Consider the following 144179-nt stretch of genomic DNA (forward strand, 5'->3'; position numbering starts at 1 on the left):
CTCTGCTTTCCTAATACATGGCAGTGTCTCCTCTGCTCTCCTAACACATGGCAGTGTCTCCTCTGCTCTCCTAACACATGGCAGCGTCTCCTCTGCTCTCCTAACACATGGCAGTGTCTCCTCTGCTCTCCTAACACATGGCAGTGTCTCCTCTGCTCTCCTAATATATGGCAGTGTCTCCTCTGCTCTCCTAACACATGGCAGTGTCTCCTCTGCTCTCCTAATACATGGCAGTGTCTCCTCTGCTCTCCTAATACATGGCAGTGTCTCCTCTGCTCTCCTAATTCATGGCAGTGTCTCCTCTGCTTTCCTAATACATGGCAGTGTCTCCTCTGCTCTCCTAATATATGGCAGTGTCTCCTCTGCTTTCCTAATACATGGCAGTGTCTCCTCTGCTCTCCTAACACATGGCAGTGTCTCCTCTGCTCTCCTAATACATGGCAGTGTCTCCTCTGCTTTCCTAATACATGGCAGTGTTTCCTCTGCTCTCCTAATTCATGGCAGTGTCTCCTCTGCTTTCCTAATACATGGCAGTGTCTCCTCTGCTCTCCTAATATATGGCAGTGTCTCCTCTGCTCTCCTAACACATGGCAGTGTCTCCTCTGCTCTCCTAATACATGGCAGTTTCTCCTCTGCTCTCCTAATACATGGCAGCGTCTCCTCTGCTGTCCTAACACATGGCAGTGTCTCCTCTGCTCTCCTAATATATGGCAGTGTCTCCTCTGCTCTCCTAACACATGGCAGTGTCTCCTCTGCTCTCCTAATACATGGCAGTGTCTCCTCTGCTCTCCTAACACATGGCAGTGTCTCCTCTGCTATCTTAACACATGGCAGTGTCTCCTCTGCTCTCCTAATACATGGCAGCGTCTCCTCTGCTTTCCTAATACATGGCAGCGTCTCCTCTGCTCTCCTAATACATGGCAGCGTCTCCTCTGCTCTCCTAATACATGGCAGTGTCTCCTCTGCTCTCCTAATACATGGCAGTGTCTCCTCTGCTTTCCTAACACATGGCAGTGTCTCCTCTGCCCTCCTAATACACGGCAGTGTCTCCTCTGCTCTCCTAATACAAGGCAGTGTCTCCTCTGCCATCCTAATACATGGCAGTGTCTCCTCTGCCCTCCTAATACATGGCAGTGTCTCCTCTGCCCTCCTAATACATGGCAGTGTCTCCTCTGCTCTCCTAATACATGGCAGTGTCTCCTCTGCTTTCCTAATACATGGCAGTGTCTCCTCTGCCCTCCTAATACACGGCAGTGTCTCCTCTGCTCTCCTAATACATGGCAGTGTCTCCTCTGCCATCCTAATACATGGCAGTGTCTCCTCTGCCCTCCTAATACATGGCAGTGTCTCCTCTGCCCTCCTAATACATGGCAGTGTCTCCTCTGCCCTCCTAATACATGGCAGTGTCTCCTCTGCTCTCCTAATACATGGCAGTGTCACCTCTGCTCTCCTAATTCATGTCAGTGTCTCCTCTGCTTTCCTAATACATGGCAGTGTCTCCTCTGCTCTCCTAATACATGGCAGTGTCTCCTCTGCTTTCCTAATACATGGCAGTGTCTCCTCTGCTCTCCTAATACATGGCAGTGTCTCCTCTGCTCTCCTAATACATGGCAGTGTCTCCTCTGCTTTCCTAATAAATGGCAGTGTCTCCTCTGCTCTCCTAATACATGGCAGTGTCTCCTCTGCTTTCCTAACACACGGCAGTGTCTCCTCTGCCCTCCTAATACACGGCAGTGTCTCCTCTGCTCTCCTAATACATGGCAGTGTCTCCTCTGCCCTCCTAATATATGGCAGTGTCTCCTCTGCCCTCCTAATACATGGCAATGTCTCCTCTGCCCTCCTAATACATGGCAGTGTCTCCTCTGCTTTCCTAATAAATGGCAGTGTCTCCTCTGCTCTCCTAATACACGGCAGTGTCTCCTCTGCTTTCCTAACACACGGCAGTGTCTCCTCTTCCCTCCTAATACACGGCAGTGTCTCCTCTGCTCTCCTAATACATGGCAGTGTCTCCTCTGCCCTCCTAATACATGGCAGTGTCTCCTCTGCCCTCCTAATACATGGCAGTGTCTCCTCTGCCCTCCTAATACATGGCAGTGTCTCCTCTGCTCTCCTAATTCATGGCAGTGTCTCCTCTGCTTTCCTAATACATGGCAGTGTCACCTCTGCTTTCCTAATACATGGCAGTGTCACCTCTGCTCTCCTAAGTCATGGCAGTGTCTCCTCTGCTTTCCTAATACATGGCAGTGTCACCTCTGCTCTCCTAATTCATGGCAGTGTCTCCTCTGCATTCCTAATACATGGCAGTGTCTCCTCTACTCTCCTAATACATGGCAGTGTCTCCTCTGCTTTCCTACTACATGGCAGTGTCTCTTCTGCCCTCCTAATACATGGCAGTGTCTCCTCTGCTCTCCTAATTCATGGCAGTGTCTCCTCTGCTCTCCTAATACATGGCAGTGTCTCCTCTGCCATCCTAATACATGGCAGTGTCTCCTCTGCCCTCCTAATACATGGCAGTGTCTCCTCTGCTCTTCTAATTCATGGCAGTGTCTCCTCTGCTCTCCTAATACATGGCAGTGTCACCTCTGCCCTCCTAATCCATGGCAGTGTCTCCTCTGCCCTCCTAATACATGGCAGTGTCTCCTCTGCTCTCCTAATTCATGGCAGTGTCTCCTCTACTCTCCTAATACATGGCAGCGTCTCCTCTGTTCTCCTAATACATGGCAGGGTCTCCTCTGTTCTCCTAATACCTGGCAGTGTCTCCTCTGCTCTCCTAATACATGGCAGTGTCTCCTCTGCTCTCCTAATATATTGCAGTGTCTCCTCTGCCCTCCTAATACATGGCAGTGTCTCCTCTGCCCTCCTAATACATGGCTGCGTCTCCTCTGCCCTCCTAATACATGGCAGCGTCTCCTCTGCTCTCCTAATACATGGCAGTGTCTCCTCTGCCCTCCTAATACATGGCAATGTCTCCTCTGCCCTCATAATACATGGCAGTGTCTCCTCTGCTCTCCTAATACATGGCAGTGTCACCTCTGCCCTCCTAATACATGGCAGCGTCTCCTCTGTTCTCCTAATACATGGCAGGGTCTCCTCTGTTCTCCTAATACCTGGCAGCATCTCCTCTGTTCTCCTAATACATGGCAGTGTCTCCTCTGCTCTCCTAATACATGGCAGTGTCTCCTCTGCCCTCCTAATACATGGCAGCGTCTCCTCTGCCCTCCTAATACATGGCAGTGTCTCCTCTGCCCTCCTAATACATGGCAGTGTCTCCTCTGCCCTCCTAATACATGGCAGTGTCTCCTCTGCCCTCCTAATACATGGCAGTGTCTCCTCTGCTCTCCTAATTCATGGCAGTGTCTCCTCTGCTTTCCTAATACATGGCAGTGTCTCCTCTGCCATCCTAATACATGGCAGTGTCTCCTCTGCCCTCCTAATACATGGCAGTGTCTCCTCTGCTCTCCTAATTCATGGCAGTGTCTCCTCTGCTTTCCTAATACATGGCAGTGTCTCCTCTGCCCTCATAATACATGGCAGCGTCTCCTCTGCCCTCTTAATACATGGCAGTGTCTCCTCTGCTCTCCTAATACATGGCAGTGTCTCCTCTGCCCTCCTAATACATGGCAGTGTCTCCTCTGCCCTCCTAATACCTGGCAGTGTCTCCTCTGCTCTCCTAATACATGGCAGTGTCTCCTCTGCCCTCCTAATACATGGCAGTGTCTCCTCTGCCCTCCTAATACATGGCAGTGTCTCCTCTGCTCTCCTAATTCATGGCAGTGTCTCCTCTGCCCTCCTAATACATGGCAGTGTCTCCTCTGCCCTCCTAATACATGGCAGTGTCTCCTCTGCTCTCCTGATATATGGCAATGTCTCCTCTGCTCTCCTAACACATGGCAGTGTCTCCTCTGCCCTCCTAATACATGGCAGTGTCAACTCTGCCCTCCTTATACATGGCAGTGTCTCCTCTGCTCTCCTAATACATGGCAGTGTCTTCTCTGCCCTCCTAATACAAGGCAGTGTCTCCTCTGCTCTCCTAATATATGGCAGTGTCTCCTCTGCCCTCCTAATACATGGCAGTGTCTTCTCTGCTCTCCTAATACATGGCAGTGTCACCTCTGCCCTCCTAATACATGGCAGTGTCTCCTCTGCCCTCCTAATACATGGCAGCGTCTCCTCTGCCCTCCTAATACATGGCAGTGTCTCCTCTGCTTTCCTAACACATGGCAGTGTCTCCTCTGCCCTCCTAATTCATGGCAGCGTCTCCTCTGTTCTCCTAATACATGGCAGTGTCTCCTCTGCCCTCCTAATACATGGCAGTGTCTCCTCTGCTCTCCTAATATATGGCAGTGTCACCTCTGCCCTTCTAATACATGGCAGCGTCTCTTCTGCCCTCCTAATACATGACAGTGTCTCCTCTGCTCTCCTAATTCATGGCAGTGTCTCCTCTGCTCTCCTAATACATGGCAGTGTCTCCTCTGCCCTCCTAATACATGGCAGTGTCTCCTCTGCTCTCCTAATTCATGGCAGTGTCTCCTTTACTCTCCTAATACATGGCAGCGTCTCCTCTGTTCTCCTAATACATGGCAGTGTCTCCTCTGCTCTCCTAATTCATGGCAGTGTCTCCTCTACTCTCCTAATACATGGCAGCGTCTCCTCTGTTCTCCTAATACATGGCAGTGTCTCCTCTGTTCTCCTAATACCTGGCAGTGTCTCCTCTGCCCTCCTAATACATGGCAGTGTCTCCTCTACTCTCCTAATACATGGCAGCGTCTCCTCTGTTCTCCTAATACATGGCAGGGTCTCCTCTGTTCTCCTAATACCTGGCAGTGTCTCCTCTGCCCTCCTAATACATGGCAGTGTCTCCTCTACTCTCCTAATACATGGCAGCGTCTCCTCTGTTCTCCTAATACATGGCAGGGTCTCCTCTGTTCTCCTAATACCTGGCAGTGTCTCCTCTGCCCTCCTAATACATGGCAGCGTCTCCTCTGCCCTCCTAATACATGGCAGCGTCTCCTCTGCTCTCCTAATACATGGCAGTGTCTCCTCTGCCCTCCTAATACATGGCAGTGTCTCCTCTGCTCTCCTAATACATGGCAGTGTCACCTCTGCCCTCCTAATACATGGCAGCGTCTCCTCTGTTCTCCTAATACATGGCAGGGTCTCCTCTGTTCTCCTAATACCTGGCAGCGTCTCCTCTGTTCTCCTAATACATGGCAGTGTCTCCTCTGCTCTCCTAATACATGGCAGTGTCTCCTCTGCCCTCCTAATACATGGCAGCGTCTCCTCTGCCCTCCTAATACATGGCAGTGTCTCCTCTGCCCTCCTAATACATGGCAGTGTCTCCTCTGCTCTCCTAATTCATGGCAGTGTCTCCTCTGCTTTCCTAATACATGGCAGTGTCTCCTCTGCCATCCTAATACATGGCAGTGTCTCCTCTGCCCTCCTAATTCATGGCAGTGTCTCCTCTGCTTTCCTAATACATGGCAGTGTCTCCTCTGCCCTCATAATACATGGCAGCGTCTCCTCTGCCCTCCTAATACATGGCAGTGTCTCCTTTGCTCTCCTAATACATGGCAGTGTCTCCTCTGCCCTCCTAATACATGGCAGTGTCTCCTCTGCCCTCCTAATACCTGGCAGTGTCTCCTCTGCTCTCCTAATACATGGCAGTGTCTCCTCTGCCCTCCTAATACATGGCAGTGTCTCCTCTGCCCTCCTAATACATGGCAGTGTCTCCTCTGCCCTCCTAATACATGGCAGTGTCTCCTCTGCTCTCCTAATTCATGGCAGTGTCTCCTCTGCCCTCCTAATACATGGCAGTGTCTCCTCTGCCCTCCTAATACATGGCAGTGTCTCCTCTGCTCTTCTAATATATGGCAGTGTCTCCTCTGCTCTCCTAACACATGGCAGTGTCTCCTCTGCCCTCCTAATACATGGCAGTGTCTCCTCTGCTCTCCTAATATATGGCAGTGTCTTCTCTGCCTTCCTAATACATGGCAGTCTCCTCTCTGCCCTCCTAATACATGGCAGCGTCTCCTCTGCTCTCCTAATACATGGCAGTGTCTCCTCTGCCCTCCTAATACATGTCAGTGTCTTCTCTGCCCTCCTAATACATGGCAGTGTCTCCTCTGCCCTCCTAATACATGGCAGTGTCTCCTCTGCCCTCCTAATACATGGCAGTGTCACCTCTGCCCTCCTAATACATGGCAGTGTCTCCTCTGCTCTCCTAATACATGGCAGTGTCTCCTCTGCCCTCCCAATATATGGCAGTGTCACCTCTGCCCTCCTAATACATGGCAGTGTCTCCTCTGCCCTCCTAATACATGGCAGTGTCTTCTCTGCCCTCCTAATACATGGCAGTGTCTCCTCTGCCCTCCTAACACATGGCAGTGTCTCCTCTGCTCTCCTAATATATGGCACTTTCTCCTCTGCCCTCCTAACACATGGCAGTGTCTCCTCTGCCCTCCTAATACATGGCAGTGTCACCTCTGCCCTCCTAATACATGGCAGTGTCTTCTCTGCTCTCCTAATACATGGCAGTGTCTCCTCTGCCCTCCCAATATATGGCAGTGTCACCTCTGCCCTCCTAATACATGGCAGTGTCTCCTCTGCCCTCCTAATACATGGGAGTGTCTCCTCTGCCCTCCTAACACATGGCAGTGTCTCCTATGCCCTCCTAATACATGGCAGTGTCACCTCTGCCCTCCTAATACATGGCAGTGTCTTCTCTGCTCTCCTAATACATGGCAGTGTCTCCTCTGCCCTCCCAATATATGGCAGTGTCACCTCTGCCCTCCTAATATATGGCAGTGTCTCCTCTGCCCTCCTAATACATGGCAGTGTCTCCTCTGCCCTCCTAACATATGGCAGTGTCTCCTCTGCCCTCCTAATACATGGCAGTGTCTCCTCTGCCCTCCTAACACATGGCAGTGTCTCCTCTGGTCTCCTAATATATGGCAGTGTCTCCTCTGCCCTCCTAACACATGGCAGTGTCTCCTCTGCCCTCCTAATACATGGCAGTGTCACCTCTGCCCTCCTAATACATGGCAGTGTCTTCTCTGCTCTCCTAATACATGGCAGTGTCTCCTCTGCCCTCCTAATATATGGCAGTGTCTCCTCTGCCCTCCTAATACATGGCAGTGTCTCCTCTGCCCTACTAATATATGGCAGTGTCTCCTCTGCCCTCCTAATACATGGCAGTGTCTCCTCTGCCCTCCTAATACATGGCAGTGTCTCCTCTGCCCTACTAATATATGGCAGTGTCTCCTCTTCTCTCCTAATACAGGTCCTTCTCAAAAAATTAGCATATAGTGTTAAATTTCATTATTTACCATAATGTAATGATTACAATTAAACTTTCATATATTATAGATTCATTATCCACCAACTGAAATTTGTCAGGTCTTTTATTGTTTTAATACTGATGATTTTGGCATACAACTCCTGATAACCCAAAAAACCTGTCTCAATAAATTAGCATATCAAGAAAAGGTTCTCTAAACGACCTATTACCCTAATCTTCTGAATCAACTAATTAACTCTAAACACATGCAAAAGATACCTGAGGCTTTTATAAACTCCCTGCCTGGTTCATTACTCAAAACCCCCATCATGGGTAAGACTAGCGACCTGACAGATGTCAAGAAGGCCATCATTGACACCCTCAAGCAAGAGGGTAAGACCCAGAAAGAAATTTCTCAACAAATAGGCTGTTCCCAGAGTGCTGTATCAAGGCACCTCAATGGTAAGTCTGTTGGAAGGAAACAATGTGGCAGAAAACGCTGTACAACGAGAAGAGGAGACCGGACCCTGAGGAAGATTGTGGAGAAGGACCGATTCCAGACCTTGGGGAACCTGAGGAAGCAGTGGCCTGAGTCTGGTGTGGAAACATCCAGAGCCACCGTGCACAGGCGTGTGCAGGAAATGGGCTACAGGTGCCGCATTCCCCAGGTAAAGCCACTTTTGAGCTACAGAGAAGCAGCACTGGACTGTTGCTAAGTGGTCCCAAGTACTTTTTTCTGATGAAAGCAAATTTTGCATGTCATTCGGAAATCAAGGTGCCAGAGTCTGGAGGAAGACTGGGGAGAAGGAAATGCCAAAATGCCTGAAGTCCAGTGTCAAGTACCCACAGTCAGTGATGGTGTGGGGTGCCATGTCAGCTGCTGGTGTTGGTCCACTGTGTTTCATCAAGGGCAGGGTCAATGCAGCTAGCTATCAGGAGATTTTGGAGCACTTCATGCTTCCATCGGCTGAAATGCTTTATGGAGATGAAGATTTCATTTTTCAGCACGACCTGGCACCTGCTCACAGTGCCAAAACCACTGGTAAATGGTTTACTGACCATGGTATTACTATGCTCAATTGGCCTGCCAACTCTCCTGACCTGAACCCCATAGAGAATCTGTGGGATATTGTGAAGAGAAAGTTGAGAGACGCAAGACCCAACACTCTGGATGAGCTTAAGGCCGCTATTGAAGCATCCTGGGCCTCCATAACATCTCAGCAGTGTCACAGGCTGATTGCCTCCATGCCACGCCGCATTGAAGCAGTCATTTCTGCCAAAGGATTCCCGACCAAGTATTGAGTGCATAACTGAACATTATTATTTGTTGGTTTTTTTGTTTGTTATTAAAAAACACTTTTATTTGATTGGATGGGTGAAATATGCTAATTTATTGAGACAGGTTTTTTGGGTTATCAGGAGTTGTATGCCAAAATCATCAGTATTAAAACAATAAAAGACCTGACAAATTTCAGTTGGTGGATAATGAATCTATAATATATGAAAGTTTAATTGTAATCATTACATTATGGTAAATAATGAAATTTAACACTATATGCTAATTTTTTGAGAAGGACCTGTACATGGCAGTGTCTCCTCTGCCCTCCTAATACATGGCAGTGTCTCCTCTGCTCTCCTAATATATGGCAGTGTCTCCTCTGCTCTCCTAACATATGGCAGTGTCTCCTCTGCCCTCCTAATATATGGCAGTGTCTCCTCTGCCCTCCTAATACATGGCAGTGTCACCTCTGTTCTCCTAATATATGGCAGTGTCTCCTCTGCCCTCCTAACACATGGCAGTGTCTCCTCTGCCCACCTAATATATGGCAGTGTCACCTCTGTTCTCCTAATATATGGCAGTGTCTCCTCTGCTCTCCTAACACATGGCAGTGTCTCCTCTGCCCTCCTAATATATGGCAGTGTCTCCTCTGCTCTCCTAACACATGGCAGTGTCTCCTCTGCCCTCCTAATACATGGCAGTGTCTCCTCTGCTCTCCTAACACATGGCAGTGTCTCCTCTGCCCTCCTAATATATGGCAGTGTCTCCTCTGCTCTCCTAATACATGGCAGTGTCTCCTCTGCTCTCCTAATACATGGCAATGTCTCCTCTGCTCTCCTAATACATGGCAGTGTCTCCTCTGCCCTCCTAACACATGGCAGTGTCTCCTCTGCCCTCCTAATATATGGCAGTGTCTCCTCTGCTCTCCTAATACATGGCAGTGTCACCTCTGCCATCCTAATACATGGCAGTGTCTCCTCTGCTCTCCTAATACATGGCAGTGTCTCCTCTGCTCTCCTAATACATGGCAGTGTCTCCTCTGCTCTCCTAATACATGGCAGTGTCTCCTCTGCCCTCCTAACACATGGCAGTGTCTCCTCTGCCCTCCTAATATATGGCAGTGTCTCCTCTGCTCTCCTAACACATGGCAGTGTCTCCTCTGCCCTCCTAATACATGGCAGTGTCTCCTCTGCTCTCCTAACACATGGCAGTGTCTCCTCTGCCCTCCTAATATATGGCAGTGTCTCCTCTGCTCTCCTAACACATGGCAGTGTCTCCTCTGTCCTCCTAATACATGGCAGTGTCTCCTCTGCTCTCCTAACACATGGCAGTGTCTCCTCTGCCCTCCTAATATATGGCAGTGTCTCCTCTGCTCTCCTAACACATGGCAGTGTCTCCTCTGCTCTCCTAATACATGGCAGTGTCTCCTCTGCCCTCCTAATACATGGCAGTGTCTCCTCTGCTCTCCTAACACATGGCAGTGTCTCCTCTGTCCTCCTAATACATGGCAGTGTCTCCTCTGCTCTCCTAACACATGGCAGTGTCTCCTCTGCCCTCCTAATTCATGGCAGTGTCTCCTCTGCTTTCCTAATACATGGCAGTGTCTCCTCTGCCCTCATAATACATGGCAGCGTCTCCTCTGCCCTCCTAATACATGGCAGTGTCTCCTTTGCTCTCCTAATACATGGCAGTGTCTCCTCTGCCCTCCTAATACATGGCAGTGTCTCCTCTGCCCTCCTAATACCTGGCAGTGTCTCCTCTGCTCTCCTAATACATGGCAGTGTCTCCTCTGCCCTCCTAATACATGGCAGTGTCTCCTCTGCCCTCCTAATACATGGCAGTGTCTCCTCTGCCCTCCTAATACATGGCAGTGTCTCCTCTGCTCTCCTAATTCATGGCAGTGTCTCCTCTGCCCTCCTAATACATGGCAGTGTCTCCTCTGCCCTCCTAATACATGGCAGTGTCTCCTCTGCTCTTCTAATATATGGCAGTGTCTCCTCTGCTCTCCTAACACATGGCAGTGTCTCCTCTGCCCTCCTAATACATGGCAGTGTCTCCTCTGCTCTCCTAATATATGGCAGTGTCTTCTCTGCCTTCCTAATACATGGCAGTCTCCTCTCTGCCCTCCTAATACATGGCAGCGTCTCCTCTGCTCTCCTAATACATGGCAGTGTCTCCTCTGCCCTCCTAATACATGTCAGTGTCTTCTCTGCCCTCCTAATACATGGCAGTGTCTCCTCTGCCCTCCTAATACATGGCAGTGTCTCCTCTGCCCTCCTAATACATGGCAGTGTCACCTCTGCCCTCCTAATACATGGCAGTGTCTCCTCTGCTCTCCTAATACATGGCAGTGTCTCCTCTGCCCTCCCAATATATGGCAGTGTCACCTCTGCCCTCCTAATACATGGCAGTGTCTCCTCTGCCCTCCTAATACATGGCAGTGTCTTCTCTGCCCTCCTAATACATGGCAGTGTCTCCTCTGCCCTCCTAACACATGGCAGTGTCTCCTCTGCTCTCCTAATATATGGCACTTTCTCCTCTGCCCTCCTAACACATGGCAGTGTCTCCTCTGCCCTCCTAATACATGGCAGTGTCACCTCTGCCCTCCTAATACATGGCAGTGTCTTCTCTGCTCTCCTAATACATGGCAGTGTCTCCTCTGCCCTCCCAATATATGGCAGTGTCACCTCTGCCCTCCTAATACATGGCAGTGTCTCCTCTGCCCTCCTAATACATGGGAGTGTCTCCTCTGCCCTCCTAACACATGGCAGTGTCTCCTATGCCCTCCTAATACATGGCAGTGTCACCTCTGCCCTCCTAATACATGGCAGTGTCTTCTCTGCTCTCCTAATACATGGCAGTGTCTCCTCTGCCCTCCCAATATATGGCAGTGTCACCTCTGCCCTCCTAATATATGGCAGTGTCTCCTCTGCCCTCCTAATACATGGCAGTGTCTCCTCTGCCCTCCTAACATATGGCAGTGTCTCCTCTGCCCTCCTAATACATGGCAGTGTCTCCTCTGCCCTCCTAACACATGGCAGTGTCTCCTCTGGTCTCCTAATATATGGCAGTGTCTCCTCTGCCCTCCTAACACATGGCAGTGTCTCCTCTGCCCTTCTAATACATGGCAGTGTCACCTCTGCCCTCCTAATACATGGCAGTGTCTTCTCTGCTCTCCTAATACATGGCAGTGTCTCCTCTGCCCTCCTAATATATGGCAGTGTCTCCTCTGCCCTCCTAATACATGGCAGTGTCTCCTCTGCCCTACTAATATATGGCAGTGTCTCCTCTGCCCTCCTAATACATGGCAGTGTCTCCTCTGCCCTCCTAATACATGGCAGTGTCTCCTCTGCCCTACTAATATATGGCAGTGTCTCCTCTTCTCTCCTAATACAGGTCCTTCTCAAAAAATTAGCATATAGTGTTAAATTTCATTATTTACCATAATGTAATGATTACAATTAAACTTTCATATATTATAGATTAATTATCCACCAACTGAAATTTGTCAGGTCTTTTATTGTTTTAATACTGATGATTTTGGCATACAACTCCTGATAACCCAAAAAACCTGTCTCAATAAATTAGCATATCAAGAAAAGGTTCTCTAAACGACCTATTACCCTAATCTTCTGAATCAACTAATTAACTCTAAACACATGCAAAAGATACCTGAGGCTTTTATAAACTCCCTGCCTGGTTCATTACTCAAAACCCCCATCATGGGTAAGACTAGCGACCTGACAGATGTCAAGAAGGCCATCATTGACACCCTCAAGCAAGAGGGTAAGACCCAGAAAGAAATTTCTCAACAAATAGGCTGTTCCCAGAGTGCTGTATCAAGGCACCTCAATGGTAAGTCTGTTGGAAGGAAACAATGTGGCAGAAAACGCTGTACAACGAGAAGAGGAGACCGGACCCTGAGGAAGATTGTGGAGAAGGACCGATTCCAGACCTTGGGGAACCTGAGGAAGCAGTGGCCTGAGTCTGGTGTGGAAACATCCAGAGCCACCGTGCACAGGCGTGTGCAGGAAATGGGCTACAGGTGCCGCATTCCCCAGGTAAAGCCACTTTTGAGCTACAGAGAAGCAGCACTGGACTGTTGCTAAGTGGTCCCAAGTACTTTTTTCTGATGAAAGCAAATTTTGCATGTCATTCGGAAATCAAGGTGCCAGAGTCTGGAGGAAGACTGGGGAGAAGGAAATGCCAAAATGCCTGAAGTCCAGTGTCAAGTACCCACAGTCAGTGATGGTGTGGGGTGCCATGTCAGCTGCTGGTGTTGGTCCACTGTGTTTCATCAAGGGCAGGGTCAATGCAGCTAGCTATCAGGAGATTTTGGAGCACTTCATGCTTCCATCGGCTGAAATGCTTTATGGAGATGAAGATTTCATTTTTCAGCACGACCTGGCACCTGCTCACAGTGCCAAAACCACTGGTAAATGGTTTACTGACCATGGTATTACTATGCTCAATTGGCCTGCCAACTCTCCTGACCTGAACCCCATAGAGAATCTGTGGGATATTGTGAAGAGAAAGTTGAGAGACGCAAGACCCAACACTCTGGATGAGCTTAAGGCCGCTATTGAAGCATCCTGGGCCTCCATAACATCTCAGCAGTGTCACAGGCTGATTGCCTCCATGCCACGCCGCATTGAAGCAGTCATTTCTGCCAAAGGATTCCCGACCAAGTATTGAGTGCATAACTGAACATTATTATTTGTTGGTTTTTTTGTTTGTTATTAAAAAACACTTTTATTTGATTGGATGGGTGAAATATGCTAATTTATTGAGACAGGTTTTTTGGGTTATCAGGAGTTGTATGCCAAAATCATCAGTATTAAAACAATAAAAGACCTGACAAATTTCAGTTGGTGGATAATGAATCTATAATATATGAAAGTTTAATTGTAATCATTACATTATGGTAAATAATGAAATTTAACACTATATGCTAATTTTTTGAGAAGGACCTGTACATGGCAGTGTCTCCTCTGCCCTCCTAATACATGGCAGTGTCACCTCTGTTCTCCTAATATATGGCAGTGTCTCCTCTGCCCTCCTAACACATGGCAGTGTCTCCTCTGCCCACCTAATATATGGCAGTGTCACCTCTGTTCTCCTAATATATGGCAGTGTCTCCTCTGCTCTCCTAACACATGGCAGTGTCTCCTCTGCCCTCCTAATATATGGCAGTGTCTCCTCTGCTCTCCTAACACATGGCAGTGTCTCCTCTGCCCTCCTAATACATGGCAGTGTCTCCTCTGCTCTCCTAACACATGGCAGTGTCTCCTCTGCCCTCCTAATATATGGCAGTGTCTCCTCTGCTCTCCTAATACATGGCAGTGTCTCCTCTGCTCTCCTAATACATGGCAATGTCTCCTCTGCTCTCCTAATACATGGCAGTGTCTCCTCTGCCCTCCTAACACATGGCAGTGTCTCCTCTGCCCTCCTAATATATGGCAGTGTCTCCTCTGCTCTCCTAATACATGGCAGTGTCACCTCTGCCATCCTAATACATGGCAGTGTCTCCTCTGCTCTCCTAATACATGGCAGTGTCTCCTCTGCTCTCCTAATACATGGCAGTGTCTCCTCTGCTCTCCTAATACATGGCAGTGTCTCCTCTGCCCTCCTAACACATGGCAGTGTCTCCTCTGCCCTCCTAATATATGGCAGTGTCTCCTCTGCTCTCCTAACACATGGCAGTGTCTCCTCTGCCCTCCTAATACATGGCAGTGTCTCCTCTGCTCTCCTAACACATGGCAGTGTCTCCTCTGCCCTCCTAATATATGGCAGTGTCTCCTCTGCTCTCCTAACACATGGCAGTGTCTCCTCTGTCCTCCTAATACATGGCAGTGTCTCCTCTGCTCTCCTAACACATGGCAGTGTCTCCTCTGCCCTCCTAATATATGGCAGTGTCTCCTCTGCTCTCCTAACACATGGCAGTGTCTCCTCTGCTCTCCTAATACATGGCAGTGTCTCCTCTGCCCTCCTAATACATGGCAGTGTCTCCTCTGCTCTCCTAACACATGGCAGTGTCTCCTCTGTCCTCCTAATACATGGCAGTGTCTCCTCTGCTCTCCTAACACATGGCAGTGTCTCCTCTGCCCTCCTAATATATGGCAGTGTCTCCTCTGCTCTCCTAACACATGGCAGTGTCTCCTCTGCCCTCCTAATACATGGCAGTGTCTCCTCTGCCCTCCTAACACATGGCAGTGTCTCCTCTGCCCTCCTAATATATGGCAGTGTCTCCTCTGCTCTCCTAATACATGGCAGTGTCTCCTCTGCCCTCCTAACACATGGCAGTGTCTCCTCTGCCCTCCTAATATATGGCAGTGTCTCCTCTGCCATCCTAATACATGGCAGTGTCTCCTCTGCTCTCCTAATACATGGCAGTGTCTCCTCTGCCCTCCTAATACATGGCAGTGTCTCCTCTGCCCTCCTAATACATGGCAGTGTCTCCTCTGCCCTCCTAATACATGGCAGTGTCACATCTATAACCCTAATACGCTAACACTGGCAGTGCAGACTGTGACCCTGATTGTAGCAGAGCCGGATGTCTATGTGAGCAGTACCTGAGGGTTAATTCAGAGAGGCATGGTGTGTGGGAGGAGAGAGCTGTGTGAGGAGGAACACTGGATCTGCTCAACTTGTCACAAGTGACAGGAAGAGAAGAAGTGTAATGTTCGCCTGAGTGCCAGGCTGTAAGAATAATAGAAGACGGCTGCAATGTGTGAGGCACAGGGCACAGGTGCTGGCACAGCCGCAGTCTGGGAGGTGTGCTGGGGTGGAGACCAGTGATCAGCCCCATTCCAGTATGGGATACAAGCGGAGTGCTGGGACAGCAGAGCACACAGACCACACCAGCATCTTCACCATGGGCACTATTGGCAAGAAGAAGGGCATCCAGTAAGTGACCAATGTGTGCCTTCTGTGTAATATGTCACTGTACAAATAATATACATGTAGTGATGCCCTAGTTATAAAGCATGTAACATCTGTACATATAATATACATATAGTTATGTCCTTACTGTAAAGCATGTAACATCTGTACATATAATATACATGTAGAGATGCCCTTACTGTAAAGCAGGTAACATCTGTACATATAATATACATATAGTTATGTCCTTACTGTAAAGCATGTAACATCTGTACATATAATATACATATAGTTATGTCCTTACTGTAAAGCATGTAACATCTGTACATATAATATACATATAGTTATGCCCTTACTGTAAAGCATGTAACATCTGTACATATAATATACATATAGTTATGCCCTTACTGTAAAGCATGTAACATCTGTACATATAATATACATATAGTTATGCCCTTACTGTAAAGCATGTAACATCTGTACATATAATATACATATAGTTATGTCCTTACTGTAAAGCATGTAACATCTGTACATATAATATACATGTAGTTATGCCCTTACTGTAAAGCATGTAACATCTGTACATATAATATACATATAGTTATGCCCTTACTGTAAAGCATGTAACATCTGTACATATAATATACATATAGTTATGCCCTTACTGTAAAGCATGTAACATCTGTACATATAATATACATATAGTTATGCCCTTACTGTAAAGCATGTAACATCTGTACATATAATATACATATAGTTATGCCCTTACTGTAAAGCATGTAACATCTGTACATATAATATGCATATAGTTATGCCCTTACTGTAAAGCATGCAACATCTATACATATAATATACATATAGTTATGTCCTTACTGTAAAGCATGTAACATCTGTACATATAATATACATGTAGAGATGCCCTTACTGTAAAGCAGGTAACATCTGTACATATAATATACATATAGTTATGCCCTTACTGTAAAGCAGGTAACATCTGTACATATAATATACATATAGTTATGTCCTTACTGTAAAGCATGTAACATCTGTACATATAATATACATGTAGAGATGCCCTTACTGTAAAGCATGTAACATCTGTACATATAATATACATATAGTTATGCCCTTACTGTAAAGCAGGTAACATCTGTACATATAATATACATATAGTTATGCCCTTACTGTAAAGCAGGTAACATCTGTACATATAATATACATATAGTTATGCCCTTACTGTAAAGCAGGTAACATCTGTACATATAATATACGTGTAGCGATGCCCTTACTGTAAAGCATGTAACATCTGTACATATAATATACATGTAGCGATGCCCTTATTGTAAAGCAGGTAACATCTGTACATATAATATACATGTAGCGATGCCCTTACTGTAAAGCATGCAACATCTGTACATATAATATACGTGTAGCGATGCCCTTACTGTAAAGCATGCAACATCTGTACATATAATATACGTGTAGCGATGCCCTTACTGTAAAGCATGTAACATCTGTACATATAATATACATTTAGTTATGCCCTTACTGTAAAGCATGGTTTATCCTTATATATAATATACATATAGTGATATCCTTACTGTAAAACATGTAGCATCTGTACATATAATAAACATGTAGTGATGCCCTTACTGTAAAGCATGTAGCATCTGTACGTATACGTGTAGCAATTCCCTTACTGTAAAGTATGTAATATTTGTACATATAAGTTACATGTAGCTATGATACTAAATAGTTACATAGAATTCTTTTGTAACATATTTATGAATATGTTGTTTTTGTATTGAATTATTTGTATTTCTTCTTTTCATATAAAACCCAGTAGGATTGAGCAATGATAGACATGTAGTTTACACAGATGTGTGTTTTGAGACCTCTGTTACTGTGCATATAGCATGCATGCAGTGGTGCCCGAGCTGTGAAGCATGTAACCTTTACATATACATGTGATTTCCCAGCTTAGTATTAGGAGTCCTTTTTATTACACACATATTACTGTACATATATTATGCATGTGATTTCACTTTTATATTATGAGACCTTTATAATACATATATATGTAAATGTACAAATATTAGATAAGTAGTGCTGCTTTTGCTGTGCGTAGTAAGACCTTCATATTACACACACACACATATGTTAGCATACGTATATATTACTTGTGGTGCACCTGTAGTGTATGCATTGCATACACAGTTATTGGACTGCTGTGCTCCACATATACTACACATGATGTGCTGGATATTGTGAGACCTTTATTTTACAAACATATGTAAATGTACGTATATTATACAGGCGGTATGGCTGCTGAATTCATGGGTGCGTCTGATCTTCTGTTTATTGTCCACCCATATATTATCCACATACATATTCATGTTTGTCCTTTGTATATTATGGGCTCTATGTATATATTTATATATATTGGTGCTAATACATTCCTAATATCTGGATATAGTACGTGAGCAGCAGGCGGTGCTGTGACTCGTGAGCTAAAACTCTGCAACAAAAACTCAACTTTACACTTTCAGATTTAGAACCAGTCACAATGGCTCAAAATACAAAGCTGTGCATAGCCAGACCCCAGGTGAGAATACAGTAAAGCCGGCCGTACACTTTAGATGGCTGTTCATGTATTCGGCTTTCATCTTGGCCAACCCTCTAATGCACAGGCGCACACACTCTGCCGAGCGCTGCTGTGTTGTCTATGAGGAAGCCATGTCGGCCAGCGGCTTATCTCCAGGAGAACAATGCCATCAGCTGTCTGAAATCTAACATATGCAAATGACATCGCTCCCAACTGGCACCCCCAATAGATATTAGACCACCAACATGGACAGGTTCAGCTAGCATTGGTCTAATGTCTACGGGTCTTTAAACATGCAATTACACATATAGATATCTGTTCAATTTCTATCCAATCAGACCAAAATTGCTGAGCGTAAAAGCCCATTTGATCTCATTGAAATTTTTCTCATCCGCTGGAAAATTGATCTGACCTGCTAAAATATTGGCCTGCTAAACAGAATTGGCAGGATTCACTAAGGATGGCAATACGCATTAGATGGCGGTCGACTAAATGCTGCTTTGACAAATCGTTCAGCTGACCGTCATCTCAACTGTTTCGCCAAAACGGAGAAGCACTCGTTCAGCAGTTTCGGCAGTCCGAAATCAGACATGCCTGATTGTCATCACACCCGGCCGAGAGGCAGCCGGAGCCCCCATATACAGTCAAACATCAATATCAGTGGGTTAGGTCAACATTTGGTCTGTATAGGGGCCTTAAAGGGAACCTGTCAGCAGGATTGTGCACAGTAACCTACAGACATTGTCAGGTCGGTGCCGTTATACTGATTAGAATGATACCTTGGTTGATGAAATCTGTCTTGTGGTTGTTGTTTAATCTTTGTAGTTTTCGGTTAATGAGATTCTCGTGCTCCGTGGCGACCTGTGGGCGGGGTTTTATATACATATTCATCTGTATGGCTTCTGACAGGTGACTGATCCCTCATTGACCTGCCCCCTATTTTGCATACTGCGTATAATATGTTTTGAAAAAAAAAAACATTCACATTCAGCAGGTAGGTGGCGGTGCCTGCGCTGTAGCATGATCGCATCTATAATGTCCATTTAAATATTTTATTTAAATATTATTTACATTTTCTGACTTTAGGATCCACAGCTTTCCATAATGCATCTCAACAATATCTGAAGTTGTGTGCAGGTTCTTGTATGATACAGTTAATGTTTTGGACCACAGATAATATAATAATAATGTGAATTGGTGCCATCTAGAGCCAGGCTATAAATGTTTAAGCCAGGGCACAACACAACAATGCTGGGTACAGTATCTCCGTTCACAATGGAGGGTAGGTGGTGACCTTTAGCTTAGGTCCTGTCTATTTGGGGCTGCTTTCCATGATAAGGATTTAGTCTCCATTGCCTTTCCTGGCAGAATTCTCCTTGGAATTGTGTTAGCAGTGATATGATTGCATTGTCTCCTCTGGCTCGGCCTTACATCCCCAGAGCCGCTATATATAAAGTAAAAACAATCTACTACAGATAGAGCCGCTATATAGAAAGTAAAACAATCTACTGTAGATACAACAGAGAAAGAAAGAAAAAAAAAAAAGAAATACATTAATTCTATTAAATGCTGATTATTATTATATTTATTTTTAGAATTGTATCAGTTTTATTCTTTAGTCCCAGGGCTTGTGTCTGTAATACAGGTGCACAAATCACTTGTAATGCTCTAGACTAGTGAATGTTATATACTGGCAACAGCCGTTTCGCACAGAGCAGTTGCTTCTTCTTAGTGCCCAGGTTCGGGACTAAGAAGAAGCGCCTGCTCGGTGCGAAACGGCTGTGGTTATTATATACCATTCACAAGCATGTTGTTTTTTTATCTACTTGGAAATAAAGATTTCTGAATTTTGTACACGTATGAGTGCCATAATTTAATTTCTTTCCTTCTACAAAATTATTTATTAGTTCCACTATCTGCCATTGATTGATCAGGACGAATTGTAGAAATGATGGGCTTATTTTATATATACCCAGATGATTGAATGTCCAGTACATATTACTTAGTATGTACTCAGTAAGAGGAACCTCACATCAGGCATTCATGGTCCGTGTATAGACCATGATATCTGGACCATCCGCAGATCTCCTGATGCACACATGAGACTGTTGCATGGCATCAGTAGAAACCGACCTAATAGTAGAATTTAATCAATCTTCTATACAATAAGACTACGATGCCACAATCATTTTTTGTCACACATTTTCTGAAGGCAAATAGAAGTATAGGTCAAACACGTAAGACATCGGTAAAGAAGATACTGAATTCACCCTGACTGGCATGATATACTCCAGTCTTGATAAAATGTCAGTTATTGTAAGATTTTCCAAAATCTTTAAAGGGAATATGTCAGCATGTTTTTCTATGTAATCCGAGAGAAGCATGTGATAGGGATAGAGGCATGATTTCACCAATGTATCACTTTTGGTCTGTGTGCTATGATTTCAATACGAGTGTTCTATCAGCAGTAGATTACAACTGCCCAGACTGGTGTCTGGTCCAATAATCCTCTGATTAGCAGCACACTGTCAACAGACAATGTACACAGAAAGCTGTGGTGTGGGTGGGGCAGCTTTCTGAGCTCAGCTACATCCAAAAACCCTGGACGCGTTTCGAACACGACGTATGTTCTTAAACTTAAAGAACTTTAGAACACGCGTCGTATTCAAAACGCTTCCAGTCTTTTTTCACCACCCTCTCTTCGGATGATTCCGACAATATACTGTATGTCAGAGCATCAATTCTTTTACATGATTAACAAATAAAGATTTTTTTTATTTTATCAGTTGAAGCTGGATCCTTCCTTCCTCTGCAGAGGTGCTGCTTTTACTCGCTCCGACACCCTACAGACGGAACGTGTCCCAGTGTGCTGCTGTGTGTGGGGTTCATCACACTTACTTGTGACCCAAAGGCCTCCAATGGCTCCTGGTTTTAATCTTCTAGAGCCTTTGCAGCAAACAATCCATGGGACACTGAATTTGTTAAAACAATCAAATTTCTACCTGGCAGCCTTCAGTCATTGCAATCAGGCATATAGGATAGGACCCAATGGATTACACACTTTCTCAAAGGTATCAGACTTAACTTCAGCCCTAGTTCTCAGTCTGGGTAGAACATCCCTCTTGCTAACTTTTCTAGCACGAGGAATTCTTCTCAACCACTAGCAGACCACCCGAATTCCTTCACCTCCCATGCAGGCATAGTGTGCCCAAGGGACCTGATGTCAATCTCGAGGTTCCCAGGCCGACAGATGGACTCACATGGAAGGGTTCTTTGTCACCCATTGCCCCGAGTAACCGGCTCACGCTGACTCTAGCAGCCTATCTACCGTGACCGATCCTGTCAACTGATCACCTCTCCTCCAACTGAACTTGACATTTCCTGAACTTGGTACTAACTTCTAGCTCTCCCTCCCTAATCTTGGTCGGCCATTACAGTTACCCTGCAGCCCCAGGGGATTTTGCTCTCAGATAAAATACATAAATTTAAAATTCATTTAACCACCTGGGGTGTCAGGGAATAGAACATCACCTCCACCACTCCTACAGATGCAGTGTGCACATGACCTAATAAATGCAACGTTCCGGGATGCCAAATACAAGAACCTGAAATCTTCTCCATCTACTACTTTGCAATTTTTTTAAATACTGAAATAGTCATTCTGTACCAAGTCACAGAATCCTTTCATTCCCATGTTGACTAGGTTATATGGCGGCTGTAGGTCGCAGTGACATGATGCCCATGATGTTGTAACATCACGTGACCTTGTCATCCAGTGGCCGCAGGTCCCAATGCTATTTCATCAGAAGTGACATAACATCCTGCAGACACCGGACGACCAAAGGAATACATTGAAATAGGTGACTTTGCCCATTGCTATGGGAAGATACTAACATTTTATAAGTCTATTAGATATTTTATGCTACAATTGATGGTTTATATAAGCCGATTTTGTAACAATAGTGTGATATAATGAGCATCTCGAATGCTTTTGATAGACAAAATATCTTTTCTTTTGACTTGATTTTGCAGAAAAACTAGGAGGGGACACATTGCAGCAATTAACAAATTGCGGACAAATTACAAAACAAATCTGCAAATTGCCTCTTCTGAGAAAAAGAGGACTTAAACTCTATAGCGCCACCTGTTGGAAGTAGCGATCCTACAAGTTACAATCAACTCTTTAACGAGTCGTGCAATATGACTTAGGATAAAAGCCAAATTAGTATCTCAATTCGCAGACACGGTGTTTCGGGCTGTTGGCCCTCGTCAGTGCGAAGCATGAGAACTAATTTGGCTAGGTGAGAGGCTCTGGACTGGGGTCTAAGGGGTATCGTTTCTCCTTATGGAGAGTGACATACCATCTCTGAAATTTATGTGCCAAAATACTTTGGAAGGCAGAGAAACGGTGGCCCCAGCCCCTTCTACGAAGACAGGTCGTGACTTGGGGCTGAGTAACGAGTCTCATTAGAAGCCAATTGTGATGGTGGCATCTACTCTGAAAGAGCCCCAGCTAAACACTGGTGGTAAAGAGTTGCGTGGCATGCAGGGCAGAAGCGCTCGGAGCGAACATGGATGTGTGATATATGGCAATTCTCAGACACCTTTTCTGACCAAAATTACTTGAGTAATTTGCTGTTTCGTGACCAAACTGCAATTTTGCTGTAAACTCCCCCCCCCCCCCAACCAAATGGCGGAGAGGTCGCATTCAAGTCACAGTCTTGTACAACTTGTGATCAGCGACAGAAAATCCAAAACATTTGCAACTCTGTTGGGAAGTTGGATTATTTTGTGACCTACCAGCAGTAGAAAGTAATTGTAATGTGGTCAGCAGGCTGATGCATGTTTTTTTTCACTCATCAATTCTTGAACAGGAGAGTGATCCTCAAAATGCGGCATGACAGCGAGAGGTGTACCGTAGTATTGCGGCATGTTTTTTTTTAACAGTTATGTCTATGGAAAATGGATCCATTAAATTAGCCACCCGTTTTTCTTCCATTTTGAAAAGGAACCGTTTCTTGTTTACTGGATCTGTCTCAAATGGAAGAAAAAAATGATGGCTATTTTATGGATCCGTTTTCCATAGACTTCAATGTTAAAAAAAAATGGTTTCAGTTGAAATCATGGTTGTTTTTTTTGCAGGACAAAAACGTGGACAACTTTTATGACAATGGCTTGCTACTGGATCCGTTATAACAGATGATTACTGGACATATGAACATAGCTCTACATTATATTTAATTAATACTATGTAAGAAGAAGCGGCAACACTCACCGGTCCTGTGTGGTCCAAGTTTTATTGATAAAACACAAACATGATATCTTCACGGCATCGGGAAACAGACGAACAGGGAGGTGAGCAGGATGTGACGACGGCCGTTTCGCGCCGACAATAGCGCTTCCACCCGTCACCCGTCACATCCTGCTCACCTCCCTGTTCGTCTGTTTCCCGATGCCGTGAAGATATCATGTTTGTGTTTTATCAATAAAACTTGGACCACACAGGACCGGTGAGTGTTGCCGCTTCTTCTTACATAGTACCAGTGGCGTGACTTGTTTCCAGCGTGCACCTCGACCGGAGAGTCGGACCCATAAGAAGTGACACGCACACTGTGTATATCGCTGTCGGTTAAGGAAGGGCTGTGCGGCGGCTTTTGCTCTAGATTGCATTATATTTAATTAAGCATGAAAAATAGTTTTTAAAGGGGCAGTAAAAAAATAAGTTAATTAAAAAAAAAACGTGCAACATTTGTATAAATTATCTCTGGTTTTGCAAGTCAGTGCACAGCTTCATTGACCTGAATGGGGCTGAGATGCAATGCTGCAAACATCATATGGTATAACACTGTTTTTCGGAACAAAAGTGAGGTTCTTCTAGTCCTGCAAAAACTTTTAACACCTTTTAGGTTGTCATGGAAGACATCATCATCATACAAAACATTGACCTGTTACTAGAAACTCTGAGATATGACAACAGGGCAATTCCCTGCCATTTCCCTGAGAATCTCTAAGCAGAATACAGTCTGCCATGTACAGCAGCATATATTCTGCAGCAACTCTTTTCCTGAAACTCCTCCTTTTACACAATTAAAGGACCCAGTCCAATGAATAGTGGCGACGGTGCTCTATAATGACGTGATCTGAACAGATTTAATAGAACACGTGCAATTTTCCCAATAAAAACTAGTTATTTAGTTGTCTCCAAGGTGATTATAGAAATATTTTGTTGAGAAGCTTTTCTCTAGAATAAGCAGAATTAGAACGTCACCCTGTCTCTGGCGTTTAGACTTCCTGCACATGATTCATTCTTCAGCGCACCTACAAGGAAGCGATACTGTGCTGCTCGCTAGATCCTGCATGTTGAGGTGTGTTCTGTTCTTTTATGGAAATACCCTACAGTCCGCCCTGACCAAGAAGCTGCTAGACATCACCTAGCCCCACACGTTGACCTCCAACACATGGGCTCGCTGTGGTGCTCCCAGCCACCAAACTATACAAGGACCTTCAGCCTGGTCCTGCATTGTGTATAAAGCCAATGGGGGAATTGCAGTGCTAAATCAATGCTGGAGACCCTTATTTCTCACATTGCTTACACTCTGTACAGTCGTGGAGAAAAGTTTTGAGGCTTCCACAAATGTAGTTGTTTAGAAAGTTTGCTGCTTCAGTGTTTTTAGATCTTTTGGTCGAATGTTTCTAGGGTCACTGTGGTACAATTCAGCATTTCATAAGTTTTTTCTCTTTGCCTGATAAAGTCATCAGGTTTGTGCAAAGACTCAATATTTCCACTGCTAACCTTTATTTTTCAAGACTGATGCCCTTCGAAGCGGCAGCAGGTTATCAGCTTCTAGGCCAAATCCTTACTGATGGCAGCACATTCTTGTCTAATTAGTGCTTGGAGTGTACCACAATTTCTGTGTTTTTGTTTGTTCACCCGCTTTTAGAGGATTGATGACAGTTTTTCAATGGGATTCAGATCTGGGGAGTTTTTTGGGCCATGGACCCTAAATTTCAATGTTTAGTTCACCAAGCCACCAGGGTATCACTTTTACTTTGTGACATTGTCTCCATCATGCTGAAAAAACAACAACAGATGTTTAGATCCCTTTTTTTATGCATGGCAAAATTGTGGGCAACCCGACTACTTTGGGCAGCGTCGGACTGGAGCACCTTGAGCCCACCAGAGAAAATCATTCTTGGGGCCCACTATGTAGCTACATAGAAATAAATACAAGACCACCAATTGTGCAGTAAAAAGCGGTAATATCAGGGTAACATAGTAACATAGTAACATAGTTAGTAAGGCCGAAAAAAGACATTTGTCCATCCAGTTCAGCCTATATTCCATCATAATAAATCCCCAGATCTACGTCCTTCTACAGAACCTAATAATTGTATGATACAATATTGTTCTGCTCCAGGAAGACATCCAGGCCTCTCTTGAACCCCTCGACTGAGTTCGCCATCACCACCTCCTCAGGCAAGCAATTCCAGATTCTCACTGCCCTAACAGTAAAGAATCCTCTTCTATGTTGGTGGAAAAACCTTCTCTCCTCCAGACGCAAAGAATGCCCCCTTGTGCCCGTCACCTTCCTTGGTATAAACAGATCCTCAGCGAGATATTTGTATTGTCCCCTTATATACTTATACATGGTTATTAGATCGCCCCTCAGTCGTCTTTTTTCTAGACTAAATAATCCTAATTTCGCTAATCTATCTGGGTATTGTAGTTCTCCCATCCCCTTTATTAATTTTGTTGCCCTCCTTTGTACTCTCTCTAGTTCCATTATATCCTTCATGAGCACCGGTGCCCAAAACTGGACACAGTACTCCATGTGCGGTCTAACTAGGGATTTGTACAGAGGCAGTATAATGCTCTCATCATGTGTATCCAGACCTCTTTTAATGCACCCCATGATCCTGTTTGCCTTGGCAGCTGCTGCCTGGCACTGGCTGCTCCAGGTAAGTTTATCATTAACTAGGATCCCCAAGTCCTTCTCCCTGTCAGATTTACCCAGTGGTTTCCCATTCAGTGTGTAATGGTGATATTGATTCCCTCTTCCCATGTGTATAACCTTACATTTATCATTGTTAAACCTCATCTGCCACCTTTCAGCCCAAGTTTCCAACTTATCCAGATCCATCTGTAGCAGAATACTATCTTCTCTTGTATTAACTGCTTTACATAGTTTTGTATCATCTGCAAATATCGATATTTTACTGTGTAAACCTTTTACCAGATCATTAATGAATATGTTGAAGAGAACAGGTCCCAATACTGACCCCTGCGGTACCCCACTGGTCACAGCGACCCAGTTAGAGACTATACCATTTATAACCACCCTCTGCTTTCTATCACTAAGCCAGTTACTAACCCATTTACACACATTTTCCCCCAGACCAAGCATTCTCATTTTGTGTACCAACCTCTTGTGCGGCACGGTATCAAACGCTTTGGAAAAATCGAGATATACCACGTCCAATGACTCACCGTGGTCCAGCCTATAGCTTACCTCTTCATAAAAACTGATTAGATTGGTTTGACAGGAGCGATTTCTCATAAACCCATGCTGATATGGAGTTAAACAGTTATTCTCATTGAGATAATCCAGAATAACATCCCTCAGAAACCCTTCAAATATTTTACCAACAATAGAGGTTAGACTTACTGGCCTATAATTTCCAGGTTCACTTTTAGAGCCCTTTTTGAATATTGGCACCACATTTGCTATGCGCCAGTCCTGCGGAACAGATCCTGTCGCTATAGAGTCCCTAAAAATAAGAAATAATGGTTTATCTATTACATTACTTAGTTCCCTTAGTACTCGTGGGTGTATGCCATCCGGACCCGGAGATTTATCTATTTTAATCTTATTTAGCCGGTTTCGCACCTCTTCTTGGGTTAGATTGGTGACCCTTAATATAGGGTTTTCATTGTTTCTTGGGATTTCACCTAGCATTTCATTTTCCACCGTGAATACCGTGGAGAAGAAGGTGTTTAATATGTTAGCTTTTTCCTCGTCATCTACAACCATTCTTTCCTCACTATTTTTTAAGGGGCCTACATTTTCAGTTTTTATTCTTTTACTATTGATATAGTTGAAGAACAGTTTGGGATTAGTTTTACTCTCCTTAGCAATGTGCTTCTCTGTTTCCTTTTTGGCAGCTTTAATTAGTTTTTTAGATAAAGTATTTTTCTCCCTATAGTTTTTTAGAGCTTCAATGGTGCCATCCTGCTTTAGTAGTGCAAATGCTTTCTTTTTACTGTTAATTGCCTGTCTTACTTCTTTGTTTAGCCACATTGGGTTTTTCCTATTTCTAGTCCTTTTATTCCCACAAGGTATAAACCGCTTACACTGCCTATTTAGGATGTTCTTAAACATTTCCCATTTATTATCTGTATTCTTATTTCTGAGGATATTGTCCCAGTCTACCAGATTAAGGGCATCTCTAAGCTGGTCAAACTTTGCCTTCCTAAAGTTCAGTGTTTTTGTGACTCCCTGACAAGTCCCCCTAGTGAAAGACAGGTGAAACTGTACAATATTGTGGTCGCTATTTCCTAGATGCCCAACCACCTGCAGATTTGTTATTCTGTCAGGTCTATTAGATAGTATTAGGTCTAAAAGTGCTGCTCCTCTGGTTGGATTCTGCACCAATTGTGAAAGATAATTTTTCTTGGTTATTAGCAGAAACCTGTTGCCTTTATGGGTTTCACAGGTTTCACTTTCCCAGTTAATATCCGGGTAGTTAAAGTCCCCCATAACCAGGACCTCATTATGGGTTGCAGCTTCATCTATCTGCTTTAGAAGTAGACTTTCCATGGTTTCTGTTATATTTGGGGGTTTGTAACAGACCCCAATGAGAATTTTGTTACCATTTTTCCCTCCATGAATTTCGACCCATATGGACTCGACATCCTCATTTCCTTCGCTAATATCCTCCCTTAAAGTGGACTTTAGACAAGACTTTACATAGAGACAAACCCCTCCTCCTCTCCGATTTTTACGATCCTTTCTAAACAGACTGTAACCCTGTAAGTTAACTGCCCAGTCATAGCTTTCATCTAACCATGTCTCGGTTATTCCCACTATGTCAAAGTTACCTGTAGATATTTCTGCTTCTAGTTCTTCCATCTTGTTTGTCAGGCTTCTGGCGTTTGCGAGCATGCAGTTTAGAGGATTTTGTTTTGTTCCAATCTCCTCGCTGTGGATTGCTTTAGAAATGTTCTTACCTCCCATCTGAGTATGTTTTCCTGGATCTTCTTTGTTCATGTCTAATGTTTTTCTTCCCGTCCCCTCTTCTTCTAGTTTAATGCCCTCCTGATGAGGGTATAATATAAGGTAGTTCACGTCTTAATTATGTAGCAGGGGTTGGGGTAGCCCCCTCATAGAATATAATGTAGCCACCTCAGATATAAAGTAGCCAACTCATAAAATATAAAGTAGCCCCCTCATAGGGTACAATGCAGCCCCCTCATAGTATATAAAGTAGCCTCCTCATATAGAATAATGTAGCCCCCTCACAGAATATAATGCCGCCCTCATATAGTATAATGCCCCCATAGAATATAATGCAACCAGCCTCAGCGTATAATGCAACCCCCATCATATAGTATAATACAGCCCCTCCCCAGAATATAATGTAGCCCCCTCAGAGATTAATGCAGCCCCTCCATAGAATATAATGTAGCCCCCCCCATAGGGAATACTGCTCCCCCTATAGGGTATAATGTAGCTCCCCCATAGGGAATACTGCTGCCCCCTATACGGTATAATGTAGCTCCCCCATAGGGAATACTGCTGGCCCCCATAGGGTATAATGTAGCTCCCCCCATAGGGAATACTGCTGCCCCCCATAGGGTATAATGTGGCTCCCCCATAGAGAATAATGCTGCCCCAGGACTCACTGATATATATGCAAATTCAAAAAAGAAGGCACCACTCCATATCCTTGGTGAAAAACGTGCAGGATTTATTCAACCCACATGTCTGGCGACGTTTCGGCTCTGAAATCTCATAACTTTTGCTAGTACTGGTAAAATCACTTTTAAATTTGCATTAAAAAAGCTGCAAAAATGCAACAAGTGAACATAGCCTAAGGTCTCATTAAGATATCTATAACCTCTATATAACATGGTCCTTGTGATGCACAGTTTGTGGAGACTGTTCGCGGGCCTCCTTACCTGAATTTGACAACCTCAAATATTCTTATGAGGCTGTGAATTTTGGTTGAGGAGACCTGTGGCCATATATCTCATGAACCATATTACATGGACGTCTGCAGTGTCGATTGTGACAGGGTGCATATTGCACACACAATTCTTAGACTGGAATACCTCTTTAACCACAGTTGGAGAGCCACAGGATACAGATCATTAATAAAATTGAGAGCTGAAACCATTTTCATATTATATGCAATGGAAGAATTTTTTTTTTTTAAATCTTTTATTTTTTACTTGCCATAATGTCTAACACACAATGTTACAGAAACATACAAACAAATGCAAACACAATGATTGTCAAGCGTAACAAAGTGTTATGGTGATTGCAGATAAGTTACGTGGCCTCTACTATTATTATTAGTAGTATTTTATTATTATTATACATTTTTATAGCACCATTTATTCCATGGCACTTTACATGTGAAAGGGGCAGATATAGACAAGCAGAATAAGCATGAGCAAAGCAAGGCACACAAGTACAGAAGGAAAGAGGACCCTGCCCCCGAGGGCTCACAGTCTACAGGGGATGGGTGAGGATACACTAGAAGAGGGTAGTGCTGGTCGTGCGGCGTTTCAGCATACTAAGGATCACTGCAGGCTGTAGGCTTGTTGGAAGAGGTAGGTCTTCAGGGTCTTTTTGAAGGTTTCCGTGGTAGGCGAGAGTCTGATGTGTTGGGGCAGAGAGTTCCAGAGTGTGGGGGAAGCACGGGAGAAGTCTTGGATGCGGTTGTGGGAGGAAGAGATGAGAGAGGAGTAGAGCAGGAGATCTTGAGAGGATCGAAGGTTGTGTGCAGGTAAGTACCGGGAGACGAGGTCACAGATGTATGGAGGAGACTGGTTGTGGATGGCTTTGTATGTCCTAGTTAGGGTTTTGAACTGGAGCCTATGGGTAATAGGAAGCCAGTGAAGGGCTTGGCAGAGAGGAGAGGCTGGGGAATAGCGGGGAGACAAGTGGATTAGTCAGGCAGCAGAGTGTAGGATGGATTGGAGCCACTGCCAAAGTCCTAGAGGGGAGGCCAGAGAGTAGGAGGTTGCAGTAGTCAAGGCAGGAGATGATAAGAGCGTGTAATAGCGTTTTTGTGGTTTCATGGTCAAGGAATGTGTGGATCCGGGAAATATTTTTGAGTTTGAGTTGGCAGGAGGAGGCAAGGGCTTGGATATGAGACTTGAAAAAGAGGGCAGAGTCGAGGATCACCCTGAGGCACCGAGCATGCGGGTCTGGGGAAAGTGAGCAGCTATTGACACTGATGGATAGGTCTTGTGGAGGGGTAGAGTGAGATGGGGGAAAGATGATGAATTCTGTTTTGTCCATGTTCAGTTTTAGAAAGCGAGCAAAAAAGAAAGCTGAAATGGCAGACATTGTGGGATTTTGGCCAGTAATTGAGGTCGGGTCCAGAGAGGTAGATCTGCGAGTCATTGGCGTAGAGATGATGCTGCATACCGTGGGATTCTATGAGCTGTACAATGATAACCACGGGTCAGAAAGCAGCTAAATCTGACCCTACACTGTCACCATCCAGCTAAATAATGTCTTAATATAAGTTTATAGTGGTCAGAACTCCTATTTCTGATGCAGAGTTCCAAATCTCCTGCATAGACAAACATATAAGCCATACATACTGTGAATCTAAAAACCATAAGGCTATGTTCACACGTTGCTTTTTCTGCAGCGGTTTTTTTTTATGCAAATTTGAAGCAGTACCAGCAAAGTCTATGAGATTTCAGAAATCTCATGCACACAGCTGGATTTTATGTTCCTTACTGATTTGGAAAACTGCTGCGTTTTTTCAAACTGCAGCATGTCACTTCTTTCAATGTATTTAAATCGTGCTTTTTTGGGGGGGCCACTAAACTACATGCACAAGAGACAACAAGAACCCAGCAAAAAAAAAGAAAAAAAACACAGCAAAACCTGCTTTTTGTAAGCAGCCTAAAATTTCTATTAAAAAAACACAACATAAATGCAAAGTGTGAACATAGCCTAACGGGGTATTTGCTATGTAATTTGAGGGCAGCTAGATATAGGAGAAGAGAGTCTGATTCCAGGGATGTGTCACTTTCTGGGCTGCTTGGTGTAGCTTTGATAAAACTCCTGTTTTCTCCACTGTAGATGTAGCAGCAGTCAGAATTCTGAGCTGCGCGTAACCACACCACTGATTGGCAGTTTGATGATAGTGTACACAGAAATATAGCCAATCAGTGGTGGGGGCAGGGTTACACAGATTAGCCTAACTGCTGGGCACGTGAGACGTAGTCCTGCAGTGATAATCTACTGCTGATAAAACACTGATTGTATTAAAACTATAGCGCACAATACCTAATAAGTGTCACTTCACTGGAATTAGGCTCTCTGACACTATATTATGCTGCTCTCTGATTAAGTAGCAAAAACCTACTGACAGATTCTCTTTATGGCCAGATATACACTTCCATGTGCCATGGTCCGAATACGGACCGCAACCAGACTGGCCATGAATCTCCTGACCCAACTTGACAGCTTCATATATGCCTACGACACTGTTGAGTTCAGTCCAGGAGACCCACGGCCGGTCCGTGAATGGGGTTTAATTTCACAGTCCTAAAAGCAGCACGGTCCCTCTACAGCACCTTACAGGGGTCCCTGTCTGCAGATCCCTGAATCATTTCCGTAGCTTTTTAATACTTTACTACAAGGTTGAGCTCTTGCTGAGTGGTGGAGCGTTTTCTCAGACACTCATGGCTAAGATATCTTCTTGATCCAAGATGTCCTGCCGTCACTGACATACGGGATCCCTGGAAGCCACTATGATAGAATTACAAAGTAGTAACAATGGTTTCTTTATATAAAAGCCCTGAACTCCAAACTGGTAATTGATGATTCATTGATGGTAGGAAAGTACCCAAAATCTCGGCCTTCTTTCAAACCAGGCATGCATGATGAAAACGTTAACCCTGTGGAATTCTCAAGAAAATCGGTCATAGTTGTCTCTTTCCAAGGAAGGAGAATTTGGCATAACGATTTGTGGTCGACACAGAGGAAGGGAGCTAGGAGGGAAAGCAGGAAGGTCGTCTTCTCTACCAGGACTGACTATGTACATGTTGATAGATTTCGCTCTGACTAATGCTAGTTTTGTAACTGATTCATGTGTGGTCTCTTTCTCTCTCAGTAGACCTGCACATGGCTGTACCACTATTCCTAGACTGGCGCTGGAACTAAAGCAGATCATCCATTGCACGTCACATCCCAAACTTCCCCAGGTCACACCCATACGGGTGATGATGCCTCTTGGACAGCTCATCAAGGGAGCCAGCTTGGATGAACTGATACAGATGTGCATTCAGACTTTTGGTAAGTTATTTCAGCGTTATATTTTCTTAAGCATATTCTTACAAGAGAGTAGGTATGTAATGAGGGTCGAAAGATAGAAGTCCAAGACAATGTCATTGTCTATGTCCTCCTCCTCATGTAGACTTTTACCCCATGAATAGACACAGTTATGATGTTTTACGAAATTAGGTCCAATTTAGGAAAACATTATATCCCTACATTTGCACACTTTTCCTTCACGTATTGTTATTTTTCAACAACAATTTAGGTAATTATTAAAAATAATTATTATTACTAATAATACAGAAGAACATGGTCCAATGTTGAGCTGTGGCCATCCAGAGTCATCATATGGTGCCAGTTTTTTTTATAACTATACTTCTGATGCGTTGACCCTGCTGTATCTATCGGTGTAAGGGGCATGGAAGGACAAAGTGACTTATCCAGCTTCAAAGGAACTAGAGGTTTTTCAGTGTTTCTTAAAGGCAATGTATTTGAAGGGAAGCGGTCAGCATTTTTTTTTTACAAAAGGAAGTAGTGGTATCGGTGTAACAGACCTTATACCCCAATAACAATGACACCTTTTTTTTTGTTAAAATCATACACTGTGTGCAGAATTATTAGGCAAGTTGTATTTTAGAGGACTATTTTTATTATTGATCAACAACTATGTTCTCAATCAACCCTAAAGACTCTTAAATATCAAAGCTTAATATTTTTGGAAGTTGGAGTGTTTTGTTTTTTAGATTTGGCTATCTTAGGAGGATATCTATTTATGCAGGTAACTATTACTGTGCAGAGTTAATAGGCAACTTAATAAAAAACCAAATATATTCCCATCTCACTTGTTTATTTTCACGAGGTAAACCAATAGAACTGCACAAAATTTAGAAATAAACATTTCTGACATGCAAAAACAAAACCCCCCAAAAAAGTGACCAATATAGCCACCTTTCTTTATGATGACACTCAGCAGCCTCCATCCATAGATTCTGTCAGTTGCTTGATCTGTTTGCGATCAACATTGCGTGCAGCGGCCACCACAGCCTCCCAGACGCTGTTCCGAGAGGTGTACTGTTTTCCCTCCCTGTAGATCTCACATTTTATGAGGGACCACAGGTTCTCTATGGGGTTCAGATCAGGTGAACAAGGGGGCCCTGTCATTATTTTTTCTTCTTTGAGACCTTTACTGGCCAGCCATGCTGTGGAGTAGTTGGAGGCATGTGATGGAGCATTGTCCTGCATGAAAATCATGTTTTTCTTGAACAATACCGACTACTTCCTGTACCACTGCTTGAAGAAGTTGTCTTCCAGAAACTGGCAGTAGGTCTGGGTGTTGAACTTCACTCCATCCTCAACCCGAAAAGGTCCCACAAGTTCATCTTTGATGATACCAGCCCATACCAGTCCCCACCTCCACCTTGCTGGCGTCTGAGTCGGAGTGGAGCTCTCTGCCCTTTAATGATCCAGCCTCTGGCCCATCCATCTGGCCCATCAAGAGTCACTCTCATTTAATCAGTCCATAAAACCTTTGAAAAGTCAGTCTTAAGATATTTCTTGGCCCAGTCTTGACGTTTTATCGTATGTTTCTTGCTAAAAGGTGGTCGTTTTTCAGCCTTCCTTATCTTGGCCATGTCCCTGAGTATTGCACACCTTTTGCTTTTTGTTACTCCAGTAACGTTGCAGCCCTGAAATACGGCAAAACTGGGGGCAAACGGCATCTTGGCAGCTTCACGCTTGATTTTCCTCAATTCATGGGCAGTTATTTTGTGCCTTTTTTGCTCAACACGCTTCTTGCGACCTTGTTGGCTATTTGCCATGAAACGCTTGCTTGTTCGGTGATCACGCTTCAAAAGTTTGGCAATTTCAAGACTGCTGCATCCCTCTGCAAGACATCTCACAATTTTGGACTTTTTAGAGCCCGTCAAATCTCTCTTCTGACCCATTTTGCCAAAGGAAAGGAAGTTGCCTAATAATTAAGCACACCTTATATAGGGTTTCGATGTCATTAGACAACACCCCTCCTCATTACAGAGATGCACATCACCGGATTTACTTAATTGGTAGTTGGCTCTAAAGCCTGAACAGCTTGGAGTAGGACAACATGTATAAAAAGTATCATGTGATCAAAATACAACTTGCCTAATAATTCTGCACACAGTGTATGTTCCATTCACAAGAAATCTAGCATAGAAGATATATGCAAATCAGGGTGGAAGTGCACTGGGAGCGTATAATCGCACTTAAAATAAGCAAATCCAAGTGCAATCACACCCCCCCAATGTACTTCCACCCTGATTTTCGTATGCTAGGTTTCTCATTACTGGCATATCATTTATCTTTCTAAAAAAATAAAAAAAACAATTATATTTATTATCTATACAGCAAAACCACTACTTCCATATGTAAAGAAAAAAAAAGAGGACTAGTTAAATTTAAGACAGCCCACCCCTTCCCTACAAAACTTAATTTTGAGATATTGGATGTTGTTTTAAAAAATGGCACAATACAAAGTGTTCCTATTTCCAAATTGCGGACCTAACATAGGGTCTACTACCCACGTCTTCTATGATGGCTCCTGATGAAGAGTTATCCAGGTGAAATGTTGTCTATCCCTGAACGGACTGCGAAATTCTTCACTATTATATGCAGTCTATGCTAGGATCTGGGTTATCAAGTAATAAAAATCCTGCTCTGATGAAGCAGATCCAATACCAAAACCACAACTGGTTAACGTGCAGTGTGTATTATTGTGAAATGGAAACATTTCTGAGCCCCCAATGATCGGGACTAGATGGTAACTAAAGGAAAATAACCGGTATCTTGTAGAGGAAGCATTGGTCTGGGCAGTGACCCGGTGACTGGACGTATGAGGTGTCGCTGCGACTGGTGCCGCAGCTATAGATAAGTGATGTCGCTGCTTCCTGAGATTAGCAATGAGTGCAGGTCCGGAGGGAGAGGAGCAGAGATTAGGCCTGGTCTGTATCCTCTGCAGAAAGTTTGATGGGATCCATTTTTTTGACCTTTCTTTTGTGTTAAGAGTCACATAAAAAAGGATATAGCGGGGAACTGCATAACTGTAAATTCCATAAGGGTATGGGCTCACAAAAGAAAAATGTGCTACAAACCCTGATATGTTGGAAGGAAAAAACTGTCTAAAATTCGAGCGTTTTTGTCAAATTTTTGCTGTGTTTTTTCATATGCCTTTTTTTTGCGGATTTTTCCCACACGTATTAGGGCTCATACTCATTTGTGAGAAAAAAAACGGTCCGTAATCTGGGCCGAAAAAACGGATGAGTGCCATGCGAGTACAATGCGATTTTTCTCACATAGCATCCATATGACATCGGTATAACATGCGTATGCAATGCGTTTTTTTTCCCTGCAACTCTTTTTCTACAATCATTTAGGCTACGTTCACATTAGCGTTGCGCGCCGCTGCGTCGGCTACGCAACGCACGACGCACAAAAAAACGCGCGCAAACGCACGCAAAAACGCTGCGTTTTGCGACGCATGCGTCGTTTTTTGACGAAAATCGGACGCACGAAAAATGCAACTTGTTGCATTTTCTTGCGTCCGACGCTAGCGTCGGAAACGACGCACGTGTCGGAAAACGCTACAAAAAAAACGCACGCATCCCCCATGTTAAACATAGGGGCGCGTCGCCGCTGCGTCGCCGACGCAACAGCGACGCACATTAGCGGAACGCTAATGTGAACGTAGCCTTACAGGACCATTTACAGTGTTCTATGCCACAGAATGGTAAGGTATCCGTAAAAAACGGACGGAATACGGATAGTCCGTATGCCGTGCAATTTTTTTCTCACATCCATTGACTTGCATTGGCGAGTCTCGTCCGAGATATGCAGCAAATCGCAGCATGCTGTGATTTTTTTCTCAGTCCTATTTCAGCTGAGAAAAAAAATCGCAGATGAGATGTCACCCATTGATTAACATTGGTCAGAGTGCAATACGATTTTTTATCGGATTGCACTCGTCCGTTTTTCTCGCAAATGAGTATGAGCCCTTAGGGTGAAATCTGCATGTTGAAAGAATTGACATATGAATTGAAATCTGCAAGGCAAAAAATAAGCAATGTGTGCATGAGACTACAGGAATCTCATTCACTTTGCTGGTGCTAGGAAATCCTTCGGCTATGTGCACACGCTGCGGATTTTGCTGCGGATACACAGCGGATTTGACACTGCGGATCTGCATGTCAATTCTTTGTGCGGATTCCACAGTGGTAGCGGTTTACACCTGCTCAACAATAGGAATCCGCAGATGTAAAACCGCAGGTGGAATCCACACAAAAACCACGGAAAAACCGTGGTAAATCCACGGTAATTCCGCAGTGCGGTTTCCTGCGGATTTACCAAAATCAGTGCAGAAAAATCTGCACACCATTCCGCAGCGTGTGCACATACCCTTTAAGTTTTGTGACAAAACTGCTCGGAAAAAAACCCAACGTGTGTACATACCCTAAGTATTGTTTTTTCAATTGTCAATGGTATGTTCTCCTAGCGATCCACAAAGTTCAGGTGACTTTCCCATCCCCTTTACAATTTATCGGGCAACTATCATTAGCATGCTAATCATTTATACTTAAGAGTATTAATTGACAGGATCTGGCCCATCCGTGGCTCTTCTTTTCATTATTCGTTCTGATGAGCCATCGTCGTTGCACCAGACTGGCTAAATAAAGAGGAGCCGCAGACGCCATAAGATATGATGCAGTTCTCAGGGTTCCCGTCCAACGACCACAGAATACGGACGTGGCCAATGGACCGGCTAATCGATCCACACCAACTCTGGTTCCTACCTAATAATTGTTGATAACCTTTCTAACTGACGCCGGCGTTACTTCTGGGCTCCCACTAACCAGATCTTTATTTCGTTGACCCCCATGATACTTTTGCTTGTCCTTAGAAGTGTCACAATGGAGTACGGAGACTCAGAACTTTTGTCACATGGTGGATATGCTGGGGTTTGGATTTGAAGGCTGGAAATCCTCACCGATTTACAATAGCAAAACAATGGCTGAGATTTTACCAAATCAATTCGACACGCTGCGGGGAAAAAAAAAATCTATAGTGGAAAGTGACCAGTACTGTGTAATTTGCCAATTTATTCTGTGCCTGATTTACCTTTTACAATGAATAGGGTGAAATTTGCCGGGGGCACTTATGGATTTTGTCATGGATCTGTGGCAAAATCTGTAGGAAAAAAATGTGTCTCTGTATATTGTGCCTTAATTTTCCACATTGATATATGACCGTTTGCTCTGAGGTATAATAGCATGTAGGACTTATGAATATTTATGGCCTAAAATAGAGGAAGGGCAGTAGATACTGTATATTACTACACACCCCTGGCCTCCTGTCTTCTGATGGTATTGGAGCCCAGATGCACAATTCAGTTACTTACACAGCAAAGGTCAGGAGGACACCTTCCATTAAAATGTAAGGACTGGGCTACACTGCAAATTTTTGTAGCGCTACTGGTTAATTTTTACTATTATGCTGCAGCTGCAAACAACTCAATGATTTGCTTAAAATCACTCAGTGGGACATCTGGCAATGTAACTGTTCCCACACAACATACCCACACTCGTAGATGGTAAACCTGCCCACTAGTGTAGTGATACCGAAATGAATAAATAGTCAGAAAAAAATAGAAGTCCTGCTTGTAAATGTAAAGCTTGGAATTGGTGCGAAACGATTCACAAGCTCCCGTCTATTAGTCACGGCAGTAATATGTTGCCGCTAGACAAGAATCAACTCCTACCTGACGGCATACGTGGCACCTCTATTGATTAGCAGGCCAGTGGCTAACGTTTTGCCGTTTCGCCATTGCTTTTTCCAAGGGGTCTTGACGCCCCTTGGAAAAACAGTGGCGAAACAGCTTTTTGTGGACACGGATTACGTTTTTATATAATTTTCTATACATAAACCTACATAGGAACACTCCTAGGATCGCACTAAGCACTTTGTTGGTTTGCGCCTCACTTTATTTTTGATCTCATCTATTGGCAATAGCAGTTGCACAGCTAATGGAGATGTAGTATGATTGCACTGAATAGTACCTTTCATCTATCTGGACTATATTATATTCCATTTAGGTATGTATTATTGTTTCACTGCTTCTGTGATCTGTAAAACTACTTACATGGTTATACAGTGGGGCAAAAAAGTATTTAGTCAGTCAGCAATAGTGCAAGTTCCACCACTTAAAAAGATGAGAGGCGTCTGTAATTTACATCATAGGTAGACCTCAACTATGGGAGACAAACTGAGAAAAAAAAATCCAGAAAATCACATTCTGTTTTTTTAACATTTTATTTGCATATTATGGTGGAAAATAAGTATTTGGTCAGAAACAAAATTTCATCTCAATACTTTGTAATATATCCTTTGTTGGCAATGACAGAGGTCAAACGTTTTCTGTAAGTCTTCACAAGGTTGCCACACACTACTACATTGTACACTACTACATTGTACATTGTACACTACTACATTGTACTTGTTTTATTATGTATACCCCTCCTCACATGTAAAGCGCCATGGAATAAATGGCGCTATAATAATAAATAATAATAATAATAACACACTGTTGTTGGTATGTTGGACCATTCCTCCATGCAGATCTCCTCTAGAGCAGTGATGTTTTTGGCTTTTCGCTTGGCAACACGGACTTTCAACTCCCTCCAAAGGTTTTCTATAGGGTTGAGATCTGGAGACTGGCTAGGCCACTCCAGGACCTTGAAATGCTTCTTACGAAGCCACTCCTTCGTTGCCCTGGCGGTGTGCTTTGGATCATTGTCATGTTGAAAGACCCAGCCACGTTTCATCTTCAATGCCCTTGCTGATGGAAGGAGGTTTGCACTCAAAATCTCACGATACATGGCCCCATTCATTCTTTCATGTACCCGGATCAGTCGTCCTGGCCCCTTTGCAGAGAAACAGCCCCAAAGCATGATGTTTCCACCACCATGCTTTACAGTAGGTATGGTGTTTGATGGATGCAACTCAGTATTCTTTTTCCTCCAAACACGACAAGTTGTGTTTCTACCAAATAGTTCAAGTTTGGTTTCATCAGACCATAGGACATTCTCCCAAAACTCCTCTGGATCATCCAAATGCTCTCTAGCAAACTTCAGACGGGCCCGGACATGTACTGGCTTAAGCAGTGGGACACGTCTGGCACTGCAGGATCTGAGTCCATGGTGGCGTAGTGTGTTACTTATGGTAGGCCTTGTTACATTGGTCCCAGCTCTCTGCAGTTCATTCACTAGGTCCCCCCGCGTGGTTCTGGGATTTTTGCTCACCGTTCTTGTGATCATTCTGACCCCACGGGGTGGGATTTTGCGTCGAGCCCCAGATCGAGGGAGATTATCAGTGGTCTTGTATGTCTTCCATTTTCTAATTATTGCTCCCATTGTTGATTTCTTCACTCCAAGCTGGTTGGCTATTGCAGATTCAGTCTTCCCAGCCTGGTGCAGGGCTACAATTTTGTTTCTGGTGTCCTTTGACAGCTCTTTGGTCTTCACCATAGTGGAGTTTGGAGTCAGACTGTTTGAGGGTGTGCACAGGTATCTTTTTATACTGATAACAAGTTTAAACAGGTGCCATTACTACAGGTAATGAGTGGAGGAAAGAGGAGACTCTTAAAGAAGAAGTTACAGGTCTGTGAGAGCCAGAAATCTTGATTGTTTGTTTCTGACCAAATACTTATTTTCCACCATAATATGCAAATAAATTGTTAAAACAACAGACAATGTGATTTTCTGGATTTTTTTTTCTCAGTTTGTCTCCCATAGTTGAGGTCTACCTATGATGTAAATTACAGACGCCTCTCATCTTTTTAAGTGGTGGAACTTGCACTATTGCTGACTGACTAAATACTTTTTTGCCCCACTGTATATAGCCAGTGTCTTACATTGTGTGATAGTTCAGGTACTCTCTGCTTTTTTTTTATAGATTTTTTAAATAAAACATAGTTTTATGAATTTTTAGCATATGTCTCTTCTTAGACCTGTGACTAAATGTTCTCAGGCTGTGATTTAAGAGTGGTATGCACAAACTGAAAATTAGGATTAGTGTGCTAAGTGTAAATGAGGTTGTTTCTGCAGCATGTGAGTAAGCACCTCAAAGCCCCATCTGATATATCACGTCTGTCATGTGGCCTCATTCATGCACAGTGAATTTTTAAGCCTGACATCAAGTTTCTGCACTGACCGCGGGTTTTATAAACTAAACTAATAGTTTCATAGTGATCTATGACGCTGTTAGTTGTGGGATATAAACTCACACTCAAGATACAATGCAAATGCCCAAACCGCGCCAGTATAAGAGTCGTATGGATGATGTCTTACTGTGGGGTTCATTCATTTTTGCTCTAAAATTGGGCACAAGTGTTTCGGTTCCTGGAAGTTTTTATCTGAATACATTGCGAGCCTGGAAATTTTCTGCTAAAACGTCAAAGATCGATGATATATGAATGTTAAAAAGAACTGTAGGTTGTTTTTATAAGTTCAGAGCTTTCCTGGAGCCTCGGAGCACAGAGCTGCAATGTCACTGCCCCGACACCAATTACAATGTGTTTGATGTAAGAGTCTCAAGCTTGGAGCAGTCAATAAGAATGACATCAAGACTCTTTGTTGTTGATTATTTCACGGAAGTTAACCATTTATCACTTAGGATCTTAACCTCAATAATGGAAAGTGTCAATAGGTGATATTGTTTTGTCAAGCCCAATTCATATCCTGAAAGCATGTCCTAAAGTATGTGGAGGTCCACATCTGATTTTCTCAGATGAAGAGATGGCCAAAAAAATCCTTAATTCTGTCAGTCTGTGAAAATCTGACTGCACTCCGATGTCATCCGAGTGCAGTCCAATTTTTTCCACGGACCCATTGACTTGCATGGCCAGGTGTGATCCGATTATCGGTGGGAAAATGTACATGCTGCGATTTTTTTCTTCTTCATTGGACAGAACTCATTCTGCATCCCTGTCTGTTGATGGAATAGTGTCAGGAGCTTCATGTACAAGATGTTCTCCATTCTGAAGATGCTTGTTTGCTACACTTTCAGGTATATCTGTGTAGTGAGCGATGACAGCAGACAGGAGCCCATGTTCATAGCGTGCCGGCTCCCACACTGTGCTCCTGTAGTGTCAGTGTGAAATCGCAGGGATGCAAATTGAGTTCAGGCAATGATCGCACTGGGCAAGTGACCACTGTCAGGATTAGGAGGAGTGAGCCACGCCAAAAGCGCATCGAAGCCCTTCATTTGCAGATGGATGAACAATCGATTTGTCAGCAACTAATACTGTAAAATGTACATTGCTGGCATGATGTTTATAGAAGCTGACACCCTTATATTACTGTATAAGTGGTTTATTTTTGCATTTTGGCGGTGACTGACTCACTTTAAAATGCTAGAAAAAGAAGAAATCAGAAACAAGGAACTTGCAGGGTGGAGCCTCCTACAAACGAGCAATGACGGCCATCATTATGGGCAAATTGCCACAAGCAACATTAGAAGCCAGGATGAGGTTACTGAATTTGATCTTGGGTACCCGGGTTGGGAAAGTTGTTAGAATTGCCGGAGAAAGGAAACTGAGATGATAGTTTCAGACATGGATGCTGATTTTGACATTTCCAAACCCCACCCTTGCCTCTAAAGGTGCGTTCACACTATATGGGGAGCTCCTAAGAACTCTATTTTGGTAGGTTTACACCGCCATTTTCTCTCAAAAAAGGTCCTATTATTCTGATCAGGCCGGGGTCACACTTGTGAGTGCAATGCGAGAAACTCGCGCAACAACCCTCTCCTTTCGGCTAGTCTTGTCCATCCGGATGCGGTCCAGTGTTTTTCACAGACCAATTGACTTGCATTGGCGATTTGGATCTGACACTCGGATCAAAATCGAACATGTCTTTTAACTTTTTTTCTTAGATCATTTGGTCTGAGGAAAAAAAAATTGTACATGTTCACAGACCCATATAGTAAAATAGATACAAGCGGTAGCTGTGGAAACTACGGACAGCACTCATCCGGGAAAATCTGTAGCGTTCACGAGCCCTTTGTGTGACAATCACCTGATTAATATGCTCAGCAGCACATTGTCCTGTGTAATCAGCACTCGTGCTGCCGAGACCTGAGTGATCTATTGCTGATCGATCTGCTTGCATCTGAGGAGCAGTCCGGCTCTGTAAACAGGTTATGAAATGACTGCTGGTCAGCAACAAGTGATAACTTAAGACTACCTGGAGAGCAGATACTGGTAAGGCTACTTTCACACTTCCGTCAAAGTGCCTACGTCGCAATGCGTCGTTTTGGAGAAAAAACGCATCCTGCAAAGTTGCCCGCAGGATGCGTTTTTTCTCCATAGACTCGCATTAGCGACGTATGGCCACACGTCGCATCCGTCGTGCGATGGATGCGTCGTGTTTTGGCGGACCGTCGGCACAAAAAAACGTTCCATGTAACGTTTTTTTGTGCGACGTGTCTGCCATTTCCGACCGCCAAAACTCCGCCCCTTCCTCCCCGGACATTACAATGGGGCAGCGGATGCGTTGTAAAACTGCATCCGCTGCCCCCGTTGTTCATTTATTTCACAACGTCCGTCGGGCCGACGCATGGCGACGGCCCCGTACCGACGGAAGTCTGAAAGTAGCCTAAAACATGGGGTTACACAGTGTGTGCCATAAACCTCAGTTGCAATCGCTGTTTTTTTCACTGTCCTTGAGCGCTGCATTTAGCGAAGACTGCTCTGTGCGCTACCTGGAGAGCGGGAATCAACTGGAGCCCCCCAGGGACTGATTCTGTGCTGGGAAATGTGGGAGGAACAGGAACAAAAGAAAGTCTATTGTTTGTCACTCTGGTGGAAAATGGAGGAAAATTGCAATCACATTAGCATTAATACAACAAGTTTCCCTGAATGGAAACACAGCATGAAATCTCCAGCTAACCTGCAAGAACAGAAGAAGTGAAATGGAGAAACGGCCTCCTTAATTTAGATTTATTTTCCATGACGTGATGTTCAGAGCAAATGACAGATTATGTGCTAAAGTGGCATCCTATGTTCTTGGAGTGATCCTAGAAAACAACTTGTATAACAGCCCTGAGAACCTGTACTGGTGCGATAATATGCGCTGCGCTCGCATCCCTCATTTTAACCCCTGCACGACACACAGAAAAGAAACCATCCACGACTCGGTGTTACGGCGTGGTCATGTAGTTTGTGAGATGTGCGCACCTTCCCCCTTCTCTAGCCTCATCTTGAAAATGCATCCGAAAACCACTTCTTGTAAATTGTAATAAGTGAGGGCTAGAAAGGAAGCGCAAAGCCGACTGAGAGAGACAAAAAGAGATCAGAGACTTTCCTGTTTAGTATGTGAGCAGAGAACATAAAAGGAACTAGCAAGTGGGACATATCTTTTAAAGGGAATCTGTCACCAGGTTTTTATTAACATTTAAAAGCAGCATAGTGTAAGGTCAGAGACCCTGATTCCAGCGATGTATGACTTACTGGGCTGCTTGCTGTAGTTTTGATAAAATAATTGTTTTATCTGCTGCAGTTCTCTGACTTCTGAGCTCAGTGTAACCCTGCCCCCACCACTGATTGGCAGTGTTCTGTGTACAGTGTGCATAGGCAGTAAGCTGCTAATCAGTGATGAGGGTGGGGTTATACAGAGCTCATAAGTATAGAGGTTTACTAGTCCTCTAGTGATAATCTCATGTTGATAAAAAAGTGACTTTATCAAAACTACAGTAAGCAGCTCAGTAAACAAAATATTGCTAGAATCAGGGTCTCTGTCTACATTATGCTACTCTAAGATTAGATGGCAAAGACCTGGTGACAGGTTCCCCTTAAGGCAGGGGTCCCCAACTCCAGGCCTCGAGGGCCGCCAACAGTGCAGGTTTTCAGGATTTCTTTAGTATTGCATCGGTGGTAATGTGATCATCTGCACAGGTGATGATTCCAACCCCTGTGCAATACTAAGGAAATCCTGAAAACCTGCACTGTTGGCGGCCCTCGAGGCCTGGAGTTGGGGACCACTGCCTTAAGGGGCTCTTAGTCATTAGAGCAAAGTCAGCTAATTTCTGCGGGACTAGCCAATTGTACAGTATATGTTGGCCTTTTGAAGCTTCTCCAATATCATCTGAAGGAAGAAATGGCATGTTACATTTCAGTGCCCAAGTCTTTTGTTCTTAGGAAAGTTAAGCTAGCACATGAGGTGTTTAGAAGTGGCTCACCTCCTTTTCCCAATGAAAATGCATGCTCAGTTGAACAGAGTGTGCATGTGTATGGAGAATTGGGGCTGTCCAGTCTTGGGGTTCAAGTCTGAAATCACTTTATGTGACTGCAGACTTGTGAATCCTTACAGTATGCACACTGCACACTGTCAGGATTCTCTGATGCCTGGAGCGAGCGGTTGTGTCACCTTAAATACCTGATTTGTATACTTCGGCCACATTATCACTAGAGGTATGTAGCCTTATTCAATACATTTATATTGAGCGAAGCCACGCACGTCTAGTCAGCATGTGGCCACATGTATGCAAATCACATCCTTGCGGTCAAACGTCTTACCGCTCCTGGCACTGGAGAATCCTCGCAGTGCGAAGTGTGTATGCTGTAAGGATTCACAAGTCTGCAGCTTCAAAGATTAAAGGGACTCTGTCACCTGAATTTGGAGGGAACAATCTTCAGCCATAGGGGCGGGGTTTTCAGGTGTTTGATTCACCCTTTCCTTACTCGCTGGCTGCATGCTGGCTGCAATATTGGATTGAAGTTCATTCTCTGTCCTCCGTAGTACATGCCTGCACAAGGTGCAATCTTGCCTTGCGCAGGCGTGTACTATGGAGGACAGAGAATGAACTTCAATCCAATATTGCAGCCAGCATGCAGCCAGGGGGTAAGGAAAGGGTGAATCAAACACCCGAAAACCCCGCCCCTATGGCTGAAGATTGTTCCCTCCAAATTCAGGTGACAGAGTCCCTTTAAGTGCGGACATGAACCCCAAGCCTGGACAACCCCTTTAATATTGTAGCCTGATGCCTTTGTCATGGAGAACTAAGGACAGCTATGAGCACAAAACATTCTCCTAAAATACCAAGGGACTAGGAAAGTGCCTGATACACCATAGTTGGCAGGAAGAACAGGCTGTTGGGAGCTCATTTGATTATGTATAATGTATGAGATTTTTTTTTCCGCATAACCCCATCATAAATACTAGCCAGCCCCCCACACAAGAAGCTGACACAGACCCTATTGATATTCCCAGACTGCCTTCTAAACAGTATAAATATGAGCCTAAAATGAAGAGGTAATTCACTTTTAGACAACACTTGCTTAATCACTTCAAGGCCCTATGTAAAATAAAAGCAATCAATACTGATCTCCTACAGCGGTGCCATTTTGTAAAAATGTTGGTGCTGCTATTCTCGGCCGCCGCTGTAGTAGTTGTGTATACATTTTAATTTCAGACCTATAGGTTTCCATGGTAACAGACTACAAACGAACTGTGTAGTCTGATGCTGCAGCCATACTGCTGTGTCCTCAACTTCTTGCTAATGTATACTCAGTAGATTAACAAGTAGCTTTTGAAACAAGTAATAATTTTTATATAACACAAGAACTTTGTCCTTTGAGAGCATTTATGACCTATCTTCATTTTTACTCCATGATGACACCTGTATTTACCAGCATGGACGTCATCATAATGACACCTATATTTACTAGCAGCAGCATGGACGTCGTCATATTTACACCTATATTTACTAGCAGCAGCATGGACGTCGTCGTATCCTGTACTGCGCTGCGTGTTGTTCTGAGCAGGAAAGCAGAGTTCCTGTTAGTTTACTAGATTGGATTCAGCGGCTGTAATCTTTATATAACCCTTATCTTTTTCAGATTCTGATGGGAATGTTTGCCAGGGCAGCGAGCTGGTGCAGATCATGCTGACCATGCATGGTTTCCTAATCCCTTCCGCTGACCTGCTCAACAAGCTGAGGACACTATATCCTTTACTGCATAAAGCAGACATTGCTCCGCCGTGTGCACCATACTCAGAGGGTAATCTCCACCCAAAAAAATAACACAAAACAATATGTTGTGAATATTCCAATATTTTGCCTTAGGCCATGTTCAAATGCTGCATTTTTTGCTGCTATTTATGAAAAAAACACTCGGTAAAAGTAGCAGCAAAAACAGCATCGGTTAGGAATTGTGTGAACACTGCCTTAGACTTAAGGCCATGTTCACACGCTGCAGATTTTTCACCATTTCTGCATACCTTGTCAGTAAAAACATAGCGGCAAATCTGTTTTTGGTGCAGATTTTTGACCTCTCACTAGTATTGGTGAATCTGCAGCAAAAAAATGCTGAAAGAATGGACATAGTGCAGATTGAAATCAGCACCAAATCTGCAAGTCACAAATAAGCAATGTGTGCACACAGCCTAAACTGCTGCAAAATGGTGTGGGGGAAACCAGCCTGCACTTGGTGTTAACCCCTTCTCACACCTTGACATGCAGTAACTGTACGACACCGTCATATGTTATACAGCTGGCATCTGCCTCTAGCAGCAACGACCAGAAGTAGCTCCGATCACTGATGTTTAACCATTTAGATGCTGCTGTCAATCACAGGGGTACCAATGGGTAGCCATGGCAGCTGCTGCCAACAGAAGATCCACATCACTGCCATCTTGGATATTGTCAGTTTCACTGTGGTAGTAGTACAAGCAGATTGAAGTCCTGGTGATGGGGGACACCAAAAAATTATTTAAAAAAAGTTTTTTTGTTTTTTTTTTATTCAAAGGTCTCATATCTTAAAGGGAATCTGCTTTTTGCTACTTCTGAAAACAGCATAATGTGGGTGCAGAGACCCTGATTCCAGAGTTTGCAGTCATTTGATAAAAATCCCTGTTTTATCCTCTACAGATCTGTCACTTCTCTGAATGCTGAGGTCTATATAACCCTGCCCCCCACCACTGATTGACTACTTTCTGCTTATGCACAGTGTACAAAGAGTGCTGCCAATCAGTAGTGGGGTGGGGTTATACAGAGCTCATGATTATGGAGGACTACATGGCAGCAGGTTTACGAGTCCTCTAGTGATAATGTCCTGCTGTTAAATCAGTGATTTTATCAAACCTAGGCTGCCGTCACACTATCAGTATTTGGTCAGTATTTTACATCAGTATTTGTAGCCAAAACCAGGAGTGGAACAATTAGAGGAAAAGTATAATAGAAACATGTCACCACTTCTGTATTTATCACCCACTCCTGGTTTTGGCTTACACATACTGATGTAAAATACTGACCAAATACTGATAGTGTGACGGCAGCCTTACAGCGGGCAGCTCAGTAAGTGGCACATCACTGGAATCATGGTCTCTGCCCCTGCTGGTGACAGATTCCCGTTAAACCACCTCCCTTTTTCTAATTAAAAAAACAAAGATGTGGTATTTTTAAAATAGCCAGTGACATTTTTTTTTAGCCAGTCAGCTCCATCGCCTAAAAAAGAAACAGTTACAGGTCTCTAAAAACGGAGGCGCAAACCTTTTTTTTTTTTTTTTTAACAAAGTTCTGAAATATTTTCCAAACATTAAAATAATGAAAAAAATCCTATAGAAGTTTGGTATATCGCCATAATCATACTGCCCCGAAGAATCACGTGCTTCGGTCAATTTAATGTACGATGAATGCTGTAAAAAGAAAACCCCAAAACAATGCCAAATTATTTTTTTTCTTCTCCCGCCTGTATTTTTTTTTCGTCTTTCAGCACGTTAGTGAAAAAAAATGACCCTATCCTAAAGGGGTTAAAAGTTTGGAAACCGTACTGGTAAATTCTGTATGTCTGTACAGTAGCCGATATCTGCTGCAGTTTTACTGATCTGAATTGATGATACGGGTTGGGTTTAGCAGAACTCCGAGTATAATGGCTGAAAATGAGTGATAAAAGGTTGCTTGGTTACATCCGTCTGCGCAGGAGTTTTTGAGACTGATTTATCAGACGTGAATGGCTTCTTTTTTTTGCCTTGCTTTGTCTCAGACACCTTTGATGATGTAAGTAATGAGCAGACGCATAAGGAGCGGAGCATGTGTGTTGGTATTGACAGGCGTGTGCTCATGGGGCTGCGGATAATGAGGAAACTCATGGGGGAGGCATAACCTGGCAACAGAGAGATTACGTCCAATGCTTGTTGTTTATTGTATAACCTACATAAGCCTGGAAAATAGAAAACCTTCTGTAGCCCATACATTGGGCGAAACAATACATAGAGCTGATGCCCTCTACAACTTGTCTCCATTGAATTGCAGGCATCATTTTTTTTTAATTTAATCTCCTGCAACCTCCTCTCCTCCTCTTCTCGATTTTTAAAAAAAATATTTTTACCTTAACTGATATTCCCAACATATGAGACGGCTCTGGAGAAGCGGTCATTGATGTTCTGCCTCAAAATCTGCTACTTTGTCAGGTGAGATGACTCTCCAAAGGTTGCGATGGTGACCACTTTTTCACGTCTCGGACAACCAAGCTTTCCAACCACGTAGTGTTACTAACCCCCAACAATTTTTCATGCCAGGTACTGGATTACAGAACTTTGGACCATGTTTAAAATGGACTCGCGTTTAACTCAGAACATGGAAGAATTCCAGGAGATGGTGCGAGCGCAAGGAGAAGAGTCACACTGGCATCTTCTTGACACAGCTCAAATGTTAGTAGCTAGGAACGGAAGGTCTTTTTATTAATCTACTATGGTTCTAGGATGTTTGTGAACGTGCCATAAAAATTGACCTAAAACAGCATCAGATTTTCACATAAGTTTTAGAAAGTAGATAAAGAAAACCACATAAAAAATGAGTCACAAATAGTGATGAGCGAGTGTACTCGTTGCTCGTGTTTTCCAGAGTACACTGGGGTGATCTCCGAGTATTTGTTATTGCTCGGAGATATAGTTTTCATCCCCTCAGTTGCATGATTTACGACTGCCAGACACGCTGAATACATGTGAGGAATGCCTGTTTATTAGGGAATTCCCACATGTATTCAGCGTATCTGGCAGCCGTAAATCATGCAACTGAGGGGATGAAAACTATATCTCCGAGCAATAACAAATACTCGGAGATCACCCGAGTGTAGTCGCTCATCACTAGTCACAAATATTAGACTTTGTAATTTTTTTTACATGAGGAAAATTATTCAATACACAATTTTGAGAGTAAAAAAAAGTATGTGAACATTTGCTTTCAGTATCTTGCGTGACAAGTTGTGCAGTAATAACTGCATCTAAACATTTCTGCTAAGGCTGGAGTAACACATAACGTATAAAAAAATCAGTCTGTTTTTTTACGGATGAGAATCGCATCAATGTTCCCTGAACAGTGATCCGTATGTCATCTGTGTGCAATGCAAGGATGCGATTTTCTCGCATCTAAGCATCAGTGTGACATCCGTATGGCGAGATTTTCATAGCCTAGGAAGGGGCCATGGATATTGACCTCCCTAGCTAAAAATACCTGCACCCAGCTGCCCCAGAAAAGGCACATCTATAAGATGTGCCAATTCTGGCACTTAGCCTCTCTCATCCCACTGCCCTGTAGCTGTGGCATATGGGGTAATAATGAGTTAATTCCACCTTGCTATTGTAAGGTGACATTAAGCCTGGTTAATAATGGAGGTGTCAATAAGACACCTATCCATAATTAATCCAATAGTATGAAAGGGTTAAAAAAAATACACACACATTAAGAATAAAGTCTTTTAATGAAATAATTAAACACACAGGTTTTCCATCTTTATTACACTCTCAATTCAAGCGAAGCCCTTGTTTTCCTGTAAAAAATCCAAAATAAAAAGCAACAACATCCCATACCTGTTCGCCGTACAGTCAAGTCCCACGCTGCAATCCATCTCAAGGGATTAAATAGTTTACAACCAAGAGCGGTGCTAATGCTACCGGCATCGGCTGTAAACCACTTGTAATGAATGGAAAGCTGTCTGCGCAGCCTCCCCGCCTGACCGGACATGAACTCTGTAGCATGGGAAAGTTTCTACAATAGCAAGGTGACATTAACCCATTATTACCCCATATGCCACCGCCATACGGCAGTGGGATGAGAGAGGTTAAGTACCAGAATTGGCGCCTTTTCTGGGGTGGCTATTAATATCTGCCCTCAGTCACTGGCTTTCCCTCTCTGGTGAAGAAAATTGAGCGGGAGGCCAAGCAATTTTTTTCCTTCAATAAATTTGTTTATTTAACACATCTCCAAAATTTAACACACGCAGAGTACTAACATTATTAGTCAGGGTCATATATAAATTTATCTGATATGCAATGGTTTACTGTATGTAAACCATGTGTCATACCCTGTCGGCTTCGGCAATGATTTTACAGAAGCCGACAATTGAATTATTCTGCTACATCTCTAGGAAATATAAATATATATATGTGTGTCAATGACATATGTGTATATATATATATGTATATATACCTATACTATGTGTATATTTATTTTATCTATTCTATTTTAACCTGTCAGTGTGACTTTACATTACAGCGCCCTAAGTTGCCGGCTTTTCTATAGGACACCAGTGTGTATTTCTTGCAAGTCACACGCATGGTCCATGTGTAATCCGTTTTTTTCTCGCACCCTTAGACTTGCATTGGCATTTCTCGGCTAAGATACGCGGATAATCACAGCATGCTGCGATTTCTCTTGCACGTATAATACAGCTGAGAAAAAAACGGACGATGGGAGTTGCCCCATAGATTAACATTGGTCCGAGTGCTATGCAATTTTTTCTCGCATAGCACTCGTCTCTATTTCACTCTAGTGTGACTCCGACCTAATTGTTGATTTTGTCCTGCCATCGGTTTGGAGGAATTTTAGCCCATTCCTCCCTACAAAACAGCTTCAACTCTGTTATGTTGGTGGGCTCTCTCCCATTGAACTGCATACTTCCGGTCATTTCACAACATTTCTACAGGATTATGGTCAGGACTTTGACTTGGCCATCCCTAAACTTGAACTTTATTTCTCTTACCCATTCTTGTGTAGAACGAGTCCTGTGCTTTGGATCACAGTTTTGCTGCACGATACACATTCTCTTGCGATTCATCCCTAGGACAGATGTCCTGACATTTTCCTTTAAAATTTGCTAAAAAAGGTCAGAATTCACTGTTCCATCAGTGATGACAGCCATCCTGGCCCAGATGCAGCAAAACAGGCTCAAACCATGATACTACCACCACCATGTTTAGCAGATGGTATGAGGTTTTTATGCTGTAATGATAGGTTTGTCTTTCTGCAAACATAATGTTTCTCATTTAAATCAAAATGCTCTATTTTGGTCTCATCCATCCACAAAACATTGTACCAATAAGCTTCTGACTTGTCCAGGTGACCTTTAGCAAATTGTAGGCGGGCAGCAATGGCTTTCTCCTTGCAATCCGATCATACATACCATTGTTCAGTGTTCGTCTGATGGTGGACTCATGAACATTAACATTAGCTAATACAAGAGAGGCCTTTAGATGCTTTGAGGTTACCCTGGGTTGCTTTGTGCCCTCGACGATTATTATACGAAGGAGTGATCTTTATAGATAGACCACTGCTGGGGAGGGTAATAATGGTCTTGAACTTTCACTATTTCTGCACAATCTGTCTGACTGTGAATTGGTGAAGTCCAATCTTTTTAGTGATGTTTTGTAACCTTTTCTACCTTGATGAATATCAACAACTCTTCTTCTGAGGACCTCAGAAATCTCCTTTGTCTGTACCATGGTATACAGGTCCTTCTCAAAAAATTAGCATATAGTGTTAAATTTCATTATTTACCATAATGTAATGATTACAATTAAACTTTCATATATTATAGATTCATTATCCACCAACTGAAATTTGTCAGGTCTTTTATTGTTTTAATAATGATGATTTTGGCATACAATTCCTGATAACCCAAAAAACCTGTCTCAATAAATTAGCATATCAAGAAAAGGTTCTCTAAACAACCTATTACCCTAATCTTCTGAATCAACTAATTAACTCTAAACACATGCAAAAGATACCTGAGGCTTTTATAAACTCCCTGCCTGGTTCATTACTCAAAACCCCCATCATGGGTAAGACTAGCGACCTGACAGATGTCAAGAAGGCCATCATTGACACCCTCAAGCAAGAGGGTAAGACCCAGAAAGAAATTTCTCAACAAATAGGCTGTTCCCAGAGTGCTGTATCAAGGCACCTCAATGGTAAGTCTGTTGGAAGGAAACAATGTGGCAGAAAACGCTGTACAACGAGAAGAGGAGACCGGACCCTGAGGAAGATTGTGGAGAAGGACCGATTCCAGACCTTGGGGAACCTGAGGAAGCAGTGGACTGAGTCTGGTGTGGAAACATCCAGAGCCACCGTGCACAGGCGTGTGCAGGAAATGGGCTACAGGTGCCGCATTCCCCAGGTAAAGCCACTTTTGAACCATAAACAGCGGCAGAGGCGCCTGACCTGGGCTACAGAGAAGCAGCACTGGACTGTTGCTAAGTGGTCCCAAGTACTTTTTTCTGATGAAAGCAAATTTTGCATGTCATTCGGAAATCAAGGTGCCAGAGTCTGGAGGAAGACTGGGGAGAAGGAAATGCCAAAATGCCTGAAGTCCAGTGTCAAGTACCGACAGTCAGTGATGGTGTGGGGTGCCATGTCAGCTGCTGGTGTTGGTCCACTGTGTTTCATCAAGGGCAGGGTCAATGCAGCTAGCTATCAGGAGATTTTGGAGCACTTCATGCTTCCATCGGCTGAAATGCTTTATGGAGATGAAGATTTCATTTTTCAGCACGACCTGGCACCTGCTCACAGTGCCAAAACCACTGGTAAATGGTTTACTGACCATGGTATTACTGTGCTCAATTGGCCTGCCAACTCTCCTGACCTGAACCCCATAGAGAATCTGTGGGATATTGTGAAGAGAAAGTTGAGAGACGCAAGACCCAACACTCTGGATGAGCTTAAGGCCGCTATTGAAGCATCCTGGGCCTCCATAACATCTCAGCAGTGTCACAGGCTGATTGCCTCCATGCCACGCCGCATTGAAGCAGTCATTTCTGCCAAAGGATTCCCGACCAAGTATTGAGTGCATAACTGAACATTATTATTTGATGGTTTTTTTGTTTGTTATTAAAAAACACTTTTATTTGATTGGATGGGTGAAATATGCTAATTTATTGAGACAGGTTTTTTGGGTTATCAGGAGTTGTATGCCAAAATCATCAGTATTAAAACAATAAAAGACCTGACAAATTTCAGTTGGTGGATAATGAATCTATAATATATGAAAGTTTAATTGTAATCATTACATTATGGTAAATAATGAAATTTAACACTATATGCTAATTTTTTGAGAAGGACCTGTACTTCCACAAACATGTGTTGTTAAGATCAGACTATAGATCTCTGTTGTTTAACCCCTTAGCGACCGCCGATACGCCTTTTAACGGCGGCCGCTAAGGGTACTTAAACCACAGCGCCGTTAATTAACGGCGCTGTGGAAAAAGTCCATAGCGCCCCCCAGAGGCCGATTTTCTCCGGGGTCTCAGCTGCCGAGGGTAGCCGAGACCCCAGAGAACATGATTCGGGGGTTTTTTAACCCACCCCGCATTTGCGATCGCCAGTAATTAACCGTTTACCGGCGATCGCAAAAAAAAAAAAAAAAAAAAAAAAAAAAGCGATCTCTTTTTAATTTCTCTGTCCTCCGATGTGATCGCACATCGGAGGACAGAGAAAAGGGGTCCCAGGTGGCCCCCCAATACTCACCTAGCTCCGCTGATGCTCCTCGTGTCTCCCGGTGGGCGCCGCCATCTTCAAAATGGCGGGCGCATGCGCAGTGCGCCCGCCGGCCGGCACCGGGAGAATCTTTGGGGTCTCGGCTGCCGGGGGTAGCCGAGACCCCAAAGAGCACGATCGGGGTCGGTATTACCGACCCCTGTTTTGCGATCGCCGGTAATTAACTGTTTACCGGCGACCGCAAAAAAAAAAAAAGTAAAGTGTAATTCTCTGTCCTCTGATGTGATCGCACATCAGAGGACAGAGAAATAGGGGGATTCGGGGACCCTACAATACTCACCTAGGTCCCTGGATCCTCTTGCTGCTCCTCCTGGCCGCCGGCAGCAGAACATGGCGGACGCATGCCCAGTGCGCCCGCCATCTGTCTCCATCTGCCGGCCGGCAGGAGAACAGCAGTTGGGGCTAAAATTAGGGTTAGGGTTAGGGGTAGGGTTAGGTTAGGGGTAGGGTTAGGGGTAGGGTTAGGTTAGGGTTAGGGGTAGGGTTAGGTTAGGGGTAGGGCTAGGGTTAGGGCTAGGGTTGGGGCTAAATTTAGGGTTAGGGTTGGGGCTAAATTTAGGGTTAGGGTTGGGGCTAAATTTAGGGTTAGGGTTGGGGCTAAACTTAGGGTTAGGCTTCTTTCACACTTACGTCGGTACGGGGCCGTCGCAATGCGTCGGCCCGACATACCGACGCACGTTGTGAAAATTGTGCACAACGTGGGCAGCAGCTGTAGTTTTTCAACACATCCGCTGCCCAATCTATGTCCTGGGGAGGAGGGGGCGGAGTTACGGCCACGCATGCGCGGTCAGAAATGGCGGATGCGACGTACAAAAAAACGTTTCATTGAACTTTTTTTGTGCCGACGCTCCGCCAAAACACAACTGATCCAGTGCACGACGGACGCGACGTGTGGCCATCCGTCACGATCCGTCGGCAATACAAGTCTATGGGCAAAAAACGCATCCTGCGGGCACATTTGCAGGATCCGTTTCTTGTCCAAAACGACGGATTGCGATGGAATGCCAAACGACGCAAGTGTGAAACTAGCCCTAGGGCTAGGGTTGGGGCTAAAGTTAGGGCTAGGGTTGGGGCTAAAGTTAGGGTTAGAGCTGGGATTAGGGTTAGGGTTTGGATTAGGGTTCGTATTAGGGTTAGGGTTGGCATTAGGGTTACGCTTGGGATTAGGGTTAGGTTTGGGATTAGGGTTAAGGTTAGGGTTGTGATTAGGGGTGTATTGGGATTAGGGTTAGGTTTGAGGTTAGGGTTGAGATTAGGATTAGGGGTGTGTTGGATTTAGGGTTTTGATTAGGGTTATGGTTAGGGTTGACATTAGGGTTGTTTTGGGGTAAGGGTTGTGATTATGGTTAGGGTTAGTGATTAGGATTATGGATGAGGTTAGGGTTAGGGGTGTGTTGGGGTTAGGGTTGGAGCTAGAATTGGGGGGTTTCCACTGTTTAGGTACATCAGGGGGTCTCCAAATACGACAGCCAATTTTGCGCTCAAAAAGTCAAATGGTGCTCCCTCCCTTCTGAGCTCTGCCGTGCGCCCAAACAGTGGGTTACCCCCACATGTGGGGCATCAGCGTACTCGGGATAAATTGGACAACAACTTCTGGGGTCCAATTTCTCTTGTTACCCTTGTGAAAATAAAAACTTGGGGGCTACAATATCTTTTTTGTGGAAAAAAATAATATTTTTTATTTTCACGACTCTGCATTCTAAACTTCTGTGAAGCACTTGGGCATTCAAAGTTCTCACCACACATCTAGATAAGTTCCTTGGGGGGTCTAGTTTCCAAAATGGGGTCACTTGTGGAGGGTTTCTACTGGTTAGGTACATCAGGGGCTCTGCAAACGCAACATAATACCCGCAGACCATTCTATCAAAGTCTGCATTCCAAAACGGCGTTCCTTCCTTCCGAGCTCTGCCGTGCGCCCAAACAGTGGTTTACCCCCACATATGGGGTACCAGCATACTCAGGACAAATTGGACAACAACTTTTGGGGTCCAATTTCTCTTGTTACCCTTGTGAAAATAAAAATTTGGTGGCTAAAAAATCTTTTTTGTGGAAAAAAAAAATATTTTTTATTTTCACGGCTCTGCATTATAAACTTCTGTGAAGCACTTGGGCATTCAAGGTTCTCACCACACATCTAGATAAGTTCCATCGGGGGTCTAGTTTCCAAAATGGGGTCACTTGTGGGGGATTTCTACTGTTTAGGCACATCAGGGGCTCTCCAAACGCGACATGGCGTCCGATCTCAATTCCAGCCAATTCTACATTGAAAAAGTAAAACGGCACTCTTTCTCTTCCAAGCTCTGCGGTGCGCCCAAACAGTGGTTTACCCCCACATATTGGGTATCGACGTACTCAGGAGAAATTGCACAACAACTTTAGTGGTCTAATTTCTCCTGTTACCCTTGTGAAAATAAAAATTTGTGGGCAAAAAGATCATTTTTGTAGAAAAAATGCAATTTTTTTTTTTCACGGCTCTACGTTATAAACTTCTGTGAAGCACATGGGGGTTCAAAGTGCTCGCCACACATCTAGATAAGTTCCTTAAGGGGTCTAGTTTCCAAAATGGTGTCACTTGTGGGGGGTTTCCACTGTTTAGGCACATCAGGGGCTCTCCAAACGCGACATGGCGTCCAATCTCAATTCCAGCCAATTCTACATTGAAAAAGTAAAACGGCACTCCTTCTCTTCCAAACTCTGCGGTGCGCCCTAACAGTTGTTTACCCCCACATATTGGGTATCAGTGTACTCAGGAGAAATTGCTCAACAACTTTTGTGGTCTAATTTCTCCTGTTACCCTTGTGAAAATAAGAATTTGTGGGCGAAAAGATCATTTTTGTGTAAACAAAAGCGATTTTTTGTTTTCACGGCTCTACGTTATAAACTTCTGTGAAGCACTTGGGGGTTCAAAGTGCTCACCACACATCTAGATAAGTTCCTTAAGGGGTCTAGTTTCCAAAATGGTGTCACTTGTGGGGAGTTTCCACTGTTTAGGTACATCAGGGGCTCTCTAAATGTGACATGGTGTCCGATCTCAATTCCAGCCAATTCTGCATTGAAAAAGTCAAACGGCGCTCCTTCACTTCTAAGTTCTGCGGTGCGCCCTAACAGTGGTTTACCCCCACATATGGGGTATTGGCGTATTCAGGAGAAATTGCATAACAAAATTTATGGTTACATTTCTGTTTTTACACTTGTGAAAATAAAAAAAATGGTTCTGAATTAAGATGTTTGCAAAAAAAAGTTAAATGTTCATTTTTTCCTTCCACATTGTTTCAGTTCCTGTGAAGCACGTAAAGGGTTAATAAACTTCTTGAATGTGGTTTTGAGAACCTTGAGGGGTGTAGTTTTTAGAATGGTGTCACACTTCATTATTTTCTATCATATAGACCCCTCAAAATGACTTCAAATGTGATGTGGTCCCTAAAAAAAAATGGTGTTGTAAAAATGAGAAATTGCTGGTCAACTTTTAACCCTTATAACTCCCTAACAAAAAAAAATTTTGTTTCCAAAATTGTGCTGATGTAAAGTAGACATGTGGGAAATGTTATTTATTAACTATTTTTCATGACATATCTCTCTGATTTAAGGGCATAAAAATACAAAGTTTGAAAATTGCAAAATTTTAAAAATTTTCGCCATATTTCCGTTTTTTTCATAAATAATCGCAAGTAATATCGAAGAAATGTTACCACTAACATGAAGTACAATATGTCACGAAAAACAATCTCAGAATCAGCGGGATCCGTTGAAGCGTTCCAGAGTTATAACCTCATAAAGTGACAGTGGTCAGAATTGCAAAAATTGGCCTGGTCATTAAGTACCAAATTGGCTCTGTCACTAAGGGGTTAAATAAACAGGTCAACCACTCAAACATAATTGTTACCCTATTGATTAAAAACAACAGATTATAATTCCATCTCCAAATTTTGTTGTAATCCTAAAGGATTGCATACTTTTGCCACTCACAGATGTGGTACTGGATAATTTTTCTGAATAAAAAATGACAAAATGTACTATTTTGGCCTATTTGTTTGATTTAGTTTTCTTTGAGACTAATGTGAAAATTTGATGTAGTTTTAGATCAGATTGATGCAGAAATATGGAAAATTCGGAAAGGTTTACAAACTTGCAAGAACCACTCTGTCTATAGATCATTTATCCCACGGTGGCTCAGTGGATAGCAATGCAACCTTTCAGTGCTGAAGTCCTGGATTCAAGTCCCACCAAGGACAATATCTGCAAGGAGTTTGTATGTTCTCCCCGTGTTTGCGTGGGTTTCCTCCGGGTACTCCGGTTTCCTCCCACATTCCAAAGACCATACTGATAGGGAATTTAGATTGTGAGCCCCAACGGGGACAGTGATGATAATGTGTGCAAACTGTAAAGCTCTGCGGAATATGTTGGCGCTATATAAAAATAAAGATTATTATCTAATTTTTATCTGTTTATCATTTTATAATTTCCTATCTCTATCATTCTAGCAGCTCTCGGGAATGGTCAAGAAAACTGACACAAAGGATAAAACCTAACTGTAGCAAGAAAAGGAAAGTCTCCCTTCTGTTTGACCACTTGGAGCCACAGGAACTAGCAGAACACTTGACGTATCTAGAATTCAAATCATTCCGTCGAATTTCTGTGAGTAAACTAAAATATGGCAATGATATGGGGGATTTGTCTCCGGACTATTTCAGCTGTAGAGTATCTTTTAAAGCAATGTTCTGTTAATCTGCCTGCACGTTTGACTAAGTATCCATTAGCATGACTAAGATAGGTAACCACTAGCAAGACTACATGAGAATAGGACTTTTTGGAGGACAATTCAGTTTGGTACTATAGGAGGATATACAGGAACTACTAGGTAGGAGATAGGCTTCTTTGATCATGCGTTCTTCTTCCATCACCAATACCATTCCATATAAAAGAAAAGTATATCGCACAGTTTTATATGTTATTCCACACACAAAAAAATGTCATCTTGATATGTGCTGGTTAGAAAGGGATCAAGATGAGACTTTTTGTCCTTCATCTGGGGCCTGTAGATTCATCAAATGTGCTGGGAGTTATCTATATTTCATCTGCTCATGCCATGTGAAAAGAGCTTAAAGATGCCCATACACATTAGTGACGACTTTAAGGCTAAGGCTTCTTTTTTTAAACGACACCCATTGAAAAATTGTTTTAGTCACTGGTGAAAGAGTGTCATTATCTTTAAAGAAGTCATCTGTGTTTAAAATGTTGGTCTTTGGAAAGAGCGTTCCAAGAAAGATTGTCCATCTGGTGTCATTAAATGTGTTTGGCAACATCGGTGAAATGATTGTTCATTAGATAATCATTGAACCATACATCAAGTGTGTGTAGCCATGTTCCCATGAGAGATTATACAGTGGTGGGTTATAGCTTCTAAAAAGCCCCAAAAGTTAGTGGTCTTGGAGCTCAGCCATATAAGTGATCGGAGCTGCAAAACTAATCATAGTCAATGGACAAGAGTAGTGCTGATTCTTCTACTAGTTTTGGAAAATTGGTTCTTGACAATATCCAAATCTGTGTAGACAATTGTGTAAGTGACTACTTTGGTCTTAACACTTTTAAATACTACTCTTCTTTAACTCCAATACCTTTAGAATTTGTAGAGATGATGACGGTAGAGCTAAGTCATTAGCTCTTCTAGCTGCACGTTCCTGTATTTCAGTATCTCCATAGTCTTAGATCAATCCTTGACAAAAACAAGCTGAAGCATAGATTAGAACGATATACAATAATGAAATTTAGGAGACCCATCATCTTTTATGAGAAGTAACTTTTCATTACTGGGGCACTCAATATCTGAAGGTTTTGTGAATACTTTTGTAGTTTCTAAATCTTTGATATCCCATATGCTCCAGTCATTTTGGGTCATGTGCTAAATATGTTGGGTAGATCATTTAATGTTGGTTCTTTATAAGAATACGGATTTCTATGGTTCTTTTTTAGTTTTCTGACTATCAGAACTACATTGTGAATGGTTGCGTAAAAGATAATCCCACAATGGAACGGTCAATAGCTCTCTGCAATGGGATTTCTCAGTGGGTTCAACTCATGGTCTTGAGCCGACCAACTCCACAGTTACGAGCTGAAGTTCTCACCAAGTTTATTCATGTGGCTCAGGTAAACAATGTCCACGTTTATGTCCACGTGTCCAGGTATATACAGCTCAGGACACCAATATCACTTACTTTCTTTGTCCTTACAGAAACTTCAGCAGTTGCAGAATTTCAACACGCTGATGGCAGTCATTGGAGGTCTTTGTCACAGCTCCATATCTAGGCTTAAGGATACTAGTTCTCATGTTTCTCATGATGTGCATAAGGTGAGTACTAAATTAAACAAGGATACGTACAGAAAATGGACTGTCCTGTCATATTCTCGTGCTAATTGAAAAGACTTGATGGCATTACAGCGAGAATAACTGAAAACTCTTGGGGATGTAAAGACAAGTATGAAGCTAGTTGGCATTCCTTGGCCCTTCACGTAATATGCAAGCATTAAATAAACATATGCATTTTTTTGTAGGTCCTTAATGAAATGACAGAGCTCCTGTCCTCCTGTAGGAATTATGATAATTACCGCAGAGTATACAGTGAGTGCAGCAATTTCAAGATTCCCATTCTTGGGGTGCACCTGAAAGATCTGATTTCTCTCTATGAGGCCATGCCTGACTTTCTGGATGAGAAGCAAATCAACGTGCCAAAGTTGCATTCCATGTACAACCATATCAATGAGCTCATCCAGTTACAAAATATAGCGCCCCCTCTGGATGCTAATATGGATCTCGTACATCTGCTGACTGTAAGTAAAGTCTACCTAAACTACCATATTCTGGCTAAGCCTTCAATTTTCCACCACTGTAGTAATCTCCTATTTTAAGCGGAAAGGGTCTGAGCTTACAAAAACATGGCTTCTCTCATGCAGAAACAGGGCCATGCTTGCTTAGCCGCATTCATTTACACTGGTTAAAGCTACAGTTCCAGACCCAGTCTATGGACAACAGTTACACTATATGTAAAACAAAGCAACCATGTTTTTGTAATCTCATTAAAAAAAACCTTTAACTCCTCTATAAAGGTCATGGCCAAAAGTTTAGAGAGTCACACAAGTTTTGGTTTTCACAAAGTTTGCTGCTTCAGTGTTTTCAAATATTTTGGTTGGATGTTTCAATGGTGCCTGGAGTACAATTATCAGCATTTCAAGAGTTTTAACACTTTTATTGACAAATACATCAGGTTTATGCACAGACTCAATATTTCTAGCATTATTCTTTATTTTTCAAGACTTCTTTTCTTCATCCTGGCAGCTGGATATCAGCTTCTGGGCTAAATCCTGACTGATGGCCGAACATTCTTGGATAATGAGATTTGGAGTTTCCTGGCCATGGATCCAAAACCGAACCACTATTTATCAATGTTTCCCTTGTGACATGGTCTGGACATGCTGGAAAAAGCAGTACTCATCACCAAATTGCTTATTCATCTTTGAAGATATTTAGATCTCACTGTTCATTCAGGGCAGCATTCTAAAGGTAACGTCACACTCAGCGAAGCTGCAGCGATATAGACAACGAGCCGACCTAAACTAGATCGCTGGAGCGTCGCTGTTTAGGTCGCTGTAGAGACGTTAAACACGGCAACTCCAGAACGATGCAGGAGCGATCCAGTGACGTAACGGCGACTCACTTCTCGTTCTCGCTGGTTGTTAGCTCCATGTCAAACAGCCGGAGTGTACCGATCCGACACACATCTAGGGGCCCTGTGCTCGTTGCTGGCGTTGTTGCTTTTGATGTCAAACATGACGATACACGCCGACCTGGCGACGAAATAAAGTTCTGGACTTCTAGTTCCGACCATCGATGGCACAGGGGGATCCAGATCGCTGCTGCATGTCAAACACAACGAGATCGCTATCCAGGACGCTGCAACATCACGGATCGCTGTCGTTCTCTTTGCAAAGTTGCTGAGTGTGACGGTACCTTTTAAGCAAAATTGTGAGTGAGCCCAATTCATGGATGCAAAGCCCCCACACGTGAATGGTCTCAGGATGCTTTACTGTAGACAGGACACATGACTCATAGTAGTGCTCACCTTTTCTTCCCTGGACAATCATTATTCCAGATATCCGAAACAGTCTCAAGGGGGCTTCATAATAGAAAATAACTTTACCCCAGTCATCTGCAGTCGAATCCCCGTACTTCTTGCTCAATTATTTTCTCCAATTCAGATTGTTTGGGATATCTGGAAAAATAATTGTGTGGAGAAGAAACAATGATTGATATCATGAGTCCTGTGTCATACCAACAGTAAAGCATCATGAGACCATTCATATGTGGGCTTGCATTTTGTCCAGGGAAGTGGGATCACTCCAAATTTTGTCTATCACTGCCATGAAGAAATAATAGAATCTAATTATCCTCGAAGAGCAACTTCTCTCAACCGTCCAGGAGCAATTTGGTGATGAGCAATACCTTTTCAGCCATCAGTTAGACTTTGGCCCAAAATCTGATATCCAGCTGCCAGGGTGAATACCAAAATTTGTGTCGGTCTCAAAACTTTTGGTCAGGACTATAGTTCTACCTTACAGTCAGTAGAGTCCTCAGCTAAGTTCTTCAGTCCCAGAACTTTGAATAGAGCGGCCGTAAACACGAGTGACCAACTATCCATTCAGATGGGAAACATGGGACTTCCATTATTGTGAAAGGTGAGGGTCCCATTGATGACATACTTATCACCTGTCCTAAGCACTGATTATGGGAAACCCCTTAACCCTATAATCCTTGTCACATGGTCTTCTACAGCCATGCCAGCCTGTGAACAGTTACAACTCCCGAATCCAGTATAGATCTTAAATAGCCAAACATCCAGCAGTCATGCTGTTGATCATGTAGCCATAACTCCAGTAGCCAAAGCTCATCCTCAATAGCCATAACTTTAGCAGCAGTGATATCTGTTACATAGCCACGTAACACATCAACGGTAACCAGCTATGCTGCCCATTAACGACACCAGCAATCACATGATCCTTGTCCCATGGTCTGTGAAAGGAACATTAGGAAATATCTATGTAGACTTCCACAAATACATAAACCCACTGTGTTGTTGGCCTAAGCAAACAGATAACTGCTTTGTGTGATGTCTAAATTGGATTTAGGATTTAATTTGTTGTCCTAGTTAACACCAATATATTAATTTGCACTGTTTTTTTTTTTAAATAAATGTAATTCATTGTTCTGTTTTCCAGCTTTCCCTGGACTTGTATTACACAGAAGATGAAATGTATGAGTTGTCTTATGCGAGGGAACCAAGGAATCATCGGGCTCCAGTAAGTGTAACTGAGGAATTTTAAGAATGTGCTAAGAGTTTATATTGCTAAGTGCTAGAAACTAAAATACATTTACCGTACATCTCGGCACTAAGCGACTGCTGATCAGGAACTCATTTGATTGGCGATCATTTAATTGCTTGTATACCGCACCTCCAAAGTGCACATAACGATCAGTATTGGGTCATTTAGTGCGCATAAGCTTGGCAGCACATGTCCTATTTCCACAGGATGATGAGCTGCTGAGAACAATGATTTTTTTTTTGTGCAGAACAAAATATAGTTTCACCCGACTAACGAACGTTTTGCTCGTTTATCGGGTAATCATCAGCCTGTTTACACCGCAAGATTATGGTGCAACTGGCATTCGATTGTCTTTCAGTTTAAATGCCCCTCTATATACAAGTTGGTAAGATACATACATGGCCAAACATTGGAGCAAGGAGAGGCAACAGGCCCCTGAAGTGAAAGGCAGGAAGGGTAATAGACTCACACTGATGGAGCAGTACACATGTGACATCGGCAGATGCAGATTCTGACGGGTAACTCTATACTTGACCTGTTTGGCAGAAAGTACTAGAATTGTGTGTTTACAATGGATAAAGTCCTTTGTTGAGATAAGTTTGAGCCTGTGATTACATAAATGTTCTCTCTATTGAGGTCAGCTAGAATTTCAGCTGGAAAGTTGTCAGAGCATACATTACAGCTATCACTTGTATAACACTCATTACTTGTATAAGCAGATGCCACAGATGAAATGTGATTCAGATGATGATACCATAACCTACATATTCATGGGCGACCGAAGGTGTAAATATATAGTGTAGAGCGCCGTAATAAGATACAATGCAGTAAGGGAATCGTTTATAATAAGTGGAATTTAAAGAGTAACCGGTGTTTTAATTTTTGTTTCATAAATCAGTAGTACACGTGAAAATAAGCAACTGTGTAATGGATTTTATCAATGAGATTTGCTTTTTCTACGCCAAAATTAATCAGTCATTATCAAAACTCTCAGTTCTGGGGTAAAATCTGTATTCAGTGAAGACGGAATGTTACATTAGTGAGATAGGAGATGGCAGTTGGTGCTCATATGTAGATAAGAGGAGAGGAGCCAGAGGCAGAGAAAGAAGCAGATTTCTCTGATAAGATATATGACAAAGCTGTTTACTTTCATGTGTGCTATTGATTTATGGAATAAAAATTAAAACAATGGTTCCTCTTTAGCAACTGTTACTTCTACATTCAGAGAATTTCTACCTTTGCAGCCATTTTATCAAGTATACTACAAAATTGTCATACAACTAGTTCACTCTTTTACATGAAACACCTTTTGAAACCGTAGGAACAGGTGTTTAATGCCCTTATTTCAGTAGAAGTGTTGCAAACACAAAAGTTTAGGTATGAACACATTGTTCCTTTCTTGCTCACGAGAAGGTACAAATCTTAATAGTTATGTGTCACGCTGGTGGTTGTGGACCCACTGTGCCACGGGCTGGGCTTACCCTGGCGGGGCATGACTAAAGGGCTACCTGGTGTGCACTAGAGCTCCTGATGGTGGAGTTAAGGTTGATCTGTAGGTAGCCACCAAGTACCACTCCAGAGCAGTCCCCGATACTGCAGCAGCTGACCTAAAGGGTCAGTGACACAGATAAAGACTAGGCAGGACAACACACTGGTGTAGGTTCAGACAGTGCAGATTTTGGTAACATGATCAGGTTACTAGCAGGACAATTACAGAGATTGGATTAGATAAAGGCATTCTGGGGCCTAAAAACTAGGAAGGAAGTACAAACTGTCAATATACTAAAGTTGCTCAGGCACCTCCCAACAGGTGAAGGTTCCTTAACTACTAAGTGCCTTCCAGCAATTGGCTACGGACACATTAGGTTTGCGTGCGCTGTCTCTTTAAGAATCAGACAGCGCATGTGCGCCCTATGCGTGCTGCCTGGAGACCTGTGTGGCGTGCGCAGTGCTTGGGACATGGGAGCCGGAGCAGAGGATGTGGCTGGGTGGCCGGGGCGGTGAGCATGATGGCGTCCCTGCCGGAAGGGAGTAGAGTGGGCATGCATTATGATCCGTTAAGAAGTGCAAAGCTAGGCAGTTGTCTCCAGGTTGTAGGTGCAGTGTCTTAGTAAACCCAAACAATGCAGAAAACGCTAGTAGAAGTAAACTAGGTCATGACCACCTGGATATAAGAAGTCTGTCTTGTTGTTCTGAGGGTGGGTGCGTCCACCCACATTAGGTCAGTAGGGCTTGTTCTGCCACTGCTCTGTGCCAGACTTTCCTCTATAGTGCCCATATATCTGTCAGGCTCCTAACCAACCCTTCATGACCTCGGAGGCTGTAGAACGCTTTGTGTCAGCTTGTCTGCTTTCAGTTCTGCATGACTTCAGAGCTCCACACTCTTGGCTTGGCCCTTTTTCACTATCTTTGGCTTTACATGCTGTTCTGTAGGAGCGTTCTCAATTTCCCCACATCAGAGGACCTGGCCCCTCATGGGCGGTGTGCACATAACAAGACTCCTCTTTTGTTAGAACCCACTAATTTTTATTGTCTAAAACAGCTCCCTAAGCAAAGGGTTTAAAGAGTACAATACTATCTTCTAAGAACCTGACATCTAGGCTTGAACTGTTGAAAATATTATGTTAAAGGTTGTTACATATATGACAATTAAGAACCTTAGAGGACCTGGTGGAAAAAGGAAAATTGTTGAGAAAGTTGGTTTGAAAGCTAGCAAAGAAAGCACTTGCCACATCCAATTGTCTCCAGGCAGAGATGGTGACAAGTGGATTGACGGTTTCATCCTGTACTATACACCACACACTGGAAAAAACTGGGTAGTATGGGTAAAGGACACTCTCCTGATTGTTGGGTATAAAAAACCGACTGAACTTTGTCTAAAGTTACACAGACAATCCAAAATCCTGGAAAAAAATGTTGTATAATCAGATGATGCCAAGCTAGAGCTCTTTGAATGCCAACGTTGCGTTTATAGACTAAATGAAGCCTACGAAAAAAAGTACTACACTACTAATTATGAGCCATGGTGAAAATCCATAATGATATGGGGCTGCCTCTTGAACTGGAGGCCTTAGGTGTGTTGCAGAAACAATGAAATCATGGAATTGTCAGAGATTTTTCGAGCTAAATGTCCTTCCAAGTGTAAAAAAACTAGGGTGGTTCTGAAGACAATGGGTCCTAAAGTAGAATGACACAGAGCACACATCCAAAATTATAAAAAAAAAATGGTTAACCTGGTTGACTAGTTAATTTTTTTTTTTACACTGGCAGCAATGAGTCCTGATAACAATCCAAGTGAAAATCTCTGTAGAAAGAGAAAAACTGTCCCCGATTAATCAATACTGTAGCTTTTCTCGCCGATCTTGATAACGTGGTGCGGTAGTCAGAAGCTCCTGATTCATGAAGCGGTCCTCCTAATTGAGCTTTTGACAAGTGACATCTGCCTCTGAGCACCATGCAAGAAATCTTACTCCAGTCCCCGATTGGAGTAAGATATCTGGCGTAAGGAACAACTCCTCATGAATTAGACAAGCTGTGATTTCACCCCTTGCAGGACCTCCATCCTGCCCCAGCTCCACCCATTTTGGTGGAGCTGGAAGAAACTGGCATGAAAAAGCCAAAAGTTGCCAAATTTTTGAACAACTCTGAGTTACCCCAAAATTTTGCGACTTTTCAAAGCAATTTACTTCACAATTCTGACAAAATTGCTTTGATAAATCAGGACCGATGTTTCTTTTTATTTCTTTTCCACATACGGTAACTTCATGTATGGTGGCGGGTCAACTGTTAGTTAAGTGTTTTAGACATATTACCGTATTACAATATTCTAATCATACAGTTGGTAAATAGACGCTTATGCCTGAAGATGGCAATTTTTGTTAATAATAATCAAGGCTGCCAGTAATGTTCACAGCTACATATACATTTCCTGAATTTTACAGACACAACACAATCTCATATGTACCTGGAAATGATTTTGCAAATCCTGAAAATTAAATTAAGCTTGGTGTAAATGATGGTATAAATAGCTGCAGTTTTTTCACACGTTGGCTGCTCACAAATACAGATATAATATGTGATAAAACTGGAGGTGGATCTAGTTGGCGAGAATTATAACATTAGCTATCACAGTGTTGAGAACAAAGATCCATACATAGGTAACGATAGCAGAGACAGGGCAGGGAGCACGACTGTTCTTCCTATTCCTTCCTATTCTTGCTCATCTGTATTCACTGACTCATTTCTCAGGGTGACCCATTAAAAAATTTCTGATCGGCTACGATCAGTGGTCGATTAATACACTAGAACAGACTGACCGCATTTCCATTCATACAGAGCGATTTTTAATACGACTGTTCTGTGCGTAAAGAATATAATTGTTCTCGGCAGCACACAGGACAATGTGTCGCCAAAAAGTTAGCTTAAAATCAATTACCGTAATCCAACAAACTATCGTTTGCTCTTTCTCAGGTGATTTGCGTCCTGTTAACACTGGCCAATTATGTAATGTAAATGCATCCGTACCGTTATAATCAGCTATGGAAACATAATAATTCGACTTTCTAAAGAAATGTACCTTAATCTATCTCTACGCAGCCTGTTACCCCCTCCAAACCCCCGGTTGTCGCAGATTGGGCATCCGGTGTCTCCCCTAAACCAGATCCAAAAACAATCAGCAAGCATGTGCAGAGGATGGTAGATGTAAGTACACGTTCCTGATTTTAACCTTTACCATATAAATGCTGCTAAATCTTTTTGGTTTAGTATAACAAAGTTTTCTTTTGTCTTAGTCCGTATTTAAAAACTACGATCTGGACCAAGATGATTATATATCCCAAGAAGAATTTGAGAAGATTGCTGCCAGCTTCCCTTTTTCATTTTGCATCATGGATAAGGACAGGTAAAATCAAATGTTACCAGGCGTCTAACATTCTATACTGTAAAAAAAAAAAAAAGAAAAAAAATTAAATTGTTCAGTTGTTCTGGATAAAAGTATGACTCTTGGACATAGGCTGTGTCTGGTTAAATAGTGGCGATAAAATAAATTATCTACTCCTCAGAAACCCCTTTTTTTGAGCTGCGTTCACACGTTTTCAAATATCGTGGCAAAAAAAAAAAAAAAAATGCACCATAGCTGCAACGTGTGAATGCAGCCAAAGTAGTGAGCCAAAGCTATGCGTGGATTCAAAAGGAATGGGAGTTTAAAAAAAAAGGAAGAATTCAAGTAAAGAGTAACCACAACGTGGCCTGGAGCCCAGCGGTGGCTGGCCACTGTGGGGAGGGGGGTTATACTGTTTAACAAGCAGTCCCTTGATTTTGTAGGGGGAAAGCAAAATGAAGAGTTGACTTTACAGGCAATTAAAGGAACGTGTTACCAGAAAAAAACGCTATTGACCTACAGATATGGGGTTCATTTACAGGTTAATAGCGTTTTTAACTTGCCCGGTTTCTGTACTTAGCCGAATGCTGCTGTGAGAAAATGAACTTTATTCCCCCTTGGCGTTTCAGTTTTAGTCATGGGTGCGATGCCGTTGGGGGTTCAATCACCCCTCTGAGAATACAGTGTAGCGTCTGTAACTATAGGGCCAGTCACATGTCCATGATTTTTCACTGACTGAGCAGTTTGCAGAAAATCACGGAGAAATGTCTGATTTTGATCCAAGGGCCAATGAAAATCGGCAATGAGGTTTTATGGATTAATGAGAAAAGTGACTTCTGAGTGCAGTACGATTTTCACAGACTGTCAGAAAGGAGAAGGGGGATAAACTTTTTTTTATACTCTACCAACGAGAAAAACTTAGGGTACTCAGGTCAAACTCTGATTAAAAAAAATATCAGTCGGTTTTTCTCGCATGTGAGAAAATCGGACATCTGAATGTGGCCCAATAATTTGTTTTCCTCCTGGATCAAGTTTGGTTTTTAGCTTATCACACTGGATGTGTGATTCCAGCCTAAAACAACTACCAAAGTGGAAGCAAAAGATGCAAACTATTGAGCTGAATCTGATGATTAGTTTCCCAGTTGTCAGGGTACAAGGACCTAGCGTTCACCTAGTCAATGGCTGTCATCTGATCTTTGCAGGGAGGGTCAGATCAGCAGACAAGAAATCACAGCATATTTCATGCGAGCCAGCTCCATATGTTCCAAACTTGGCTTGGGTTTCCTACACAACTTCCAGGAGACCACCTACCTCCGTCCAACGTTTTGTGACAACTGTGCTGGATTTGTAAGTATTTTATCTTTACCTACTGATAAGCAAGTACAAAGTGCATTCTAAAATCTGACTGCATAGTTTTACTGCATAAAAATTTCCAATTTTATGGGTTTTTTGACAGCTTCTTCACCATCCTAGGTGGGACTACCTAATGTGTGAACTTGTAAAATCGAATTGGCAATAGCTGCTGTATGTAGAAGAAACTACCACTATAGGGATCATTGATAATTTGAGATGAGTAAACATGAACTTATATCTTTGTGGTTTCTACCCGATAATTCGTGTCAGGTGCTAAACATCGAACATGCACTTCTCCCAGAAGTCCGTTGCAATGATCGGGGTTCTGGGGGAAGGAGAGGTAGAGAGGGAGAACTTTCAAGCTCAAAAGTTCCAGGTTCCTATTTGAAATAGGTTTGAGTTCTAGTTGGGGTACAGTTCTGGCACCCGAACCGATGCTTTGAATAAAGTTTGGGTCGGTACCAGAACTAGAGTTGAGCGAATATGTTCGGAATCAGTCACCGAATCTGAATTTGCCATATTAGTGCTGATTATAATATGAATGCATATTAGCGATGATAAGATGTGCAAACTGTAAAGCGTTGCAGAATATGTTAGCGCTATATTGCTGCTGAGGGGAAAGAGGAAAAAAAAAATCTCTTTAAATCTTCAGCTTAGGCTAGTTTCACACAGGCGTTTTGAGGAGCTGTGGAGGGCTGCGGACTTCCTCCGTGAAGTCCCGCCCTCGGCCGCTAGCTCCGCCTACTTCTGCATGCGGCCTGCGTACCTATCTTTAACATTAGGTACGCAGGTCGTGTGGCTGTATGCGGATGCTTCCGCATGCATCGTTTTGACGATGCGGAGAAAATGCTACCAGCTGCGTCCTACTCCGGTCGCCGCATCGTCAAAACGACGCATGCGGAAGCATCCGCATACCGCCGCATGACCTGCATCCCTAATGTTAAAGATAGGTACGCAGGCCGCATGCAGAAGTAGGCAGAGCTAGCGGCCGATTGCGGGGCTTCACGGAGGAAGTCCGCAGCTCCTCGAAACGCTAATGTGTAACCGGCCTTAGCGAGTGTAAACTGAGCGTAAGTGCAAACGGCGGTAAGTGTGTGACTTGAGATTCAGTGACTTTGGATTCAGGGAGTTTCCAAGGGAGGAATTATTGAATTGCTATCTGTGTTTTACTGATACTTTCTCAAAAGTCGAGTCGAGTGAAATCGACCGATTATAGCGAAAAGTCGGGGATCGACCAAAACACGAAACCCAATGCAAAGTCAATGGGAATTTTTTTTTCCTCCTCTCTCTCTCTCTCTCCCCCCCCCCCTCCGTCCCTGAACAGAAAAGCTGGTGTTACACATTGCAAATCGCTACAGCACACAAGCGACAAGATGGCGATAGGCGTCCACGCCCCTAAGACCTATGTCATCACTCTGCCCACGCTCCTTCATTGGCTGAAAAAATGGCGCCAAGCGAGTCATACGAAACGCGACTTTGGCGCGAAAGTCGCGTACCGCATGGTCGACCCCATACAGGGATCGGGTCGGGTTTCATGAAACCCGACTTTGCCAAAAGTCGGCGACTTTTGAAAATGAACGATCCGTTTTGCTCAACCCTAGTGAGCACGTTGTGCATTTGGAAGCCCAGATTCTGGATCTAAATGTGCAGCTGGCAACACTGAGATCCATTGACAACATGGAAACGAGTCTTCTGCTCACTGAGCAGGCACTCAATGGGATAGGTGAGGGGGGGGGGGATGGTAGGATGGAGCTGCAGGACAGTGAAGCAGCAAGCTGGGTGACAGTTAGAAGGCCGGGTAGAGGGAAGAGTGCCAGGGAGGCTAGTCCTGATCTGGCACACCCCAATAAGTTTGCTAAGTTGGCAGATGAGGGGGGTGCTAGTACAGGGGTAGCACTGCTGCAGCCAGGCATGTCCTCTGAAAGCTGAAGGAGTGACTGCTACAGTAAGGAGGGAAATAGGAGAGTAGGGCAGGTCAGACAAGTGCTGGTAGTGGGGAATTCAATTATTAGGGGAACAGATAGGGCAATCTGTCACAAAGACAGGGATCGTCGAACGGTGTGCTGCCTACCTTGCGCTCAAGTCCGACACATCGCTGATCGGGTTGACAGATTACTGGGAGGGGCTGGTGAGGACCCAGCGGTCATGGTGCACATTGGCACAAATCACAAAGTTAGAGGTAGGTGGAAGCTCCTTAAAAACGATTTCAGGGAATTAGGCTGCAAGCTTAAAGCAAGGACTTCCAACGTGGTATTTTCCGAAATACTGCCTGTACCACGTGCCACGCGAGAGAGGCAATGGGAGATTAGGGAGGTTAATAAGTGGCTCAAGAATTGGTGTAGGAAGGAGGGGTTTGGGTTCCTGCAGATCTGGGCCGACTTCTCAGTGGGCTACAGGTTCTACGCTAGGGACGGGCTGCACCTCATTGGGTAAGGTGCAGCTGTGCTGGGGGGAAAATGGCTAGAAGGTTGTAGGAGTGTTTAAACTAGGGATTGGGGGAGAGGATATTCATTTTATAGGAGGGGAAGATAGTGCAGATAGAGACCTGGGCACAAATAAGGAAGTTGGGGGTGGCGGTGGCATGGGGGGTGGGGTTAGAACAATTAATAATTTAAGAAAGAATAGAGGTACAGAGATACATAAAATGTGTGTATACTAATGCCAGAAGCCTCGCCAACAAAATGGACGAATTAGAATTAATGTTGTTGGAGCATAATTATGACATGGTGGGGATATCTGAAACATGGCTGGATGAGAGCCATGACTGGGCTGTTAACTTGCAGTGTTAGTCTGTTCAGAAATGACCGAATGGATAAGCGAGGGGGAGGTGTGTGTCTATATGTAAAATCATCCTTAAAACCCATCCTGCGTGATAATATAGATGAATCTAATGAAAATGTAGAGTCCCTGTGGGTGGAGATAAGGGGAGGGGGAAAAATAATAAATTACTGATAGGGGTTAGTTATAAGTCTCCAAAAATAATGGAAGCAACAGAGAATATCCTCATAAAACAAATAGATGAAGCATCGACTCAAGGAGAAGTCATTATTATGGGGGACTTCAACTAGCCTGAAATAGATTGGGGAACGGAAACCTGCAGTTCAAGCAAAGGTAATTGGTTTTTGAGAACTATGAGAGACAATTACCTTTCACAACTGGTTCAGGACCCAACAAGAAGGGGGGCACTGCTAGACCTAATATTAACCAACAGGCAAGACCGCATAGCAAATATAAGGGTTGGGGGTCACTTGGGGAATAGTGATCACATAAGTTTTCATGTATCCTTTAATAAGACGTGTAGTAGAGGGGTTACAAGGACACTAAACTTCAGGAGGGCAAATTTCCAACAGATGAGAGAGGATCTTGGTGCAATTAACTGGGACGATATCCTGAGACATAAAAATACACAAAGAAAATGGAAGACGTTTATTAGCATCCTGGATAGGACCTGTGCACAGTATATACCGTATGGGAATAAACATACTAGGAATAGGAGGAAACCAATATGGCTAAATAGAGCTGTAAGGTGCGCAATAAGTGACAAAAAGAAAGCATTTACAGAATTAAAGGAAGTAGGTAGTGATGAGGCATTAAATAAATACAGAAAATTAAATAAATTCTGTAAAAAGCAAATCAAGGCAGCAAAGACTGAGACAGAAAGACTCATTGCCAGAGAGAGTAAAAATAATCCCAAAATATTCTTTAACTACGTGAATAGTAAGAAACTAAAAAATGATAGTGTTGGCCCCCTTAAAAATAGTCTCGGTGAAATGGTGGATGAGGAAAAAGCCAATATGCTAAATGACTTTTTTTCATCAGTATTTACACAAGAAAATCCCATGGCAGACAAAATGACTAGTGATAAAAATTCCCCATTAAATGTCACCTGCTTAACCCAGCAGGAAGTACGGCGGCGTCTAAAAAAAAATCACTAAAATTGACAAATCTCCGCGCCCGGATGGGATACACCCCCGAGTACTGCAGGAACCAAGCACAGTCATTGATAGACCATTATTTTTAATCTTTAAAGACTCCATAATAACAGGGTCTGTACCACACGACTGGCGTATAGCAAATGTGGTGCCAGTATTCAAAAAGGGGACAAAAACTGAACTCGGAAATTATAGGCCAGTAAGCTTAACCTCTACTGTGGGTAAAATCCTGGAGGGCATTCTAAGGGATGCTATGCTGGAGTATCTGAAGAGGAATAACCTCATGATCCAGTATCAGCACGGGTTTACTAGGGACCGTTCATGTCAGACTAATCTGATCAATTTCTATGAAGAGGTAAGTTCTGGACTGGACGAAGGGAACCCAGTGGACGTAGTGTATATGGACTTTTCAAAAGCTTTTGATACAGTGCCACACAAAAGGTTAATACATAAAATGAGAATAATGGGGATAGGAGAAAATATGTGTAAGTGGGTTAAGAGCTGGCTCAGGGATAGGAAACAAAGGGTGGTTATTAATGGAGCACACTCGGACTGGGTCGCGGTTAGCAGTGGGGTACCACAGGGGTGAGTATTGGGCCCTCTTCTTTTTAACATATTTATTAATGATCTTGTAAGGGGCATTCAGAGCAGAATTTCAATATTTGCAGATGACACTAAACTCTGCAGGGTAATCAATACAGAGGAGGACAATTTTATATTACAGAATGATTTATGTAAAATAGAAGCTTGGGCTGATAAATGACAAATGAGCTTTAATGGGGATAAATGTAAGGTCATGCACTTGGGTAGAAGTAATAAGATGTATAACTATGCGCTTAATTCTAAAACTCTGGGCAAAACCGTCAATGAAAAAGACCTGGGCGTATGGGTGGATGACAAACTCACATTTAGTGGCCAGTGTCAGGCAGCTGCTACAAAGGCAAATAAAATAATGGGATGCATTAATAGAGGCATAGATGCTCATGAGGAGAACATAATTTTACCTCTATACAAGTCACTAGTTCGAACACACTTAGAATACTGTGTACAGTTCTGGTCTCCGGTGTATAAGAAAGACATAGCTGAACTAGAGCGGGTGCCGAGAAGAGTGACCAAGGTTATTAGAGGACTGGGGGGTCTGCAATACCAAGATAGGTTATTACACTTGGGGCTATTTAGTTTGGAAAAACGAAGGCTAAGGGGTGATCTTATGTTAATGTCAAATATATGAGGGGACAGTACAAAGACCTTTCTGATGATCTTTTTAATCATAGACCTGAGACAGGGACAAGGGGGCATCCTCTACGTCTGGAGGAAAGAAGGCTTAAGCATAATAACAGACGCGGATTCTTTACTGTAAGAGCAGTGAGACTATGGAACTCTCTGCCATATGATCTTGTAATGAGTGATTCATTACTTAAATTTAAGAGGGGACTGGATGCTTTCTTGAAAAGTATAATGTTACAGATTATATATACTAGATTCCTTGATAGGGCGTTAATCCAGGGAGCTAGTCTGAGTGCCGTATGTGGAGTCAGGAAGGAATTTTTTTCCCCAATGTGGAGCTTACTCTTTGCCACATGTTTTTTTTTTGCCTTCCTCTGGATCAACATGTTAGGTTAGGCTATGGGTTGAACTAGATGGACTTAAAGTCTTCCTTCAACCTTAATAACTATGTTACTATGTATATAAAAGTAAATAATAAATGCAATCAATAAATGAAAACTGAAAAAAAAAACCACAAAATATGTTTCACTATCTGGTTTATGTTTTTTAAAAAACTGTGTAGATGATGTGTAATTGAGGCTGAATTCCCATGTCCTTAGCTAAGTTCTACTGATTGGGCAGTGGGTGTACCAAAGTTAGGACCAAGGAAACACAATTAATGCCAATGGTTAGAATATCCTTTTGATGACAAGCAATTAAGAGTTGACTAAAAAAAATTAAATGTTAGATCCTATAAGAAAATGGCCAAACTTTTATAGAAAATCAAATGTAATATTTATAGGATCATTCTTAAAAACATTCATCATTATATCAAATAAAAAGTTCCAGAAAATTCAGCACGATAAGCGAGTCTCAGGGAACTGGGATCTAAACCCATAAATAGCCATCATATAAATAAATACAATGAAAAGACATAGATATTATAACCAAAATGTGCAAATGCTTTGGTATATTTAAAACATAATCATGTGGAGTTAAGTCGATTGAATATATTTAATCATGATTGTATAGAAGAAAAACATAATTCATAACTCACCAGATAAATACATAACAATGCTATCAAGTCAAATAGATGTAAATTACAATTAATGACCAATACCAGTCTTCAGGAAGCCACACCCTGACGCGCGTTTCTCACAGCTTCCTCACAGGAGACAAGTGTTCAGTGGAAATGGATTAAGTTGGAATAGCAACTCCAACTGACTGTTATTTCTTGTATATTTTCAGCTTTGGGGTGTAATTAAACAAGGATACCGCTGCAAAGGTAAAAATTCTATTACTTTATTTATGTCTGACTGACTGTTCATGTATACCTGCTGGGTGATTGTATATTACTATATAGGATAAGACTGATTTACAGTTGTTTTGAATCACATAGCAAGACCCAGTCCAGCAGCCATCTCACAAGATTTCTGATTTGCTGGTTTGGCGAAACATCATGACACACATGCAGAGTCGTGCCAGGATGGCTAATCAAAAAAGGAGCCACGGTTCTGGTTCATTAATATAGACATAGGGATTCACTATAGGAGGAATATACATTGTCACGAACATTTTATCATATTTATTACAGCAGTTATATATCGTGTGACACTATAATTGTCAATGTGGGGAAACAAGGAAGTCCCACCACACCTACATATACTGTATGTAGTCAAGGTGTGCCCTAGCTACCAGTGCGGACTTGCTGGAAATGAGGTGTGTAGCTATAGCATGGATTATTCATTGTTGTCTTCTGTGTTTGTGCACAGACTGCGGGATGAATTGCCACAAGCAATGTAAAGAGCTGGTTGTGTTTGAATGTAAAAAAAGGACAAAGTGCCCCTCAGGAGACAGCAGTATGTCACCGGACTCCGGACAGACTGACGTTTCATTGGCCAGTGGCAAGGGGATGACAAATGGTGAGCATCTTTCTTATGGAAGTACAAATAAAAAAAAAAAAAGAAATTATGTGATTTAAGATGACCCGTCGCTAGCTCAAAAGAGTCCAGTTTTTGCTCTTTTTTTAATTGAACTCCTCCCCTGAGTAAGTTGTTGTTTTTTTTCTTACTCAGAGCAGCCTTATTACACGCCCCCAGAGAGTCCTGTGAGCCATGCCCCCAAGGAAAGACCATCAAAATTAGCGCTAAAAAAAAGTCCAAAACTCTGCAACCGTATGGCAAATCTAAAAAAACAAACAAATAGAATAATTGGGAGCTGCGTTAATAAGATAAGAACAAAAACTGGCTACTCTGACCTACCTTTATACCTTTCACTTGACAACAATTTTTTTATTTATTTTTTTTTACTTTTGCAGACTGCTCAGCAGACGAGGATCCGTTTCCTTACACAAATGGAGAAATAAGTGACCATACGGAAATCAGCAAAGACAGGACAATCATGTTGATGGGCAGCTCGGCTCAGAAAATCTCTGTACGGTTACAGCCGGCTGTGAAACATCGCGCCACACAGACAGATGACTGTCCTGCCAGCCCTTCTTTAATCATTCCGGCCATGCACCGGAGCCGTACCCCAGATCCCTCATTAAACCGCAGCTCATCTCCTTGTCCCAGTCCAATGCTCGTGAGGAAGCGGGCATATGCTAAGTGGGATAATAAAGACTCTGTTAGGAAAGCACGAGAGGAAAGACGAGGAATTAAACCCACAACACAAGAACTGGAAAGAGTAAGTGTTATACCATGATAAAAATATGGTAACAACCAATATGGCCACCATTAAAGGGAATGTATGATTGCAAAATAACCTAATGTTTAAACCAAGATTTTTTTTTTTAAATGTTAAATGTTTGAAACTTTTTTGCGAACGCTTTTTTAAAACTTTCTATCACTTTCTATATTTTAAAAAAAAAAAAAATCCTGAACTTTGTTAAAAAAAACAAACAAAACAAAAGACAGCACTCGGACCAATGTTATTCAATGTGTTCAGATGAGCGATTTTTTTTCATTGACGAATCTGCATGTGAAAAAAAATAGCAGCCTGCACTACTGTAGTTTCTTACGTAAATCGGATGAGACTCGCACATTCAAATCTATGGATGTGCAAAAAAAAAACAAAAAAAAAAACAGATGTCATAAGCAGCCACAGTATAGCATGTGCTTTTTAAGGACACACTGAAATCGTTGTGGAAATGAGTAATAGCTGCTGCTGAGGCTCTAAAAAACGGATTGTATACAGATTGCATAAGTGAGAAAAAATAATAATCTCACATTTCTGGATGAAACTCTGAATGATTTTTCTATACGTCATGTGAACCTGGCCTTAGAGAAATGAAGCTCAGTCCTACTCCGTCCTACAGTGGCTTGTGAAAGTATTCACCCCCTCAGCTTTTTAACTATTCTCTAACTCAGTGGTCCCCAACCTTTTTGACCTTGAGAGCCACATTTCGCACTGAGAGAGGGTCGCGAGCCACATTCAGCTTCTGAGAGGTGGTCACGAGCAACATTCTGCTTCTGTCTTCCTTAAAGTTGTGTCAACCAAAGCCACCATTACGGATATAATGATAACCGAAGCTTTTCCACAGAAATCACTCCAAAGCAGTACACTGAGATCCAGAGGTTCCCACAATGCCCCAATTCAGTATTATCCCATCAAGGACTCCCAACACACTGTTGCATCCAGCTTTAAGAACCTCGTCTAATAGGTAGTATCATCCTCCAGCATACCATACCTAAAACATCTCTAAACCCCTAAGACCAGTATATGTGCATCCAGATCTGCTCTTCTGTGCAGGGCAACTCACAAAATTCACCATTTTGAGATGTTCTCTTCATACCAGTTTGCTAGACATGGAGCTAATGCACCAAGCTGGCAGACAGTCACGAGCCACAATTCCTGGGACCGCGAGCCACATGTGGCTCCCGAGCTACAGGTTGGGGACCCCTGCTCTAACTCATTCAGCTGCGGCAAGAAAAACTAAAACTCCGAGCACTAAAAATACTCGGAGGACCCTCGAGCATGCTCGAGTAACGAGCATATTCGCTCATCACTTACCAGCACTAAATAGTCCAAGTTGGTGAAATGACAAGAATATAGGCGTAAATTTAATTTATAGGCTCAAACCACTAATAGTTGTCATGTTCATATGTATTTACCCCTTTTGTGATGAAGCCCCTAAAACTTTTTGGTGCAAGCAATTATCTTCATAAGGCTGGGGTCACACTTGCGATTGTGATATGAGAAACTTGTGCATCAATACCCGGCAATCGGACTGGAGTGTGCGGCTACATAGAAATACATGCAGCCGCACACTCCGGTCGCGATTGCCGGCGGCAGTGCCGGGTATTGATGCGAGAGACTTGCGCTAGTTCTCGCATCAAAGTCGCAAGTGTGACGCCGGCCTAAGTCACATGCTTGGTGAGAGGAAGTCCACCTGTGTGTAATTTAAGTGTCTGTCAGTATATACACCTTTTCTGAAAGGCCACAGATGCAGCAATAATAATAATAATAATAATAATAATAATTTTTATTTATATAGCGCCAACATATTCCGCAGCGCTTTACAAATTATAGAGGGGACTTGTACAGACAATAGACATTACAGCATAACAGAAATACAGTTGAAAACAGATACCAGGAGGAATGAGGGCCCTGCTCGCAAGCTTACAAACTATGAGGAAAAGGGGAGACACGAGAGGTGGATGGTAACAATTGCTTTAGTTATTCGGACTGGCCATAGTGTATGGCTCGGGTGTTCATGTAAAGCTGCATGAACCAGTTAACTGCCTAAGTATGTAGCAGTACAGACACAGAGGGCTAATACTGCATAAAGTGAATGAGAACATGATGCGAGGAACCTGATTTTTTTTTTGTGCAACACCATTAATCAAGAGGCACCACTAGCCAAACACCATGAAAACCAAGGAGATCTCTAAACAAGTTGGTGACAAAGTTGTTAAGAAGTCAGGGTTGGGTTATAAAAAAATAAATAAATAAATATCCCAATCTCTGATGACTCCTGATGCACCATCAAATCCATTATCATTAAATGGAAAGAACATGGTACGACAATAAATCTGCCAAGAGAAGGTGGCCCACCAAAACTCTCAGCCTGGGCAAGGAGGGCATTAATGAAAGAGGCAGCAAAGAGACCAAAGGTAACCCTGAAGGAGCTGCAGAGTTCCCAAGCTGTGACTTGAGTATCTGTCCATATGACCACAATAAGTCGTGCACTCCATAGAGGTGGCCTTTATGGAAGAGTAGGCATAAAAAAGCCTTTACTTACATGTAAAAACTGGAAGGATCATTTTGAGTTTGCCCAAAGACATGTGAGAGACTCTACAAATCTAGAGAGGAAGGTGCTGTGGTCAGATGAGACCAAAATTTAACTTTTTGGCCACCAAGGTACACGCTATGTCTGGCGCCAAACCAACACAGCTCATCATCCAAAGAACACCATCCCCATAGTGAAACATGGTGGTGACAGCATCATGCTGTGGGGATGTTTTTCAGCAGCAGGGACAGGGAAAATGGTCCAAGTCGAGGGGAAGATGATGCGAACTACAGGGATTGAGCAAAACCTGTTTCAATCTGTCAGTGATTTGAGTTTGGAACGGAGGTTCACCGTCCAACAAGACAATGACCCAAAGCATACTGGTAAAGTAATGCTCGAGTGGTTTAAGGTGAAATGTGTAAATGTTTTGGAGTGGCCTAGTCAGAGCCCAGACCTTAAGCTATTGAGTTTGTGGTTAGACTTGAAGATCGCTGTTCACCAGAGGAAAACCTCTAACTTGAAGGAGCTGGAGCAGTTTTGCCTTCAGGAATGGTCAAAAATACCAGTGGCAAGATTTGTAAAGCTCATATAGACGTATCCAAAGTGACGTGCAGCTGTAATTATTGCAAAAGGAACTTTAGGGGTGAATAGTTATGCACATTAAAGTTTTCGGTCACTTTATCCTGTATGTTGTTTGCTTCACAATAAAAAGAAAACCAAATGTTCACAGATATAGGCATATTCTTTACATGAACTGATGCAAACCCTAAAGAGAACAGTGAAATTCCAGGTTGTAAGGTAGCAAAATATCAAATATTGTCGGGGGGGTGTTGGTTTAGGGAATACTCTTGCCTTTACTTTTGGATACTGAAACCTGTGCAGGACTCCTCTCCAAGGTAACTGAATTGTTAATGACACGGCTGTAGGGAATTGACCCAAGGTTTATAAAAGAGCAATGAGAACAAAATCTAGTCCCTTCCGCTACAGTGGCGGTCTATTCTTTCCCAAGTAATATGACGGGGAAGGTTCAAGACCAAGCATCTTAACAGCTCTAACTGTTCTTTTTATCCCTCTTTATTACAGGAGAGATCATATCTGAAGGAGGAAAACACGAGTCTCAGGATCCAGCTGAAAGATGCTCAGAGACGAATGGAAGCCTTGAGAGCAGAACTCAGAAAATACATTCTGGATAGTGAACCTGTAGAGAAGGGATCATAGCCATAGAGACTGGAAGGCTGCATGGCCCCCGTTTACTATAGATAATAGCTACTCCGCTGCTTGAGTGGAGGATGAGGGTGCTTGTAGGATCCCTACAGATGGAGTATAGTGTGATAACTCCCGGTGGTAGCTTAGCAGGAGATACCTGTGTTATACTGTATAGAGTTGCAATTGCACAGTATTCAGCGTTTCCTCGAGGGGCAGCTGGTAAATCTCATAGTTTTCGTTAGATCTTGTTACCATTCATTGTGCATACAGATCTGGGGGTGATGGCTATGGAGAGGCGATGTACAGCGTTGATTCCTTTCGGAAGATGTGTGATGTTCCTCTTTACCACCTGTAAATCACGTGTTTTGCTTCTACCTGCCCGGCTGGCATCAGACGTAGAGGTTGGCACCATGCACCCCTGTACAACACCTGTGACAATGAGCGCACTCCATAAATACTCAGACCTCAGTAAGGTCACTACCGTGAGTTTCAGGACGTTTCGCTCCGGTTCTTCTTTTCATCTGTGCCGATTACATTAAGTTAAATGTATTAGCTGTGCAAATGGAACATGGTTTAAAAGCAGAAATCCAGGAAGCTGAAATTTGGGGTGCTTTGTCCCCCAGATCAGATATCAGCTTTAGCCTGCAGCTGTGGCATGCAAGGACCAAGATGATCATAGGAAATGGTCTTGTTCAAATAGTATCTATGATAAGGTAAGCATGCTGCGCCTGTGCCGTAATCAAGGCGTCAGATTAGGCTGGGATTTGTAGTTCTCCTCTAGATGTGTGGGTCACAGCAAGCTTGGTTTAGAGCTTCTCATAGACAGATAGCCGGTAGGTCATCTCCAAGCAATAAAATAAAAAAGCCATATACTGAAAATCTATGGAAGTGAAAATTTGACATTCTACGAGCAGAGGTCCTCACTTGGTATAGGTTTCCATACTGATGTCAGTGTTACCATTACCGGCCATTATGTAAATAGCAGCCTGTAAGAAATGGTAGTTATTGTGTGTGAATAGCTAGAACTGACTGCTTGCCTGGACTTATGTTTTATTTCATCCCATTGCTGCTACTCTGTCTGTATTAGGTGCAGGTACTTGTGCCAGTTCTGGGAATCTCTGGGCCATAACCCGATAACCTATGTAAATATTGTATAGTTTTATATGTTAATATTGTCAGTTTTATGTCTGTTATTTAATTACAAGTTGATCTGAAGTCGGTCACTTCCAGGTCCAGAAAGTTAAAACAGGTCATTGTATTCGTTTCAGGATTTCTGTATTTGTTATTCTGGTCTGGGGAGGGAACGGGGATGTCAATGTCATAGTAATAAAAAAAAAAGGCAAAAAGAGCTCTTTGACTATTGTTGTGTCCTGTTGTAATACTGGTGGGTGTGGACTCACTGCGCCATGGGCTGGCCTTACACTAGAGGGGCGTGACTAAGCAACTACCTGGTTTTCGCTAGAGCCTCTGGTGGTTGAGGATAGACTTAGCTACAGAATGTCACCAGGTATCACTTCAGCGTGCAGGCATGTAAGACCCAGGAAAACTGAATTTACGGATTTGAATATCCCATAGGAGATCCTCTCGGTATGCAGAGCACTGATCTACAGCATAATGAATCAAACAGGTTTACAGCTGCATCATTGCTTGACTGTTGCCTCCATTGTGTAGGGAGCTGAAGATGACGGATGATAGCCTCATGAATGAAGTTGCCTGTGGAGCTGGAATCCAGATTGGCAGAGACGTTGAGGGACCTCTCCTGCCAAGTCAAGGTAACATCAGACATTAGTAGTAGAGATCAGTTACTCTTACCTAGAATCGTCTCTGCGGCCAACACTAGGTGCTGGAGTTTCCAGAGTTTCATTGGCGAAAAAAAATGCCCTTTGCCACAATACAAACATTCTCGCAGTACCTACGCTGTAGATAGTTTAGTTTGCTCAACCTACATAGGTTCAGATGCTAGTGGTTGCACTTGCAGTGGCAATGGAGCTGGAACTTCAGAGCCAGTCTGGGAGGTGCTCTGGCATGAGGAGACGCTGAAGCTTGTTGCAAAGCTCGCTCATGGAAGCGGAGATCAATCATGGTGGCCAGCTGTATCATGGCGTCCAGTGAGGAGGGTAAGTTTCAACTAGCTAGCTCATCCTTAATTCGACCGGAGAGACCCTTCCAGAACATTGCCACTAGAGCTTCTGTGTTCTTTGCCAACTCCGCCATCAAGGTACAAAGGCGCAAGGCATACTGGGTTACGGATTCCGAACTCTGCCTTATATTCAACAGAGACGAGGCATGGCCGGGAACCTAAAAACTACCCGGAACATCTCCAGGAACCTCTCGAGATCTCAGGTCTCCTGACCACAACACTTCCAAATAGAATTCGCCCAGGCCAGTGCTTGACCAGACAGCAAAGAGACCATAAATGTTATTATAGTCTAGTCCACAGAGGTGAGCATGGTGTATAAAGTGGATCTTACACTGGTTAATAAAACCGCTGCCATCTTTAGTGTCTCCATCAAACAGAGACGGGAGTGGACGTTGGAACTTAGCATCTTCAGCAGAAGCTAGAGCGAGAGAATCCCTCTTAGAGGTTTATGGCCCAGAAGGGAGCTGGCCGGACAAGTTAGCAGCGGACATATCTGTGGACAGATCCTACATTTCAGTTGCCACCACACTGATGTGCTGCATCATATTGTCCTGATGCACGCGTTGAGAGAAGACCTCCTCAAACAACACTTGTGATATTGTCTTGGGTTCCCTGGGTCCAGATGTGTCAGCACGGTCCAGGTGTGTCAGAGGGGTCCATGGTTTGTACTGTAACACTGCTGGGTGTGGACCCACTGTGCCACAGGCCCGGTTATGCGCTGGAGTGGCATGACTAAGGGACTACCTGTTTTTTTGCTAGAGCCTGTGGTGGTGAGGATAGGCTAGGCCTCCGGTAGTACCACTTCAGGACTGGAGAGTCCGAGGCATGAGTATGTGGTATAGGAGAGCAAAGACAGAAACATAGTCAGACGGTCAGAGGTCGAGCCAGGCAGCAGTAGGCGTAGCCGAGATCAGGTGTAGAGAGGTCAAGCAGGACGGGTAAACAAGCCGAGTCTCTTTAAAAGAAAAGAGGACTAACAGAGAAAGAACAATGTTCAAGCAAAGAGTGGGGGTAGACCTGCTGACAAGGAATAGGCTGGGCAACCAACTCTCTGTAGGACACAGGATGGTTAAACGCACCCTTAAGGCTAGATGGATACCACATACAGCAGCAGCAATGCTCAGGAGTGCAGGAGGAAACAAGTTCAGCGGCACGACCTGCCATAAGGACAAACCGTACGGTTAGTGGGGTGGCACCGAGGATACAATGCTAGTTACTGCCGTGACATCTATCTGTATTAGACTTTTCCAACTAATAACCCCATACAGTTCACATATTAAAGGGGTTATCCAGGTCTACTTTATTTTTTTTTACTATGCACGTAAAAACTAACAGGCACGAAGTTGCTGACTTCCTGCCTGTTGTGCCCAGTGCCGACTCAGAGTGGTTACTGATGGTTCCTGCCAGCTATTCAGCTGCTCCGCATCAACAGGGTAGCTCTTCCTAGTCTGTTTATGGGGCGTGACTGCCGGTTAGACAGCAGAGAGCCAGCTGTCAATCAGCATGATGTACACAGTCACGCTCTATCAACAGAGCAGAGTGAAAGAGAAGCTGCTGCTCTGTGGACGACTCATCAGCGGAAGCTGCTGCGTTTCAGGCATGCGCTGCCTGTGACTGTTCTGTGCCTGCAGAGATCGACGCCAGGCACAACAGGCAGGCAGTTAGCAGCTACTTGCCTGTTAGTTTTTAGGCCCATAATAAAAACATTAACCAATTGTGGATAACTCCTTTAAACTTGCTGCACGTTTTTTACATATGGAAATAGTGGTTATGTATAGGCGCTTGTCTCACCTCAAAAATTATATTTTTTTTGTAAAGATCTCATGTGGTCCTGAGAAATCTAGCCTAGATGCCATATGCACTCAGGGTGTCAAGGCATCTAAAAAAGGACTAAATGCAATGACAAACATGCCCCCAGTGCACTTCCAGCCTCATGTGCATCTTGCTTCAATGTTGGATTTCTCAGGATTGCCACATGGGATCTCTACAGAGTAACATATTTGAGGACAAGAGCCTATACAGCCGCAACACTACTTCCAAGTGTAAAACATGCCGAAAGGTTTTATTTAACATGGATTAATACGCATTATCATTTACCTGCTCCATTTTACATTCTTCATCTTAAAAAACACAGATAATCTAGATAAACTTGAGGCTAAACATATTTTGACGAGCAAGAATTGTGAAACTTCTCCAAAAAAGATTTGCATTATTGCATGCAAACGCATTCAGATGACATTTTTGAAGGGTTATCTGCGTATTTCGAATAGTCTATATGTGGTTGTTCACATGTCCCAGTTTTGCAGACCAAGTGACGCCCCCCCCCCCCAAAAAAAAAAAAGGGGAGACATGCCTGCTTTTCATCCAAGTCCCGGATCTCTCAGCCATTGAAATCAATGCGTTTGTGAAAATAAATAAAGGACAGCACACGGATGTCATGTCCCATCCCAGTACTGTTTTTATGGTTTTATATCATTTTTAACAGTATAGTTGCAAATACCTTTCACCCTGCTGATTTCTGCTCTACCATTTCTTACCAGCACAAGTGTGGACTCGCGGAGAATTTCATGCTGCTGTTTGACTCATGCGACTATAACATACCGTAATAATAGTGCTAGCAATTAGTTTTTCCACACCATTGAATCAGGGAGGACATGTTTTCATTACAGTTAATTATAGCTATGATGTTACTTTGGAATTTCCAAGAAAAAGGCTGTAAAAACTATTCAGTCTACAAAAATTCACCTACGGTAATTATACAAATCTCGTTTCTGATAAGTTGCAATATTTGCCCATTTCTTAGCTATTCTGCATCTGGGAAGGCTGTGGGATACACAATATGGCTACAGCCCCCATATGGCATTCCCAGGGTCCTGGATGGTGAATCGGACTAGTCGTGCAGTATTCGGGGAGGGGGGGGGGAGGATATGTAGTGTGTGTGCGTGTAGCGGGTCTGCGTGCAAAGACAGTGACACTTCCTTCAGCCGCCAGAGTGCATTTTTATTCATCACAAAACACAGTTATAGATAAAATGTACATTTTCATTCCTGAAAAAAAAATATATAGTATACACATTGAAGCAATCATAATAACAGGTGAGGAAACTCTATAAATATGCTGCATTTCCCCAATTATCTCATACTGATCCTCAAACCCGCCAGCTGTGGTCAATGTCAGCACATAGACGCTAGTGAGCTGCAAAGTATACAGACATTAATGCCATCCAACAGTATGAACGATCAATAATCCAGTGCATGCTTGGTCCTAAAAGGATGCCAGATTATTGAAACTTTACTGTATCTACAATGTTACTAAATATATATATAAATATTTTAGCTGCTTAAAAGGAAAATTTGTCACCTGATTTTTGTTGCTCCGGAGACCCCGATTCCAGCAATGTGTCACTAACTGGGCTGTGTGTTGCTTTTTTTCAGAAAATCCCTGTTTTCTCTGCTGAGAACTCCTGCAGTTCTCTGATTGCTGAGCTGTGTATAATCCCGCCCACACGATTGATTGGCAGCTCTGTCATTAGGCAGTAAGCAGCCAAATCAGTGGTGGGGGGCGGGGTTGGACTACCTGGTAGCAGGTTTACTAGTCCTCTAATCATAATCTCCCACTGATAAAAGGCATTTTTTTTAAATTAAAACTACAGCAAGCAGCCCACTAAGGCTACGTTCACATTAGCGTCGCGTCGCTGTTGCGTCGGTGACGCAGCGGCGACGCACGGAAAACCGCGCGTGCGTCGTTTTTTGACGAAATCGGACACAAGAAAAATGCAACTTGTAGCGTTTTCTTGCGTCCGACGCTAGCGTCTAAAACGACGCACGTGTCGGAAAACGCGTGCAAAAAGACGCACGCGTCCCCTATGTTAAACATAGGGGCGCGTCGCCGCTGCGTCGCCGACGCAACAGCGACGCGACGCTAATGTGAACGTAGCCTAAGTGAAACATTGCTGGAATCAGAGTATCTGCCCCTACATTTATGCTGCTCTCAGATTCAGTGCCAAAAACCAGGTGACAGATTACCTTTAATACTGTAGACAGGTGTGGATAGTTTGTAGTAACGTTGTCACATGCCTGTGTACTTATGACCTCCATGTTTATAAAGTACAGCAGATAACTGCGCAGTAACGGAAGGATGTATCTACGAGTGTGTACTGCTATCACATTTGAAATCTTGTGACCAAGGACGCAAATACACTGGCCGAGCACGGCTGTATTAAAGGCCGCCAATCAGAAGCCAATCCTACTTCCATGCATGCAAAATGCAATCGTTCTGGAACACCATTGTTCTCGGCAGCACAGGCCATATTTACACAGGACAACGTGCTCCCGAAAACGATGATTTTTAAAATAAGCTGAAAAATGATTTCACTCAACAAATGAGAGCGTTCCTCGATCGTCGGGTGCTTGGCAGCCTGCTCAGACTGCACAATAATTGGAAAACAAAGTTTTCGTTGCTAGGTCAAAACACTATTTAATAGCAGTCTTTGTGCCAAACCTACTTACAGAGACACATAGAATATACAATTGCTAAAAAAAAAGATTTACACCACGATTAAAACTTAATAAATATTTCATAGCGGACTTCAAATAAATGAAGGTTAGCAGGCGGCAGTCACGTAGGTGAACAACCATATGCCAAATCTTCACCGTGTATTTGCTCCTGCAAATGCAATCATGGTTTTTACCTTGTATGATCGCTGGCCATGTCGTGACATTAATTCCCTGCTGATTTGAGCATCTGGTGCTGCCACAATACTGTCCCCATCGTGATCTACATACGGTTTTCCCCCTACAAGACATATACGAAGACCTTACACCCTGAGAGGTCGGGGCCAGGATTGAAAATCTGCATCACTAAAACAAGCAATAGCAATCTTCTGCTATTCTTGAGGATTTCTAGTACATTTTCCTTTGTTTTTCTGATGCATTGTTAGTGCAGAAACACTGTAATTATGAATTTAAAAAAAAAAAAATGCATTTTTTTGAAGTTTTTCCTGACTCCCCATAAAACCCTATAAAGTAAAAGATTCACAAAAAAAGAAAAGGGTCCTAAAGTCCCCAGTAAGAGTGGCAGATTGGTGTGCATGCCCGACCACAGCTCCATTTACTTTCTGTGGGACTGATGAGGACAGCAGAGCGGCTCTCTCTAGCATTCCCGCATATATTAGAGCTCTCTCTCTAGCACTTCCACAGACATTAGAGTGCTCTTTCTAGCACTCCTCCAGATATTAGAGCGCTCCTGGCAGATAAGATATTAGAGTAGTGATCACACATGCACACTACATCTACATTCACAACAGGGGGCTTTGGGACCCTCTGTCTTGTAATCAGTGATGATCCCAGGATTAGAGTGCCATAGGGTAGATACAACCAGCCAAGTCTGAAATACTATCTTACACATAATAACAATGCCCCTTTACTAATGAAATAAAACACATTACGGAGATGCTAACGCTAAATGGTTGCCCTCTACCTACAGTAGGTATGGAAAGTATTCAGACCCCTTTAAATTTTTCACTCTTTGTTTCATTGCAGCCATTTGGTAAATTCAAAAAAGTTCATTTTTTTCACATTAATGTACACTTCTGTGTTAGGGTTGGCGGAACGCAGTACATATATATGTATTATATATGTATTATTAGGTGCGTGTGCAACCCGGGGTCCACCGTGCATGAGAGGAACCTGCTGCTGGCAAATGGCAGCGCTATATGGCGGTATAAGCGAACTCTGTTAACTCCACAGAGTCGCTAGGAACAAGATGCTGTGCCCTGTTAACCTCACAGAGGTACACAGCTACCAACCAGAGCAAACTGTGGTCATGCAGTCAGTGAAAACAGACAAACAACTCCTCACCAGAGGTGACGGTATTCTAGCGGCTTATTTCAGCCAAGGCCCTGAATACCCTCATACAAACTCCTCACCGGAGGTGCCGGTATTCTAGGGGCTTATTTTAGCCAAACCCTAACCGCATCCAGACATGACCACACTGGCGCTGAGCTCATAGACTTTGGTTTGATACTAGCGCATGGCCGTGCGGCCATGCAAACCTTTTATAGCTGCAGCAACTTCAGGACCTTCCTAGAGGACCAATGGGAGCTGCTGCAGTATCTGAACATGTGACCCCCGACCTCCAATGAGAGGTCTTAGCCTGTGCATGCTCAGAAGGGGAAAAGCAGGACTTAGTCCCAGAGACGTCTGCTCGCCGCTGACCAGTACTGGCTACAAAGGCAGAGCCTGGAAGAACAGTAGTAACCAGTCGCCCAGTATCAGCCTGAGCCATACGCTAGGACCGACATCTCCGCTGAGCAGGCTCCACTGCAGCTGGAGAAGAATGGGAGACCGCAGCGGAGGTGGTTCGATATTCCCCCTGTGCAGAGGCAAGAACTCAACACCTAACACTCTGCACCCCATCGTAACTGAAATGTAGAAATTTTTGCAAAGTTAATAAAAAAAGAAAAGCTGAAATATCACATGGTCATAAGTATTCAGACACTCATATTTAAGTCACATGCTGTCCATTTCCTTGTGATCCTCCTTGAGATGATTCTACTCCTTCATTGGAGTCCAGCTGTGTTAAATTAAACTGATAGGACTTGATTTGGAAAGGCACACACCTGTCTATATAAGACCTCAGAGCTCACAGTACATGTCAGACCAAATGAGAATTATGAGGTCAAAGGAACTGGTCAAGGAGCTCAGAGACAGAATTGTGGCAAGGAACAGATCTGGGAAAGGTTACAACAGAAATTCTGCAGTACTCAAGGTTCCTAAGAGCACAGTGGCCTCCATAATCCTTAAATGGAAGAAGTTTGGGACCACCAGAAGTCTTCCTAGACCTGGCCATCCAGCCAAACTGCGCAATCGTGGGAGAAGAGCCTTAGTGAGAGAGGTAGAGAAGAACCCCAAGATCACTGTGGCTGAGCTCCAGAGATGCAGTAGGGAGATGGGAGAAAGTTCCACAAAGTCAACTATCACTGCAGCCCTCCACCAGTTGGACCTTTATGGCAGAGTGGCCCGACAGAAGCCTCTAATCAGTGCAAGACATATGAAAGCCTGCATAGAGTTTGCTAAAAAACACATGAAGGAATCAAGAGACTATAAGAAATAAGATTATCTGGTCTGATGAGACGAATATAGGCCTTTTTGGTGATAATTCTAAGCGGTATGTCTGGAGAAAACCAGGCACTGCTCATCACCTGCCCAATACAATCCCAACAGTGAAACATGGTGGTGACAGCATCATACTATGGGGGTGTTTTTCAGCTGCAGGGAAAGGACGACTGGTTGTCATTGAAGGAAACATGAATGCGGCCAAGTACAGAGATATCCTGGATGAAAACCTCTTCCAGAGTGCTCTGGACCTCAGACTTGCCGGAAGGTTCACCTTCCACCAAGTCAATGACCCTAAGCACACAGCTAAAATAAAGGAGTGACTTCAGAACAACTCTGTGACCATTCTTGACTGGCCCAGCCAGAGCCCTGACCTAAACCCAATTAAGCATCTCTGGAGAGACCTAAAAATGGCTGTCCACCAACGTTCACCATCCAACCTGACAGATCTGGAGAGGATCTGCAAGGAAGAATGGCAGAGTATCCCCAAATCCAGGTGTGAAAAACTTGTTGCATCATTCCAAAGAAGATTCATGGCTATACTAGCTCAAAAGGGTTCTTCTACTCAATACTGAGCAAAGGGTCTGAATACTTATGACCATGTGACATTTCAGTTTATCTTTTTTAATAAATTTGCATTTACTACAATTCAGATTTTTTTTAGTCAAGATGGGGAGCAGAGTGTACATTAATGAGAAAACAAATTAACTTTTTTGAATTTACCAAATGGCTGCAATGAAACAAAGAGTGAAACATTTAAAAGGGTATGAATACTTTCCATACCCACTGTATATACACCATGTCGGCTTACTAATGTTTTACAAGCTAAATCCTTCACGTTTCAGATACTATAAGAAAGCTATTAATTTATTTTTGACTTGTAAAATATATTAAAAGTTATTGCAATTCTTCGCAAAGACCGAATCTCAGCAACTACAAGTTCAGAATTCAGGCCGCAGATGAGAAGTGTCCAGTCTCCAATGTCATATCAACATTAAGTCTGTTTCGATGATCTCCTGTTACGAACGTAGAAAAATACATACGTTGTGGTGCAAAAATGAGGAACGCTAGCTGCTTCACTTGATGCCTTCACAGAAGAAGACATTGTGCTTTAGGAGGCTTTTAGGACGACCACTGGTAGAAAACATGTATGTACCATTCAGTATCTCCTATAGTTCCCTCTTCCTCCATAGCCTCCATCACCGTATCCTCCTCTGCCCTGGTAGCCTCCTTGTCCACCTCTATTAAAATTACTTGCACCTGCATTGTACCCTCCTCTCCCATAACCACCACCGCCACCTCGTCCACCTCCCCTCCAGCCTCCTCTTCCTCCGTCGTCCTGTCTTTTCTTCCATGGTGGCATTTCTGGAGGTGGGGGAGATATCTCTGAAGGTCTTCCTCCTCGATCCGGCACCCTGCCCATGAGAATCTGAAGTGCGATGTAGACAGAACACAAGTAAAATCGTCATTAGCCAAACACATCTGATATTACCCAGAAAAAGAACCTTCTGGTTATCAAAATGGGTCCAAAGTTTTGTAGCAATTCATTACTTAAAGGGGTTGTTCCCCATTATAAAAGAAGCAAGCCACCCTGTACTTACCTTCCCCAGGTTCACCAGCAAGTCTACCCCAGTGTCTGCATCTCATGGATGTCACATCGACAGCCAATGAGCGAGCTCAGCGGCTTTGAGCGGGGCGTTCCTGCTGAGCTCACTGATTGGAAGCCGAGACTAGCTGTTGGATCCGGGTAAGATTACTTCAGTTTCATAACAAAGTTTAGATAGAAACTTAATTGAAAAGGAAAAAACCCTTTAAAGGCTTTGTCCAACTTTGCAACCATTGCAATTTGTATTGTGTTGTCTGTAGGAATGATAAAGTCCCATTGTTGATGAGCTCAGTGCAGTTATACATACAGTAACTACTGGGTTGCTGTGCCAGTGCACGGACCACAGCTGTCAATCACTGCTGAGTGGGCGGGGAGAGACTGGTATATAACAGGAGGATCCCCCCTTTGTGATACCAACAGGTTTCAATATAAGAGCAAAATACATATCTATCAATCTGTGCATGGTTACCATTGAAAACTGTATTCTGGCACAAAGAGCGAGACAATAAGCTCTCACAGTCGCCTCCGTCCTATTCTGGAGCGCTGCCGGTGGGCTAGCTGTGCTCACAATGCTTATACAGCATATGGTCATGTCATATCATGCACATACACCATGACTGGGAATCAGAGCTCAGCAGATCCCATCCGCTGCTGGGTCTCCATAGTGACTGAAAGATGAGACCGGGTGACTAAGTCTTGGCTCCAGCTGTCGTGGCGGTCCCTTATTGTTCCATCTAGTTAAGACGTGCATAGAGCAAAACCAGAAAAAACAAAATTGATATGTTTTTCATAAGCACTGAAGAGAGGTGTCCTCATTGCAGAGGGAGAGCACTGAATGTAGGGTTATAAGTGGGATGGAAAATGAGGATTACCAGGAGAAGCTACAAGGAAAGATTGTGGGGGTCATAAAGTCAGCGATGGGAAACCCTACCTACAATCTTCACATATTCTATATCAAGATGTCAGGCATCAAGATGGACCAATGTCCATAGCTAGTGTGCAGGCGGAGGGAACAAAATATATCCCAGACGATTTACCTTATTGATGGGGCACACCATCTTTTCTCGGGCAGATCCACTACTAGTACGGACTATCTTCGAGAGGTCCCGTCTGGCGGCCAAGAGATGCGGCACAGAAATTCCCGATTTTGGGGACAGTGAGTAACGGATTGGTTGGTACACTCTTGCAATTTCATCCATTTTTGCCTAAAAGCACAGATAAAAGAAATAGTTGTACACTCATATGAAAAAAGGTTAAAGGGAACCTGTCACCTGAATTTGGCGGGACTGGTTTTGGGTCATATGGGCGGAGTTTTCGGGTGTTTGATTCACCCTTTCCTTACCCGCTGGCTGCATGCTGGCTGCAATATTGGATTTAAGTTCATTCTCTGTCCTCCGTAGTACACGCCTGCACAAGGCAATCATGTCTTGCACTAGCGTGTACTATGGAGGACAGAGAATGAACTTCAATCCAATATTGCAGCCAGCATGCAGCCAGCGGGTAAGGAAAGAGTGAATCAAACACCCGAAAACTCCGCCCATATGACCCAAAACCGGTCCCGCCAAATTCAGGTGACAGGTTCCCTTTAAAGCAACTTTTCCATAAATTAAACTGTTATAGTCTGTGTATTCTGACACATGATTTGGAATTATAAAACTAGAAATAGAGATCATAAAGTAAGATGATCCTTATCAGGACAGCTGATTGTGGACCGTCCAATTCCCAGGACTGCTGCTGATCAGACACCGGCAACCTATCCCAAGGACGGGCAACCTAAACCAAGGCCGGACAGCCTATCCCAAAGACGGACAACCTATCCCAAGAGCTTACAGCCTAATCCAAGGCTGGACAGTCTATCCCAAAGATGGGCAACCTATCGCAAGGACGGGCAACCTGTCTTGAAAATGGACAACCTATCCCAAAGACGGGCAACCTATCCCAAAGACTGGCAACCTATCGCAAGGACAGGCAACCTATCTTGAAGATGAACAACCTATTCCAAGGACAGACAACATCCCTAGACTGTCAATCAAAAAAAAAAATATTTGTGAAAACCCTAGTAAGGTGAAACCCAAAATCAATAAGCTCTCCATAACTGTATCCAAAATACCTTTTCCATGTGATTCAGTAGCGGAGACCTGAACCAACGCAGTTTGATAAATTCATTACTAAAAAGGAGATTTTTGTGTACTCACCGTAAAATCTTTTTCTCCGAGCCAATCATTGGGGGACACAGGACCATGGGTGTTATGCTGCTTGCCACTAGGAGGACACTAAGTAAACACAAAGAGCTAACTCCTCCTCTGTAGTGTACACCCTTTGACTGGCTAGTAACGACTCAGTTCGGTAGTAAAGCAGTAGGAGTATAAGAGAAAAACAAGACAAGTAAACTATGTCAAAAACTGAGGAACAAACCACAACAACAAACAGCCATAGGCTAACAGGGTGGGTGCTGTGTCCCCCAATGATTGTCTCAGAGAAAGATTTTACGGTGAGTACACAAAAATCTCCTTTTCTCCTACGCCTCATTGGGGGACACAGGACCATGGGACATCCTAAAGCAGTCCCTGGGTGGGGAGCAAATGCACTGCTAAAACCCCATGTACCACTGGCTTACTGAGGTACTGCTGTCTGCAGAATGCGCCTGCCAAGGGCAGCGTCTGCTGAAGCCTGGGTATGGATGTGATAGTGCTTCATGAAGGTATGCAGACTGGACCAAGTTGCAGCTTTACAAAGCTGTTGTGCAGAAGCCTGGTGCCGAATGGCCCAGGAAGCACCGACCGACCGAGTCGAATGCGCCATAATCCCTGTTGGGACAGGGTGGAACACCCTGACGTGGTAGGATTCCTGATTAGTGGAGCGAATCCACTTGGCTAGAGTGGCCTTTGAGGCAGGTAGACCTTTCCTATGTCCCTCTGGAAGCACGAACAGGACATCCGACTTACGGAAGGGAGCCGTGCGAGATATGTACCGCCGAAGAGCTCCAATCACATCCAGAGTATGGAGAGCTTTCTCGATACGATGGGTTGGTGCCGGACAGAATGACGGCAAGACAACGTCCTCATTTAGATAAAGGAGGAGACGTCTTTAGGTAGGAAAGAGGGAGAGGTTCTAAAAACTACCTTGTCAGGAAAATCAGGAAGGGGGGGTGGGGGGTCTTTAAGAGAGCTGCCAACTCAAAAACTCTCCTGATTGACGAAATCGCCACGAGAAAGACCACCTTCCATGAAAGGAGGGTGAGAGGGATGTCCTGCAATGGTTCGAAAGGGGCCTCCTGAAGAACTCCGAGAACCAATTTAAGATCCCATGACGCCAGAGGCATTCTATAGGGAGGGACCACCCTGGAGACTCCTTGGATGAACGTCTTATCCGGCAGTCTGGAAGCGATCTTTCATTGGAATAGAACAGACAATGCGGACACTTTGCCCATGAGCGAGCTTAGGGCAAGGCCTGACTCCAAACCTGATTGGAGAAACTCCAGAATGGAAAAAAAACAAAATTAGAACGTCCATGGGTATTGCACCATGAAAAGAAGATGCGCCAGGTGCGATGATAAATGCGCATGGATACGGGTTTCCTAGCGCGAATCATGGTAGAAGAAACCCCTGGAGACAATCCAGCTTGGGCTGAAATCCAGGATTCAACGGCCACGCTGTCAAAGACAGGGCCCCGGAGTTCTGGTGGCAAATTGGGCCCTGTGAGAGAAGATCCGTGCGATCTGGAAGGCGCCAGGGGACGTCGGCAACCATTTGGACGAGTTCTGCGTACCATGCTCGGCGCGGCCAGTCTGGCGCGACGAGAATTACCGGTCTCCCCTCTGCTCTGATCTTCTTGATGACTCTCGGGAGCAGAGGAAGAGGAGGAAAGATGTACGGCAGCTGGAATCGCTGCCATGACAGAACCAGTGCATCTGCTCCGATGGCAAGAGGGTCGAGGGATCGAGCAATGAACCGGGGAACTTAGTTGTTGAGCCTCGAGGCCATGAGATCCACATCAGGCGTCCCCCAGCGAAGACAAATCTGCTGGAAGACTTCCGGATGGAGGGACCACTCGCTCGAGGCAAGACCTTGGTAACTGAGGATGTCCGCTTCCCAATTCTCCACACCTGGAATGTGGATCGCTGAGATGAGGGAATGATTGGTCTTGGCCCAGCGAAGAATATGGGCGACTTCGCACATGGCTGCCCTGCTGCGGGTTCCCCCTTGCCGGTTGATGTATGCTACGGCTGTGGCGTTGTCGGATTGGATCCTGATGGGATGTCCTGCGAGAAGGTGGTGAAAATTGCGTAGGGCGAGCTTGATCGCTCGAATCCAAGACGTTGATTGGGAGACGAGACTCTCGCGCTGACCAACGACTCTGTGCTGTGTGGTGATTGAAAACCACGCCACAGCCTGAGAGGCTGGCATCGGTGGTCACCACCAACCAGCGCACCGGAAGAAAAGACCTCCCTTGGTGCAGGGAGGACTGTAGCGTCCACCACCTGAGGGATTTCCTGACCTGTGGAGATAGGCGAAAGCGACGGTCGAGGGAAAACGGACTCCTGTCCCAGGCTAACAGCAGAGCCTGAAGACACAAAAGAGAGTAGTAAAACCAAAAACACTCAGTTTGAAAAAATGTTGCAGTAATCCGCAAGTGCTAGTAAAAGATGTAAAAAACAGGGTATTTGGTTGATACGTTTTTTGCAAAAAATGTATACTAAGCTGCTCTACCAATCTTCACGGTATACCCTTATCAGAGCAGTCCTAACTAATGTATGCAATCCCTATCTGATGTATTTAAAAACCTGATCATCTGTATATAACCTGTGTGAACAGGGTTCAGAGAGGAAAAATCCATGTGTGTATACAGGGTAGAACAGCATTTGTGCAGATAGCCCAAGAGGAGTGGTGGAACTCCCCAGTCTTGTAGACACAAGAGAACAATTATGGAAACAGGAACACATGGGCTACTTGCACAGCAGAGCCTGTTGCAGGGGACGGAGATGAAACTGCGCAAACGGAACTGCTTCCGCTGCGGCCACCATCTTCCCGAGGATGCGCATCGCGAAGCGGATGGAGTGCGGGACTGGGCGGGAGAGCTTGCGCGCCCCCTGTTGGACGGACGAGACCTTCTCTGGAGGGAGAATGACTAACCCACGGGAAGAATCCAAAATCATGCCCAGGAAGCAGATTTGCTGGGCTGGCACCGGAGATGATTTCTCAAAGTTGATTTTCCAACCCAGGCGAGAAAGAGAATCCACGGTTATCCTGACAGACTCTGCGCATGCAGGGTGGAAAGGCCCTTTGATCAATAGGTCGGCCAGGTACAGGAGAACTACCACTCCCCGAGCGTGAAGAATGGCCATGACAACTGCCATGACTTTTGTGAACACTCTGGGGGCAGTGGCGAGTCCGAAAGGTTAGGCCACAAACTGGAAGTGTTCGTCCTGAACAGCGAAGCGCAGGAACTGCTGAGAGGAACAGATCGGGATGTGGAGATAGGCGTCCTTGATGTCTATGGATGCAAGGAACTCTCCTCTTTCCAGAGTCGCGATAACGGAACAGAGCGAGTCCATTCTGAAGTGTCGAATCCGTACGAACTCGTTTAGCCGCTTGAGATCTAGGATGGGCCATAGAGTCCCGTCCTTTTTTGGGACCACGAATAGGTTTGAGTAGAATCCCCTGAACCTCTTGTCTTGAGGAACCGGAACAATTACACATCCCTTCGAAGCGCCTGTATGGCCTGAAGAAGATGTGACGCCCTCGCTTTGGGGGGGGGGGGGGGTGGGGGGGGTGGGTTTGGGAAGACTGGAAGAAGCGTGGAGGGGGGATAGAAGAACACTCAATCTTGTATCCGGAGGACACGAGCTCTCTGACCCACTCATTGTGGACGACCGAGAGCCAATTTGGGCGAAACAAGAGAAGACGTCCGCCTACTCTGTCGGTGTCCACCAGACACGACAACGAGTCATTGAGTAGAAGGTTTAGTGGGTGCGGATGCCTTGGAACCAGAGGGTCTCGGTCTGGGCTTCCAGGAACGGTTAGGTCTGTATGAGACCTGGGGATTTCTGTCTCCCCGCCGTCCCAAACCAGGGGAAGATGAGGACCAACCGGAGTGGTTACGAAAGGATCGGAATCGAAACTGCTGTTGATTCTGAAAGGGCCGTGTAGGCTTCTGCTGAGGAAGGAATTTACTCTTCCCTCCGGTAGCATCAGAAATGATTTGGTCTAGCTTTTCTCCAAATAAACGGCCAGCGTGGTAAGGTAAAGAAGTCAGCGACTTTTTAGAGGCAGAATCTGCACGCTAATCCCGGAGCCGCAAGGCCCTCTTGATGGAAATTGCGTTTGCGGCCGCTTGAGCTGCGCAATTAGCCGCATCTATAGAAGCATTGACAACAAAGTCTCCAGCCTGAGCTATCTGGTTAGCGAGTCTGGCCGCCTCTGGGGGAAGATTACTGCCCAGGCAACCATTGCCTTAGCCACCAAGTAGCCTCAAAAGATGGAAGGAGTGCTGCTCCTGAGGCTTCAAAGACTGAGCGAGCCAGGTAGTCAATTTGACGGTCAGAAGGTTTTTTTGGATAGGATAGGATTGTTTTGGATGCGAGGCGAGATACGGCAGGATCTACAGAAGGGGAGAGAAGCCACTCCTTCGTCAGGTCCTTAGAGAAGGGATATTTAGCTTCTGTGGCCTTTTGGGCCGTAAAACGCTTATCCGGATGTTCCCTGTGTTTTTGGACAATGTCCTGGAACTCAGGGTGATTAGCAAATATTTTTTGGACATGTTTCGTCTTTTTAAAAGACACTACGTGTTCCTGAGTGGAGACCGATTCCTCATCTACCATCAGTGATTTATTAACTGCCTCAATAAGGGAGTCAAATGTATCCTGATCTATCGAGGAGTCCTGAGTTAAAGACTGCTCTGACTCGTATTCCGAATCATGTACGCTGCGGCCATCGGGAGAAGGGGAGCGAGAGGTGGAGCTCCTCGATGCTGAAGCTCGAGCGTGTACAGGGGGCGAGACATGGGCCCTTTTCCTAGAACCCCGAGATTCTCGAAGCAAAGTACTGCCCCTGTGCACGGACGGCCCTGCACCGGAATCCGTTGCGGTCAACGGAGGGGCGTTCTGGTTTATAGAGGATCCCCGGAAGGAGGGGGAGGCAGAAGGCGGCTGCGCACCAGCCGGGTCACAGTTCTGGCACAAAGGGGTAGTGTGAGCACGTGGCAGAGAAGAATTGCCAGTGGCACATGCGCTAAAAAACAGTGTGCTTTTTGTTGCCCCTTTTTGCCTCCTTAGATTGAGACATAGTATATGTCTGTGCCTCCAAAATACTGCAATAGCAGGGATGTGGATGCAGAGAAGGGGTTAAGCGTTTTCCTATAGGGAGGAGCAGCTTACCCACGGTCCTGTGTCGGTGTCCCCAGGGAGGAAGCATTGTGTTGAATTCCACGCAGGAAAGGAGTCCCAAGATGGCGCCCGAGATTTGCAGGGCTGTTCTCATTCAGAACGAGAAGCGCCTAGGCAGTGGGCGGGGCTCCAGCAGTGGGCGGGAATTATAAACGCGGCCTAACCCGGCTGAAAACCCGGAGGCTAAATTTGTGCAGGCTGCCGGCGGCGCGCGCCGGTGTAGCGCTGTACGATCGCCGCTGTCAGCAATCAGCGGCGCCTCTCCCCAGGTACCCGGACTGCAGCGTGAGGAGGGGACTACTCACCGAGCCTCGGTGCGGCCTCCAGCTCAATCGGTCCCCCCTGCGCCGGAGGATGGAGAGATACGGGGAGGTATACTCGCCGTGCTCGCCTGTTGATAGTTCGGGGGAGAGTGGACCCTAAAAAAGGAGTCCGTCGCCCCCTTCACTCCGTTAGATAAAAAATAAAAATTTACAGAAAATAAAAAAATAAATAGACCCAAGTGCCTCCTACAGACACCAAGCAAGAACTGAGTCGGTCGTTACTGGCCAGTCAAGGGGTGTATACTGCAGAGGAGGAGTTAACTCTTTGTGTTTACTTAGTGTCCTCCTAGTGGCAAGCAGCATAACACCCATGGTCCTGTGTCCCCCAATGAGGCGTAGGAGAAAAACCTGGCCTCACTGCACTGGGTGTGAACACACTGAACCGAACATTCGGTCTCACTGTTTGCCTACATGGCCCCTCTGCACACAAAACTAGTCATTGGTCAAGTGTTGGGAAAGTGGTGCAGTCAATGTGCTGGCGAATCTGTTAAATAGGATTGTGTCTAGATTACACCAAACATTTAATGATACAATATACTGTTGGTGTGGCTTCATGTTGCCACATTGGTGTCCTGTGTCGCACAATGACACGATGGAACCCACCTTGGTTAGCCATGACAAAACTTTTCCAACTACCGTAAGTTTTATACTTTATTTTATGGGCACTTTCTTGGAAGGATCTGATCTCGCCAGTTTGTTATAATAATCTTTATTTTTATATAGCGCTAACATATTCCGCAGCGCTTTACAGGTTGCACACATTATCGTCGCTGTCCCCGTTGGGGCTCACAATCTAAATAGTTATGCTTGTCCGTGTTATTACATTCATTACTATGATTTGCGACGCTCTGAAATTACAAGGGGACACAATCGGTAGGAAGCCCTACAGGATCCTAGGTGGCACCGTAAGAAGCTTCGTATGGAAATGCTGCCCTCGTGTGGTGTTTAGTGTCACTGCATATATTTTCTCTCCTTTTAAGACTTCAACGTTTCCGAAAGCATTGGGCACAGAATTTACCTAAATAAGGCCCTGTCCCTCCTATATGTGCAAGAGAAACATTTTTTAGGAAGTCAAGCAACCTACTAAATAAATAAGCAGTGTGAAGGACAGTAGACAGGGCAATACAAACAGCTCCCATAAAATTCTGAGGACAAACTAAATAATATAGGAGGAATTTATTCTCAATTTTATATAATAAAAGCATGATGGAGGAGAAGGGAGGGACCTGGATCTCAGTCTCCTCATCTGAGTCACTTGTGGCAAAATGTACTCAGATACCCCCCAAAAATACTAAAAATGGAAAATTCTCAGTGACTTATACTTTTTAATGGTTAGCTGAAAAATTGGCAATGAATCGCAAGTTCCGAGAATATTCATACTACTGATGAAGAGACCGTAGTCTGGAAAGCTTGGGATTTGTTCCCATCTTTTCAGCTAGCCCTTAAAAAGTACAGTATCAACCACTGAGGATTCTCAATTTTTATCATTTTTTAATCTGCTGGCTAACACAGTAGAAAGATATATTTTACTTGTATCAGCTTTTTTAAGTCCCATATATTGCACTTCCTGTGTCATTTTGCTTCACTCACCTTAGCTTTGTCGGACCACCCAAATGACTGCACGGTGACATCCAGCCGCTTTATTAACATCCTGCGACGGCACTCGTATTCTTTACAGAGAGCGTCATTAATTTTCTCCAGATGTTCCTATAACATAAGAGATGCACAAAATTAAATGTCTGACGTGATGTTTTATAGGTTTATGGGTTGGATGAAAGATTCATAGATCTTCAATATGACCAATATAGGGAAAACGGGTGTCACCGCTCCTGATGAGGAAACTGAAGGATACCATAAAACGGCTCGACCTTTTTACAATCATATGAATGTGGGAGTTGTATAATCTACATAGTTTATACTGCACTCGTGCGGTCATTTACAGTATATCACTATCCTCTGATCAAAGTTAACAGGGTTTCACGTATCTGCCAAACACAATATTTTTTGCCCCCTCCCATGTACCTGTCATCTTTCTGGCCCCTTAATGGTCAAGACCAATGAGACAAAGATTTTAAATTTTCCTGATCACTTACAAGCTCATCATTTAGGTGAGGACGACTAGAACAACACAGAGAAATCCATGAATATCTTTTAGATCTATGCATACAAGCAATCCCAAATTTCGGACGACTCCTAGTTATGAACGCAAGATTAAAAAAAATAAAGATCTAAAAACTAATACTGACCTAAGTGCTCACCTCTCTGGCCGCCCGCTACTCACCGATCGATTGCCTTTCTTCAGCCATCGCGCAACCCCTCTCTGATCTCTTCATTACAGGTCACGACGGCGTTCAGTCCTCACAATTCACGGATTGTTGCAACGTCAACACGACAAGACATGCACCACCACCTAATGACGAGACGTCCGTGGCTTGGACGCAGCCGGAAGCCCTGGCGTATAACGAGGAGGTCTGAGAGGTGTCGCAAGATGGCGGTAAGAAGAGAACCAAATAGCAGGCAGCGAGGCAACAGAAGAGGTCAGTGATGAGGGATTCGTTTTTTGTTTTGCCAGCCCTGTTCCAAAGCACATACAATTTTGGGTTACGAGCAAACCTACAGATCCACTCTAGTTTGTACCCTGGGGACTACCTTTAGATTTGGGGGTCGTCATCTAGATCTATGGTGCCTTATCGTTCCTTTGTAGTTCTTAGATTTCATATGGAGACGGAGGATTTTCTCATATAAATCTCCATTGGATTCCATATTACAGAGTTATTCTGCATACCGACGAGAGTGTGTGTATGGAGACCCCGTACAGAGCCATCCGGGAGTCCACGTGCGTCCACACAGCCTCATGACGATAGCATTGCTTAATATGTATGACAAGTAATAATTTAATCATTCTGTGGTTCTGCGGACCCTGTACTATCTATACATACACCCCTCACCCACAAGTATACTGTATATGACATGGCTTCCTCACCAGCTGCTGAGCAGTCAGATCCACATTGAGCAGGGCCTGGTTAACGCTGGCAGCCTTCAGTTTTGGTAAAAGTTCTGTAACCTGCAAATAATAAATCAATTTAATTCTAAGAATACAAAATTCCATTAATAAAAATAATATCAGTGCATACATGAGAAATAACGTCTTAATGAAGGTATGGCCGTGAAAGGGATTTATCAGGGTCTGCAGAGGGTGAGGATCAGCTAAACCAGAGATGTCAACCTCAAAATTATAAACTTGGACAAAAGTCGCAGGCCAACCTTGTTAGTTATTAAAAAAGGCCTGCAATTGAGGAAGCTTTTCCCTCATCAAATATAAAATGATAAATTTTTTCATATAGAAACAAACTTAACCCCTTCACCGCTGAGCCTCTTTTCACCTTCCTGACCAGGCCAAATTTTACAATTCTGACCACTGTCACTTTATGAGGTAATAGCTCTGGAACGCTCAGCGATTCTGAGAGACTGTTTTCTCGTTACATATTGTACTCCATGATAGTGGTAAAATTTCTTCAATATGACTTGCATTTATTTGTGAAAAAGGAAATTTGGCAAAAATTTTGCAACTTTCAAACGTTTAATTTTATGCCCTTAAATCAGAGACCTATCGCACAAAATACCGTATATACTCGAGTATAAGCCGAGATTTTCAGCCCAAATTTTTGGGCTGAAAGTGCCCCTCTCGGCTTATACTCGAGTCACGGTGGGTGGCAGGGTCGGCGGGTGAGGGGGAGAGGGCCCTGAGGCATACTTACCTAGTCCCGGCGATCCTGGCGCTCCCCCTGCCGTCCCACGGTCTCCGCGTGCTGCAGTTCTTCCCCTCTTCAGCGGTCACGTGGGACCGCTCATTAGAAAAATGAATATGGACTCCACTCCCATAGGGGTGGAGCCGCATATTCATTTCTCTAATCAGCGGTAACGGTGACCGCTGATAGAGGAAGAGGCTGCGGCACCGAAGACCAGCTGTCCGGGAGAAGGAGCCAAGGACCGCGCCGGGAGCAGGTAAGTATCGCATATTCACCTGACCCCGTTCCACACGCCGGGCGCCGCTCCATCTTCCCGGCGTCTTTCCACTCTGACTGTTCAGGTCAGAGGGCACGATGACGCATATAGTGTGCGCGGCGCCCTCTGCCTGATCAGTCAGTGCGGAGAGACGCCGGGATGGAACGCCGGGAGCTGCAAGCAGCGAGGTGAGTATGGCATTTTTTTTTTTATTGCAGCAGCAGCAATGGCAGAGATTTCTATGGTACATTAATGGGGCAATAATGAACGGTGCAGAGCACTATATGGCACAGCTATGGGGCAATAATGAACGGTGCAGAGCACTATATGGCACAGCTATGGGGCAATAATGAACGGTGCAGAGCACTATATGGCACAGCTATGGGGCAATAATGAACGGTGCAGAGCATTATATATGGAGCACAGCTTTATATGGAGCATCTATGGGGCAATATTGAACTGTATGGAGCATTATATGTGGCACATTTTTATATAGAGCATCTTATGGGCCTATCATGAACTGTATGGAGCATTATATGAGGCTCCGGATTCAATATGGATATTCAAAAACACTTATCGTATTTTTCTGACCATAAGACGCACTTTTTTTCCTCCAAATTTGGGAGGAAAGTGTGAGTGCGTCTTATGGTACGGATGTAGCATGTGGGGAGGGGGGCAGCAGTGAGTGGGATCGCACAGTTATCCCACTTCAGGATGTCCCCGCTGCCCTGGAATCAGTGCTGGGGAAACCACATGGTCCCGATGATTAAGTGCAGTGAATATTCATTAGCTACTCCCCGCCCACCTATCAGCTGAGAGGTAAGCCTGGAGAGGCAAATGAATACTGCACTTAAGCAGGGACACACATGGCTTCCCCAGCACTGATTCCTGCAGCAGCTGGGGAGATCCGTGTGTTGGGGGAGAGGAGGCAGCAGCAGCAGGGTCCGGGGGAGAGGAGATCGCTGTACCTTCCTGGGCTGGAGCTGAGTGCTGTGCAGTGTGCACAAGGAGGACCTGTGATGATGTCAGAAGTGGGCAGGCTGGAGCATCACAGAGCCCTCCCTCTTCTTGACATCATAGGTCCTTCAGACTCCCCACTAGAATCTGCTGGCTTCCATTACCTGTGCTGTGGAAAGGCAACAAGAGGGAGGGCTCTGTGTGCAGTCATGGGATGCTTTTACCTCACCACAGTGTGGCTGGCTGCCACAATTAAGAGGTTAGTCTTTCCAAAACACAATAAAGCACTCTGCCACTTCTTTAGTGAACTATAACTCCCAGCATGTCATAGGATCTGCAGGACATGCTGGGAGTTATAGTTCTCCCATTGGATTTTAAAGCAGCACTCCAGTGTTATTTTGCAGTGCTGGAGTGGTGCTTTAAATATAAGCCCTGTGCCCCCATTCTTATACTCACCCTCCAGCATCTTCATATAGTACTGTACAGACACCACACTGGTCCCGCAGCTTCCAACATAATAACATACTATTATATGTGGGGTTATTATATATAATAGTAGGTTATTAAATATTTTACCACATTTTTTTGCTTCAAATATTTTTTTCCACCTCTAAAACCTGGGTGCGCCTTATAGTCCGGTGCGTCTTATAATCCGAAAAATACGGTAACCTACTGATGTCTCAATTAATTTTACTTTTATTGGTATCTATTTTTATTTTTGACATTAACCGGTAGCTGCTCCATTTTCCACCCTAGGCTTATACTCGAGTCAATAAGTTTTCCCAGTTTTTTGTGGCAAAATTAGGGGGGTCGGCTAATACTCGGGTCGGCTTGTACTCGAGTATATATACGGTACTTAACATTTCCCACATGTCTACTTTAATTTTTGAAACAATTTTTTTTATTCGGAAGTTATAAGGGTTAAAAGTTGACCAACAATTTCTTATTTTTTCAACAAAATTTATAAAATCATTGTTTTAGGGACCACCTCACATTTGAAGTGACTTTGAGGGTCCTATATGGCAGTAAATACCCAAATGTGACACCATACATTTCTTAACTCTTGAGGTGCTTCACTTCACAGGATTTTGTTAGAATGTGGGAAAAAAAAAAATGAACATTTATTTTTGAACAAAAATGTAGCTTTAGACTCAAAAGGGTAACAGGAGACAATGGACCCAAAATTTGTTGCGCAATTTCTCCTGAGCATGCCGATACCCATATTTAGGCAAAAGAAAGATTTTTGGTACTCACCGTAAAATCTTTCTTGGAGCCTTCATTGGGGGACATAGGTAACCATGGGTGTATGATGCGGTCGCTAGGAGTCAGATACTCGGCAAAAAAGGAAAATAGTTCCTCCTCCGCAGTATACACCCACTGACAGGTACAAAGTACCTCAGTTAGTGCTAAAGCAGTAGGAGAAGCAACCAAAAAACTCAACATACAGTATGTACCAATCCAACAACAAAGGCACTTAGGCCCAATAGTGGTACAAACAATTAGGGAGGGTGCCGTGTCCCGCAATGAAGGCTCCAAGAAAGATTTTACGGTGAGTACCAAAAATCCTTCTTCATGGCTTCATTGGGGGACAGGTAACCATGGGACGTCCTAAAGCAGTCCCCAAGGGTGGGAACAGAAAGGATGCAGAGAAAAAACAGACTTAGGTAGGCCAGTGCATAACTGCCGCCTGCAGCACCTTCCTTCCTAGGCCTGCATTAGACAAGGCATGATTATGAACCCTGTAAAACCTTGCAAAGGTGTGCAAAGATGACCAGGTCGCGGCCTTACAAATCTGTAATGGCAACTAAGAAGGCAACTTCTCATTACAGAAGAGAAAACAGAATTTCCTGAATGGGCTCAAAAAGGAGCGTGCTGGAGTGCGCCAAGGACAAGGTTAAGTCATGGATCTATTGGGGAACGATAAGGAGGTGCCAGGTGGGCGACTCCTTGAACAAAAGTCTTTACCTAGGAAGGAGACGCCAGATTTAATTGGAAAAGAATTGACAGAGCGGAAACCTGCTCATTAAGAGTACTGAGTGATAGACCCGAGTCAAGACTCACTTGTAGAAAACCAAGGATGGAAGGAAGGAAAAAGGACATAGGAACCAAATTGTTGTCCTCACACCACCGGAAGAAGTCCTTCCAGTATCTGTGGTAGGCACATGAGGAAGCTGGTTTTCTCGCTCTAATCATGGTTTGAATGACCCGATGGGAAAAACGAGCCTCTCTCAGAACTGCGGCCTCAACGGCCATGCCTTTAAACTTAAAGACTGTGAAGGCCTTGCAAAAGAAGATACGGACGGTCTGGAAGCCTCCAGGGAACGTCCCTGAGCTTGTTCACCAGATCTGCGTACCAGGCCCGTCATGTCCAGTCTGTAGCGATCAGGATTACGGGAATCCCTTCTGCCTTTATCTTTTTCAAGATTCTTGGAATCAATGAGGGGACAGAAAAAGAAAAGGCAGTTGGAAATGTGACCACGGGATTACTAGAGCATCGGAACTGATGCTAGGCTAGGGATCCTGGGACCTGGTTACGTACCGAGGAACCTTATGGTTCATCCGAGATGCCAACAAGTCAACGCCAGGTGTGCCCATTTCTGGCATATCTGGCTGAAAACTGTGGGGCTGAGTGACCACTCATCTGATGCGAAACCCTGACGGCTCATAGAATCAGCTGCCCAATTTCCCACCCTCGGAATGTGCACGGCTGATATGGCGGGAACGTGACGTTCTACCCATCGCAGAATCCTTGTTACCTGTACCATAACCTGTTTGCTGCGTGTCCCACCTTCATGGTTTATAAATGCCACGGTAGTGGCGTCATTCAACTGTACACGGACCAGCTAGTCTGCGAGGAGGGTATGCCAGTAGCAAAGGGCAAAGAAAATTACCCTGATCTCCAGGAGATTGTTGGGGAGAATGGCTTCTTGGGCGTTCCAGCAACCCTGCGCTGATGAAGAAAAGACCGCTCTCCAACCGAGGAGACTGGCGTCGGTGGTGATGACCTGCCACCGGAGAGGAAGGAAGGACTTCCCTCGTAGTACTGAGGCTGATAGTGTCCACCAGGTAGGAACTGCCTCACCTTGAGAGGCAGAAGCACAGGTGGGTCCAGAGAGATTGTCCTCTTGTCCCAAGCTGACAAGGCCAGCTTAAGAGGACACGTATGGAACTGGACAAAGGGCACGGCTTCCATGGCGGCAACAATCTTCCCCAGAACTCTTAAGCAGGACCGCAGGGGGAGAGGAGCTGGTCGCTTTAGAGTGCGGAACCCCAGGGAAAGGGGAAAAAAAAACAAATTCTCCTTTTGAAGGAAGACTTGGGCCGTGTCGAACCTCATGCCCAGAAAACACCAGGTGCTGAGCTGGGGTCAGGGAGAACTTCTCTCGTAGTGCTCCATACAGAATAATGGCCTTACATAGTGCTCCATACAGAATAATGGCCCCACATTGCCAAATATAATCACCCTGTAGGCCAGAGTTTGCACCAGATAAGGTTTCTGATTTTAAAAATAGTAACTGTATGCGGTGGTCATAACCTCATTAAGTAAGAGGGTCTTATGACAAGATTTTGCATTATATATAATAGTAAATTAATTGCAGCATTTAAAATAAATCCTTTCCTCTACATACCGTATATACTCGAGTATAAGCAGACCCGAGTATAAGCCGAGACCCCTAATTTTGCCACAAAAAACTGGGAAAACTTAATGACTCGAGTATAAGCCTAGGATGGGAAATGCAGCAGCTACCGGTAAATTTCAAAAATAAAAATAGATACCAATAAAAGTAAAATTAATTGAGACATCAGTAGGTTAAGTGTTTTTGAATATCCATATTGAAATCAGGAGCCCCATATAATGCTCTATACAGTTCATGATGGGCCCCATGAGATGCTCCATATTAAAATATGCCCCATATAATGCTGCACAAATGCTGATTATGGTCCCATAAGATGCTCTATAGAAACATTTGCCCCATACAACGCTGTATAAATGTTGATTATGGCCCCATAAGATGCTCCATAGATTATGACCCATACAATGCTGTATAAAGGCTGATGGCCCCTTAAGATGCTCCATAGATTATGCCTCATAAAATGCTCCATAGATTATGCCCCATAAAATGCTCCATAGATTATGCCCCATATGCGGTTGCTCAGATTACCATAAAAAAAAAAATCACATACTCACCTCTCGTCGCTCAGGCCCCCGACACTTGCGATATTCACCTTTCCCGTTCCACCGCCGTGCGCCGCTCCGTCTTCCGGCTCTGACTGTTCAGGCAGAGGGCGTACACCAACTACGTCATTGCGAGCAGTCACAGGCAGAGAACGCGGAAGACGGAGCGATGCCCGGTGGTGGAACAGGTACAGGTGAATATCGGAATGCTAACCCTCCCCCATTATACTCCCCTGCACGGTCCCTGACAGCTTCTCACTGTCATGTCAGATGGTCTCCAGGAGCCGGCAGCTTCTTCCTATGTTCAGCGGTCACGTACCGCTCATTAAAGTAATGAATATGCGTCCATGTTCATTACTTTAATGAGCGGTATCACGTGACCGCTGAACACAGGAAGAGCTGCCCGGAGACCATCAGACATGCAGGGAGCACGCCAGGAGCAGGTTAGTATATGACAGCCTCCGCTCCCCCTCCCCCGCTGACCCCATGGGACAACGACTCGAGTATAAGCCGAGCGGGGCCTAAAAAAATGGGCTGAAAATCTCAGCTTATACTCGAGTATATACAGTAGTTATATCATTAGAAATGAAGAGCAGCTGGTAGAAGCTGGCACATAAAACAAGTCCCCACCTTTTCCTCTATGCTTTTTAACATCAAGGAAATGTTTGAAGATGATTGATCAGTAAGCCGAAGAGCTTCACAGATAGTTCTGGCCTCCTTATATGCGTCATCACCCGAACTCGAGTCTTTCTTTTTGTATTGTAGAATTTGTAAGGCCTGAAGCTCTGAACCTAAAAATACTGGAAGACATGAACAACAACGTAAGATGAAGGTCACACTAGGTGAAGGCTACAGGACACAACAGCCAAATTAGTAGTATGTTGCCTAATAGGAGACTGAAAAATATGGAATCAGCAGCTACGAAGGTAAGCAAATCGAAAAACAGAAAATATAACCATAGACTACTGTTTAATCCAATCAGCAGGGGATTTTGTCATGTAAAGCCTAAAGTAAATCTGTGACCAAGTTTTTGCTATGAAATCTGAGAGCAGCATGATGTAGGGGCAGGGACCCCCGACACCAGCGATGTGTCACTTACTGGGCTGCTTGGTGTAGTGGTTATAAAAATCACGGTATAATATATATATATATATATATATATATATACACACACACACACACACACACACACACACACACACACACACACACACACACACACACACACACAGTTAGGGCCAGAAATATTTGGACAGTGACACAATTTTCGCGAGTTGGGCTCTGCATGCCACCACATTGGATTTGAAATGAAACCTCTACAACAGAATTCAAGTGCAGATTGTAATGTTTAATTTGAAGGGTTGAACAAAAATATCTGATAGAAAATGTAGGAATTGTACACATTTCTTTACAAACACTCCACATTTTAGGAGGTCAAAAGTAATTGGACAAATAAACATAACCCAAACAAAATATTTTTATTTTCAATATTTTGTTGCAAATCCTTTGGAGGCAATCACTGCCTTAAGTCTGGAACCCATGGACATCACCAAACGCTGGGTTTCCTCCTTCTTAATGCTTTGCCAGGCCTTTACAGCCGCAGCCTTCAGGTCTTGCTTGTTTGTGGGTCTTTCCGTCTTAAGTCTGGATTTGAGCAAGTGAAATGCATGCTCAATTGGGTTTAGATCAGGTGACTGACTTGGCCATTCAAGAATATTCCACTTCTTTGCTTTAATAAACTCCTGGGTTGCTTTGGCTTTATGTTTTGGGTGATTCTCCATCTGTAGTATGAAACGACGACCAATCAGTTTGGCTGCATTTGGCTGGATCTGAGCACACAGTATGGCTCTGAATACCTCAGAATTCATTCGGCTGCTTCTGTCCTGTGTCACATCATCAATAAACACTAGTGACCCAGTGCCACTGGCAGCCATGCATGCCCAAGCCATCACACTGTCTCCGCCGTGTTTTACAGATGATGTGGTATGCTTTGGATCATGAGCTGTACCACACCTTTGCCATAATTTTCACTTTCCATCATTCTGGTAGAGGTTGATCTTGGTTTCATCTGTCCAAAGAATGTTCTTCCAGAACTGTGCTGGCTTTTTTAGATGTTTTTTAGCAAAGTTTAGTCTAGCCTTTTTATTCTTGATGCTTATGAGTGGCTTGCACCGTGCAGTGAACCCTCTGTATTTACTTTCATGCAGTCTTCTCTTTGTGGTAGATTTGGATATGGATACGCCGACCTCCTGGAGAGTGTTGTTCACTTGGTTGGCTGTTGTGAAGGGGGTTCTCTTCACCATGGAGATTATTCTGTGATCATCCACCACTGTTGGCTTCCGTGGGCGCCCAGGTCTTTTTGCATTGATGAGTTCACCAGTGCCTTCTTTCTTTCTCAGGATGTACCAAACTGTAGATTTTTGCCACTCCTAATATTGTAGCAATTTCTCGGATGGGTTTTTTCTGTTTTCGCAGCTTAAGGATGGCTTGTTTCACCTGCATGGAGAGCTCCTTTGACCGCATGTTTACTTCACAGCAAAACCTTCCAAATGCAAGCACCACACCTCAAATCAACTCCAGGCCTTTTATCTGCTTAATTGAGAATGACATAATGAGGGGATTGCCGACACATGTCCATGAAATAGCCTTGGAGTCAATTGTCCAATTACTTTTGGTCCCTTTAAAAACAGGGTGGCACATGTTAAGGAGCTGAAACTCCTAAACCCTTCATCCAATTTTAATGTGGATACCCACAAATGAAAGCTAAAAGTCTGAACTTCAACTGTATCTGAATTGTTTTGTTTAAAATTCATTGTGGTAATGTCTATGACCAAAATTAGAAAAATGTTGTCTCTGTCCAAATATATATGGACCTAACTATATATATATATATATATATATATATATATACAGGGTGGAGCGCGGTAATTTGCTTTTTTGCACTGCATGCTGTGGCGGCACTGTCGGTCGAAGAGAGGGGAGAGTGGGTGTGGCTTACAGTGGCTGATGGGAGATTTGTATTCCTCTGCCTTTCAGTTGCCATCATGCAGTGGACACGTGAGGAGAGGTCATTTTGTGTTGAAGTGTATTTTTCAAATGCCCACTCGATCATTGCAGTGCAGCGTGCTTTTCGTTTACAATTCGCTGTTCCTCCACGCGGACGTGTTCCTGGACGGCAATCAATTGTAAATTGGGTGAATGCATTCAGAACAGCAGGGAATGTGTCATGTGTACGAAGGGGACCTGAGAGAAGGATTACAACACCACAAAACATCGAGAGAGTTAGAGCAGCAGTACTGCAATCTCCGAAACGCTCTGCTCGGAAGCAATCATTTGCTCTTGGCATTTCAAGACGTTCTCTCCACCGGATTCTTCATGATGAACTGAATTTTCACCCGTATAAAATGTGCGTGGTCCAACATTTGTCAGCATGGGACTATTTGACACGGCGGACCTCTTGTGAAGACATGTTAGCAACGATACCCCGTGACGCAATTGTGTTTTTTTCTGATGAGGCACATTTTCACCTCATTTTCACTGTGTGGTGCGCCATATCACGAGTAGGCATCATTGGTCCTTACTTTTTTCAGGATAATGGTCGTGCCATAACTGTGAACTCCAAACGGTACTTGTCTATGATACAGGATTATTTTCAACCGGCTCTTGAGGCAATGGAACTAGAGGATACATGGTTCCAACAGGATGGTGCCACTGCACACACAGCGAGGGTTACCATGAAATGTTTGAGGCAAATGTTTCCTGGACGGCTTATCTCTTTGAGGGGAGATGTGAACTGGCCAGCACGCTCACCAGATTTAGCCCCATGCGATTTTTTCCTTTGGTGTTACCTGAAGTCTAAGGTGTATATCAACCGTCCCAACACCTTGGAAGACCTAAGGAACAATATTGAAGCTGAAATTGGCAGAATACCAGTGGACATGCTTGTTAGAGTTCATGAAAACTTCAGAAAACGTATGCAGCAGTGTGTGGATAGCGAAGGTCGACATTTGCCAGATACACTATTTAAAACCATGTAATTTAAAAATTCCATTACTGTTCAGTATAATTAAAATATAAAATAAATTTTTCTAATGATCATAATTTTTTTATTTCATTCCCAAATCAGCAAATTACCGCGCTCCACCCTGTATATATATATATATATATATATATATATATATATATATATATATATATATATATATATATATATATATATTATAGAGCACGGCCACGTAGTATATAGCACAGCCCACGTAGTATATAGCACAGCCCACGTAGTATATAGCATGAGCTGTGCTATATACTATGTGGCTGTTATATATAGCACAGGCACGTAGAATATAGCACAGCCCACGCAGTATAGAACACAGGCCACGCAGTATATAACACAGGCCACGCAGTATATAACACAGGCCACGCAGTATATAGCAATGTGGACACCATATCCCTGTTAAAAAAAAAACAATTAAAATAAAAAATAGTTATATACTCACCTTCCGTCGGCCTCCGGATCCAGCCGAGGCCTTTACCGATGCTCCTTGTGATGCTCCGTTCCCAGAAATGCTTTGCGGCAATAACCCAAGATCATGTAGCGATCTCGCGAGACAGCCACGTGATCTCGGCTCATTGCTGCAATGCATTCTTGGGACCGGAGCGCGAGGAGAAGGGAAAGGCTGGTGCGGACAGTGGCGGACTCCGGAAGGTGAGAATGTAATGTTTTAGTTGTTTTTTTTTTTTAATTATTTTAAACATGCATAGGCAGCATCAATAGTAAAAAGTGAAGCAGTGTTTATATCCCGCCCCAAACTCGCTGACCCAGGATTTCCGTTACAGACAAACAGATGGATGTACCCCTAAGGCAAATATATATATATATATATATATATATATATATATATATATATATATATATATATATATATATATATATATATATATATATATATATATATATAGTGACACAAGTTTTGTTATTTTAGCTGTTTACAAAAACATGTTCAGAAATACAATTATATATATAATATGGGCTGAAAGTGCACACTCCCAGCTGCAATATGATAGTTTCCACATCCAAATCGGAGAAAGGGTTTAGGAATCATAGCTCTGTAATGCATAGCGTCCTCTTTTTCAAGGGACCAAAAGTAATTGGACAATGGACTCTAAAGGCTGCAATTAACTCTGAAGGCGTCTCCCTCGTTAACCTGTAATCAATGAAGTAGTTAAAAGGTCAGGGGTGGATTCCAGGTGTGTGGTTTTGCATTTGGAAGCTGTTGCTGTGAGCAGACAACATGCGGTCAAAGGAACTCTCAATTGAGGTGAAGCAGAACATCCTGAGGCTGAAAAAAAAGAAAAAAATCCATCAGAGAGATAGCAGACATGCTTGGAGTAGCAAAATCAACAGTTGGGTACATTCTGAGAAAAAAGGAATTGACTGGTGAGCTTGGGAATTCAAAAAGGCCTGGGCGTCCACGGATGACAACAGTGGTGGATGATCGCCGCATACTTAATTTGGTGAAGAAGAACCCGTTCACAACATCAACTGAAGTCCAGAACACTCTCAGTGAAGTAGGTGTATCTGTCTCTAAGTCAACAGTAAAGAGAAAACTCCATGACAGTAAATACAAAGGGTTCACATCTAGATGCAAACCATTCATCAATACCAAAAATAGACAGGCCAGAGTTAAATTTGCAGAAAAACACCTCAAGAAGCCAGCTCAGTTCTGGAAAAGTATTCTATGGACAGATGAGACAAAGATCAACCTGTACCAGAATGATGGGAAGAAAAAAGTTTGGAGAAGAAAGGGAACGGCACATGATCCAAGGCACACCACATCCTCTGTAAAACATGGTGGAGGCAACGTGATGGCATGGGCATGCATGGCTTTCAATGGCACTAGGTCACTTGTGTTTATTGATGACATAAGAGCAGACAAGAGTAGCCGGATGAATTCTGAAGTGTACCGGGATATACTTTCAGCCCAGATTCAGCCAAATGCTGCAAAGTTGATTGGACGGCGCTTCATAGTACAGATGGACAATGACCCCAAGCATACATCCAAAGCTACCCAGGAGTTCATGAGTGCCAAAAAGTGGAACATTCTGCAATGGCCAAGTCAATCTCTAGATCTAAACCCAATTGAGCATGCATTTCACTTGCTCAAATCCAGACTTAAGACGGAAAGACCCACAAACAAGCAAGACCTGAAGGCTGCGGCTGTAAAGGCCTGGCAAAGCATTAAGAAGGAGGAAACCCAGCGTTTGGTGATGTCCATGGGTTCCAGACTTAAGGCAGTGATTGCCTCCAAAGGATTTGCAACAAAATATTGAAAATAAAAATATTTTGTTTGGGTTATGTTTATTTGTCCAATTACTTTTGACCTCCTAAAATGTGGAGTGTTTGTAAAGAAATGTGTACAATTCCTACATTTTCTATCAGATATTTTTGTTCAACCCTTCAAATTAAACGTTACAATCTGCACTTGAATTCTGTTGTAGAGGTTTCATTTCAAATCCAATGTGGTGGCATGCAGAGCCCAACTCGCGAAAATTGTGTCACTGTCCAAATATTTCTATAGATAGATAGATAGATAGATAGATAGATAGATAGATAGATAGATAGATAGATAGATAGATAGAACGAGCGAGAGAGAGATACACACACATTCAGCAGGCAGGTGGGACCCGCATTTGTACACAAATGCAGGTCCCAGAGAAGGGGCTTGCATCTGTCAGACATTTATGACATATCCATTGTCTAAGAAGGGAGTACCATAGTAACATTTATGACCATCCAGAGATCAATATCAGGTAAAGTATGCATTTATCATATTATAGGTCAGTTATAGCCAACTTTTCGGTGAAGGGGCACAGTCACATAGAATCCAGAATGAATCCATATGCTTTAATCATTAACCTTGAATATATGGCTACCCTATCCCTCCTGAGTGAAACCTAATTACAAGGCATCACAAAAACCTTCTACCAAAAGGAAGCGTGAAGTCCGAGTGGCAGTTTAGCATCACTTTAAAGAATTATGTACCACCGAGTGGCCATTAACACTGCATTTTGGCCCTTCCGGCGGCTGTTCCACGTGAATCCATGAAAAATAGGAATCAGATGAAAACCTGAGACAGAGCCATAGCGTGTAATGGGAAAAAGATCAAATGGCCTCTGTGCATAATTCTGGAGGAGTCCATCATTTCAGACGGACGCAAAAACATAGCCACTGTTCAGCAGGCAGATGTGTCCGCTAGGGTCCAGAGTTCTTCTCCTCTTACACTGGCTACAGGCTTGTACTTTAGATTTCATCAGTAGAGAAAAGCATTGAAAAGGATTCATTCCCAAGCAGGAAATCTCTAGGACAGTGCTGGTGTGAAAAGACATACTGATTAGTGATGCGTGCAAGTGCTCGTTGTTAGTTTGCCGAGGGTGCTCAGCTATGCAGAGTATCTCGGATGCTCGAGTGACTTGTTTGAATCCCCATGGCCGCATGTTTCACGGTTGGTAGACAGCCATAAAAGATGCCTGACAAACATGGGCAATCCCCGCATGTTTTTGGCTATCTAACAGCCGCGAAACATGCGGCAGCGGAGATTTGAACATATCACTCGAGCACCCTCTGTGCATACCTGAGCACTCTCGGCAAAGTCAAGTAACGAGCACTTACGGTCATCACTAGTACTGCAAAATCCCTTTAATGGCTGCACACAGGTCTAGAACACACGGGCTCTGTTCATACTACTGGTGCCATCTTTTATCAGGCTTCTGTTGCTTTTTTGATGCCAAAAATACCATAGTCCATGCTATGGTCACCATAAAGAAAAAAACATAGAAAACCTTTTTTATAAGTACAGATGTTCAAGCTGTCATGGCTCCATTATTGAAGTCATGATACTAGGATCAATTTTGGACTCCGTTGGTCCATAATGACTACTGACGGCCTTTGATCACTTAGATTTTCTTTTAGCTGTACTCACATAGTAGTTTCAGGCAGTCCTCCTTCTTCTTTAATCTGTCTTTAATGTCTCCAGAAACCAAAGCAGGATAAGGGCAGGAGAGTTCCTTCAAGAAACCACTTATTTCCAATTGCACACTTTCTACATCACCACCTAGAAATGGAAATTGGACTCTTAGATGTTTGCCTACAATCAGTACAATGTTTTCATATTTTCAATTCATATTGTGTCCAAGTATTTTTATTATATACTAGCTGAAGAGCCCGGCGTTGCCTGGGCATAGTAAATATCTGTGGTTAGTTATAGCACCTCACTTCTCTTATTTTCCCATCACGCCTCTCATTTTCCCAATCACATCTCTCATTTTCTCCCTCACTCCTCTCAGTTTCTCCCTTACACCTCTTATTTTCCCCCTCACTCCTCTCATTCCCCCCTAACACTTGTCATTTCGACCTCACATCTGTCATTTTCCGATCACTACACTATTTTCCCTCACTCCTCTCATTTTGCACTCACACCTTTTCATTTTCACCTCACACCTCATTTTCACCTCAGTATATACAGGTTTGTCATCTCCCATATATAGTATACACCTGTATGTCATCTCCTGTATATACCTGTTTGTCATCTCCCCTGTATATAGTATATACCTGCTGTGTGTCATCTCCCCTGTATATAGTATATACCTGTATGTCATCTCCTCCTGTATATAGCATATACCTGTATGTCATCTTCTCCTGTATATAGTATATACCTGTAGGTCATCTGCTCCTGTATATAGTATATACCTGTATGTCATCTCCTCCTATATATAGTATATACCTGTATGTCATCTCCTCCTGTATATAGCATATACCTGTATGCAATCTCCTCATGTATATAGTATATACCTGTAGGTCATCTGCTCCTGTTTATAGTATATACCTGTATGTCATCTCCTCCTATATATAGTATATACCTGTATGTCTTCTTCTATATATAGTATATACCTGTATGCCATCTCCTCCTGTATATAGCATATACCTGTATGTCATCTTCTCCTGTATATAGTATATACCTGTAGGTCATCTGCTCCTGTATATAGTATATACCTGTGTGTCATCTCCTCATGTATATAGTATATACCTGTAGGTCATCTGCTCCTGTTTATATTATATACCTGTGTGTCATTTCCTCCTGTATATAGTATATACCTGTAGGTCATCTTCCCCTGTATATAGTATATATATATCTGTATGTCATCTCCTCCTGTATATAGTATATATCTGTGTGTCATCTCCTCCTGTATATAGTATATATCTGTGTGTCATCTCCTCCTGTATATAGTATATACCTGTGTGTCATCTCCCCTGTATATAGTATATATCTGTATGTCATCTCCCCTGTATATAGTATATATATCTGTATGTCATCTCCTCCTGTATATAGTATATATCTGTGTCATCTCCTCCTGTATATAGTATATATCTGTATGTCATCTCCCCTGTATATAGTATATATATCTGTATGTCATCTCCTCCTGTATATAGTATATATCTGTGTCATCTCCTCCTGTATATAGTATATATCTGTGTGTCATCTCCTGTATATAGTATATACCTGTGTGCCATCTCTCCTGTATATAGTATATACCTGTGTGTCATCTCCTCCTGTATTAGACCGCATTCACACGTTATTTGGTCAGTATTTTTACCTCAGTATTTGTAAGCTAAATTGGCAGCCTGATAAATCCCCAGCCAACAGGAAGCCCTCCCCCTGGCAGTATATATTAGCTCACACATACACATAATAGACAGGTCATGTGACTGACAGCTGCCGTATTTCCTATATGGTACATTTGTTGCTCTTGTAGTTTGTCTGCTTATTAATCAGATTTTTATTTTTGAAGGATAATACCAGACTTGTGTGTTTTAGGGCGAGTTTCGTTTGTCAAGTTGTGTGTGTTGAGTTGCGTGTGGCGACATGCATGTAGCGACTTTTGTGAGATGAGTTGTGTGGCAACATGCGTGTAGCAACTTTTTGTGTGTCGAGTTGCATGTAACAGGTTAGTGTAGCAAGTTGTGTGCAAGTTTTGCGCATGGCGAGTTTTGCGCGTGGTGAGTTTTATGTGTAGTACCTTTTGAGTATGTGCAAGTTTTGTGTGAGGCAACTTTTGCATGTGTTGCAACTTTTGTGCATGTGGCAATTTTTCCGCGTGTGCAAGTTTTGCGTGTGGCGAGTTTTCCATGAGGTGAGTTTTGCACGTGTGGCTAGTTTTGCGTGAGCCTAGTTTTGCATGTGGCAAATTTTGCGCATGGCGAGTTTTGAGTGGTGACTTTTGTGTTTCGATTTTTATGTGGCGAGGTTGGTGTATGTGTGGTGAAATGTGTGGTGAGGGTGGTATATGTGTTCAAGCACGTGGTAGCGTGTGGCGCATTTTGTGTGTGTGTGTGTTCATATCCCCGTGTGTGGTGAGTATCCCATGTCGGGGCCCCACCTTAGCAACTGTAAGGTATATACTCTTTGGCGCCATCGCTCTCATTCTTTAAGTCCCCCTTGTTCACATCTGGCAGCTGTCAATTTGCCTCCAACACTTTTCCTTTCACTTTTTCCCCATTATGTAGATAGGGGCAAAATTGTTTGGTGAATTGGAAAGCGCAGGGTTAAAATTTCACCTCACAACATAGCTTATGATGCTCTCGGGGTCCAGATGTGTGACTGTGCAAAATTTTGTGGCTGTAGCTGCGACGCCGCCAACACTTTTTCTTTCACTTTTTCCCCATTATGTAGATAGGGGCAAAATTGTTTGGTGAATTGGAAAGCGCGAGGTTAAAATTTCGCCTCACAACATAGCCTATGAATTTTGTGGCTGTAGCTGCGACGGTGCAGATGCCAATCCCGGACATACATATACACACACACACACACACACAGACACATTCAGCTTTATATATTAGATGTTTTTCAAGGGTAAAAAAATGCTGCACTTTATAGTACCAGCAAAGTGGATCAGATTTCTGTGACGTCGTGCTTACAAGCTGCTTATTTTTTTTCCTGCAGATTTGAACCAGTTTTTTTTTTAATCTGCAGCATGGCAATTCTTTCATCATTTTCACACTGTTTTTCACCCATTCGAGTAAATGTGGTAAAAATGCATCAGAACAGAATCGCGTCGATTTTCTGCAAAGCTTTTTCCTGACCACAATCTGGTTCTTGGTGCAGAACATTTTGCTGCAATACTCAATGTATGCGCATAGCCGTACAGTTCCCGCAAAGTGTAGGGGATTTATAGAAACCTCATATACACTATTTATTTAATTTTTTTTTTTTTTTTTTTTAAACACAGCATAAACTTTTTAAATGCGCAACATGTCAATTTCTTTTGCGGGTATGTTGTGTTTAATATGCACATTTTCCCCATACAATTGCAATAGATATGAAAAATCTGCTGGTTAAAAAAACGCATTTGCTTTTTTTTTTTTTTTTTTTTTTTATTCGATCTCTCTGCGGAAACACACTAAAAACGCATGTGACCCATAAGCTACACATGACTATCAGTATTTTTTGTCAAGTATCAAAAACAAAGAAGCTTTACTTAAAACATGACGTACCAAGAGAAAAAAAAAAGACAAAAAACAGACTAAAAAAAAATGCATGCAAAAAACGCAAGTGACCGGTTTACTATACGGTTTACAGTACACAATCTGCAACATCAAAAATGCACCAAATACTCATGGTGGGAACACAGCCTTGGAGCATATCCCACTTGGCAGACTAGTTGCAGAATGTTCTGCAACTTCTGTTCCATAAATAATGAGGTTGTTTGTAAAGTGTGGAAATGGATTTCTGAAAGCCCCATTTATTTGTACAGAACATCAGCAGGAAAGTCTTGTATTAATATTCTTACTGTACAACTCCATATTTTGTTGGGTATTACTTGAGCTTAATGGGAAATACGAGACCATATCATCACTCACCTTCAGAACTTACGCTTTCTTCTAAGTGACCTAGTAATTTTATCTGTGAGGTCAGCCAGTTCACGAGCTGAAAATACTCAGGAGAAGACAAACCACCTTCTAGGGCCGGACCCAGGGAGTTCTCCTCTAATAAGGGACCCTGGTACCTAGATGAACACAAAGTATTATTTCATTACAAAACGGTAGAAATCACTTATGTGCTGAGTAAGCGTATTTCATGTGGGTCAGGTCTCATAATAAAGTTTACATTACACCTTGAAACGGAAAGAAAAAAAAAAGTCAGTGTTTGACGAATGCCTAAGTTATCCTTTTCTGAAATGTTAGAATGCCACTCGGCAATCTTGAATGATAAATGTCCCTTAAAGGATAAACGAAGGTCAAAATGAGAACCAGTGCCCTTACTAGTGTAATGGTAAATCAGTGCTATATCATGGAAGTGTGTGCATAGTTACACAAGGCATGAAGCTAAAACGCCTTTCTTCATACAGGTATATATTCCCTGATTCTGCTGTTTAACATCTGTCACATATCTCCAGTTGTCATTCATCACAATGTGCTTTCCAGGTTATCCCCTTGGTGCCCTCCCTTTAAGATCCATACTATTAAAACTCTTCAAACCCTCCTCCCTGCAAGTGGCGGTTGGGCATCGATCTCCAGACAAAACCAACTAGTTCCTGGCTCACTTTGCCACCTGTATTCCACATTTTCTCTCCGATGACATTCTCACTCATCATGAGGGACTTTAACACACACCACACGCTTCAAACACATTTTCTCCAGGTGTGCCAAGAGTCTATGGAGAAAATCACTTTCAACAAAAGACTTCATCTGCTATAAGTTTGTGCTCAATACTTATAACTCTGCTCTCCATCTGGCCAAACAAGTCTTCTTCACCACCAACCATCATATCACTAGACGACAATCCAAAACGACTCTTCAAAATGTTCCACCAACACTTCTGGAACCTAAAGTACAGACCCCAACCACCAACCTCAGCACTGACGGTCTGGCCACTTATTTACAAGAAAAAAAAAAGAAATCAAACATATCTGTCAGGACATGAAGCACCTCAAGCTCACTCTCCACCTTTAAATCTGTCACAGAAGAAATTACAATGCTCCTCGCTTCTTCTCTTCCTACCAGCTGCATCAGTGACCCTATTCCCTCACATTTCCTTCAGTCCTTCACCTGAGACGTCATTACTCCCTTAAATAACCTATATTTTTCTTTTGATATATTTCCCTCCTCCTCCAAGCACACCGTCAAAACTCAATATAAAAAAAAACAAAAAAAAAAAAAACATAACTTTACCAGAGCTGTGCAGCTAACAACAGACCGGCCTCTACAGTAATCTTCCTCTCATCTCTAGTCACCTGAAATGCTTGGTCCACTCTCATGTAATCCGCCATCTCTCAGATAATGCTCTTATTGACCTTTTACAACATGGTTTCCATTCTTTACACTCAACTTAAACTGCCCTTTCTAAATTCTCTAATGATCTGTTAACAGCAAAATCCTATGGTGACTGCTCTCTGATGATTTTCCTGGATTTCTCTGCATCTTTCAACACTGTGGATAACCAGCTCCTCCTCACTGTGCTCTGCTCCATCGCCTCAAGGATATGGTTTCTTTACTGATTTTCTTCCTAACCCTCTGACCGCTCCTTCACTGTATCTGGCTGCTCTTCCACTTACTGTCGGGGTTCCTCTGGGTTCAGTCCTAAGCACCCTCCTCTCTATATACTGTCCCTATTGGACAAACAATCAGCAGATTTAGTTTCCAGTACCATATCTCTGCTGATTAAACCTAATTATACACCTGTTCTCCTGATATCACCCCCACTCTAAGGCAAGTCTCACACGTCCAGATAATTCCGGTACCGAAAAAAATCGGTACCGGAGTTATCCGTGTCCGTGAGCTCACGTAGGCCATCCGTGTGGCACACGTGTGCCAACTGGGTACCACACGGAGCGTAGAGGAGACAGCGCTAGAGATAAGCGCTGTCCCCTGCATCTGGTGCTGAAGCCGCCATTCATATCTTCTCTCCAGCAGCGTTCGCTGGAAAGAAGATATGAAAAATCCTTTTTTTTTTGTTTTTTCTTGTTTTAAATAAAGATCCATGTCCCCACCCCCCTCCCACCCCCTGTGCCCCCGCCCACTGGTAATAAAATACTCACCCGGCTCCCTCTCCACGCCGCACCTTCTCCTGTATGAGCGGTCACGTGGTGCCGCCCATTACAGTCATGAATATGCGGCTCCACCCCTATGGGAAGTGGAGCCGCATATTCATGACTGTAATGGGCGGCACCACGTGACCGCTCATACAGGAGAAGCTGCGGGAGGACAGGACGCTGCGAGGGAGCCGGGTATTGTATTACCAGTGGGCGGGCGCACAGGGGGTGGGAGGGGACAGGGATCTTTATTTACACCACGAAAAAACAAAAAAAAAAAAAGGATTTTTCATATCTTCTTTCCAGGGAGAGAAGATATGAATGGCAGCTTCAGGACCACGTGTGTGTGTGTGGGGGGGGGGGGGCAGCGCTTACTGTAGCACTGTCTCCTGCACGGCACACGGACTGCACACGGACAGCGTCCGTGTGCGGTACGCGTTTTACACGGACCCATTGACTAATGGGTCCTTGCAATCCGTGCGCTCCCACGAACACTGACATGTCTCCGTGTGTGATGTACGCAAACCAGCCAAACGCAAGTGTGAAACCAGCCTGATGGACAACTGCAACTCTCTACTGACCTTACTAAACTTTCTCCTCTCCAATCTGTGCTGAAAGGGTCATATTTCTGTCCAGCTGCTAAACCGATGCCTCCACCTTGTGCCAGTTATTGCACCGCTTGCCCATCCGTTACAGAATACAATGCAAACTTATCTCTCTCTCCCACAAAGTTCTCCACAGTTCTGCCCCACCATACATCTCCTCCATCATCTGTGTATCACCTTACACGTGCAATCCATTCTAGAACTGATCTAAGACTATAGGGGGCACAGATGAACCCCATGGGATGGGGGGGAGGGCAGCCGGGCCACCTATAGCCCATATTTATATAGCCCATATATATTGGAGGGCATAGTCCGGCCCCACATATATATCCTGCAGCGCATGTTGGGGGGGGGGGGGGGGGGGGCACAGTCTGGCCTATATATATATACATACATATATATATATATATATATATGTAATGTCTTGCAGCACGTGTGGGGGAGGGCACGGCAGCCATGGGGCACCTCTGCCAGCCGCACACTGGTAAGTAGGTACACTCACCCCAGAGCCTCTAATGTATCCAGTAAATCCGCCTCCATCAGGTCACGTTGCTGCAGACACAATGCACACAGTACACAGCGCCGGCTGCTGTCGGGGGCGCCTTTTGTAGTGGTTTCCGGTGCAGCTATAAAAGCGGCCCGTGCTGCAGCACGACTTCCGGTGAGCGGCAACCGTGTGACCGCGCATTGGACGGAGCGGATACGGGGCGGCGCTGGCTGCTGTGGAGATCTCCGGTGACATGTGGGCCGAGAATCAGCAGCAGCTGCCAGTAATAAGTTTTCGTAGTCAGGTCGGTATCCGGGAATGTTCTTCAGCGGCAGAGAAGAGTCACGTGATCTATTCCAGTCAGGTGGCTGTGGCGGCATTATGGGGAGGCTGCACTGGTGGTGTGAGGGTGCACATGGGGGGTGGTATCACGGAGGGACACATGGTGAGGGTGGTACTTGGTTTTGTTGGTGGTATGGGCCGGGATTCACTGGAGGCACATGGGGAGGGGGTCTCTGCATTGCTGTGGGTGCACTGGAAAGATAGAACGTGGGTGGGGGTAAGTTTGTAGTGGGGTGTTGAGCTACAGATGGGGGGGCTGCAGTGGAGGGATGTGTGGGGTGCTGTGGTTTCCTAGTGTTTGGAGGCACTGGATAGATATACTGGGTGTGTGATGGACATGGGGGTACCCTGATGGTGTTGAGGTGCACTGGATGGGCGTATGGGATGATATTGTGGATTTCTGGTGGTGTTGGGGTGAACTGGACATACAAGGGGGTGGGTGCCTAGAGAAACATGTGGGGTGCTAATGTGGATTGCCTTCCTGGTGGTGAGGGGGGTTCATTAGTGGGGGTGTATTGTGGATTACTGGTGTTAGGATACACGGGGGTGGGGGGCATTCTGGATTGCTGGTAGTGTGAAGTTGCACTGGAGGGACATATGGGGGCAGTTAGTGGTTTGCAGGTGGGGGTTAGTACACTGGGTGAACATAAAGGGTAGGAGTGAGTGCACTAGAGGGACATGGGGGGTGGTACTGTAAACTGGTGATGTGTGGGTGCACTGGCTGGACATAATGGTGGTGGGTGTGCACTTGATGGACATGGGGGACTTCTGGTGGTGAGTGGGTACATGGAGGTGTTGTGTTGCACATGAGGTTCATATGGGGAGGGGCTGAACTGGAGGGACATGGGGATAATTGCACTGTAGGGTCATAAGGGGTGTGTACACTGGTGGTACATTAGGCAGGGACTGATTCATAGTGATGGGGGGAGGGGGTACTCTGGATTGCTAGTGGTATGTGGGGTTACTTTGGATTCCTGCTGTAGGTGATATACGGTATGGGGGGGGGGTGCTCTGGAGCTCCGCTTGGTAGGGTACTGAGGATTTCTTATGTTGGGATGCACTGTATGGACATTATGGGGTGGGGGAGGTATTGGGTCATATATGGGGGTGAATCTCCAGGGTTTTGTGCAGGCCTTTGAATAAGTGATGACCGAGCATGTGCCATATTGGAGGCGGGAGTGGTTTGTGACTAGTGGTAGGTATGATGAACACTTTGACCAGCCACTTGGACCCCCCCCCCCTTCCTCCTTTCCCATATTACTCATCACCATTATATGTAATGTTCTGCTATATGACCCGTTTCTTCTCTCTGCAGTGAGTCTGGAGTTTGGCGCAGTGTTCTGGCATTGTACTCCCTCGGCCTTCATCCCAGGGTTGATCAGTGTCTGCAGTCTGCATGTCTGGACTCTCAACCATTATCTCCATCGTAGAGATTGCATGACAACGCTGAAGCCGATTCTTGCATCTTCTCATTGGTGCAGCTTCAGATATTATTTTGCTGTGCTGGATGCCATCTTGGGAAGGGTGTTCCACTGGTGTTGTGGACACTGACTACCTGGATAAGGAACTTTGTCACACATGAACATGTTCTATACATAAATAACGCTTAAACCCACCTTACCTGTGGTCCTTAATAAATCTTCTAGAGATGGAGTTGGCCATGTCAATATTTTACCAGCTTTTTTAATGCAAATCTTGGGACTTTAATGGTTTCATGAAGACGTTAGGTCTTCTATATCAGAACTGGCTTAAAACAAAACTGCCTTTGTTGCCCATAGCAACCAGTTGGAGCAAAGCTTAAATTTGTGCAGAGCAGGGGATGGTGGCTCAGCACTATTACTGTGCAGAGCTGGGGTCCTGAGTTCACATACCACAAAGGACAACATCTGTAAGGAGTTTGTATGTTCTCATGTTTGTGTGGGTTTCCTCCAGGTTCTCCAGTTCTTCCCCCCCCCCCCCATACTCCAAAAACATACTGATAGGAAATCTAGATTGTGAGCCCTAATGGGGACCGTGATGTCTGTGAAGCGCTGTGGAATTAATGGTGCTATATAAGGGAGTTAAATATATATTGGTATTTTTTCATAGGTTTTGTTTGCTTTTTGTACTTCTTGTTGCCATTTTATAAGATTAATAAATGTTAATGGTAAGCTGTAGTTTCATTTTTCTTCCACTAAAGCTGTTTAAGGTGCAGGGGGTTAGGTTTCTAAATATCTCCCTTTTTTGTCTTAAAAAAATAAAAATAAAACTTTTCTTGTGAATAGTCCATTATCTGTTATCACACAGCAAAAGTTGTATCTTCGACAAAATCTACTGTGTTATGGATTGGTGGTGGCCGATCATGGTCTTCCTAGGGGCTCACTCAGATGTCAGTTTTTTTTTCCTCCTACCGGTTCCATCAGTGTTTTTCACAGATAGTATTTTGTATAGTATATGGGGCTGTTCACATGCTCATGTATACTTTGAGGGCGAAATGGTCCGCACAAATCCATGAAGGCATCTGATTTTATCGGTCGTCCATGACAGTACCACAGAGAGAGGGGATCCGCCCTTCAGGAACAGGAAACCTACGGATACATAAGGGCGCCACCTCTCCCACGCATCAGTTGTCTTCCTGTTCCTGGAGGACAGGATGCCCTACAGATATCCGTATTTCATCTGGAGCTACCCAGGCCGGCTGACCGACTCAGGTAGCGAGGGGGTCTCCTACCTCGGTCAGTGTGGGTCCCTGGAAGCGCCACGGTGGGTCCGGGTAGGGCTTTTCGGCAGTTGGTGGAGCAGAGTCTGGAGGATGTCTGTCTCCTGGTGCCAGTGACAGAGGAAAGTTACCCTGCTCAGGTCCTCTCCAGCAGAAAAGGTGGCCTTGGAAACGGAGATACAAGACCTGCTCAGTAAGGAGGTCCTATCGGAGGTTCCGGAGGGAAAATGGGGTAGAGGATTCTTCTCTCCTCTGTTCCTGATACGTAAACCAAACGGCACCTTCAGAACTATTATCAACCTTAGGGCTCTTAACAATTTTCTCACCGTACAACCATTTAAAATGAAGACTCTACATACCGCAGTAAAATTAATGTTTAAAAACTGCTTTATGGTGGTTAGATTTAACGGACGCCTATTACCATATCCCCATTTATGCAGGCCACCAACGATTCCTGAGGGTAGCGGTCCAGTTAGATGGGGTGGTCAGACATTTCCAGTATAGGGCCCTCCCTTTTGGCATATCGGTCGCCCCTCGAGTATTTACTAAGGTTGTAGCTGAGGTCATGGCCCACCTACACAAGTCTGACATTCAGGTAATCCCCTACCTCGACGATTTCCTTATTGTAGGTAAAACAGCGGATCACTGTTTAGAGCAATTACAAAAAGTAATGTCTGCCCTGGAGCAACTGGGATGGTTACTAAACATCAAAAAGTCCCAGTTACAGCCCATGAAGGTGCAGCGATTTTTAGGCCTGACCTTGGATTCCCAGGATCAGGAATGACGTTTATCTCACGAAAAAGTAGATCGCCTGCACCTTCAGGTGCTAATTGCCTCCAAAAACCCCACCATGTCCCTTAGAAAAGCGATGTCTCTTTTAGGCTCTCTCTCGTCCTGCATTCCCACGGTCCAATGGGCCCAGTATCATGCAAGGATACTTCAGCGCGAGGTATTATTACAACAAAAAATTTGGGGGGGTCGCCTAGAGAGCCAGCTGACCTTGTCCCAAAACACTATTGTATCCCTCGAATGGTGGCTAGACTGAAATAACCTGTCCATGGGGGTTCCCTGGGAATATAACGTAACCCGTATAATCACCACAGACGCTAGCCCTTCTGGTTGGGGGCTCAGATGGGTGAAATTTATAATCCAGGGACTTTGGAACCATCTTCAGACGGAAATGTCCTCTAACCTGAAGGCGTTAACGGCGGTGGAAAAGGCAGTTAAAAGACTCCTTGTCTAGCTACAAGGCCACCACGTGCGGATATTCTCCGACAATCAGGTCACCGTGGCATATATCAATCATCAAGGCGGAACCCGTTCCAAATCCCTGATGAACATGGCAGATCGCCTGTTCCAGCTAGCAGATCAACACTTTATCTCTTTGACTGCTCTTCATATAAGAGGGATAGAAAATACGGCGGATTACTCAAGCCGCAACACCTTGAGGCAGGGAGAATGGTCCCTAAACGACTCCATCTTCAACCTCATTGTGGAAAGGTGGGGTCACCCGGAGGTGGATCTTTTTGCCACAAAGGAAAACAAGAAAGGTAGACAAATCTGCTCTCTGAACCCCAGAGAGAATCCTCTGTCAGTAGATGCCTTTCTCACAGACTGGAACTTCAGACTAGCTTACGCTTTTCCTCCCCTGTCTCTACTTCCTCTGACGGTGAGGAAAATCAGGAAGGACAAGGCCAGAGTTATAGTAATTGCCCCCTTCTGGCCCAGAAGGACGTGGTTTTCATGCCTCAGGATCACGTCCATATCCGACCCATGGGTCTTGCCGAACATCCCAGATCTCCTATCCTAGGGCCCAGTCTACCATCCTCGGGCGGATGGCCTTCGTCTGACGGTGTGGATTTTGAGCGGTCGCTATTAAGAGATAGAGGTTTCTCTCCAGGCTTGATTAACCCCTTCATGACCCAGCCTATTTTGACCTTAATGACCTGGCCGTTTTTTGCAATTCTGACCAGTGTCCCTTTATGAGGTAATAACTCAGGAACGCTTCAACGAATCCTAGCGGTTCTGAGATTTTTTTTTGTGACATATTGGGCTTCATGTTATTGGTAAGTTTAGGTCGATAATTTTTGTGTTTATTTGTTAAAAAAATGGAAATTTGGTTAAAATTTTGAAAATTTTGCAATTTTCAAATTTTGAATTTTTATTCTGTTAAAAGAGAGAGTTATGTGACACAAAATAGTTAATAAATAACATTACCACATGTCTACTTTACATCAGAGCAATTTTGGAAACAACATTTATTTTTTCTAGGAAGTTATAAGGGTTAAAAGTTGACCAGCGATTTCTCATTTTTACAGCAAAATTTACAAAACCATTTTTTTTAGGGACCACCTCACATTTGAAGTCAGTTTGAGGGGTCAATATGGCTGAAAATACCCAAAAGTGACACCATTCTAAAAACTGCACCCCACAAGGTGCTCAAAACCACATTCAAGAAGTTTATTAACCCTTCAGGTGCTTCACAGCAGCAGAAGCAACATGGAAGGAAAAAATGAACATTTAACTTTTTAGTCACAAAAATGATCTTTTAGCAACAATTTTTTTATTTTTCCAAGGGTAAAAAGAGAAACTGGACACCAAAAGTTATTGTACAATTTGTCCTGAGTACGCCGATACCCCATATGTGGGGGGAACTACTGTTTGGGCGCACGACAGGGCTTGGAAGGGAAGGAGCGCCATTTGACATTTTCAATGAAAAATTGGCTCCAATCTTTAGCGGACAACATGTCGCGTTTGGAGAGCCCCTGTGTGCCTAAACATTGGAGCTCCCCCACAAGTGACCCCATGTTGGAAACTAGACCCCCCAAGGAACTTATCTAGATGCATAGTGAGCACTTTGAACCCCCAGGTGCTTGACATTGATCCATAAAAATGAAAAAGTACTTTTTTTTCACAAAAAATTTCTTTTAGCCTCAATTTGTTCATTTCCACATGGGCAACAGGATAAAATGGATCCTAAAATGTGTTGGGAAATTTCTCCTGAGTACACTGATACCTCACATGTGGGGGTAAACCACTGTTTGGGCACACGGCAGGGCTCGGAAGGGAAGGAGCGCCATTTGACTTTTTGAATAAAAAATTAGCTCCAATCGTTAGCGGACACCATGTCGCGTTTGGAGAGCCCCTATGTGCCTAAACATTGGAGCTCCCCCACATGTGGCCCCATTTTGGAAACTAGACCTCCCATGGAACTAACCTAGATGTGCGGTGACCACTTTAAACCCCCAAGTGCTTCACAGAAGTTTATAACGCAGAGCTGTGAAAATAAAAAAATAATTTTTCTTTCCTCAAAAATTATTTTTTAGCCCGCAATTTTTTATTTTCACAAGAGTAACAGGAGAAATTGGACCCCAAAAGTTGTTATCCAGTTTGTCCTGAGTATGTTGATACCCCATGTGTGGGGGGGAACCACTGTTTGGGCACACGTCGGGGCTAAGAAGGGAAGTAGTGACGTTTTGGAATGCAGACTTTGATGGAATGGTCTGCGGGCATCATGTTACGTTTGCAGAGCCACTGATGTGCTTAAACAGTAGAAACCCCCTACAAGTGACCACATTTTGAAAACTACACCCCCCATGGAACTTATCTAGATATGTGGTGAGCACTTTGAACCCCCAAGTGCTTCACAGAAGTTTACAACGCAGAGCCGTGAAATTAAAAAAATAATTTTTCTTTCCTCAAAATGATGTTTTAGCAAGCAATTTTTTATTTTCACAAGGGTAACAGGAGAAATTGGACCCCAATAGTTGTTGCCCAGTTTGCACTGAGTATGCTGGTACCCCATATGTGGGGGTAAACCACTGTTTGGGGACACATCGGGGCTCGGAAGGGAGGGAGCACCATTTGACTTTTTGAACGCAAGATTGGCTGGAATCAATGGTGGCGCCATGTTGCGTTTGGAGACCCCTTATGTGCCTAAACAGTGGAAACCCCTCAATTCTAACTCCAACACTAACCCCAACACACCCCTAACCCTAATCTCAACTCTAGCCATAACCCTAATCACAACCCTAACCCCAAGACACCCCTAACCACAGCCCTAACCACAACACATCCCTAACCATAAACCTAACCCTAATCCAAACCCTAACCCCAACACAACCCTAACCACAACCCTAACCCCAACACACCCCTAACCACAAGCCTAATCTTAACCCTATTTCCAACCCTAGCCAAAATTCCAACCCTAACTCTAATTCCAACCCTAACCCTAAGGCTATGTGCCCACGTTGCGGATTCGTGTGAGATTTTTCCGCACCATTTTTGAAAAATCCGCGGGTAAAAGGCACTGCGTTTTACCTGCGGATTTACCGTGGATTTCCAGTGTTTTTTGTGCAGATTTCACTTGCGGATTCCTATTCAGGAACAGGTGTAAAACGCTGCGGAATCCGCACAAAGAATTGACATGCTGCGGAAAATACAACACAGCGTTCCCGCGCAGTATTTTCTGCACCATGGGCACAGCGGATTTGGTTTTCCATAGGTTTACATGGAACTGTAAAGCTGATGGAAAACTGCTACGAATCCGCAGCGGCCAATCCGCTGCGGATCCGCAGCCAAATCCGCACCGTGTGCACATAGCCTAATTCTAAGGATATACAGTTAGGGCCAGAAATATTTGGACAGTGACACAATTTTCGCGAGTTGGGCTCTGCATGCCACCACATTGGATTTGAAATGAAACCTCTACAACAGAATTCAAGTGCAGATTGCTGTCTACCAACTGTGAAACATGCGGCCATGGGGATTCAAACAAGTCACTCGAGCATCCGAGATACTCTGCATAGCTGAGCACCCTCGGCAAACTAACAACGAGCACTTGCACGCATCACTAATCAGTATGTCTTTTCACACCAGCACTGTCCTAGAGATTTCCTGCTTGGGAATGAATCCTTTTCAATGCTTTTCTCTACTGATGAAATCTAAAGTACAAGCCTGTAGCCAGTGTAAGAGGAGAAGAACTCTGGACCCTAGCGGACACATCTGCCTGCTGAACAGTGGCTATGTTTTTGCGTCCGTCTGAAATGATGGACTCCTCCAGAATTATGCACAGAGGCCATTTGATCTTTTTCCCATTACACGCTATGGCTCTGTCTCAGGTTTTCATCTGATTCCTATTTTTCATGGATTCACGTGGAACAGCCGCCGGAAGGGCCAAAATGCATTGTTAATGGCCACTCGGTGGTACATAATTCTTTAAAGTGATGCTAAACTGCCACTCGGACTTCACGCTTCCTTTTGGTAGAAGGTTTTTGTGATGCCTTGTAATTAGGTTTCACTCAGGAGGGATAGGGTAGCCATATATTCAAGGTTAATGATTAAAGCATATGGATTCATTCTGGATTCTATGTGACTGTGCCCCTTCACCGAAAAGTTGGCTATAACTGACCTATAATATGATAAATGCATACTTTACCTGATATTGATCTCTGGATGGTCATAAATGTTACTATGGTACTCCCTTCTTAGACAATGGATATGTCATAAATGTCTGACAGATGCAAGCCCCTTCTCTGGGACCTGCATTTGTGTACAAATGCGGGTCCCACCTGCCTGCTGAATGTGTGTGTATCTCTCTCTCGCTCGTTCTATCTATCTATCTATCTATCTATCTATCTATCTATCTATCTATCTATCTATAGAAATATTTGGACAGTGACACAATTTTCGCAAGTTGGGCTCTGCATGCCACCACATTGGATTTGAAATGAAACCTCTACAGCAGAATTCAAGTGCAGATTGTAACGTTTAATTTGAAGGGTTGAACAAAAATATCTGATAGAAAATGTAGGAATTGTACACATTTCTTTACAAACACTCCACATTTTAGGAGGTCAAAAGTAATTGGACAAATAAACATAACCCAAACAAAATATTTTTATTTTCAATATTTTGTTGCAAATCCTTTGGAGGCAATCACTGCCTTAAGTCTGGAACCCATGGACATCACCAAACGCTGGGTTTCCTCCTTCTTAATGCTTTGCCAGGCCTTTACAGCCGCAGCCTTCAGGTCTTGCTTGTTTGTGGGTCTTTCCGTCTTAAGTCTAGATTTGAGCAAGTGAAATGCATGCTCAATTGGGTTTAGATCTGGCGATTGACTTGGCCATTGCAGAATGTTCCACTTTTTGGCACTCATGAACTCCTGGGTAGCTTTGGATGTATGCTTGGGGTCATTGTCCATCTGTACTATGAAGCGCCGTCCAATCAACTTTGCAGCATTTGGCTGAATCTGGGCTGAAAGTATATCCCGGTACACTTCAGAATTCATCCAGCTACTCTTGTCTGCTCTTATGTCATCAATAAACACAAGTGACCCAGTGCCATTGAAAGCCATGCATGCCCATGCCATCACGTTGCCTCCACCATGTTTTACAGAGGATGTGGTGTGCCTTGGATCATGTGCCGTTCCCTTTCTTCTCCAAACTTTTTTCTTCCCATCATTCTGGTACAGGTTGATCTTTGTCTCATCTGTCCATAGAATACTTTTCCAGAACTGAGCTGGCTTCTTGAGGTGTTTTTCTGCAAATTTAACTCTGGCCTGTCTATTTTTGGTATTGATGAATGGTTTGCATCTAGATGTGAACCCTTTGTATTTACTGTCATGGAGTCTTCTCTTTACTGTTGACTTAGAGACAGATACACCTACTTTACTGAGAGTGTTCTGGACTTCAGTTGATGTTGTGAACGGGTTCTTCTTCACCAAATTAAGTATGCGGCGATCATCCACCACTGTTGTCATCCGTGGACGCCCAGGCCTTTTTGAGTTCCCAAGCTCACCAGTCAATTCCTTTTTTCTCAGAATGTACCCAACTGTTGATTTTGCTACTCCAAGCATGTCTGCTATCTCTCTGATGGATTTTTTCTTTTTTTTCAGCCTCAGGATGTTCTGCTTCACCTCAATTGAGAGTTCCTTTGACCGCATGTTGTCTGCTCACAGCAACAGCTTCCAAATGCAAAACCACACACCTGGAATCCACCCCTGACCTTTTAACTACTTCATTGATTACAGGTTAACGAGGGAGACGCCTTCAGAGTTAATTGCAGCCCTTAGAGTCCATTGTCCAATTACTTTTGGTCCCTTGAAAAAGAGGACGCTATGCATTACAGAGCTATGATTCCTAAACCCTTTCTCCGATTTGGATGTGGAAACTATCATATTGCAGCTGGGAGTGTGCACTTTCAGCCCATATTATATATATAATTGTATTTCTGAACATGTTTTTGTAAACAGCTAAAATAACAAAACTTGTGTCACTGTCCAAATATTTCTGGCCCTAACTGTATGCACACGATGCGGAAAACGCTGCGGGTCCACAGCGTTTCCGTCGCTGCGGGTCCGCTGCAGTTTCCCATGAGTATACAAAAAACGCGCACATGCTGCGGAAAAAACCGCGGAAACGCAGCGGTTTACATTCCGCACATTTCACTTCTTTCTGCGGATTCCGCAGCGGTTTTACAACTGCTCTAATAGAAAACCGCAGTGAAATCACCAGAAAAACCGCGATAAATCCGCAGCGGTTTTGCACTGCGGATTTATAAAAACCGCTGCGGAAAAATACGCAGAGGACCAGAATATGTGTGCACATTCCTTAACCCTAACCCTAGTTCTAACTGTAGTGGAAAAAAAAAAAATTTATTGTTCCTACCTATGGGGGTGATAAAGGGGGAGTTCATTTACTTTTTTTTTTTATTTTGATCACTGTGATAGGTTTTATCACAGTGATCAAAATGTACATGTAACGAATCTGCCGGCCGGCAGATTCGGCGGGCGCACTGCGCATGCGCCCGCCATTTTGGAAGATGGCGGCGCTCATGAAGAAGATGGACGGACACCGGGAGCCTCGGTAAGTATGAGGGGGGAGATCGGGGCAAGGGGGGGCGTCGGAGCACGGGGGTAGTGGACAGGAGGACGGGGGGAGCGGACAGGAGGACGGTGGAGCGGAGCACAGGACGGAGGGGAGCGGAGCACAGATCGGAGGACTGGGGGGCGATCTGTGGGGTGGGGGCACATCAGTGTTTCCAGCCATGGCCGATGATATTGCAGCATCGGCCATGGCTGGATTGTAATATTTCACCAGTTTTTTAGGCGAAATATTACAAATCGCTGTGATTGGCAGTTTCACTTTCAACAGCCAATCAGAGCGATCGTAGCCACGGGGGGGTGAAGCCCCCCCCTGGGCTGAACTACCACTCCCCCTGTCCCTGCAGATCGGGTGAAAGGGTTAACTCCAATTTCACCCGATCTGCAGGGACAGGATCTTTCCATGACGCCACATAGGCGTCATGGGTCGGATTGACACTGATTTTCATGACGCCTACGTGGCGTCATGGGTCGGGAAGGGGTTAACACTCTGCTGAAGAGCAGAAAAATAATCACAAAAATTTGTCAGGATCTGGAAAACATTTCTTCAAAACTCGGGGGTGGTAGCTGGTCAATCAACACCAATAGACCAGATTTTGGAGTTCTAGCAAAAAGGGTTGGATATTGGGTTATCCCCAAATACTCTTAAAGTACAGGTGTCAGCCTTAGGGGCCCTCTTTGGCTGCAACATTTCTGAAAATTACTGGATCGGTAGATTCATTAAGGCGACAAAAAAGTCTAGGCCAATAGGGCAAAATAGGGTCATGCCGTGGGACTTACACTTAGTTCTCTGGGCCATGACAGAAGCTCCATTCGAGCCAATTTCTTCAGCCTCTATTAAAAACCTGTCTCTTAAAGTAGCCTTCCTGGTAGCCCTAACGTCAGCTCGTAGGATAGGCGACATCCAGGCGTTATCCAGACTTCCCCCTTACATGCAACTTAGGGATGATAGAGTGATACTTTCCCCTGATCCAGCATATCTTCCTAAAGTAGTGTCCAGATTCCATAGAACACAGGAGATAGTTCTTCCATCCTTCCTCCCTAATCCTACTAATGATAAAGAAAGGAAACTACACACTCTAGACGTAACAAGATGTATCCTAGAGTATCTAGCAGTGACTGATCCTTGGAAGATCAATAACGCCTTATTTGTGTCCTATCAGGGTAGTAGGAAAGGTCATAGAGCATCAAAATCTATGCTAGCTAGGTGGATCGGGGAGGCTATTTCGCTGGAATACATCTCAAAGGGCAAGCCGGCGCCTGAAGAACTAAGAGCGCATTCCACTAAAGCTATGGCTGCCTCGTGGGCGGAGAGGTTAGAGGTGTCGATCAACCAAATATGTAAGGCTGCTTCTAGGTCTTCTCCAAACATATTCTATAACCATTATAGATTAAACCTCGGTGCTTCCTTGGACCTCTCTTTTGGTGTAAGGGTGCTGCAAGCCATAGTCCCTCCCTAAACAGTTTACTCTCTGTAATTCTCTCTTTGGTGCTGTCATGGACGACCGATAAAGTCTTAAGGTACCTTCACACTAAACGACGCTGCAGCGATCCAGGCAACGATCCGGATCGCTGCAGCGTCGCTGTTTGGTCGCTGGAGAGCTGTCACACTGATGTTTATGTCAGCTGATGTTTACCCTGGTTACCAGCGAAGACATCGCTGATTCGGTGTCACACACGCCGATTCAGTGATGTCAGCGGGAGAGCCAGCGACAAAAATAAAGTTCTGGCCTTCTAGCCCCGACCAACGACATCACAGCAGGATTCTGATCGCTGCTGCGTGTCAAACTGAACGATATCGCTAGCCAGGACGCTGCAACGTCACGGATCGCTAGCGATATCGTTTAGTGTGAAGGTACCTTTAGTTACTCACCGGTTAACGGTGTTTTTCGGAGTCCATGACAGCACCTGTACATACCCTCCCGTCTTCTTAAGTTCTGGGTGTACACCTCTTCCTTTTTTCTGTATATTCCACTCGTGGTGAATAGCAGTAGTAGCGTTGTATATAAATTATGTTGTTAACCTTGGTGGTCCTCTTGTGCTCTGTAAACCAACTGATGCGTGGGAGAGGTGCCGCCCTTATGTATCTGTAGGTTTCCTGTTCCTGAAGGGTGGATCCCCTCTCTCTGTAGTGCTGTCATCGACTCCGAAAAACACCGTTAACGGGTGAGTAAGACTTTCATCAGAGTTTTACATCAAATTTTCCAAGGCAAACCTATGGGTGCAAGAAATCTGACATTTCTCTGCCCGTCTGAAAATCTGGTCTGCTAGGTGTTGCAAAGGTGGATGTCTCAGGCCCCCTTGGTGTCTTAGGAATGCCACTGCTGTCATATTGTTGGACAGTATCCTTACGTGTCTGTCTCTGACTTGTGACTGGGCCTGGTATAGCACCTTCCAGATCGCATACAGCTCCCTGAAATTCGATGATTTTGCAGAAATCTGTGCACTCCACTCCCACTGGTAGTATGTCCTTCCTATATGTCCGCCCCATCCAAACTAACTGGCGTCTATGCTAACGGTGACACAGGATAGAGGACCCATGGAACCTCCACCTTCAGGTTTTCTGGTGTGGTCCACCAGGCTAGGAATTTCTTTCCTGACGGAAAAATAATCATCTTCTCCAGAGAATCCTGCCTCCTGTTCCAAGATCTCAAGATCTCTTTCTGTAACCCCCGTGAGTGGAACTGGCACCACTTCACACAGGGTATACATGCCGTCATTAAAGGGAACCTGTCACCTGAATTTGGCGGGACTGGTTTTGGGTCATATGGGCGGAGTTTTCGGGTGTTTGATTCACCCTTTCCTTACCTGCTGGCTGCATGCTGGCTGCAATATTGGATTGAAGTTCATTCTCTGTCCTCCGTAGTACACACCTGCGCAAAGTAATCTTACCTTGCGCAGGCGTGTACTATGGAGGACAGAGAATGAACTTCAATCCAATATTTCGGCCAGCATGCAGCCAGCAGGTAAGGAAAGGGTGAATCAAACACCCGAAAACTCCGCCCATATGACCCAAATCTGGTCCTGCCAAATTCAGGTGACAGGTTCCCTTTAAGCCTAGAATCCTCATTGCTTCTCTTATGGAGGAAGTGCATTTCCTGAATTGGTGTATGCTCATGATCAACACCTTTTGTCTGTCTTCCAGCAAAAAAGATGTTCTGGCATTGGAATCTAATATGACCCCCAAAAATGTCATTCTGGACTTTGGGACTAGGCATGATTTTTCTCAATTCGCAATCCACCCCAGATCCTGTAGAATGGAGATTGTGAAGTTGCAGTCTATTTTGAGAAGTTTCTCTGATTTTGCCATTATCAGAAAGTTGTACAGATATGGCACTATGGCAATATTCTGGTTTCTTAGATAGGCTACTACCTCTGACATTAGTTTGGTAAATATCCTGGGCACCGAAGCAAGGCCGAAGGGGAGACACATGAACTGGAAGTGATACGTTACTCCCTTGTTCATCAGGGCGAATCTCAGAAACTTCTGATAGGAAGCGTGTATTGGGACATGGTAGTATGCATTTCTTAGATCCAAGGTGCACATCACCATGTCTTTGTCTATGAGAGGTGTTGTGAACCTTATAGATTCCATCCTGAATCTTTTGTCCCTGATCCACCTGTTCAGGGGTTTTAAATTTATAATCGTTCGGGAGTCCCCCGATGTTTTTTTTATTGAGAATAGGTGTGAATAATGGCCCTTGCTTCTCTCCGAGACGGGTACCGGGATGATTGCCTCTGACTTTAACAACTCTTGGATGTTTGTCCACATAGGGGAGTTTGATAGAGGACAGGGTCTGGTTACTATGAACCTTTCTGGGGGAAGGCTGGAGAACTCTAGTTTGTACCCCTGAGCAATCACCTGCAGAATCCATGGATTTTTGGATATTTTCTGCCAACCCCCTAGAAATTTCTGTAACCGACCTCCCACCTTGATGTCATTTATTTGGCTTTCCCGTACCTGTACCCGGGAAGATGGAGTCTACCTTTTCCACCCTTGAGATAAGACCACCTCCCAGCCTCCCTTTCCCCTTGTAGTCTGTCTTCTGATTAGGTCGGGATCTACGAAAGGGCGGGTACTTTTTTTGCATTTTCCTCAGTGAATCCTTTTTTCTGAGGCTTTTTCTAATATGTCATCTAGAATAGGCCCAAATGCTTTATTCCCTGAAAATGGGATTCCACACAGTTTATTGTTTGATTGGATATCCCCTGACCAAGTCTTTAGCCAGATAGCTCTTCTGGCCACATTGGACAAAGACTCGCTTCTGGCGGCGAAGCGTACAGATTCTGCTGAAGCGTCCGCCATAATGCCTGTTGTGAGTTTTAGCAACGGAAGGGAGAATAACATCTCTGGAGGTTTTAGCTTTGAGATGTTCTTCCAAATCATCCATCCATAAATGCATGGACCGGGCTACCGATGTTGCTGCTATATTGGCCCGTATTATTGCTGCCGAGGATTCCCGAGTTCTCCTGAGCAGTCCATCTGCTTTGCGATCCATTGGATCCTTTAAAGCAGAGGAATCTTCAAATGGGATTGACATCTTCTTTGCCACTTTTGCTAATGGCACATCAATCTTGGGAACTTCATCCCAAACTTTTATATCCTCCGAATTATAAGGTAAACGGAGTCTGAAGTTTCTAGGTACTACTAGTCTTTTCTCCGCTTCCTGCCATTCTTCCAAAATCATAGAACGAATATGATTGTTAACTGGAAATACTTTCGTGACTTGAGCATGCAAACCGCCAAACATTTCATCCTGAATTGAGGTTTCCTCTCGCGTGTCCTGTAACTGCATTGTGTTACGTACTGCATCTAGGAATTCATCCGTATCTGCCGCCGAGAACAGATATCTCTTTCCTCTTCCTAATACCGTATATACTCGAGTATAAGCCGAGATTTTCAGCCCAAATTTTTGGGCTGAAAGTGCCCCTCTCGGCTTATACTCGAGTCAATGTGGGTGGCAGGGTCGGCGGGTGAGGGGGTGAGGGCGCTGAGGTATACTTACCTAGTCCCAGCGATCCTCGCGCTGTCCCTGCCGTCCCACGGGCTTCTGTGCTGCAGCTTCTTCCCCTCTTCAGCGGTCACGTGGGACCGCTCATTAGAGATATGAATAAGCGGCTCCACCTCCCATAGGGGCGGAGCCGCCTATTCATTCCTCTAATCAGCGGTGCCGGTGACTGCTGACAGGAAGAGCTGCGGCACCGAAGACCAGGCAGAGGGACAGCGCGAGGATCGCCAGGACTAGGTAAGTATAGCATATTCACCTGTCCTCGTTCCAGCCGCCGGGCGCCGCTCCATCTTCCCGGCCGGCGCCTCCATCTTCCCGGCGTCTGCGCTCTGACTGTTCAGGCAGAAGGCGCGATGACGCATACAGTGTGCGCGGCGCCCTCTGCCTGATCAGTCAGAGCAGAGACGCCGGGAAGATGGAGGCGCCGGAACGAGACGCCGGGAGCTGCAATCAAGGGAGGTGAGTATGTGGTTTTTTTTTTTATTGCAGCAGCGGCGGCAGAGATTTCTATGGGGCACAATGAACGGTGCAGAGCACCGTATATGGCACAGCAATGGGGCACAATGAACGGTGCAAAGCACCGTATATGGCACAGCAATGGGGCACAATGAACGGTGCAAAGCACCGTATATGGCACAGCAATGGGGCACAATGAACGGTGCAGAGCACCGTATATGGCACAGCAATGGGGCACAATGAACGGTGCAGAGCACCGTATATGGGCACAGATATGGGGCACAATGAACGGTGCAGAGCACCGTATATGGCACAGCAATGGGGCACAATGAACGGAGCAGAGCACCGTATATGGGCACAGATATGGGGCACAATGAACGGTGCAGAGCACTGTATATGGCACAGCAATGGGGCACAATGAATGGTGCAGAGCACCGTATATGGCACAGCAATGGGGCACAATGAACGGTGCAGAGCACCGTATATGGCACAGCAATGGGGCACAATGAACGGTGCAGAGCACTGTATATGGCACAGCAATGGGGCACAATGAACGGTGCAGAGCACCGTATATGGCACAGCAATGGGGCACAATGAACGGTGCAGAGCACCGTATATGGCACAGCAATGGGGCACAATGAACGGTGCAGAGCACTGTATATGGCACAGCAATGGGGCACAATGAACGGTGCAGAGCACCGTATATGGCACAGCTATGGGGCACAATGAACGGTGCAGAGCACTATATGGGGCACAGCTATGGGGAAATATGAACGGTGCAGAGCACTATATGGCACAGCTATGGGGAAATAATGATCTATTTTTATTTTTGAAATTCACCGGTAAATGCTGCATTTCCACCCTAGGCTTATACTCGAGTCAATAAGTTTTCCCAGTTTTTTGTGGCAAAATTAGGGGGGTCGGCTTATACTCGGGTCGGCTTATACTCGAGTATATACGGTAGTTCCTCTCTTCCTTCTTGGTCCGATTCCTCCGAAGAAAGACTATACTCTCTTGGTCTTTTCCGCGATTTTTGCGGTTCTGTCTGGCTTGTCTGGGGAAGAATCAGGCTCGAGATGGATGCCTGAACCTCCTGACGTATCATTGCTCTCATATTGGTTAATAAAGCAGACTGTTCTTCACCAATGATTTTAGATGTGTATGACTTGCATAGTGGCTTTCTCCAATTTTCCGGGAATCTAGCTGCACAAATAGGGCATTTACTTCTTCCGGATTTTTTCTTTTCAGGTGCAGGGATGGGAGGCTCTAACTAAAATACATAAAGATCCTAGTATTTATCAAGTAAATAGGGGAGTAGGGGGATGGATAAGAAGCATTGTGGTATGGATTTGATTAGCCCACTCACGTGCCCCTGTGATTGATCTGGCCCCTCAGGTCTGGCTGTCTCTTCCATTATGGAGATATCTTAGCCGTGTGCTCCTTATCAGGATGGCCGGCGGCATATAGACCCCCCCATACTTTGTTTATATATGTGTTTTACCTGGTTGATCCTGCCCTCCTTTCCATGTCCATGCGGCTTACCGTGCCCAAAGGCCTCTCCTGAGGCTGCTGCTGGCGTCCCGCGCTCCGGCGCTCGCCGCAACCGGAAGTGTCACGGCCGGAAGTGACGCGGCTGCTGTACCCGGAGGCGGCCGCCGCTGATGGAAGCGGCCTCCGCTGATTAAAACGGCCACATGCTGGAAGCGGCTGCCACACTCACCCCCCCAGCAGACAGGCGCCCGGACCGAGAGCCCCCTGTACGGAGGAAGCGGACCCAACCTCAGGAGCAGCGCTACACTGGGGAGGCTGAGGGAATTGGAAATATATCTTGAGATTTAAATTTTAAGGCCTAATTGCCCAATTTTTTTTTTAAAACTGTAAATTTTTATTGAGAAAATGTAATTACACATGTCTGAACAGACAATGAGATTCAGTACCATCATACAAAAGAAATCAAATTAAGCCCCGAATGCCTCCAGGGTGAAACAGCGTTAAAGATACATTGTACAATACAGACTCTAGGTGTGAAGGAAACCCCGGTTCCTCCCACGTCACCAATCCGTGACGTCACTACACAGGCACAGCTCTCCGGCGCCCCCTTTGTCTCAGGTCAATAAGGGAACTGCACCTAGAGCAAATGGCCGCCGGGGAGACTGCCCTGTTACCCACGCTGGGTATTCTAAGATTCACAATCAGAGTAAAAGGTTCAGCCCAAAATTAATTTATGATTTAATTGCTTTAAGGGCGCACTAGGTAATTACAAGTAATATACAGACAAAATATATCAAGAGTTACAGTCAGAGTAAAATATAACAATCACAATACAAGGCTTAAAGGTATAAAGCTGGAGGTCAATTTACCAGGTTGAAGGTCGCTTGTGGAAGCCGGGGGCTCAGCGTTCCGCAGGTCCAATACTTAGTTGCCGGGCATCCCCCAGAAAGCATGTGCTTGCTCCCCTCTGGCTGGCATACCCTGTTCCTTAGTTTATCATCATCTTCTCCTGTTCAGTGAGTGCCACTCTCCAAGTGTCCTCTGCTCTTAAACCTTCTATGCCCCCCCCCCAATGTAACTGGGTGGGCTAGCAATCTCCACCCCTCAGCTTAACTGCAAAATCTGTGCCCAATATCTAATATATGGGATAACTGCTCTCAGGGTGGTCGGATCAGAACACGGGCGGTACCAGCGCATGAGGTTTGTTCTGCCAGTAGTATAGGAATCAAACCTGGACCCATTCAGCTGCTGTGGGAGGCTGATCTCCATATCTCAGGTTTCAGAACCCCCACGGACCCGGGAGTTGCACGGTCAGATGCGCAATTTCTTCAGGGCCATGAGGATATTTTTTATGAGCCTGTACCTTGGACAACGCGTCCATAATTCATAATTTCATGGCGGAGACGGTCCGGCTGGGCAGATAATAGACTTAGGCTCCTGGAGCCACCTGACATGCATGCTTTAATTAAGCCCCCAAGCACCTCCTAGTCCCCTGGTGGTGTGGCTTCCTCATTGGCTTTGAAGTACCTTCTGCCTGCTACACTGAGCTTGACTTAATTAAAATGCTAAAAGGAACTTTATTCATGAGAATAGGGGGCCAGGAGCACTCATCTCTACAGACCTGTGACCAGGAGACAAAATGGAGTCACGCCAATCTGTTAGTATGCCCGTCCAAGATGGCGGCGGCTCCCTCATCACACCTCCCTGCTTTAGAGGGTGCTAGGGGGCATCACATTCCTGTGTTCCCCCATGCGTCCTTCTGCACCTTCTCCTTGCCGGGACAACCCATCAGCATTACCATGGTCGCTGCCTCT

General features: G+C 44.2%; 2 protein-coding genes and 1 long non-coding RNA gene across 5 annotated transcripts; 2 read left to right on the forward strand and 1 right to left on the reverse strand.

Moving 5' to 3' along the window:
* The first annotated feature begins 15154 nt into the window (after positions 1 to 15154).
* RASGRP1 (RAS guanyl releasing protein 1) lies at positions 15155 to 82951 on the forward strand. Of its 3 annotated transcripts, none has more exons than XM_069732478.1 (17): positions 15155 to 15461; positions 32410 to 32591; positions 46495 to 46600; positions 49004 to 49066; positions 49175 to 49306; positions 58907 to 59060; positions 60396 to 60569; positions 60655 to 60771; positions 60975 to 61250; positions 63693 to 63773; positions 68394 to 68498; positions 68588 to 68697; positions 69879 to 70023; positions 76416 to 76452; positions 76940 to 77089; positions 77485 to 77852; positions 81481 to 82951. In XM_069732478.1, the coding sequence occupies exons 1-17, from the start codon at positions 15370 to 15372 to the stop codon at positions 81613 to 81615; spliced, it is 2427 nt and encodes an 808-aa protein (XP_069588579.1). In that variant the 5' UTR covers positions 15155 to 15369; the 3' UTR covers positions 81616 to 82951. The 3 variants fall into 3 exon arrangements, with proteins under 3 accessions (XP_069588579.1, XP_069588585.1, XP_069588589.1); XM_069732484.1 differs by having other exon boundaries at positions 15205 to 15461; positions 32413 to 32591; XM_069732488.1 differs by having other exon boundaries at positions 15239 to 15461; positions 58910 to 59060.
* Positions 82952 to 88193: 5242 nt separating this feature from the next.
* FAM98B (family with sequence similarity 98 member B) lies at positions 88194 to 124671 on the reverse strand. The gene is made up of 8 exons (XM_069732492.1): positions 124503 to 124671; positions 121225 to 121370; positions 117290 to 117421; positions 109941 to 110110; positions 103155 to 103235; positions 101762 to 101878; positions 93502 to 93669; positions 88194 to 92287 (listed from the first exon to the last, which is right to left on the reverse strand). Exons 1-8 carry the CDS (start codon positions 124538 to 124540, stop codon positions 92018 to 92020), a joined length of 1122 nt encoding a protein of 373 aa, XP_069588593.1. The 5' UTR covers positions 124541 to 124671; the 3' UTR covers positions 88194 to 92017.
* Positions 124655 to 127095, forward strand: LOC138643655 (uncharacterized). The gene is made up of 2 exons (XR_011314243.1): positions 124655 to 124791; positions 126145 to 127095. It is a non-coding gene; the product is annotated as an uncharacterized lncRNA (long non-coding RNA).
* The last annotated feature ends 17084 nt before the right edge of the window (positions 127096 to 144179 follow it).

The sequence above is a fragment of the Ranitomeya imitator genome, chromosome 1, assembly GCF_032444005.1.
Source record: "Ranitomeya imitator isolate aRanImi1 chromosome 1, aRanImi1.pri, whole genome shotgun sequence".
Classification (NCBI taxonomy): domain Eukaryota; kingdom Metazoa; phylum Chordata; class Amphibia; order Anura; family Dendrobatidae; genus Ranitomeya; species Ranitomeya imitator.

Excerpts from the sequence above, each read along its gene's own strand:
- RASGRP1 (XM_069732478.1), top strand. The coding sequence starts at position 15,370 with ATGGGATACAAGCGGAGTGCTGGGACAGCAGAGCACACAGACCACACC. Across the intron at positions 15,462-32,409 it reads GGCAAGAAGAAGGGCATCCA|TAGACCTGCACATGGCTGTA; the intron begins GTAAGTGACCAA and ends TTTCTCTCTCAG. Across the intron at positions 60,570-60,654 it reads AGTTTATTCATGTGGCTCAG|AAACTTCAGCAGTTGCAGAA; the intron begins GTAAACAATGTC and ends TTGTCCTTACAG.
- FAM98B (XM_069732492.1), bottom strand. The coding sequence starts at position 124,540 with ATGGAGGCGGATTTACTGGATACATTAGAGGCTCTGGG. Across the intron at positions 121,371-124,502 it reads GATACATTAGAGGCTCTGGG|GTACCAGGGTCCCTTATTAG; the intron begins GTGAGTGTACCT and ends GTGTTCATCTAG. Across the intron at positions 103,236-109,940 it reads TAAAAAGCATAGAGGAAAAG|GTTACAGAACTTTTACCAAA; the intron begins GTGGGGACTTGT and ends TATTATTTGCAG.